The sequence below is a fragment of the Oncorhynchus mykiss genome, chromosome 15 (assembly GCF_013265735.2).
Source record: "Oncorhynchus mykiss isolate Arlee chromosome 15, USDA_OmykA_1.1, whole genome shotgun sequence".
Lineage (NCBI taxonomy): Eukaryota > Metazoa > Chordata > Actinopteri > Salmoniformes > Salmonidae > Oncorhynchus > Oncorhynchus mykiss.
In genome coordinates this window covers 56,793,408-56,927,050 of record NC_048579.1, presented here as the reverse complement: position 1 = coordinate 56,927,050, position 133,643 = coordinate 56,793,408, and the positions used below count along the sequence as shown (strand labels likewise).

Here is a 133,643-nt window from a genome sequence, read left to right as displayed (position 1 = left end):
TTTCTCTACAATTCCTTCTTTCTCTACCACTCTCCAAAACACTCTCTAAGATTCTCCCTTTACTCATCTCTGTATTTAGATTGGTTGTCTTCCTCTGTTGCAGTTCTTCTAACACACAGCAGTCGGTACTGTTTCCGACTGAAAACATCCTCGAACTGCCATGATTCACATTTGTAATGGTTAGTGTGACTGTTGTGTTGGGATTGTGTTATTGTGGTTGTGGTTATGACGGGCTGCCATTGTGTTGGAAACCTTGGAGGGTAGAAGGGGCAAAGGAATCCTCAGACTACAATCAAAAACAACTTGTTGAAAGGATTAAACAGATGTTTCATGAAAAAACAACAACATTTTGCTGGCCTTCAAAAGGTTGTAATCATGATGAGAGAGAGATATCTGGCCAAACTAGATGTTAAACACCATTTCACTGGAATGGAAACACATGGAGACACTACGTTTACATGCCATCACACACACACACACACACACACACACACACACACACACACACACACACACACACACACACACACACACACACACACACACACACACACACACACACACACACACACACACACGGAATGCCGTGGAGAATGCTAGGAAGTTGCCTGTGGTCCTTTCTCGTGGAGTATGTGTGGTGTGTGGCCTGCGGTGTGTGTGTAAGGTAACTCTCGGTTTCCCGCCAAAATAAATGAACCCTCACTGGTGGATTCCTCATTCCTGACTCACATCCCACTGTACGGGAACACCTGTCTCACACACACACAAAAGCACAGTCTTGTACAACTAACCTTGTGGGGACACAATATTCAGTCCCATTCAAAATCCTATTTTCCCCAACTCTAACCCTTACCTGACCCTAACCCTAACCTTAACCCTAACCCTAAACCTAACCCTAAAACTAACACCAGCTCCTAACACTAAAACCTAATTCTAACTCTAACCCTAACACTAATTCTAACCTTAACCATAAACCCCCTAGAAATAGCATTTGAACTTGTGGGGACTAACAAAATGTCCCCAGTTGATAACATTTTTGTTCATTTACTATTCTTATGGAGACTTCTGGTCCCCACAAGTATAGTTAAACATGTCCACATCCATGAACACATAAGTGCTCTGCCTCTATGGTTCCATAACTGGACTATGAGTCACTGAGGTTATCACTCTTGATGTTCTTCATCAGGCGCCAGCAGCCAGCACTGTCTATGTGTGTGTGTTTCAGTGTGTGTGTGTATATGTGTCACCACAGCCCCTTAACAGCCCCTGTCTTCCAGCCCATAACCCTTCACCTAGTTCTGCATCCCTTCCCAAGTCACCCGATACTCTGACCCTGTTCCTCTCACTACCCACAACCCCCAGCAGCTATCTGCCTCATACCACCTCCTTCCTCCACCTGTCTTCAATCTATCCCTCCCTCCATTTAATCATTCCCTCCAAACTTCCATGTACAGTGCCTTGCGAAAGTATTCGGCCCCCTTGAACTTTGCGACCTTTTGCCACATTTCAGGCTTCAAACATAAAGATATAAAACTGTATTTTTTTGTGAAGAATCAACAACAAGTGGGACACAATCATGAAGTGGAACGACATTTATTGGATATTTCAAACTTTTTTAACAAATCAAAAACTGAAAAATTGGGCGTGCAAAATTATTCAGCCCCTTTACTTTCAGTGCAGCAAACTCTCTCCAGAAGTTCAGTGAGGATCTCTGAATGATCCAATGTTGACCTAAATGACTAATGATGATAAATACAATCCACCTGTGTGTAATCAAGTCTCCGTATAAATGCACCTGCACTGTGATAGTCTCAGAGGTCCGTTAAAAGCGCAGAGAACATCATGAAGAACAAGGAACACACCAGGCAGGTCCGAGATACTGTTGTGAAGAAGTTTAAAGCTGGATTTGGATACAAAAATATTTCCCAAGCTTTAAACATCTCAAGGAGCACTGTGCAAGCGATAATATTGAAATGGAAGGAGTATCAGACCACTGCAAATCTACCAAGATTTTTGGCAACAATGCAAAACGTTATGTTTGGCGTAAAAGCAAGACCCTGAACACACCATCCCCACTGTCAAACATGGTGGTGGCAGCATCATGGTTTGGGCCTGCTTTTCTTCAGCAGGGACAGGGAAGATGGTTAAAATTGATGGGAAGATGGATGGAGCCAAATACAGGACCATTCTGGAAGAAAACCTGATGGAGTCTGCAAAAGACCTGAGACTGGGACGGAGATTTGTCTTCCAACAAGACAATGATCCAAAACATAAAGCAAAATCTACAATGGAATGGTTCCAAAATAAACATATCCAGGTGTTAGAATGGCCAAGTCAAGGTCCAGACCTGAATCCAATCGAGAATCTGTGGAAAGAACTGAAAACTGCTGTTCACAAATGCTCTCCATCCAACCTCACTGAGCTCGAGCTGTTTTGCAAGGAGGAATGGGAAAAACATTTCAGTCTCTCGATGTGCAAAACTGATAGAGACATACCCCAAGCGACTTACAGCTGTAATCGCAGCAAAAGGTGGCGCTACAAAGTATTAACTTAAGGGGGCTGAATAATTTTGCACGCCCAATTTTTCAGTTTTTGATTTGTTAAAAAAGCTTGAAATATCCAATAAATGTCGTTCCACTTCATGATTGTGTCCCACTTGTTGTTGATTCTTCACAAAAAAATACAGTTTTATATCTTTATGTTTGAAGCCTGAAATGTGGCAAAAGGTCGCAAAGTTCAAGGGGGCCGAATTCTTTCGCAAGGCACTGTATCTGTCAAAAACAGCATCCTCATACAGCACATCCTAGAACTAATAGTTGGGTATGTGAGGCAGAGTTCGTAGTGAAAGAAGTGGTGGTGGTGTGTATGGCCAGTCCAAAACACACACAACATGAACTTGCAAGATGCCCACACACACACACACACATTCTTTAAGTTCTCTGGCCAGGTAAACAATTAAGTAAAGAAAGAGAGGGGTTAGAATGTGCTCACACACACAAAGTTTACACACACACACACACATACACACACACACACACACACACACACACACACACACACACACACACACACACACACACACACACACACACACACACACACACACACACACACACACACATACACACACACACACACACACATACACACACACACACACACACACACACACACACACACACACACACACACACACACACACACACACACCGCCCAAGATTGACTTAGAAATGCCTTCAAAACCGTCCACTGGGGGAAACAGTGAGCGCAATTACCATCAAGTAGGCCTGGGTTTTGAGCAGAATCCCATGAATCCGGAAATAAGGGTCAAATAGGCTCAGCAGCGGTGCGTGGGTAAATTCCATATTACAACGTGATCATTTAGTTGTTTGCTCTATAACCTGTTAGTTCATATGCCTTGCCACCGTGATATTTGGGCCTAAAGGCCGAGACAACAAGAAGACACTATGGCAGAATAAATTCAACCACACCTTTGTTTCATCACAAAACCGGAGAGCACGCTCTGTCGGGTGAGGTCCAAAAACAATATTGCATGTAACAAACAGTTACATGACCTACAGCATGGTCAAGCAAGTTAATGTTTCTGACATTTTTAGGACTACTAAACAACTATTGATTTAGAACCACAGAGACTTATAGCAAGTCGCAAAGAAAACAGGAGCTGCCTCCACTATTCCAGCACCATTTCAACTTCATCAAATCACCTACGCTTAATCTAATACAGTGACAACTAAAAGACCAAAAACAATTCAGTCCAATCAACGTCAGCTAAATATGATGTGGCTGTCCATGGTACTGATTTCTGTATGCGTGTGTGAGTGTGTGTTTGAAAGTATAACAAAATGTTGACTCACCCTACTTGTGGAGAAACACCAATGGCATCCTCCTTTCTTTCATGTTGCCAAAACTGTCTATGACTCTGTCAGACAATACACACTTAGTTTTTGTTGTCCTAAACTACCTGGTTAAAATGTTTGCTCAATAACCTGACTTCCTTTCATGGGCAACGTTAGCTAGTTAACATTAGCCTTCTACATCGAGCTACATATTAAACTTCCATCCTCTCAGGCCAGGGGTACAATGTATGAATTTATGGTTGGATCAGAATCATCATTACAATCACTGGTGAGTACGGAGAATTCAGTCCAAATCCCTGTCTCCATCCATGGCTAATATTAGGAAAGGGACAATTTTAGCTGGCCACTGGAGGACAACACAACGAGATGCAACAATTCAAGGTTATTCTGTCAATGACGTTTGGCTTTTGATGTGATTGGTGTGAAGCCAACTCCAACCTGGCTTCCCTTGACACTTTTTTTGGTGCGCCAGGACCATTCACAGTTAAGCTTGCTCAGTTTAGCTCAATGCTGATTGGCTATTATTTATATATATATTTTTAAGGGAGGCCAAATTCTCGCTGGCTTCCCTTGCATGCAATGCTATGGCGGCAACAATATCTTGCTCTTTTAGACCAGACAGCTTCAAATAGATGGGCTGCACATACAGAGACAGAAGGGCGCTGTTTTCCTCGCTCTAATGCTTTCATAGAAGAGATGCATAAAGCCTCCTCCGAATTGAAGGAAGATTATGAAACACAGAGAGACTAAATATTTAATTTTTGGGATTTTTTCTTGGTACATTTTTGGGGAAGCCTGGCTTCCCTTGGCATCCATGAATACATGCCACTGAGTAGGCTTTAATTTTGCTAGGGAGCTGCGGACAGGGGTGGTGAATGGGCGTAATTCCATGACTGCGGATCCAACCCTATCCCAAACCTTAACCCTTAACTTTGACAAAGCAACTTCGAAACGTTATGTTTGGAGAAACAGAATGATACTGAGCAGAAGAGGAATCTAGATTGTCAAAACCACTTAGAAATGTGACGTTTGGAGCAACTTGAGATTTTGTTTCACACACACACACACACACACAGACAGTACACACACACAGTACACACACACACACACACACACACACACACACACACACACACACACACACACACACACACACACACACACACACACACACACACACACACACACACACACACACACACACACACACACAGTATACAGTACACACAGTACACAGTACACACACACACACAGTACACAGTATACACACTGTACACAGTACACACACACACCACGTCAACAGTGACCAAAAATACCCTCCGTCAACAACCACCCCACAAACATAAAACCTTCAACTTTGACCCCAAATACATATCATGTACAGATCCCAATCAACCACATACACCCCTAAGCACATACACACACATAAACACACACCTTTATGCAAACACATCAGTTACTGTACGTTACACACACAAAATGTACACAACGATTCAACATTCATCACCACACATAACAACACTGTGGACAGCATCAAGAGGAAAACTTTTTTTTGACTGCCTAGACGTTATCTGCATAGACGTTGTCTGCATATTCCACTCAAGGCCATAGAGGGAGAGACAGAGACAGACAAACAAAGAGAGAGAGAGCTCCTTATATAAGGTCCGTGTTATAAGGACATCATCTCTTTATTGCCTTTCTTTGCTGATAAATCTTCAACAAGCCTCTCAATCCCATCGAAGAGGCGGGGAGACATCTTACATAAACATTACTTAACAGTAAACACACACAAACACTCTCTCTCTCTAAGGCTGGACTTAACAGTAAACACACACAAACACTCTCTCTCTCTCTAAGCCTGGACTTAACAGTAAACACACACAAACACTCTCTCTTCTCTCTCTCTCTAAGGCTGGACTTAACAGTAAACACACACAAACACTCTCTCTTCTCTCTCTAAGGCTGGACTTAACAGTAAACACACACAAACACACTCTCTCTCCCCCTCTCTCTCTCTAAGGCTGGACTTAACAGTAAACACACACAAACACTCTCTCTCTCCCCCTCTCTAAGGCTGGACTGGGTGAGAGGGGCTAAACACTCTCACACATTGTTAGCAGCACACACATTGAGTCACATACAGCCTTGTTAGAGCTGCTGGGTTCAACACCCCAATGAGTACCTTTCCATGCCCCCCCCCCCCCCCCCAATGTGGAGGAAATTAACCCATATGGACAACTTCCACACAACAAAACACACGCGCACACACACACAGAGCCGCATCCGGAGTCCATCACTATCAGGAGATCCTGTAAAAATAACAACGCAGTGGACAGGCATTGATGCTGTATACATTGATCTCCAAAGGGGGGGGAGTAACATGACAACTTTAAGTATACAGTATGTCTATGTTGACTCAACCTTATATAACCCCATCCTCTAACCCAGTCCTACCAAACACAGCCATACTACCATCTCCATCCTCTATCCCAGCCATACTACCATCTCAATCCTCTATCCCAGCCCTACCACACACATCCATACTACCATCTCCATCCTCTATCCCAGCCCTACCACACACAGTCATACTACCATCTCCATCCTCTATCCCAGCCCTACCACACACAGCCATACTGCCATCTCCATCCTCTAACCCAGCCCTACCACACACAGCCATACTGCCAGCTCCATCTTCTAACCCAGCCCTACCACACACAGCCATACTACCATCTCCATCCTCTATCCCAGCCCTACCACACACACAGCCATACTACCATCTCCATCCTCTATCCCAGCCCTACCACACACACAGCCATACTACCATCTCCATCCTCTATCCCAGCCATACTACCATCTCAATCCTCTATCCCAGCCCTACCACACACAGCCATACTACCATCTCCATCCTCTATCCCAGCCCTACCACACACAGCCATACGACCATCTCCATCCTCTATCCCAGCCCTACCACACACAGCCATACTACCATCTCCATCCTCTATCCCAGCCATACGACCATCTCCATCCTCTATCCCAGCAATAGCACACACAGCCATACTACCATCTCCATCCTATATCCCAGCCCTACCACACACAGCCATACTACCATCTCCATCCTCTATCCCAGCCCTACAACACACAGCCATATTACCATCTCCATCCTATATCCCAGCCCAACCACACACAGCCATACTACCATCTCCATCCTCTATCCCAGCCCTACCACACATAGCCATAGTACCATCTCCATCCTCTATACCAGCCCTACCACACACAGCCATACTACCATCTCCATCCTCTATCCCAGCCCTACCACACACAGCCATACTACCATATCCATTCTCTATCCCAGCCCTACCACACACAGCCATACTACCATCTCCATCCTCTATCCCAGTCCTACAACACACAGACATACTGCCATCTCCATCCTCTAACCCAGCCCTACCACACACAGACATACTACCATCTCCATCCTCTAACCCAGCCCTACCACACACAGCCATACTACCATCTCCATTCTCTATCCCAGCCATACCACACACAGCCATACTACCATCTCCATCCTATATCCCAGCCCTACTGCACACAGCCATACTACCATCTACATCCTCTATCCCAGCCCTACCACACACAGCCATACTACCATCTCCATCCTATATCCCAGCCCCACCACACACAGCCATACTACCATCTCCATCCTCTATTCCAGCCATACTACCATCTCCATTCTCTACCCCAGCCCTACCACACACAGCCATACTACCATCTCCATCCTCTATCCCAGCCATACTACCATCTCCATCCTCTATCCCAGCCCTACCACACACAGCCATACCAACATCTCCATCCTCTATCCCAGCCCTACCACACACAGCCATACTACCATCTCCATCATCTATCCCAGCCATACTACCATCTCCATCCTCTATCCCCGCCCTACCACACACAGTCATACTACCATCTCCATCCTCTATCCCAGCCATACTACCATCTCCATCCTCTATCCCAGCCCTACCACACACAGCCATACCACCATCTCCATCCTCTATCCCAGCAATACTACCATCTCCATCCTCTATCCCAGCCCTACCACACACACAGCCATACTACCATCTCCATCCTCTATCCCAGCCCTACCACACACACAGCCATACTACCATCTCCATCCTCTATCCCAGCCATACGACCATCTCAATCCTCTATCCCAGCCCTACCACACACAGCCATACTACCATCTCCATCCTCTATCCCAGCCCTACCACACACAGCCATACGACCATCTCCATCCTCTATCCCAGCCCTACCACACACAGCCATACTACCATCTCCATCCTCTATCCCAGCCATACGACCATCTCCATCCTCTATCCCAGCAATACCACACACAGCCATACTACCATCTCCATCCTATATCCCAGACCTACCACACACAGCCATACTACCATCTCCATCCTCTATCCCAGCCCTACAACACACAGCCATATTACCATCTCCATCCTATATCCCAGCCCAACCACACACAGCCATACTACCATCTCCATCCTCTATCCCAGCCCTACCACACATAGCCATACTACCATCTCCATCCTCTATACCAGCCCTACCACACACAGCCATACTACCATCTCCATCCTCTATCCCAGCCCTACCACACACAGCCATACTACCATATCCATTCTGTATCCCAGCCCTACCACACACAGCCATAGTACCATCTCCATCCTCTATCCCAGTCCTACAACACACAGACATACTGCCATCTCCATCCTCTAACCCAGCCCTACCACACACAGACATACTACCATCTCCATCCTCTAACCCAGCCCTACCACACACAGCCATACTACCATCTCCATTCTCTATCCCAGCCCTACCACACACAGCCATACTACCATCTCCATCCTATATCCAAGCCCTACTGCACACAGCCATACTACCATCTACATCCTCTATCCCAGCCCTACCACACACAGCCATACTACCATCTCCATCCTATATCCCAGCCCCACCACACACAGCCATACTACCATCTCCATCCTCTATTCCAGCCATACTACCATCTCCATCCTCTACCCCAGCCCTACCACACACAGCCATACTACCATCTCCATCCTCTATCCCAGCCATACTACCATCTCCATCCTCTATCCCAGCCCTACCACACACAGCCATACCAACATCTCCATCCTCTATCCCAGCCCTACCACACACAGCCATACTACCATCTCCATCATCTATCCCAGCCATACTACCATCTCCATCCTCTATCCCCGCCCTACCACACACAGCCATACTACCATCTCCATCCTCTATCCCAGCCATACTACCATCTCCATCCTCTATCCCAGCCCTACCACACACAGCCATACCACCATCTCCATCCTCTATCCCAGCAATACTACCATCTCCATCCTCTATCCCAGCCCTAACACACACAGCCATACTACCATCTCCATCCTCTATCCCAGCCCTACCACACACAGCCATACTACCATCTCCATCCTCTATCCCAGCCCTACCACACACAGCCATACTACCATCTCCATCCTCTCTCCCAGCCATTCTACCATCTCCATCCTCTATCCCAGCCCTACCACACACAGCCATACTACCATCTCCATCCTATATCCCGGCCCTACCACACACAGCCATACTACCATCTCCATCCTCTATCCCAGCCCTACCACACACAGCCATACTACCATCTCCATCCTCTATCCCAGCCATACTACCATCTCCATCCTCTATCCCAGCCCTACCACACACAGCCATACCACCATCTCCATCCTCTATCCCAGCAATACTACTATCTCCATCCTCTATCCCAGCCCTACCACACACAGCCATACTACCATCTCCATCCTCTATCCCAGCCCTACCACACACAGCCATACTACCATCTCCATCCTCTATCCCAGCCCTACCACACACAGCCATACTACCATCTCCATCCTCTCTCCCAGCCATTCTACCATCTCCATCCTCTATCCCAGCCCTACCACACACAGCCATACTACCATCTCCATCCTCTATCCCAGCCCTACCACACACAGCCATTCTACCATCTCCATCCTCTATCCCAGCCATACTACCATCTCCATCCTCTATCCCAGACCTACCACACACAGCCATACGACCATCTCCATCCTATATCCCAGCCCTACCACACACAGCCATACTACCATCTCCATCCACTATCCCAGCCATACTACCATCTCCATCCTCTATCCCAGCCCTACCACACACAGCCATACTACCATCTCCATCCTCTATCCCAGCCCTACCACACACAGCCATACTACCATCTCCATCCTCTATCCCAGCCATACTACCATATCCATCCTCTATCCCAGCCCTACCACACACAGCCATACTACCATCTCCATCCTCTATCCCAGCCATACTACAATCTCCATCCTCTATCCCAGACCTACCACACACAGCCATACTACCATCTCTATCCTATATCCCGGCCCTACCACACACAGCCATACTACCATCTCCATCCTCTATCCCAGCCCTACCACACACAGCCATACTACCATCTCCATCCTCTATCCCAGCCCTACCACACACAGCCATACGACCATCTCCATCCTCTATCCCAGCCCTACCACACACAGCCATACTACCATCTCCATCCTCTATCCCAGCCATACGACCATCTCCATCCTCTATCCCAGCAATACCACACACAGCCATACTACCATCTCCATCCTATATCCCAGCCCTACCACACACAGCCATACTACCATCTCCATCCTCTATCCCAGCCCTACAACACACAGCCATATTACCATCTCCATCCTATATCCCAGCCCAACCACACACAGCCATACTACCATCTCCATCCTCTATCCCAGCCCTACCACACATAGCCATACTACCATCTCCATCCTCTATACCAGCCCTACCACACACAGCCATACTACCATCTCCATCCTCTATCCCAGCCCTACCACACACAGCCATACTACCATATCCATTCTCTATCCCAGCCCTACCACACACAGCCATACTACCATCTCCATCCTCTATCCCAGTCCTACAACACACAGACATACTGCCATCTCCATCCTCTAACCCAGCCCTACCACACACAGACATACTACCATCTCCATCCTCTAACCCAGCCCTACCACACACAGCCATACTACCATCTCCATTCTCTATCCCAGCCATACCACACACAGCCATACTACCATCTCCATCCTATATCCCAGCCCTACTGCACACAGCCATACTACCATCTACATCCTCTATCCCAGCCCTACCACACACAGCCATACTACCATCTCCATCCTATATCCCAGCCCCACCACACACAGCCATACTACCATCTCCATCCTCTATTCCAGCCATACTACCATCTCCATCCTCTACCCCAGCCCTACCACACACAGCCATACTACCATCTCCATCCTCTATCCCAGCCATACTACCATCTCCATCCTCTATCCCAGCCCTACCACACACAGCCATACCAACATCTCCATCCTCTATCCCAGCCCTACCACACACAGCCATACTACCATCTCCATCATCTATCCCAGCCATACTACCATCTCCATCCTCTATCCCCGCCCTACCACACACAGTCATACTACCATCTCCATCCTCTATCCCAGCCATACTACCATCTCCATCCTCTATCCCAGCCCTACCACACACAGCCATACCACCATCTCCATCCTCTATCCCAGCAATACTACCATCTCCATCCTCTATCCCAGCCCTACCACACACACAGCCATACTACCATCTCCATCCTCTATCCCAGCCCTACCACACACACAGCCATACTACCATCTCCATCCTCTATCCCAGCCATACGACCATCTCAATCCTCTATCCCAGCCCTACCACACACAGCCATACTACCATCTCCATCCTCTATCCCAGCCCTACCACACACAGCCATACGACCATCTCCATCCTCTATCCCAGCCCTACCACACACAGCCATACTACCATCTCCATCCTCTATCCCAGCCGTACGACCATCTCCATCCTCTATCCCAGCAATACCACACACAGCCATACTACCATCTCCATCCTATATCCCAGCCCTACCACACACAGCCATACTACCATCTCCATCCTCTATCCCAGCCCTAAAACACACAGCCATATTACCATCTCCATCCTATATCCCAGCCCAACCACACACAGCCATACTACCATCTCCATCCTCTATCCCAGCCCTACCACACACAGCCATACTACCATCTCCATCCTCTATACCAGCCCTACCACACACAGCCATACTACCATCTCCATCCTCTATCCCAGCCCTACCACACACAGCCATACTACCATATCCATTCTCTATCCCAGCCCTACCACACACAGCCATAGTACCATCTCCATCCTCTATCCCAGTCCTACAACACACAGACATACTGCCATCTCCATCCTCTAACCCAGCCCTACCACACACAGACATACTACCATCTCCATCCTCTAACCCAGCCCTACCACACACAGCCATACTACCATCTCCATTCTCTATCCCAGCCCTACCACACACAGCCATACTACCATCTCCATCCTATATCCCAGCCCTACTGCACACAGCCATACTACCATCTACATCCTCTATCCCAGCCCTACCACACACAGCCATACTACCATCTCCATACTATATCCCAGCCCCACCACACACAGCCATACTACCATCTCCATCCTCTATTCCAGCCATACTACCATCTCCATCCTCTATCCCCGCCCTACCACACACAGCCATACTACCATCTCTATCCTCTATCCCAGCCATACTACCATCTCCATCCTCTATCCCAGCCCTACCACACACAGCCATACCAACATCTCCATCCTCTATCCCAGCCCTACCACACACAGCCATACTACCATCTCCATCATCTATCCCAGCCATACTACCATCTCCATCCTCTATCCCAGCCCTACCACACACAGCAATACTACCATCTCCATCCTCTATCCCAGCCCTAACACACAGCCATACTACCATCTCCGTCCTCTATCCCAGCCCTACCACACACAGCCATACTACCATCTCCATCCTCTATCCCAGCCCTACCACACACAGCCATACTACCATCTCCATTCTCTATCCCAGCCCTACCACACACAGCCATACTACCATCTCCATCCTCTCTCCCAGCCATTCTACCATCTCCATCCTCTATCCCAGCCCTACCACACACAGCCATACTACCATCTCCATCCTATATCTCGGCCCTACCACACACAGCCATACTACCATCTCCATCCTCTATCCCAGCCCTACCACACACAGCCATACTACCATCTCCATCCTCTATCCCAGCCATACTACCATCTCCATCCTCTATCCCAGACCTACCACACACAGCCATACTACCATCTCCATCCTATATCCCGGCCCTACCACACACAGCCATACTACCATCTCCATCCACTATCCCAGCCATACTACCATCTCCATCCTCTATCCCAGCCCTACCACACACAGCCATACTACCATCTCCATCCTCTATCCCAGCCCTACCACACACAGCCATAATACCATCTCCATCCTCTATCCCAGCCATACTACCATATCCATCCTCTATCCCAGCCCTACCACACACAGCCATACTACCATCTCCATCCTCTATCCCAGCCATACTACCATCTCCATCCTCTATCCCAGACCTACCACACACAGCCATACTACCATCTCTATCCTATATCCCGGCCCTACCACACACAGCCATACTACCATCTCCATCCTCTATCCCAGCCCTACCACACACAGCCATACTACCATCTCCATCCTCTATCCCAGCCCTACCACACACAGCCATACTACCATCTCCATCCTCTATCCCAGCCCTACCACACACAGCCATACTACCATCTCAATCCTCTATCCCAGCCCTACCACACACAGCCATACTACCATCTCCATCCTCTATCCCAGCCATTCTACCATCTCCATCCTCTATCCCAGCCCTACCACACACAGCCATACTACCATCTCCATCCTATATCCCGGCCCTACCACACACAGCCATACTACCATCTCCATCCTCTATCCCAGCCCTACCACACACAGCCATACTACCATCTCCATCCTCTATCCCAGCCATACTACCATCTCCATCCTCTATCCCAGACCTACCACACACAGCCATACTACCATCTCCATCCTATATCCCGGCCCTACCACACACAGCCATACTACCATCTCCATCCACTATCCCAGCCATACTACCATATCCATCCTCTATCCCAGCCCTACCACACACAGCCATACTACCATCTCCATCCTCTATCCCAGCCATACTACCATCTCCACCCTCTATCCCAGACCTACCACACACAGCCATACAACCATCTCCATCCTCTAACCCAGCCCTACCACACACAGCCATACTACCATCTCCATCCTCTATCCCAGCCCTACCACACACAGCCATATTACCATCTCCATCCTCTATCCCAGCCATACTACCATATCCATCCTCTATCCCAGCCCTACCACACACAGCCATACTACCATCTCCATTCTCTATCCCAGCCCTACCACACACAGCCATACTCCCATCTCCATCCTCTATCCCAGTCCTACCAGACACAGCCATACTACCATCTCCAACCTCTATCCCAGCCATACTACCATCTCCATCCTCTATCCCAGCCCTACCACACACAGCCATACTACCATCTCCATCCTCTATCCCAGCCCTACCACACACAGCCATACTGCCATCTCCATCCTCTATCCCAGCCCTACCACACACAGCCATACTACCATCTCCATCCTCTATCCCAACCCTACTACCATCTCCATCCTCTATCCCAGCCCTACCACACACAGCCATACTACCATCTCCATCCTCTATCCCAGCCCTACCACACACAGCCATACTACCATCTCCATCCTCTATCCCAGCCCTACCCCACACAGCCATACTGCCATCTCCATCCTCTATCCCAGCCCTACCACACAGAGCCATACTACCATCTCCATCCTCTATCCCAGCCCTACCACACACAGCCATACTACCATCTCCATCCTCTATCCCAGCCCTACCACACACAGCCATACTACCATCTCCATCCTCTATCCCAGCCATACTACCATCTCCATCCTCTATCCCAGCCCTACCACACACAGCCATACCACCATCTCCATCCTCTATCCCAGCCCTACCACACACAGCCATACTACCATCTCCATCCTCTATCCCAGCCCTACCACACACAGCCATACTACCATCTCCATCCTCTATCCCAGCCATACTACCATCTCCATCCTCTATCCCAGACCTACCACAAACAGCCATACTACCATCTCCATCCTCTATCCCAGCCATACTACCATCTCCATCCTGTATCCCAGCCATACTACCATCTCCATCCTCTATCCCAGACCTACCACACACAGCCATACTACCATCTCCATCCTCTATCCCAGCCCTATTACACACAGCCATACTACCATCTCCATCCTCTATCCCAGCCCTACCACACACAGCCATACTACCATCTCCATCCTCTATCCTTGCCAACGTACCATCTCCATCCTCTATCCCAGCCCTACCACACACAGCCATACTACCATCTCCATCCTCTATCCCAGCCCTACCACACACAGCCATACTACCATCTCCATCCTCTATCCCAGCCCTACCACACACAGCCATACTGCCATCTCCATCCTCTATCCAAGCCCTACCACACACAGCCATACTACCATCTCCATCCTCTATCCCAGCCCTACCACACACAGCCATACTACCATCTCCATCCTCTATCCCAACCATACTACCATCTCCATCCTCTATCCCAGCCCTACCACACACAGCCATACCACCATCTCCATCCTCTATCCCAGCCCTACCACACACAGCCATACTGACATCTCTATCATCTATCCCAGCCTTACAACACACAGCCATACTACCATCTCCATCCTCTATCCCAGCCATACTACCATCTCCATCCTCTATCCCAGCCCTACCACACACAGCCATACTACCATCTCCATCCTCTATCCCAGCCCTATTACACACAGCCATACTACCATCTCCATCCTCTATCCCAGCCCTACCACACACAGCCATACTACCATCTCCATCCTGTATCCTTGCCAACGTACCATCTCCATCCTCTATCCCAGCCCTACCACACACAGCCATACTACCATCTCCATCCTCTATCCCAGCCCTACCACACACAGCCATACTACCATCTCCATCCTCTATCCCAGCCCTACCACACACAGCCATACTGCCATCTCCATCCTCTATCCAAGCCCTACCACACACAGCCATACTACCATCTCCATCCTCTATCCCAGCCCTACCACACACAGCCATACCACCATCTCCATCCTCTATCCCAGCCCTACCACACACAGCCATACTGACATCTCTATCATCTATCCCAGCCTTACAACACACAGCCATACTACCATCTCCATCCTCTATCCCAGCCATACTACCATCTCCATCCTCTATCCCAGCCATACTACTATCTCCATCCTCTATCCCAGACCTACCACACACAGCCATACTACCATCTCCATCCTATATCCCAGACCTACCACACACAGCCATACTACCATCTCCATCCTCTATCCCAGCCATACTACCATCTCCATCCTCTATCCCAGCCCTACCACACACAGCCATACTACCATCTCCATCCTCTATCCCAGCCATACTACCATCTCCGTCCTCTATCCCAGCCCTACCACACACAGCCATACTACCATCTTCATCCTCTATCCCAGCCCAACCACACACAGCCATACTACCATCTCCATCCTCTATCCCAGCCCTACCACACACAGCCATACTGCCATCTCCATCCTCTATCCCAGCCATACTACCATCTCCATCCTCTATCCCAGCCCTACCACACACAGCCATACTACCATCTCCATCCTCTATCCCAGCCCTACCACACACAGCCATACTACCATCTCTATCCTCTATCCCAGCCATACTACCATCTCCATCCTCTATCCCAGCCCTACCACACACAGCCATACTACCATCTCCATCCTCTATCCCAGTCCTACCACACACATCCATACTACCATCTCCATCCTCTATCCCCGCCCTACCACACACAGCCATACTACCATCTCCATCCTCTATCCCAGCCATGCTACCATCTTCATCCTCTATCCCAGCCCTACCACACACAGCCATACTACCATCTTCATCCTTTATCCCAGCAAGTTAACAAATCAAGTCTGAGCTGGCAAAAAAATACAATACAGTCCAACACACACGGCTCTCTAGTGGACAAACAATACACCTGCATGTGACAATAGTTCTACCTGCCTCGTCACAAGACATCTAAATAAACTAATGAATTGCTATTGGAAGTCTGTCAAATCTCCATTTAATAAGACAAATGGATGCTCAGATGCTATAATTATGGCCATTTTATATAATTATCTGACAGCACATTAGAGGAGCTGGCCGGATGTCTCAGCTCAGTCTCTTGGCTCTCCACTACCACACCCAGGGGAGACATCACCCATCTGTGGCTGACTGAGGGTGAGGGGAGCTCAGCCATGGATGGAGAGAGAGGCCCCTAGACTGGCACAGACCCCAGGAAGCCAGATACAGTGGTGGCGTTGTTCTCATTGCCCTTGGCATTGCAGGCAGAATAATAACTCTCATCTCCCCTCTGTTGGGCCAGGACCACAGCCAGGAGATTGAGTGGCCTATTGGCTGGAGGAAGTGTCAATCAATCACTCTGCAAAGTGGACCAAAAAAGAGGACAACTTCGCTAAATGACTGCTCCTGTAATGTTACAGTAATATTTCAACAGTAGTAATGCTTTTCCATTAGAGCTCAGCAGTTATCACATTGGTCTTGTTTAATCTAAGAGTGCTTCTTTGCTGCATCCAGCATCCCGAACATTGTGTTCCTGAGTAGTGCTTTACAGCAGCCCTGTGCCCTGCCAAAGAATGTCATTTTTGGCACCAGCCGGAGAAACTGTCGGCCCATACCCAGATCCCCCCCCCCCCCCCCCTACCGGCTGCTGACCAATTCTCCCACGACCTGAAAACAGTTTCTGAACATCAGAACAGCGATCACTAACCTCGATTTGGACTAAAATGTCTACTTCAACGAGTTGGCAGCTCTGGCAAGCGAGCCGGCTCCCTGACGAGATTACGTGGGCAAAAACAAACTGGATGAGGTCCGTTTGAGACTATCTTATCAACGGGACATGAAAAACTGTAATATCCAATGTTTCTCAGAGTCATGGCTGAACGAGGACAGTACCAGTCAAAAGTTAGGACACACCTACTCATTAAAGGGTTTTTCTATATTTTTATCATTTTCTACATTGTAAAATTGACGACATCAAACTATGAAATAACACATGGAATCATGTAGTAACCAAAAAAAGTGTTTGGCGGGGCCTGGCGGATGCCAGGTTGCCAGGAGAACGTTACCTGCCCCAATACATAGTGTCAACTGTAAAGTTTGGTGGAGGAGGAATAATGGTCTGTGGCTGTTTTTAATGGTTCGGACTAGGCCCTTTAGTTCCAGTGAAGGAAAATCTTAACGCTACCAAGTTCCAAACTGCCCCTGGAAGCAACGTCAGCACAAAAACTGTTCATCGGGAGCTTCATGAAATTGGTTTCCATGGCTGAGCAGCCACACAGAAGCCTAAGATCACCATGCGCAACGCCAAGCATCGGCTGGAGTGTAAAGCTCGCCGCCATTGGACTCTGGAGTAGTGGAAATGCTTTCTCTGGAATGATGAATCACGCTTCACCATCTGATGGATGAATCAGTGTTTGACGGATGCCAGGAGAAGGATACCTGCCCCAATGCATAGTGCCAACTGTAAAGTTTGGTGGAGGAGGAATAATGGTCTGGGACTGGTTTTCATAGTGCATCTCAATTACCTCATACCCCTGCACATTGACTCAGTACTGGTACTCCCTGTATATAGCCATGTTATTATTTACTAATATTATTTACTATTATTTGTTATTCACTGCATATTTATTCCTCATGTCACTATTTCTATTTTCATTTGATCTTTAACTCTGCATCTTTAACTCTGCATTGTTGGAAAGGAGCTCACAAATTCGATTTTTATTTTCTCCGACCTTCGTTGACAGGGCGAAAGCATCTCGAACGAAGAGTGAAGTACTCCCAACCTGCATACATCTAGAATTCTAATCATGTCTGACAGCGTATTCCATTTCCAAACAAATTCTCTTTTATACCCCCACTCATACTCAAGTTAAAATGTCATTTCCCTCTCCCGGGGGGGAAATATAGTTCTTACAGGGTTTTAAAGAGGGTTTTTCAAGTGAGTGAAGTGTAAATGGTGATAATGTCCGTTTGACAACCGTGTCACTTTTTGCTCTGTGAAAATGAGATGTCACAGTCATTCCTGCCCACAGCTCTGAAAGGCCCAGTTACAGTGACAATGTCAGTGTGATTTCCACAAAGTGAGAGAGAGTGAGAGAACACACATCTTATTCAAAGTGACTCTCTTGTATTTGTATTACCATAGCCTTGGGAACTGTGGTGTGTGTGTTCTTGAGAAAAGAGCACTGGCCTATAGCCTTAAACAAGCACATTGCTACTTTCAGGTGAAGTCCCCACAGGGGGTTTGAATCACTGGTTGGAATGAAGCCCTACCCTTTTCTCTGACTGACACATCATCCAATCAATCGGTGGCAAGTCATTTCAGAAACCAGTCATTCGCGACTGAGTCATTTCACAACTGCCCTATCGTAGTAGAGTAATCTGGGTAGTTCCTTCTTCACCACATATTAGCGTACCTTGCTGTCCCGTAGTGACTGTGAGGTCTATAATATAGAGCAACTAGACGCCTTGAAGAAAGATCCAACAAGATCTTACGGTTTGACCAATTTAACTTCAGGTTCAGATGTTTTTTCATGTTTCTTCAAATGTTTTGGACACCAAGAGTTGCTCCTACTGCAGCATCTGCATCTGGGGTTGCACCACTGCTGTCTCTCATTCTGAATGGTTAAGTTAAGAGTTAAGGGCTGGGATAGAGTTCAAACAAAAACAATAGTTAAAGGTTAAAATTTGAATAGATGGCCTAATTTAAGTTTGTGACAAAACAAGCAATTTAGCATAAACTGAAATTAAACTAACTATTTGAATTTTAGAAACCAGGAAATGGTGGAGCGATTTCTGCATATTTCACCTTTAACCGTATAGTGTAGAGAATCATTGTACCATTTAAACCGCTGTGAAATATATTTTCAATAACCGAAAAGATTGTATTTTCATCTGTTTGAAGTTGGTGTACAAAACCGAAGGTAAAAGACACAAAAACAAAACTTAAGAACAGGAAGCATAGAAATAGATAATATGACAGAACTACTACTTCTTAGATTTGCTTTCAATGAAAATGACAGATCTAGAACTAACAAGGTTAAGGATAGGGTTAAAACAAATACATGTAAAACGACTGTTTAGCACTGGGTGGCTAACGCTCATTCACCATCTCCGTCCACAATGCCCTAGCAGGATTCTGAAGGCATCTCCAGACATCCTCGGGACATGGATTTACGTCCAATTTCAAAATGTATTTGGCTGCTAAATCTCAATACACAGCATGGCTGTACTGAAGCATGGATGTATCCTGTGTTACAATAACTCTGATTGTGAAGTGGTCATTCTGACAGTTTGACAACTCCTTGTTGACCAATCACAAGTAACACAGTGGAAAAATTACGTCTGTATCCACACTTCCATTCCACTATAGCCCATACCATCATAATACCTTGGAGGTGACTGAAATCAGTTCAAATATGAAAGTGTTGGAAGCTCAGGCAAGGATCATGGAATGAATGAAGCAACAACAGGGGCTTATAATGCAATTTACTGATATAAATGGTTGCAAAAACAACACCCCGGATCATCCTTGACCTCTGAACCATCTCCTCTCCCTGTCACACAAACACAACTACACTGGCAAGAGGTCAGAACAACATCCACCAAGCACCAGCCAAGTCACTCTGGTCAAAAACACTGCCTCAAACAGTCTAAAAAAACACAAGATAATGGCATTCACAAGCTGAGTGTGTACTTACCCCTCTGTATGTCTCTCCAGCATGCTGTTGAGACAGGGACTACTTTATCAGAGTCTCTCTCTCTCTCTCTCTCTCTCTCTCTCTCTCTCTCTCTCTCTCTCTCTCTCTCTCTCTCTCTCTCTCTCTCTCTCTCTCTCAACAGTGTGGTGAGTATATCTGTAGTGTCTCTGTAGTGGTCCTTTGAACTGCAGCATTTTATGACCTGGGTGACTGCATGATTCATCTAACACAACACAGCCAAGGCAGAGCTTACCGCAGGCACACGCACCCTCATGTTCACACGGACAGCAGGACAAAGACACATCCTCTGCTCACTCCCACACAGTGGAGAAAGGAGGAAGAGAGAGATATGAATAATGCAATGTGACAACTACCTGTCTTGATATCTAAGTCCAGCCAAAGAGTGAGAAACCATCTCAACAGACTCATAAGCAGTAAGATTCCTATGAATATAAACTAAATTGCAACTCATGTTAGGGCAGTGTCTCTGTAACATGTCAATCATGTTACCCAACATGTTGTGCTTTGTAGAGGGATCGAGGATGGTGCAATCTAACATCGAATCCGAACAACAACAACAAAGCAAGAAAACGAGTGTGTGATAGAGGTCAAGCTATGAGTGTGTGAAATCAGAAACTAATTTTAGAACCTTCTAGAACTCCTCTGTCCCCTTCACACCATCGGATCACTGACCAGTTCAATGTTCATTCTCTAAGGGGAGTGTGAGACCAATCTGAAGCTCATGGGGATACATAGCCCAATCAAATTCATTTGATAAGAAGGTGGGTTGTGGGCTGCAGCATGGGTTGGGAAACAGTGCTGTCCCCTGTAAGTCTAATAGTGTGAGAGTATGTGTGTGTGGCTGAGTGTGCCTGCCCTGCAATAAACCTCTCAACGCTGGGAGTTAACAACAACCCAATCCCCCCGTCCCCCTCACAACTGCAGAGTCATCATGGCTGTACAGCTATCATTGTATTTTAAATACATACTTAATTTGCCTTGCTGGCATCGTCTTGTCTCCGTTTCTCTCCTCTCCTCTCCTCCCTATCTCACATTTTCCTTTCCTTACTCATTTCTCCTTCCCTTTCTCTCCTCTCCTCTCTATCTCACCTTTTCCTTACCTTACTCATTTCTCCTTCCGTTTTTCTCCTCTCCTCCCTATCTCACCTTTTCCTTTCCTTACTCATTTCTCCTTCCCTTTCTCTCCTCTCCTCCCTATCTCTCCTTTTCCTTTCCTTACTCATTTCTCCTTCCCTTTCTCTCCTCTCCTCCCTATCTCACCTTTTCCTTTCCTTACTCATTTCTCCTTCCCTTTCTCTCCTCTCCATCTCACCTTTTCCTTTCCTTACTCATTTCTCCTTCCGTTTCTCTCCTCTCCTCCCTATCTCACCTTTTCCTTACCTTACTCATTTCTCCTTCCCTTTCTCTCCTCTCCTTCCTATCTCACCTTTTCCTTTCCTTACTCATTTCTCCTTCCCTTTCTCTCCTCTCCTCCCTATCTCACCTTTTCCTTTCCTTACTCATTTCTCCTTCCGTTTCTCTCCTCTCCTCCCTATCTCTCCTTTTCCTTTCCTTACTAATTTCTCCTTCCCTTTCTCTCCTCTCCTCTCTATCTCACCTTTTCCTTTCCTTACTCATTTCTCCTTCCCTTTCTTGATCACTCCATCTGTGCTCTGCTATGATTCATTGATCCAGATCTCTGCAGGCACAACATACAGACCATGCTATGCTTCCGACCCCTACAACACGCCATACATACAAAGTATGAGGATACAACATAGAGCACTTCATCATTCCTACAGACATGCTTCATGCTAGAGCAAGACCTTGGTGAAGGGCTTTCTCATTGTTGAACTGAACCTGCCAGGGTGGGGTCACACAACCGTCAAGAGGGTTTGGCGAGTTTCGTCTGGGAGGAAATGAAACGTTCACTTAAAAGGGAGGCAACAGAAAACAGTGACATCAGGAGATAATACTGATAATAAATGGTTTATATTCCAAGAATTCCCTGAGAAATGCCTTCATCTAATAACTAATCACCAACGTTTCGGCATCACTGTGCCTTATGGAGTGTGTGACTCTATTTTTATAGTTTATTCGCCATTAGTCAGCACCTCCACACAAAATCATTTTTCTGGGTGTGCGCCAGCTCATGTTTTTTTATTCCGATTTTTAAAAATAATAACACACCAAACTAAGACATCACCAATGACCAATGAGGGAGGTTTGTTTGAAACTAACGGTGCTGATCTCTGATTCAAATCTCAACAGTTGATGATGTGTTTTGATCTGAAAGAACAGCCAAATAAGGCTGTCTCAGTTCCACTCTATTGAATGCTTTTGGTTGGCACACTAATTTCACTCTGTCAAAGACAGCAGGTACTTTTCCTATTGAATGAATAAACTGTCATTGACTGTGCTGGTGTGGTTTGATGGTTAGCTACCAACTGTGAGATGAGAGTATCGTATGAGAAATGTTGGGTTTCTGATTGAGTGGCCCCATAAGAGACACACTGAGACTAGGCCACAGCCTAAGGAGGCTTAGTGATCTGATATCTTGTGATTAACTGCAAAATGTGCATATTATATGTTGAAATGACCTGACTTCTGGCAATACAGTGCACTTACTTGCCTCTGAAGTAACCCATTTTTAAAATATTTTTTTATCTGATCAGGATTTGAAAAGGAGGATGATACCTAATCACTTGCATAACAATGCATTCAACCCAACCCTCTCTGAATCAGAGAGGTGCGGGGAGCTGCCTTGATTGGCGTCCAAGGCGCCCAGAGAGCAGTGGTTGTTGGGAGTTAACTGCCTTGCTCAAGGGCAGATTTTTTCCACCTTGCCAGCTCGGGGATTCAAACCAGCAACCTTTTGGTTACTGGCCTAATACTCTTAACCACTAGGCTACCTGCCGCTCTCTGCCTCTCCCACTCTGGGGATGTCAGACCGCCACATTTCTTTCCAGGAATGAACCCAACGTATCACCAAGGTGACAGCCTTTTCCTGCTAAGAGGCACAGGAGCCATTAACCTACACCTCATGACCAAAAGTATGTGGACACCTGCTCTTTGAACATCTCATTCCAAAATCATTGGCATTAATATGGAGTTGGTCCCCCCTTTGCTGCTAGAACAGCCTCCACTGTTCTGGGAAAGCTTTCCACTAGATGTTGGACAATTGCTGCCGGGACTTGCTTCTATTCAGCCACAAGAGCATTAGTGGGGTCTGGCATTGATGTTTGGTGATTAGGCCTGGCTCGCAGACGGTGTTTCAATTTATCCCAAAGGTATTCGATGGGGTTGAGGTCAGGGCTCTGTGCAGGCTAGTCAAGTTCTTCCATACAGATCTCGACAAATCATGGAGCTCAGTTTGTGCACGGGGGCATTGTCATGCTGAAACACGAAAGGGCCTTCACCAAACTGTTGTCACAAAGTTGGAAGCACAGAATCATCTAGAATGTATGCTGTAGCGTTAAAATCACTTCACTGGAACTAAGGGGCATAGTTCGACCCATGAAAAACAGTCCCAGACCATTATTCCTCCTCCACCAAACATTACAGTTGGCACTATGCATTGGGGCAGGTATCGTTCTCCTGGCATCCGCCAAACACAGATTCATCCATCAGACCGCCAGATGGTGAAGCGTGATTCATCATTCCAAAGAAAGCGTTTCCACTACTCCAGAGTCCAATGGCGGCGAGCTTTACACTCCAGCCGACGCTTGGCATTGCGCATGGTGATCTTAGGCTTGTGTGCGGCTGCTCAGCCATGGAAACCCATTTCATGAAGCTCCCGACGAACAGTTATTGTGCTGACGTTGCTTCCAAGGGGCAGTTTGGAACTTGGTAGTGAGTGTTGAAACTGAGGACAGACGATTTACACACGTTACACGCTTCAGCACTCTGCGGTCCCGTTCTGTGAGCTTGTGTGGCCTACCACTTCGCGGCTGAGCTGTTGTTGCTCCTAGACATTTCCACTTCACAATAATAGCCTTTACTGTAGACCGGGGCAGCTCTAGCAGGGCAGAAATGTGACGAACTGACTTGTTGGAAAGGTGGACACCACGTTGAAAGTCACTGAGCTCTTCAGTGTGGCCATTCTACTGCCAATGTTTGTCTATTGAGATTGCATGGCTGTGTGGTCGATTTTATACACCTGTCAATAATGTGTGTGGATGAAGTAGAGGAATCCACTAATTTGAAGGAGTGTAGACATACTTTTGTATATACTGTATAGTGTATATATGGTTTATGGCACAAACCAACACATGGAAAAGAGGAGCACCACACGCACACACCACAATCATCCAAAAGGCCTTGTATAACCACAGTGAACATAGTCACCTCTGTCCATTCATACCAGTCACTACAGTACTCCAGCTATGATTCAGTATGTCACAGTGCCTCTATCAGTAATTAGAATTGGATTATGTACTGGCTGATTGTTGTGTGGAGAAAATCCCCCGTTCCTATGAGACAACATAAGCCTCTCTTCCAGGAAATAGAATGGACGACTGGCTCTCAGCGCAAATTGGTCATTCTGAAACAGAGACTAACTGACAAACATACAAACAGGAAACTGACCACAGAGAGCGAGAGAAACAGAGAGAGAGAGGCAGAGAAAGGAGGAACGTCTCTTTAGGAGGCAGAGTGAAAGGGGGGAGAGAGGAGGGATAGAGAATAGAAAAGGTCCATTGATGACACATGCAGTAAAATAACAAGCTTGAGCAATGATCTTGCATGGTGGTGAGTGGAGGCAGAAGAGGCGGGGGGGGGGGGGGGGGAGTATATTGGTGAATAAGATGGTTACCTTTGCTCCCTTTGACAATAACAGAACATGTCTAAAGACCTTCTACACACAAACACCACCGAACACAAGAGACAGGAAACACGGCTACCGAAATAGTCAACATGTCAGCCTCTCTGTGTCTGTCACGCTGGTTCTTTTGTAGACAAAACTCTCATGTCGTCATTGAAAACGTCCCCACCTGGTCTTTGCAAAGTAGAAAGAATCTGTTGCGGTGTAAGACTGTGTAAAAACGTAGTGTTTAGGAGAAACAGATCCCTAATGGTCATATCAAACACAGCAGCAGACGAGTACAGTGGCACAGTCTGTTCCGACCCAAGCTGCTCTTCGTCAGGCAGGCGGCACACATCTCCTTTTAGTTATCACCTTTGTTGTGACGTCTGCTCTACTGCTTACTCGCTGGAGATGTAGCATCATCCCCACCCATTTGAGGGTTCATTTCAAGAAACCACCTCAAACATTGACAACAGTGAATCGTTTAAAGGTTTAAAATGATCACAAGCCGTAAACAAATGCAAATACCAGCCTGCCACTTTTTCCATTCCCTCTCGCCTTATCTCCCTCTCTCTCATGAGTTTCCCTGTTTGAAAACTTTCCATTCTTTTTTCATAGCCAAGGATTAAACTGTGAACACATTGGGAACACAGTGGAAACAAATGCTTTTTTTTGCTATAGTAAGTTCCAGAAAATGGTCAACACTAACAAACGGGTATGAATGGTTCTTCTGGCTTAGGAGGTCACAGTGCAGTACAAAGTGTCAGCACACAACACTGCACTGCTACTACTTTGTGACCTGGTTTTACTTCCAGTGCTTAAACATTCCCACTGTACAATGGGTCAAGGACACAATAATAGGCCATGAAGACGAGGTCAGGGTATACATCCCTGGGATCAAGCCAGTAAAATGGAGAAGACGGCCATCATTTTGGAATTTCCTCTCTTGTAAAGCCTCCCCTCTTCACTCTGTTTGCCAAGCCTGGCTCATTTTCTCTCGCTTTTTATGTGCATCTCTCTTTCCCGCCCTGTTTTCGGTTCTCCCACTCTCCTTTTCACTCAATCACTTTCTCAGTCTCCCTCTCAGGGAGATTGTCAATTGGTTTATCTAACTCCTCCGTCCTCCATTCTCTCCCGCCTCTTTTTGAACAAGTTCAAAGGTAATCGAGGAGAAGATGGGAGGGGAGGCGAGGAAATGTGGAAACAAATGTGCTTGCATGAAATGAGACACTCTTCCACTCGCGCGTCTTCACGCAAATTACATTACATAATTGAATAACGGCTAGTTGTACATTTTTTAGATAAAAGGATAAGTAGCAAATAGTTTTTAAATGTGTGATTGCTTTTCTCTTTCTAGAAAACAACAGCTGATTCAAAGGGGGTGTAGCAAATTATAAAACACCTCCACACGACCTGCTGCAAGGATACTCTTGAGCATTTTCTGTTGAAGTAGTTAATCAGCAGCCTCCTTCTTTCACCTACTAAAGGTTTGACACCCCCCACTTAACGGTTTCCGGGTCACAGAGGTAAGAGAAAGGAGGAGTCAAGGAGAGGACAGTCTTTTGCCCAAATGATGATATTCTCTCACCACTCACAATGTCATCTATCTATCTATCTGCCTATCTATCTGTCTGTGTGTGTGCATCGTCCAATAGATGAGTATTACACATGCATAAACACAAACTCTCTCTCTCTCTCTCTCTCTCTCTCTCTCTCTCTCTCTCTCTCTCTCTCTCTCTCTCTCTCTCTCTCTCTCTCTCTCTCTCTCTCTCTCTCTCTCTCTCTCTCTCTCTCTCTCTCTCTCTCTCTCTCTCTCTCTCTCTCTCTCTCTCTCTCTCTCTCTCTCTCTCTCTCTCTCTCTCTCTCTCTCTCTCTCTCTCTCTCTCTCTCTCTCTCTCTCTCTCTCTCTCTCTCTCTCTCTCTCTCTCTCTCTCTCTCTCTCTCTCTCTCTCTCTCTCTCTCTCTCTCTCTCTCTCTCTCTCCGTTTTGTTCGACTGTATTAGTTTAGGCATGTTTGCTGTTGCTCTGAGGACAGAGAGGGAGAGGAAAATAAATAGCGAGTGAAGAGATAGATAGAAAAACACTGTAAAGAGAGTTTTATTACAAAAGGAGTCATGCATGCTTTTCCAGCAACTGACCTCTACGCAGTTGCTATGGAAACACGTTGTGCAAAGTCCAGTCCCTTCCTGTTAGAATGGATGACCTGTGGCTCTCAGCCAATCACAGGCTTCCGTCAGAAGACCGTCAGCATTTATGCAGCTGAAGACGGAGTCTTAGAACCAATCAGAGAGTGAGACCTGAAGAAAATCAGCCAATGACGCATGCGATACCCAACACAAATATATGTTCCTCAGCAAATCATACGTGTATCATTGTCAGATTAACCCCTTATTCATAGGCAAATATAAACCCTGCCCCGCCACAACGAAGTTGTTTGATTTAATAAATTACTGGAGGAAGGAAGTATGACCGGAAAATACATGGCTTTTCAAATCTATACTGTTCCACATAAACGGGAGTCTGCGGGAGTCTGCAACCCCCTCCACACACACTACATTAATACACACTTGTACATGTGTGAAATAGGACAAACATGAGCACCCACACACAGACGCAGCGTCATAATGACTAAGGCTCTTCAGCTAATAAGTTACTCTACTCTGATGGTATGAGGAAGTGACTGCATTTTGAACCTACTGCAACTGTACTATGAGCAGAAAAAAAATACAACATTGTCCCTGGATCAGTTCGGAAACCCAACATCAGGTAACAGAGTGGGAAGGGGAAAAGCTTATTTACATATCACCCACCGAAATGCCTCCCCAGTGTTGAGTCTGGGCTGTATTTGTAGAGCAGGGTTGGTGGTGTACTATATCAACAGGCCTAGTCACAGTGAGAGCAGCAGCACAGCACAGGTCGTAAAGACAAGAGAGGTAGAAGCTTTATTACAGTACATTGTCTCATTGTCGCATTACATATGCTGCTGTTCTGTCACGCCTGCAATGATGTCAGAGGGGAAAAAAACAGCGTTGGATGTTTGCAGTAACTTATTTGTTATTGTAATATTGCAAATGGATGTGGCAGTTTCACCATGAAGGATTCCAGCTTTAAACACTAGTCCTGAAGCTATTTGGATGATCTCAAACTCAACTAGTTAAAGAAAAACCTTGAGATGAAGTCAAATGATACGGAATTGTGACCAGTCAGAGAGGAAAAACCAAAGCAAGAGGCTCCACTCCCATCAAAAGCAATAATCAGACCAAGTGGGGATTTTTTATAAAGAGGTCTATGAGAGAGTGTTGGATTTGGTCAATAAAATGTTGTACTGCTAATTTGCTAAGTGAGGCTTATTTAATCGAATATAAGTTTCCTAATGTTAAGGTTGTTCTGAATGAATTGATATACACAGAGTGTACAAAACATTAGGAACACCTTCCTAATATTGAGTTACACACCTTTTGCCCTCATCACAGACCCAATTCGTCGGGGCATGGCCTCTACAAAGTGTTGAAAGCGTTCCACAGGGATGCTGGCCCATGTTGACTCCAGTGCTTCCCACAGGCTGGATGTCCTTTGGGTGGTGGACCATTCTTGATGCACACAGGAAACTGTTGTGCTTGAAAATCTCAGCAGCGTTGCAGTTCTTGACACACTCAAATCGGTGCACCTGGCACCTACTACTATACCCCGTTCAAAGGCACTTCAATATTTTGTCTTCCCCATTCATCCTCTGAATGGCACACATACACAATTCATGTCTCAATTGTCTCAAGGCTTAAAAATCTTTCTTTGACCTGTCTCCTCCCCTTTGTCTACATTGATTTGAAGTGACATCAGTAAGGGGTCATAGCTTTCACCTGGATTCACCTGGTCAGTCTATGTCATTGAAAGAGCAGGTGTTACTGATGTTCTGTACAATCAGTGTAAGTGAACACACGTGGCATCTCGGCAACTTTCAAAAAAATATTTGATATCGGAGTTGAGTCTGTTGTTCACACGATTATCTGCCCTAACAATGTGCTAGTCTACTGCTAGAATGTTCCCACCTGATCTCACCTCCTCCCACCTGCCTTTCCGTCTTTACGACAACGACTTCCACTGTTAGGGCGGAGACAAGAGCATTTCGACATTATATAGATTATCTCTTGTCCAGCTCTTCTCTGAAGTCACAGGAAATGAGGTCATCACTTCACTCTAGCCTGGTGGTGGAACAGTGTCTGCTGCTCCCTGCTCTAATTTTCAGCTATCCCTCATCATCCTGACACTCTCTCACCCATCAACAAGTCACACCACTACTGTAAGGAAGATAGCACTATTCCTCTCTTGTGTGAGGATTTAACATTCAGAGAGAGCGCGAAAGAGAGAGAGAGAGCGAGCGAGAGAACAGAATGTTTATGTATTACTTGCATTCTCTCTCATAAATAAGAAATGAGCTAAATTAGGCAGAGCTCACTCCAGTGCCGTGTGGGACTTGGTCTTGACATGCTCTTAATTGAAATGAACAGCAGCTATGCTCCTTTGGTGAGGTCTGACTAATGCCATTAGTGGATCTGAGGGCAGCACCCTCCACGTGTGTGTGTTTTTAGTTTTATTGTCCTTGTGGGAACCAGAAGTCCTCACAAGGACAGTATTCCCCACAAGGATAGTAAAACAAGGAACATTCGGACAAGTGGGGACATTTCGCCAGTCCCCACAAGGAAAAATGACATTTTAGGCGTAGAGGTTAGGTTTAGGGTTACAATTTGGGTTAGGAGTTAGGGTTAGAGGTTAAGGTTAGGTTTGGGGGTTAGGGAAAATCTGATTTCGAATGGGAATCAACTGTTTGGTCCCCACAAGGATAGTAAAACAAACATGTGGTTTGTGTGTGTGTGTGTGTGTGTGTGTGTGTGTGTGTGTGTGTGTGCGTGTGTGTGTAAGAGAGGACACTTCGATGCAATGTACCACTCCCACAGACGTACTTTGCACTGATTTCAATGCAGGACCCCTCACGGGGGGCAAAGAAAAACACTCATCCCCATTTATCATCACAGCAAGACAGTGGACACATACACACAAAACAGTAGAGTTCCAGGTAAATCTGCAAGTCTATAGAGTACCACAGTATGATTCATAATACCCATAAAACCTAGCAGTCAAACAGGGAAATGGTTCCAATCTTTTTTCCACCATTCATTTTCCCATAGGTAATTTTAGAAACATTTAAAATAAGGGCTGTGTTTCGTGTATGCTTACTCTGGCATGACGTTTTGATAATCGTGTAAATCTCCCTAGAACAAGGTGACTTTTATCAATATATTCACCTATATCCCCCCCTCCCCCCAAATGAAATGCTTATTATCTGCTAATGTGGCTATCATAAAGAACTACAAATGTCATCTTGATCTGGACGAGAATACCGGATTAAGGCAAAGTTAAGAATCTCTGGATTAACTATCTAATGTTAGCTGAATGTAGTAATGAATAAATTGACTACATTTCTTTAAATGGACAATTCTGTGAACTGTTTTGTGCAAGTTTTAAATTGACACAATATCTGTTAGCAAACGTGTAAGCTAGACATGACATGCGGGAGCTTGCAGGGATTTGTAGTCTTGCATGATGTCTACTTTGATGCTAATTATCATTTTTGAATCTGAGAGTAAATAGAGCTGAATATAAGTCACCTTGTCCGAGAGAGATTTACATAGTTATCAACACATCACGGTAAGCCTGCACGAAACACAGCCCTTATTTCAAGTGTTTCTAAAATCCACTATGAGAAAGATGAATGGTGGAATAACATTTGGAACCATTTTCATGTTTGACCGCTAGGTTTTCTGGCTATTATGACACCCCCACTGTGGGGCTCTATGGTGAGTGTCTGTGTTGTGCTCCTTTGAACACACACAGGGCAGTACGAGGGTGAAACCTGAAGAAAGTGAGGATCAGTAGCACTAACCTCTTTAACTCACTATGTAAAACCATGTTTTGTACATGTTATGAACCACAGCGCCGGTATTTCGGAGCAAACTAGATAAACAGAAAGTGCATCAGTGCTGAGGTGGTAGGGACACCTAGTGGAGGCAAAGTGTACAACTGCCAAATTACCTATTAAATTATGCATGAACACATTCAGTAAACACCATGCATGACGCAGTAACACATATATATAAAATATAAAATTAAGCGTCAACATTACTGATAAATAATATAAGAAATATGGCCTTGGCTCTTAAGTATGATCAGGGCAACAATGTGTGTTGTGTTTTATTCTTCTGCTCAGCAGTAACCATGACACCACTATTACTGCCAGTGTCAAGCATGATGAATTTTGATCATTTTTGAATTTTGACATAAATGTATACCAGACATCCCTTTGGGAAAGTGTTAAAGAAAAGAGGGGGATGTGAGAGAGAGAGAGTGTGTGTGTGTCAGTTTGTGTTTATGCATGTGTGATACTCATCTATTGGACGATGCACACACACACAAACACAGACAGACAGATAGACAGATAGATAGATAGATAGATAGATAGATAGATAGATAGATAGATAGATAGATAGATAGATAGATAGATGACATTGTGAGTGGTGAGGGTGATAAGTCTGTCCCAGAGTGCTCGAGGTCTGCCCCCGGCTCTATCATGATCCAGCTCAGTGGAGGCCAGTGGGGCATGACAACAAGGGCATGACAACACCAGGAACAAAGTCACAAATAACTTCCTCCTCCACCCACACAGGTACAGGCACAGTGTAAACATAGCATGTGACATTACTTTGTGCGTGACATGACATGTGACATGTTTTTGTCCACACATACTGTTATACATTGGTAATATAATGTTTATTGCATATACACGTGTCTATGTACATTTGTGTGCGTGTGTGTGTGGGTGTGTGTGACGTTGAGCTGCTCTGACTCTGTTTTCCAGCCAGCTGCCCACGTGTCTGGCGCTGGTTGCTGTGGAGTCAAAGCAAAGGCCTTGAGCTAAAGAAAAGTCTGGAAGCAGCACAGTCAGCGCCATAGAGATACAACCTATAGAATATAATCAGCTCTTCATTCCACATAAAACATATAGAAAATGTACAGTACCAGTCAAACATTTGGACACACGTACTCATTCAAGGGTTTTTGTTGATTTTCACTATTTTCTGCATTGTAGAATAATAGTGAAGACATCAAAACTATGAAATAACACATGGAATCATGTAGTAACCAAAAAACTGTTAAACAAATCAAAATATATTTTAGATTTTAGATTCTTCAAAGACACCCTTTGCCTTCATGACACCTTTGCACACCCTTAACCAGCTTCACCTGTAATGATTTCCAACAGTCTTGAAAGAGTTCCCACATATGCTGAGCACTTGTTGACGGCTTTCCTGGTCACTCAATCACTCTCCTTCTTGGTCAAATACCACTTACATGTGTCTGTTACTTAAACTCTCTGAAGCATTTATTTGGGCTGCAATTTCTGAGGCTGGTAATTCTAATGAACTTCTCCTCTGCAGAAGAGGTAACTCTGGGTCTTTCTTTCCTGTGGCGGTCCTCACGAGAGCCAGTTTCATTACAGTGTTTGATGTTTTTTGCGACTACACTTGAAGAAACTTTCAAAGTTCTTGACATTTTGCAGATTGACTGACCTTCATGTCTTATAGTAATGATGGACTGTCATTTCTCTTAGCTTGTTTGAGCAGGTTATTGCCATAATATGGACTTGTTTTTTACCAAATAGGGCTATCTTCTGTATACCAACCCTACCTTGTCACAACACAACTGAATGGCTCAAACGCATTAAGAAGGAAAGAAATTCGACAAATGAACTTTTAACAAGGCACACCTGTTAATTGAAATGCATTCCAGGTGACTTGAGAGAATGCCAAGAGTGTGCAAAGCTGTCATCAAGGCAAAGGGTGGCAACTTTGAAGAATCTGAAATATATTTTGATTTGTTTAGCACTTTCTTTAGTTACTACATGATTCCATGTTTAATTTCATAGCTTTGATGTCTTCACTATTATTCTACAATGTAGAAAATAGTACAAATAAAGTAAAATACTGGAATGAGTAGGTGTCCAAACTTTTGACTGGTACTGCATATGCACAAAAGTGATCCTGTATCCCACTGTCACGTTCTGACCTTAGTTCTTTTATTATGTCTTTGTTTTAGTATGGTCAAGGCGTGAGTTGGGTGGGTTGTCTATGTTCGTTTTTCTATGTTGTGTTTTGCGTTTGGCCTGGTATGGTTCTCAATCAGAGGCAGGTGTCGTTAGTTGTCTCTGATTGAGAATCATACTTAGGTAGCCTTTTTTCACCTGTGTTTTGTGGGTGATTATTTTCTGTTTTGTGTCTGCACCAGCCAGTACTGTTTTCGGGTGTTCTCTTTGTTAGTTTTGTTATTTCTGTGTTCATTTAATAAATATGGACACATATCACGCTGCACCTTGGTCCTCCTCTTCTTCCACCAACGACGGCCGTTACACCCACATTATATATTTGGCACAAAACATCAAACAACCTTGTAAAGCTAAGCCAAATATAATTTCATAGACTTGCACATAGCACTTATGGTTAGACTCAGTGGAACTTTTTGGAAAACCTTGCTTGGGTAGAAGCAGAGGAAAGTCTTAAAACGGTAAGTGTTCCAGGTCCATTTTCATCAATCTAGGCCAGTCACTCACCAATCTAGGCCAGTTACGCCTGGAAATGGGTGGGACGGATGTAATGATCCTGGGTTTGAGGAAATGTGTGAGTGTGTTTGTGTGTGTGTGAGAGACCAACTATCACCATCAATTAGTCCAGAACAAGAGTTTAATACATATTCCTGGGAATCCTAATCCTCAGTGTACCAGTTTCTATCCCCATGTAACCCTGTTTCCATCTCATACTGAGAACCAAAGTCCTCCACAGTCATCACGTTTCATGTAGTCACTGGGAGACGACACAGCTCCGTGGAGAGAGAACGAGAGTGAGAGCGAGCGAATCAGAGAGAGAGAGAATCAGAGAGAGAGAATCAGAAAGAGAGAGAGAGAGGCCTCCTCCAGTCAGACAAAGACAGATGACAGCCTGGGGGTCAATCTACCAGCAGCAGCAGTAGCACTCAAGAGACGGGTGCTCACAGAGACAGAACAGGGAATAAATGCAAATACAAGCCCTGTCTGTTGACAGCAGGGGCCCCAAAATGGGCTTCCATCAATTTGTTGCTTTATTTGGTTGTGCTCTGTCTCTTTCCTGTTCCCTCGCTCTCCCTCTGTGTGTGTGTGTGTGTGTGTGTGTGTGTGTGTGTGTGTGTCTCTCTCTCTCTCTTTCTCTCTACCTCTGGATGTTAAATCCTCACAGAAGAGAGGGATAGTGCTATCTTCCTTACAGTAGTGGTGTGACTTGTTGATGGGTGAGAGAGTGTCAGGGTGGTGAGGGATAGCTGAAAATTAGAGCAGGGAGCACAATTTCACCACCAGGCTAGAGTGAAGTGATGACCTCATTTCCTGTGACTTCAGATAACAACTGGACCAGAGATAATCTATATAATGTCAAAATGGTCTTGTCTCTCCCCTAACAATGTAAGTCGTTGTCAGAAAGGTAGGTGGGAGGAGGTGAGATCAGGTGGGAACATTCTAGCACATTGTTTGGCCAGACACTCGTGTGAACAAAAGACAACTCCAATATCAAATATTTGAGTGTACAAAACATCAGTAAAACCCGCTTTTTCAATGACATAGACTGACCAGGTGAAAGCTATGATCCCTTACTGATGTCACTTCAAATCAATGTAGACAAAGGGGAGGAGACAGGTCAAAGAAAGATTTTTAAGCCTTGAGACAATTGAGACATGGAATATGTGCCATTCAGAGGGTTAATTGACAAGACAAAATATTTAAGTGCCTTTGAACAGGGTATGGTTGTAGGTTCCAGGTGCACCAGTTTGAGTGTGTCAAGAACTGCAACGCTGCTGGGTTTTTCACGCTCATCAGTTTCCTGTGTGTATCAAGAATGGTCCACCACCCAAAGGACATCCAGCCAACTTGACACAACTTTGGGAAGCATGGGAGTCAACATGGGCCAGCATCCCTGTGGAACGCTTTCGATACCTTGTAGAGTCCATGCCCCGACAAATTGTGAGGGCAAAAGGGGGTGCAACTCAATATTAGTGTTTTGTACACTCACTGTATATCAATACATTCGGAACAACCTTAACATTACAAAAACTTTTATTGGATTAAATAAGTCTCACTTAGCAAATTAACAATACAACATTTTATTGACCAAATCCAACCCTCTCTCATAGACCTCTATACAAGAAATCCCCACTTGGTCTGCTTATTGCTGTATTCTCACGTAGACAGATTTTGATGGGAACGGAGCCTCTTCCTCTCTGACTGGACACAATCCCTTAACATTTGATTTCTTCTCAGGGATTTTTCTGTATTTTAACTAGGTGAGTTAGAGAGATCATCAACCTGTGTTTAAAACTGCAATCCTTTTACCATGATGCTTCCCAGCTCTGCTTTGACAACAAAAAAAAAACAAAAAGCCGTGGGTGGCGGCACCGTTTCCCCTACTGTGGATTTCCTCTTTAAGGAAACAATAGTACGTCCACTTCTGTGTAGTGGTTATTGAGATCCAATGGTCATGTGGTCATGGGGGGGTCGTCAAGGAAACATCTGAATTTTCCTTTGCTTTTTAAAAATCAAATAACCAAAGTTTGACTGTCGATATTTGTCTTTCACAGGATATTGGAAGCTCTGACGTAGCTAGTCACTGCCCTGCTTTTCCATATATAGCCAACCCCATTAGGTCTAATGTACAGTAAATGATGACACATTCTCTTCCACTCTGTGGTAACACATACACTAGAGAATGGCTAACGCTGCAGCAGCGTTCATGTGACAGTCGCTGTGCCTGTGGCCTACTTAGCTAGCCGTAGCATTCTGCACTTCCCCTCTAACTCGCATTCTGGGTTGAATGAGGCTCCATGCTTTCTCTGGCTCTCTCTTTTGACGACTGCTCCACTTCCTCATGGCAGGCCAGGATCCGGGATGGGTTCCGGAATGAGAACGTCTTGTTCTCCCGGACAGAATCAAAGCAAATAGTGTCTGCCAAGTACAGCTCATGTGATTGCTGTGTGAAAATGCATCTCAGTCGCTACCCAAACCACCCCTCTGCCGGTCAGCTTGACAACCAACCCTCTCACTCATTCGCTCGCTCTTTCTTTCACCTCTCTTTATTCATCTCTCGGTCTCTTTCTCCCTCTCCCTCCCTCTCTCATCCAAATTCCAGTATGCTTAATTGGCGAGCCCACACATTCAGACAGCCTTGCCAGAGTTGTTTTATAATTTTCACATAACATTTACCCGCTGACAAAGACCCTAATGCAACTGCAGTTATTGTCAGAATGATAAATAACTGATATGGAATGTAAAGGAAGGGAGATCTATAAAGGCAATTTGTAGACGTCTAATTTTCATAAAATAAAGGTGTGGGCAGGAGTTTTCCCCTTGTTTGCCAGTACCCTACTGAGGTTTCATTTCACACCCTCCCCAGGCCACCCCTGTGCCAACTCTGCCAGCCCAGACACACTGACAATGCATACCTATCCACCAGACTGCTCGGCTCTGGAATCAACCTGCTCAAGACTAGAGCCTGCTGCTCACCTCAGGGCTAAAACCCTTCCATTCTAGAACAGTCTAGATCAGTGTTCAAGAGAGACTTAGAACTGTGTTAGAGCTGTTATAGCTCTGGCAACAGTAGAGTTTGCTGAGAGCAGAAACCGGGAGGGCTCTGGTGAAACAAATGCCATGCCACGTTAACATCTTGTTATCAAACACATACACACATGCACAGTCACACACTCAAACAGACACGCACTCAAACAGACACTAAACTTGTCTTCGTCTGTTTCTTGTGAGCAAATGATGGAGCATTTCAGCAGTGCTGCACGTACAGCTAGTTTCTCTCTCCACCTGTCTCCCTCTTTCTCCCTCCGTTTCTCTGCAGCAGTGTATCCTAATGTCTGCAGCTCGTTCTTCTGCTGCTTCCTGCATCACTTCCTCTCCTAGTCCATCCATGCTCATTTGCATGAGTGCACACACACACACACACACACACACACACACACACACACACAGTCGCACACACAAGTCACAAGGGAGTTGTTAATCACAACCACAAGCACCAAGCGGAAATAAAACTTTAACAGCTGGTTTAAAAACCATCTGTCTCCCACTCACAGGCACACAGATACAAACAGAGAGATATGTATAACTAGAAACACACACAAACACTCTGACTACAACACACCTGCCTGAGGAAATGCAATAATTCAATACATCCCACACACAGCGAAACCACCAACCTCAGTGATCTCTGTACTCAAATCAGTCTGCAATCCAAGTGTTTTCAAGTAACATGCTACTGTTGACTCACCAGCAGTGATGGCGTATGGAGAGGGAGGAAGAGAGGGAGGGGAAAGAGGAAAGGAATTAAATTGCAGTCTGCTGCAAATTACCAAGACGCAGGAGCTGTCTGCGTGCTTCAACTTTAAATACAGCTGTGGCTTTAAAAGACAAACACAACAACATATCATTCAATGAAATCGTCTGTTGTAATGGACAAGAACAGACCCATTTGGACAGTAACAGGGAGACTGTCAACACTGGACTTCATACATGGCCTGTGACGCAGACTGCGATGTCGGTTTCAGCATGGACGTACACCAGACACACACACACACAAACACTTGGGTGACAGTACTTGAGTGACACTCTAGCCATTTTAAACATGTCACTAATCTCGCTGCTTCCTCTGTAGTGTAGTGCAGCGCGTAGTTTAGCTAAGTCATGCACCCTCCAGAGGAAACAACTGCTTATATCCCTGAACCTCTCCTGTGAAATCGGTGTTAGAATATCCCCACACTCAATCTCACTCAATGCTTTGGAATGTCAATCCTGCTCAAACTCAAACATACTTCATTCACATTTCTTCTGATTGTTGTTGACCACTGTTTATTTGGGGTTTTATATTAGGATCCCCATTAGCTGTTTTGATAGTAGCAAGTACTCTTCCTGGGGTCCACATAAAACATGAAACCTGACATAATACAGAATATTAATAGACAAGAACAGAACTACATACATTTTACACATCCCACATAACCTACATTTCAGTACATCCATGGAGGCAGCTGAGGGGAGGACGGCTCATAATAATGGCTGGAACGGTACAGTACAGTACAGTACAATACAGTACAGACTCATAAAATATCTAGGTCAAATAGGGGAGAGGCGTGTTGCTTTATTCGTTTTTTTTAGACCAGGTTTGCTGTTCACTGGAGCAATCTGAGATGGGAGTTCCATGGAATCAAGGCTCTTTATAATACTGTACGTTTTTTTGAATTTGGGGACTGTGAAAAGACCCCTGGTTGCATGTCTGGTACGGTAAGTGTGTGTGTCAGTTCTATGTGTATGTTGACTATGCAAACAATTTGGAATTTTGAACACGTTTCTTATAAAAACAGGAAGTGATGCAGTCAGTATACTTTTAGCCAAGAAAGACTGGCATGCATAGTATTGATATTAGCCCTCTGATTACAGTGAAGAGCAAGACGTGCTGCTCTGTTCTGGGACAGCTGCAGTTTTTCTAGGTCCTTCTTTGCCGCAACTGACCATATGACTGTGCAATAATCAAGATAAGATAAAAACTAGAGCCTGCAGGACTTGCTTTGTGGAGTGTGGTGTCAAAAAGCAGAGCATCTCTTCATCAATTACAGACCGCTCCCCATCTTCACAACAATTGAGCCAATACGTTTTGACCATGACAGTTTACTATCCAAGGTGACACCAAGTAATTTAGTCTCTTCAACTTGCTCAATAGCTAGATTATTCATTATCAGATTGAGCTGTGGTCCAGAATTTAGGCCAATGTGGCGCTTTGTTGAAAAATGACATGAGGAGCAAAAATAAAATCCCTCAGAATTAATTAAATGCAGGGCCAACACAAGATTAAAGGAAACACATTAAAAGGAGAAAATGAGCCGGCTGAGACCTCCCCGGTTGCCTCGGTCGAGGCACGGGAACATATCGAACCCGCTGAGGTATGGAAACCCGGGTTGCTCCGGTTTTGACACCCGGACCCGATATCACTTCAGAATGGCCTTTGGTGAGGCATTATTCTGTAACGATGTGCGCTGAAAGTCGGGAAGCAAGTTCAGGGAGTGTTTTTTTTAATAAACAAATTAACAAAACAAGTAACACGAACAATAAACAGACAAGAAACAGAGACAATGACACTTGGGGAAGGATCCAAAGGGAGTGACATATATAGGGCAGGTAATCAAGGAGGTGATGAGTCAAGGTGAGTGTCATAATGCGCGTAACGATGTGTGCCATAACGAGCAGCCTGGTGACCTAGAGGCCGGAGAGGGAGCACACCCCAAAGTACCCCAAAGCTCAATCCTAGGCTCCACACTCTTCTCAGTTTACATCAACAACATATCTCAGGCAGTAGGAAGCTCTCTCATCCATTTATATGGAGATGATAGTTTTATTCTCAGCAGGCTCCCCGGATATTGTGTTAAATGCTCTACAACAAAGCTTTCTTAGTGTCCAACAACCTTTCTCTACCAAAAACCTTGTTCTGAACACCTCCAAAACAAAGGTCATGTGGTTTGGTAAGAAGAATGCCCCTCTCCCCGCAGGTGTGATTACTACCTCTGAGAGTTTAGAGCTTGAGGTAGTCACCTTATCAAATCAAACTTTGTCACATGCACCGTATAGAACAAGTGTTGACCTTACCGTGAAATGCTTACTTACAAGCCCTTAACCAACAGTGCAGTTCAAGAAGAGTTAAGAAAATATTTACCAAATAGACTGAAGTAAAAAATAAGAATAAAAAGTAACACAATAAGAATAACAATAACGAGGCTATATGCAGGGGTCACCGGTACCGAGTCAGTGTGCAGGGGTGTGAGTTGAGGTAATTTGTACATGTAGGTAGGGTGAAGTGACTATTCATAGATAATGAACAACGATTAGCAGCAGTGTACAAAAGGGAGGGAAGGGGGGCGGGGGTCAATGTTAATAGTCCGATGGTGATTTTATTAATTGTTCAGCAGTCTTATGGCTTGGGGGTAGAAGCTGTTGGGGAGCCTTTTGGTCCTAGTCTTGGCGCTACGGTACCGCTTGCCGTGAAGTAGCAGAGAAAACAGTCTATAACTTGGGTGACTGGAGTTTCCTCTGACACCGCCTATTATATAGGTCCTGGATGGCAGGAAGTTTGGCTCCAGTGATGTACTGGGCCGTACGTACTACCCTCTGTAGCGCCTTACCGTCAGATGCCAAGCAGTTGCCATACCAGGCAGTGATGCAACCGGTGAGGATGCTCTCGATGGTGCAGCTGTAGAACCTTTTGAGGATCTGGGGACCCATGCCAAATCTTTTCAGTCTCCTGAGGGGGAAAAGGTTTTGTCGTGCCCTCTTCACGACTGTATTGGTATGTTTGGACCATGATAGTTCGTTGGTGATGTGGACACCAAGGAACTTGAAACTCTCGACCCTCTCCACTACAGCCACGTCAATGTTAATGGGGGCCTGTTTGGACGGCCTTTTTCCTGTAGTCCACGATCAGCTCTTTTGTCTTGATCACATTGAGGGAGAGGTTGTTGTCCTGACACCACACTGCCAGTTCTCTGACCTCCTCCCTATAGGCCATCTCATCGTTGTCGGTGATCAGGCCTACCACTTGTGTCATCAGCAAACTTAATGATGGTGTTGGAGTTGTGTTTGGCCACGCAGTCGTGGGAGAACAGCAGGGGACTAAGTACACACCCCTGAGGGACCCCATTGTTGAATATCAGCGTGGCAGACGTGTTGTTGCCTACTCTTACCACCTGGGGGCGGTCCGTCAGGAAGTCCAGGATGCAGTTGCAGGGGGAGGTTTGTAGTCCCTGAGTCCTTAGCTTAGTGATGAGCTTTGTGGGCATTATGGTGTTGAACGCTGAACTGTAGTCAATGAACAGCATTCTCACATACAGTGCCTTGCGAAAGTATTCTGCCCCCTTGAACTTTGCGACCTTTTGCCACATTTCAGGCTTCAAACATAAAGATATAAAACTGTATTTTTTTGTGAAGAATCAACAACAAGTGGGAAACAATCATGAAGTGGAACGACATTTATTGGATATTTCAAACTTTTTTAACAAATCAAAAACTGAAAGATTGGCCGTGCAAAATTATTCAACCCCCTTAAGTTAATACTTTGTAGCGCCACCTTTTGCTGCGATTACAGCTGTAAGTCGCTTGGGGTATGTCTCTATCAGTTTTGCACATCGAGAGACTGAAATGTTTTTCCCATTCCTCCTTGCAAAACAGCTCGAGCTCAGTGAGGTTGGATGGAGAGCATTTGTGAACAGCAGTTTTCAGTTCTTTCCACAGATTCTCGATTGGATTCAGGTCTGGACTTTGACTTGGCCATTCTAACACCTGGATATGTTTATTTTTGAACCATTCCATTGTAGATTTTGCTTTATGTTTTGGATCATTGTCTTGTTGGAAGACAAATCTCCGTCCCAGTCTCAGGTCTTTTGCAGACTCCATCAGGTTTTCTTCCAGAATGGTCCTGTATTTGGCTCCATCCATCTTCCCATCAATTTTAACCATCTTCCCTGTCCCTGCTGAAGAAAAGCAGGCCCAAACCATGATGCTGCCACCACCATGTTTGACAGTGGGGATGGTGTGTTCAAGGTGATGAGCTGTGTTGCTTTTACGCCAAACATAACGTTTTGCATTGTTTCCAAAAAGTTCCATTTTGGTTTCATCTGACCAGAGCACCTTCTTCCACATGTTTGGTGTGTCTCCCAGGTGGCTTGTGGCAAACTTTAAACAACACTTTTTATGGATATCTTTAAGAAATGGCTTTCTTCTTGCCACTCTTCCATAAAGGCCAGATTTGCGCAATATACGACTGATTGTTGTCCTATGGACAGAGTCTCCCACCTCAGCTGTAGATCTCTGCAGTTCATCCAGAGTGATCATGGGCCTCTTGGCTGCATCTCTGATCAGTCTTCTCCTTGTATGAGCTGAAAGTTTAGAGGGACGGCCAGGTCTTGGTAGATTTGCAGTGGTCTGATACTCCTTCCATTTCAATATTATCGCTTGCACAGTGCTCCTTGGGATGTTTAAAGCTTGGGAAATCTTTTTGTATCCAAATCCGGCTTTAAACTTCTTCACAACAGTATCTCGGACCTGCCTGGTGTGTTCCTTGTTCTTCATGATGCTCTCTGCGCTTTTAACGGACCTCTGAGACTATCACAGTGCAGGTGCATTTATACGGAGACTTGATTACACACAGGTGGATTGTATTTATCATCATTAGTCATTTAGGTCAACATTGGATCATTCAGAGATCCTCACTGAACTTCTGGAGAGAGTTTGCTGCACTGAAAGTAAAGGGGCTGAATAATTTTGCACGCCCAATTTTTCAGTTTTTGATTTGTTAAAAAAGTTTGAAATATCCAATAAATGTCGTTCCACTTCATGATTGTGTCCCACTTGTTGTTGATTCTTCACAAAAAAATACAGTTTTATATCTTTATGTTTGAAGCCTGAAATGTGGCAAAAGGTCGCAAAGTTCAAGGGGGCCGAATACTTTCGCAAGGCACTGTAGGTGTTCCTTTTGTCCAGGTGGGAAAGGGCAGTGTTGAGTGCAATAGAGATTGCGTTATCTATGGATCTGTTGGGGCGGTATGCGAATTGGAGTGGGTCTAGGTTGTCCGGGAGGATGCTGTTGATGTGCGCCATGACCAGCCTTTCAAAGCACTTCAGGGCTACCGACCTGAGTGATTTGGGGCGGTAATCATTTAGGCAGGTTACCTTCACTTCCTTTGGCACAGGGACTATGGTGGTCTGCTTGAAACATATAGGTATTACAGACTCGGTCAGGGAGAGGTTGGAAATGTCAGTGAAGACACTTGGTCCGCGCATGCTTTGAGTACACATCCTGGTAATTCGCCTGGCCCAGCGGTTATGTGAATGTTGACCTGTTTAAAGGTTTTGTTCACATCGGCTACCGAGAGCGTTATCAGTCATCCAAAACAGCTGGTGCTCTCGTGCATTTTTTTTTAACCTTTATTAAACTAGGCAAGTCAGTTAAGAACAAATTCTTATTTTCAATGACAGCCTAGGAACAATGGGTTAACTGCCTTGTTCAGGGGCAGAACGACAGATTTTTACCTTGTCAGCTCGGGGATTCGATATTGCAACCTTTCGGTTACTAATCCAATGCACTAACCACTAGGCTACCTGCCGCCCCATGCATGCTCAGTGTTGCTTGCCTCAAAACGAGCATAAAATACATTTTGCTTGTCTGGTAGGCTCACGTCACTGGACAGCTCGTGTCTGGGTTTCCCTTTGTAGTCCATAATAGTTTTCAAGTCCTGACACATCCGACGAGCGTCAGAGCTGGTGTAGTAGGATTCAATCTTAATCCTGTATTGACGCTTTGCTTGTTTGATGGTTCATCTGAGGGCATAGCGGGATTTCTTATAAGTGTCCGGATTAGTTTCTAGCTCCTTGAAAGCGGAAGCTCTATTCTTTAGCTCGAAGCGGATGTTGCCTGTAATCCATGGCTTCTGGTTGGAATATGTACGTACGGTCACTGTGGGGACGATGTCGTCGATGCACTTATTGATGAAGCCGATGACTGAGGTGGTGTACTCCTCAATGTCATTGGATGAATCCCGGAACATATTCCAGTATGTGCTAGCAAAACAGTACTGTAGCGTAGCATCCGCGTCATCTGACCACTTCCGTATTGAGCAAGTCACTGGTACTCCCTGCTTTAGTTTTTCAGGAATCATGAGGATAGAATTACGGTCAGATTTGCCAAATTTAGGGCGAGGGAGAGCTTTGTATGCATCTCAGTGTATGGAGTAAAGGTGGTCTAGGATTTTTTCCCCCCTCTGGTTGCACATGTAACATGCTGGTAGAAATTTGGTAAAACTGATTTAAATTGGCCTGTATTAAAGTCCCTGGCCACTAGGAGCGCTGCTTCTGGGTGAGCATTTTCTTCTTTGCTTATGGCCTTATAGAGTTGGTTGAGAGCAGTCTTAGTGCCACTTTCGTTCTGTGGTGGTAAATAGATAGCTATGAATAATATAGATGAGAACTCTCTTGTTAGATAGTGTGGTCTTCAGCTTGTCATAAAGGTACTCTTCCTCAGGCGAGCAATACCTCGAGATTTCTTCAATATTAGACATCGCGCACCAGCTGTTATTGACAAACAAACACACAACCCACCTCTGGTGTTACCAGAGGTAGAGTCTCTGTTCTGCCGGTGCATGGAAAATCCTGCCAGCTCTTTAGTGAAACATGATATATCACTGTTGTTAATGTCCCATTGGTAGGATAATTTTAATCGTAGGTCATCAATTTTATTTTCCAATGATTGAACATAGCAAGAAGAACGGATGTCAGTGGGAGCTTACTCGCTCACCTGCGTCTGTTCTTCAAGCAAATTACGGGGATCTGGGCCCGTTCCAGTGAAAGCAGTATGTTCTTTTTGTTGGACTTGTTAAAGGAAGTAATCACTGTTCTGATGTCCAGAAGTTATTTTCGGCCATAAAAGACGCTAGCAGCAACATTATGTACAAAATACGTATTTTTTTTTAAAGTTACACAAAACACAAAAAAACTAACAAAATAGCACAATTGTTTTGGAGAATGTTAAACGTCAGCCATGTTCTTTGGCGCCATCTTTTAGCCGTACTTGGGAGTATGGCTAGATGGTACACTGTCCTTCTCTCATCACATATCAAAGCTGCAGGCTAAAGTTAAATCTAGACTTGGTTTCCTCTATCGTAATCACTCCTCTTTCACCCCAGCTTCCAAACTAACCCTGATTCAAGTGACCATCCTACCCATGCTAGATTACGGAGACATAATTAATAGATTGTTAGGTAAGGGCGCTCTCGCGCGGCTAGATGTTCTTTACTATTCGGACATCAGATTTGCCCCCAATGCTCCTTATAGGACCAATCACTGTACTCTATACTCCTCTGTAAACTGGTCATCTCTGTATACGTGTCACAAGACCCACTGGTTGATGCTTATTTATAAAATCCTCTTAGGCCTCACTCCTCCCTATTTGAGATATCTAGTGCAGCCCTCATCCTCCACATACAACACCCATTCTTCCAGTCACATTCTGTTAAAGGTCCCCAGAGCACACGCATCCCTGGGTTGATCGTCTTTTCAGTTCGCTGCAGCTAGCGACTGGAACGAGCCACAACAAACAGTCAAACTGGACAGTTTTATCTCAATCTCTTTATTCAAAGACTCAATCATGGACACTCTTACTGACAGTTGTGGCTGCTTTGTGTGATGTATTGTTGTCTCTACTTTCTTTCCCTTTGTGCTGTTGTCTGTGCCCAATAATGTTTGTACCATGTTTTGTGCTGCTACCATGTTGTGTACCACGTTGTTGTCATGTTGTGTTGTCATGTGTTGCTGCCTTGATAAGTTGTTGTCTTATGTCTCTCTTTATGTAGTGCTGTGTTGTCTCTCATCGTGATGTGTGTTTTGTCATCTATATATATAACATTTTATTTTAATCCCAGCCCCCATCACCACAGGAGGCCTTTTGGCAGGCTGTCATTGTCATCGGCAGACTCAACAGCCTTGGTTTCTCAAATGATTGCCTCGCCTGGTTCACCAACTACTTCTCCGACAGAGTTCAGTGTGTCAAATCTGAGGGCCTGTTGTCCGGGCCTCTGGCAGTCTCTATGGGGGTGCCACAGGGTTCAATTCTTGGGTCGACTCTCTTCTCTGAATGTATCAATGATGTCGCTCTTGCTGCTGGTGAGTCTCTGATCCACCTCTAAGCAGACGACACCATTCTGTATACATCTGGCCTTTTTTGGACACTGTGTTAACAACCCTCTAGACAAGCTTCAATGCATGTTCTTCAACCGATCGCTGCCTGCACCTGCCCGCCCGTCCAGCATCACTACTCTGGACGGTTCTGATTTAGAATATGTGGACAACTACAAATACCTAGGTGTCTGGCTAGACTATAAACTCTCCTTCCAGACTCACATTAAACATCTCCAATCCAAAATTAAATCTAGAAATGGCTTCCTATTTTGCAACAAAGCATCCTTCACTCATGCTGCCAAACATACCCTCGTAAAACTGACCATCTTACCGATCCTCGACTTTGGTGATGTCATTTACAGAATAGCCTCCAACACCCTACTCAACAAATTGGATGCAGTCTATCACAGTGCCATCCGTTTTGTCACCAAAGCCCCATATACTACCCACCACTGCGACCTGTACGCTCTCGTTGGCTGGCCCTCGCTTCATACTCGTCGCCAAACCCACTGGCTCCAGGTCATCTACAAGACCCTGCTAGGTAAAGTCCTGCCTTATCTCTGCTCGCCGCCTCTCCTTCCAGTTCTCTGCTGCCAATGACTGGAACAAACTACAAAAATCTCTGAAACTGGAAACACTTACCTCCCTCACTAGCTTTAAGCACCAGCTGTCAGAGCAGCTCACAGATCACTGCACATATCCATCTATAAATAGCCCAAACAACTACCTCTTCCCCTACTGTATTTATTTATTTTGTTCCTTTGCTCCCCAGTATTTCTACTTTGCACACTCATCTACTGTCAAATCTACCATTCCAGTGTTTTAATTGCTACATTGTATTTACTTCGCCACCATGGCCTATTTATTGCCTTTACCTCCCTTATCTCACCTCATTTGCTCATATTGTATATAGACTTATTTTTCTACTGTATTATTGACTGTATGTTTGTTTTACTCCATGTGCTGTGTTGTTATATGTGTCGAACTGCTTTGCTTTTTCTTGGCCAGATCGCAGTTGTAAATGAGAACTTGTTCTCAACTTGCTTAAATAAAGGTGAAATAAGGTGAAATAAATACATATAAATAAAAATTGCAAATATTTTTTTTTTCTTAACTGACTTGCCTGGTTAAATAAAAGTTAAATAAAATAAAGAATATTCAGGTCGGAAAGTCGGAGGTCTAGGAATATGGAATTCCGAGTTGGATGAACTTTCAAAACGATTTCTTTCTGCCAGAGTTCGTTTTTTTTCTTCGAATCCCAGTTATCATGAACTTTAGAGATTTGCGAGTTCCTACCAGTTTTGAAAGCGCATTTGTCCCTGACACTACTACGACATACTTACTGTACAAGGCAGTGACGTCGCATGTTATTGCCACATTTCCCTAACATCCCGTTCTGGTCCGACAGAGGGACCGTAGAACATGTTGGTAAAGGATTTGGCCCCACCTGTAGGCTAACAGGGGGGTATAGGATGTAATCAAAGGCGGACCGTTCCTACAGCTACGCAGTTTCCGATTTGACAGTAGAAATGTATCCATGTATCGGACATATAAAGGCTACCCCAATCACAATGCTGTAGCCTAGTATTTGGTTAATTCTATCACTTTACAATTATTTCACAGAAATACATTTTAACCAGGTTATGAATGATTTTGCTACCCAATATGTTACATCACAATAGGCTATAATTCATAAAGATGAGTAGTTATGTTCTGTTTATGTTGCGTAATGATGACGATTGGAGAGATCTGAACATCACAAATTATGAAAATGCCGCCCTCTCCGCTATCAGCGCAAGCTCCAAATAACCTGTCTTGACAACGCAAAATCAGACTATAGTAGCGACTTCAATTTTAGTTTAAACAAAACATTTTATTGCTTGTATTTTCTAGCCTTGGACCGGACAGCTGTCTATGTGTTGTTTCGGTGTCATCCTTCAAAATATGGGTGAGGTGGACGACTTATAGGCATTATTGTTTAAACAACATACATTCAATAGGCTAACAAATGTGTAGAAAGCAAAGACCCAGTTGTCGAGCTTACTTCAACTTCAAGCTGCGCAACACAAACTGGAATGCGGACATTGGCAAAGCTATAGAGAAAAAACCCATCTGGCAGAAAATTTTTAAAAATCTGCTCAGCCACAAGAGCAGGGGCGAATTTTAGTTTCACGCACTTACAGAAAACAGAACACAATGCGATTCCTCCGCTGTGTCAACACCAGAAAGCCTAAATAACGCGCGGAAAGCAACTGCGGTAACGCGCAGAAATCAAATCAAATCAAATTTTATTTGTCACATACACATGGTTAGCAGATGTTAATGTGAGTGTAGCGAAATGCTTGTGCTTCTAGTTCCGACAATGCAGTAATAACCAACAAGTAATCTAGCTAACAATTCCAAAACTACTACCTTATAGACACAAGTGTAAGGGGATAAAGAATATGTACATAAAGATATATGAATGAGTGATGGTACAGAGTGGCATAGGCAAGATACAGTAGATGGTATTGAGTGCAGTATATACATATGAGATGAGTATGTAAACAAAGTGGCATAGTTAAAGTGGCTAGTGATACATGTATTACATAAAGATGCAGTAGATGATATAGAGTACAGTATATACATATGAGATGAATAATGTAGGGTATGTAAACATTATATTAGGTAGCATTATTTAAAGTGGCTAGTGATATATTTTACATCATTTCCCATCAATTCCCATTATTAACTGGGCAGAGCAGAGCATAGAGAAACAGTGTCTCTACCCAGCTGCGTATCAACCATCTGGGACATTATATAAATAAGTTCACTCACCTGAGATGCGCACCGATTCCACTCCCAGGTAGATGGATGGAATAAACACGTATTTAAAAGGGATCTTCCCCTTCAAAAAGTGCTTAATAGTTGCATGTACAATCGCGAATGTCCCGTCAGATGGGGACGTATTCTGGACCGCCCCTGTCCTCTACTTGGTCCCCAGTTGCACCGAGGCTATTGCGCGGGTGCTATTGCAGATGAGTGCGTATATTTTTTTATCAGCTCAGGGTACACTACGACTCTGTTTTCCTGCTGTTTCATTATATCATGTCCATCATGTGACATGGCCAAGCCTCTCAATGGAAACTTAAAGGGACCTCCCACGTGATCCAGTCCATGCGCAGTCACTATGGGCAGGGGGAAGTCCACTGCGCTCGGTAAACAGCAATGAGCCATTAATCGTATAACAAGTTCTGGCCCATATAATATAAGCTAGCCTACATAATAGTATACGTCTCCAAAATATTCACATAGTGAGTTATTTCCCGCATAAATGAGCTCATGTGTGGGCTATAACATCGACATGACCATGACTCAGGAATGAGATGAGCAGGTGCATGTATTGCTATTATAGGACCAATGCAGTGTCTACTGACCTCTTGGTCCATAGGCCTATAGGTTAATATATGTTTTATCATGATAAACATGTAGCCTATATTTATTTTTACCGAAGTTCGAATACTTAAGTGAGTGCCTGAAAAATGAAACACAATAGTTTACAAAATGAGTCATAATTTAATATAGCCTATATTTCTCAATGTCACTCAATAATCCCTTGTCAGCTGTGCTTTGGACCAAAAAAGTCACGAATAAAAAGTGCCTCTCCACTCCATTTAAGCTAAATTAAGAGGTTCCTGTGCCAAGTGCTGCTCGTGCACTTAGAAGAAATGTCATTTTCGTGCATTTCTTACATCAAGAAGCTTCCTGGCAATCCACTTGGAGATAATTCCCCGGTGTGCATTTGACACGGAGATGGTCCTTTAGAAAAATGGGATGATCAAAGCCTGGTTGACGCGCAGAAAGTCATGGCTGTTATTGTTATCAGTAATTTATACACAATTATGAGGCTTTATTTATAATAAGATTATTGTTATTGCAATTATATAATAGCCTAATAGTAAACCAAATAAAAATAGAATCCAAGTTTATTGGTCGCATACACAGATGTTATAGCGGGTGCAGCGAAATGCTTGTGTTACTAGCTCCTAACAGTGCAGAAAAATGTCAAACAACCAACACAAATAATCAAAAACAAGATCGAATCAGTACAGTCATTGCCCCATAGGTTGGACAGTCACAGAGAGAGAGAGAGAGAGAGAGAGAGAGCGAGAGAGAAAGAATGATAGAATGATAGAGAGGTGGGGGGGGGGGGGGGGGGGGCGGGGGGGGGGGCTTTTATGCTGACGGGAAAGGGTGATGAGGAGTAATGTGCCCTGTGACATACAGGCAGGAACTGAGATCATCAGGGAAGATGACATAAGAATGAAGCAGTGACTCTATTATCATGTGATATCCTCATCATTGGGAGTTTGGTGGGAAACAGGTTGGGAAGTCAAATTCATGGGCCTATGTTAAAAATGAATAAGGAAAACCAAACACAGAAGGAAACATCAGTCTTGCTTGTGTGAGGTAATACCGATTCCATATCTTTGAGAGATACAGTATTACAAACATATTCTAAATTATATTGATGCTATTCATTGTCTCAACGTGCAACAATTATGAGACATGCCTATACTCATGCCTATACTGAATAGTTTCTAAAAGTTTATAAACTATATTATTTCTGCAGATACAACAGGTGTCAGGAGAAACCTATTGCGATAACACACACACACACAAACGCAGGCAAGCACACACACACACACACACTAAGCCAAATGCATAACTAATGGCAGCAGCATGGTTGAAATAACTTGGTGCAAGTGTTCCATGCACATTTTCAGGGTCACTAATCAATATCATGTCCTCATAAATATTTTTGAACAGTTTTCTCTATTATTGAACTTAACCGATGTAACCAAAAGCATTAATCGAATTCAAGTGTATTGTCTCTTTAAGAGCTGTCACTCGAGCCTTTGCTGCTTGTCATTTTCTGCAACAAGATGGCGGTCGTTCCAGAGAATAGAGTCCTCTCCTTCAGTGTTTTTAAATGGAGCTCGTATTCCTCCACATATTTACCAGAGTGAGTAATGCACACATACGTTGACCACATGTATGTATTTGTTTTCGTTGCTGCAGGTCTCATTAACTGCCACAGTGCATCGAAATCGTGTCTCCGCGGCCTAGCTTGACTGCGAGCTAACTACTCCACCGTTAGGCAACAGGGATAACGTTAGCTAGTTAGATTTACTCGAGTAAACAAAATGCACGCATAGCCAGCTAAATTGATTATTTTTGTACTGTGTGACGTCTTTCCATGCACTGTAAAGCCGATACTAGTAATTATCTAACAGATGTACTAACGAGTTGGCAAAAAAGCTAGCTAGTTAAGTTAGCGAGCTCGCAAACTAGACGAGCATGCCACCACCACTAAGTTAGTAGCCAAAACCACTCATGACTTTTTATATTAGCTAGTAAGCTAAATAGTTAACTAATCATACAGATAACTATTTTTTTCTCCTACACTTTTTGTAGGCATGTTTAGTCTGATTGTTCTGTACCCGTTCGTGCAAGGCCAAAGGGTATAACCAGTTAATGTTAGGTAACGAGCTAGTATGTCTCTATGGTATTGCCTGGGTAACTTGACACCATAGGAAATGCCTGTACAGTCAGCTATTTATGGACCCTATTATCCCGCTCTTTTAAAAACAGTGGAATTGCTAGTTTCAGCACTAATTAGCTTGCAACTGGCTGAAAATGTTTACTGCTTTTATACAGGCAGCCCAATTTAGATTTTTTTTTTCTCCCGCAAATGGATCTTCTGTCCTTACCCACAGATATTTTTCAAAGCAGATCTGATTGGTCGAAAGACCCATTAGTGAGACAAATATCAGAATTGGTCTGCCTTTGTAATTGCAGCCTTGAAGACAATAGTATCACTGCCTCTGTCACAATACCACCCCATGATTGCATTTTTTTTTATTTGACCTTTTATTTAACTAGGAAAGTCAGTTAAGAACAAATTCTTATTTTCAATGATGGCCTAGGAAAGGTGGGTTCCTTGTTCAGGGGCAGAACAACACATTTTTACTACCTTGTCAGCTCAGGGATTCGATCTTGCTACCTTTCGGTTACTAGTCCAATGCTCTAACCACTAGGCTAACTGACCACTAGATCAGTCATCAGTAGGCCTAACTTGCTCAGGCCAATGCCGGGCAATTTCCTGGGCAAATTAGGAACGCTGTTCAGGTCAGTCCATTTCGTTATTTAACAAGTCAAATAAGCTTATTGACCAATCAGGACTTGAATACGACTGCACATCACTTAATATTTTAACATGTACATTTTATATGTACTGATTACACTTACTTGTATTTCATATGTCACGGTGATTGCCGTTAACATGGCTGTATACAGGAAGTTTTCCCTCCACAAAAGGGCTTTATTACAGACAGGAATACTCGTTAGTTATCCGGGTGGCTGGTCTCAGACAATCCCGCAGGTGAAGAAGCCGGATGGGGAGATCCATGGCTGGCGTGGTTACACGTGGCCTGCGTTTTTGAGGCTGGTTGGACATATTACCAAATTCTCTAAAACGACATTGGAGGTGACTTATGGTAGAGAAATTAACATTAAATTATCTGTCAACAGCTCTGGTGGACTTTCCTGCAATCAGCATGCCACCTGTGGAATGATCATGCTGTTAAATCAGCTTCTTAATATGCCACACCTGTGAGGTGGATGGATTATCTTGGCAAAGGAGAAATGTTCACTAACAGGGTTGTAAACAAATGTGTGCACAATTTGAGAGAAGCTTTTTGTGTGTATGGAACAATTCTGGGATCACTTTACATGTTGTGTGTTATATTTTTGTTCAGTATAGTTAGCATTCTCTTTGATTTTGTTAGCATTCTGGTAAGTTATGTTTTTGGGGCTTTGAATATTAGGGCTATATAAATAACCCTCTAGTCAACTTGTGCAATAGATAACGCAGATCTCGTTCATCATTTTGCATGTTAGATCATTTTTCATTATGAAGCTTACCAGTATTAGTTTCGCAAAACAGGGGTTTGAGGCAGTCACGTGTGTTTGTTTATAAAGAAGCACAACGAGCAATATGGGAGCTTTGTAAGGTGAGTCACTCCTGCAGCGCAACTTAGTTGTGGTGATCAAGTTACACTTGTATGAAATCCACTACTAATGTTTTCCAGATATATATTATAACTATTCAATTAACAATTTAAGATGTGCCAAATTCTCTCCAGCTGGGTTTTGCTACGTAACCTGTGAATGTTGCTAACTTGCTAATGTTAACTAAGCTTGCAAGATCAAGCTTCTTAGTAACCACAGCAGAGAAAATCCTCTGCCTAATATTTGTTTTGTTGTGCGTGCTGCAAACTGCGTTTTGAGATACTTGCATAAGTTTATGAGCTGGGTTGTCTGTCCAAGTAATACATATTCGCATGCGCTCATTACCATTTACCTAGCATCCGCTATGAGAATTCTGTAGTATTTGTTAGCATTTTGATAGCATTCTGGTAAGTACATTCTTTGGGGCTTTTATTTCTGTTTGGAGAAATATATATATTTACTTGTGCACTACTAGTAATACCGTATATCCCAGGATGGCACAGGCAGGGTATGGAAATCTGGACACCGCTGAACCCTGATCATTGGTCTCTGATCTGTACTACATAGAAATGCGTAATTCTACACGAAGGTAGAAATATGCAGTATCATTCATTACATATAGGTATTATTCTACACACTGGCTATTCGAATGAGCTCTGCTCCCAAACATTATGAAATTTGGTTGGTTTGAACTGGATCAAATCTGATCGACTCATAGACTTCTATGTTTCACAAGTTTACACATCAAATTACAGTAGAGCTTACATTACACTGTACTCTAGTGTGCTCTATGTTACTGAATTTGACTGAACTATACTCAACCTTTTGTTGTCCAGACTGTTTTCACGCTTTTGCTTTGGCAACCAGACGACAGAATAATGAAACAAATGAGCTGAACATAAGGGAGGACAGTAGGTGACCAAACTGTGGTTTGTCTACTCTGATTAAGTAACAGTATTAAATCAAATCAAATTTTATTGGTCAAATACACATGGTTAGCAGCTATTAATGTGAATGAAGCGAAATGCTTGTGCTTCTAGTTCTGACCGTGCAGTAATATCTAACAAGTAATCTAACAATTTCACAACTACCTTATACAAAGTAATGTAAAGGAATGAATATGTACAAGTATATTACAAGTTTTAATCAGTTAATTCATAGACAAATGTATTTCAGTAAAAACACCAACTAGCATAATTGGTAGGTCTACTTTTACTTGTTACTAATGTGAACTTTCATTATCCTCCCTCATGAGGGAGAGCAGGGCTCAACGTTTTTATTTATTTATTTATTTCACCTTTATTTAACCAGGTAGGCAAGTTGAGAACAAGTTCTCATTTACAATTGCGACCTGGCCAAGATAAAGCAAAGCAGTTCGACACATACAACGACACAGAGTTACACATGGAGTAAAACAAACATACAGTCAATAATACAGTATAAACAAGTCTATATACGATGTGAGCAAATGAGGTGAGATAAGGGAGGTAAAGGCAAAAAAAGGCCATGGTGGCAAAGTAAATACAATATAGCAAGTAAAACACTGGAATGGTAGATTTGCAATGGAAGAATGTGCAAAGTAGAAATAAAAATGTGGTGCAAAGGAGCAAAATAAATAAATCATTTAAATACAGTAGGGAAAGAGGTAGTTGTTTGGGCTAAATTATAGGTGGGCTATGTACAGGTGCAGTAATCTGTGAGCTGCTCTGACAGTTGGTGCTTAAAGCTAGTGAGGGAGATAAGTGTTTCCAGTTTCAGAGATTTTTGTAGTTCGTTCCATTCATTGGCAGCAGAGAACTGGAAGGAGAGGCGGCCAAAGAAATAATTGGTTTTGGGGGTGACTAGAGAGATATACCTGCTGGAGCGTGTGCTACAGGTGGGAGATGCTATGGTGACCAGCGAGCTGAGATAAGGGGGGACTTTACTACCTAGCATGGTCTTGTAGATGACATGGAGCCAGTGGGTTTGGCGACGAGTATGAAGCGAGGGCCAGCCAACGAGAGCGTACAGGTCGCAATGGTGGGTAGTATATGGGGCTTTGGTGACAAAACGGATTGCACTGTGATAGACTGCATCCAATTTGTTGAGTAGGGTATTGGAGGCTATTTTGTAAATGACATCGCCAAAGTCGAGGATTGGCAGGATGGTCAGTTTTACAAGGGTATGTTTGGCAGCATGAGTGAAGGATGCTTTGTTGCGAAATAGGAAGCCAATTCTAGATTTAACTTTGGATTGGATATGCTTGATATGGGTCTGGAAGGAGAGTTTACAGTCTAACCAGACACCTAAGTATTTGTAGTTGTCCACGTATTTTAAGTCAGAGCCGTCCAGAGTAGTGATGTTGGACAGGCGGGCAGGTGCAGGTAGCGATCGGTTGAAGAGCATGCATTTAGTTTTACTTGTATTTAAGAGCAATTGGAGGCCACGGAATGAGAGTTGTATGGCATTGAAGCTTGCCTGGAGGGTTGTTAACAGTGTCCAAAGAAGGGCCAGAAGTATACAGAATGGTGTCGTCTGCGTAGAGGTGGATCAGAGACTCACCAGCAGCAAGAGCGACCTCATTGATGTATACAGAGAAGAGAGTCGGTCCAAGAATTGAACCCTGTGGCACCCCCATAGAGACTGCCAGAGGTCCGGACAGCAGACCCTCCGATTTGACACACTGAACTCTATCAGAGAAGTAGTTGGTGAACCAGGCGAGGCAATCATTTGAGAAACCAAGGCTGTTGAGTCTGCCGATGAGGATGTGGTGATTGACAGAGTCGAAAGCCTTGGCCAGATCAATGAATACGGCTGCACAGTAATGTTTCTTATCGATGGCAGTTAAGATATCGTTTAGGACCTTGAGCGTGGCTGAGGTGCACCCATGACCAGCTCTGAAACCAGATTGCATAGCAGAGAAGGTATGGTGAGATTTGAAATGGTCGGTAATCTGTTTGTTGACTTGGCTTTCGAAGACCTTAGAAAGGCATGGTAGGATAGATATAGGTCTGTAGCAGTTTGGGTCAAGAGTGTCCCCCCCTTTGAAGAGGGGGATGACCGCAGCTGCTTTCCAATCTTTGGGAATCTCAGACGACACGAAAGAGAGGTTGAACAGGCTAGGAATAGGGGTGGCAACAATTTCGGCAGATAATTTTAGAAAGAAAGGGCCCAGATTGTCTAGCCTGGCTGATTTGTAGGGGTCCAGATTTTGCAACTCTTTCAGAACATCAGCTGAACGGATTTGGGAGAAGGAGAAATGGGGAAGGCTTGGGCGAGTTGCTGTGGGGGGGGGGGGGGTGCAGTGCTGTTGACCGGGGTAGGAGTAGCCAGGTGGAAAGCATGGCCAGCCGTAGAAAAATGCTTATTGAAATTCTCAATTATGGTGGATTTATCAGTGGTGATAAAGTGCAGTGGGCAGCTGGGAGGAGGTGTTCTTAATCTCCATGGACTTTACAGTGTCCCAGAACTTTTTTGAGTTAGTGTTGCAGGAAGCAAATTTCTGCTTGAAAAAGCGAGCCTTAGCTTTTCTAACTGACTGTGTATAATGGTTTCTAGCTTCCCTGAACAGCTGCATATCACGGGGGCTGTTCGATGCTAATGCAGAACGCCATAGGATGTTTTTGTGTTGGTTAAGGGCAGTCAGGTCTGGGGAGAACCAAGGGCTATATCTGTTCCTGGTTCTAAATTTCTTGAATGGGGCATGTTTATTTATGATGGTTAGGAAGGCATTTAAAAAAAATATCCAGGCATCCTCTACTGACGGGATGAGATCAATATCCTTCCAGGATACCCCAGCCAGGTCGATTAGAAAGGCCTGCTCGCTGGCCTCCCGGGTGGCGCAGTGGTTAAGGGCGCTGTACTGCAGCACCAGCTGTGCCATCAGAGTCCCTGGATTCGCGCCCAGGCTCTGTCGTAACCGGCCGCGACCGGGAGGTCCATGGGGCGACGCACAATTGGCCTAGCGTCGCCCGGGTTAGGGAGGGCTTGGTCGGTAGGGGTGTCCTTTCCTCATCGCGCACCAGCGACTCCTGTGGCGGGCTGGGCGCAGTGTGCGCTAACCAAGGTGGCCAGGTGCACGGTGTTTCCTCCGGCGCATTGGTGCGGCTGGCTTCCGGGTTGGATGCGTGCTGTGTTAAGAAGCAGTGCGGCTTGGTTGGGTTGTGTATCGGAGGACGCACGACTTTCAACCTTCGTCTCTCCCGAGCCCGTACGGGAGTTGTAGCGATGAGACAAGATAGTAGCTACTACAACAATTGGATACCACGAAAAAGGGGTAAAATAAAAAATAAAAAAAAAGGCCTGCTCGCTGAAGTGTTTCAGGGAGCGTTTGACAGTGAAGAGTGGAGGTCGTTTGACCGCTGACCCATTACGGATGCAGGCAATGAGGCAGTGATCGCTGAGATCTTGGTTGAAGACAGCAGAGGTGTATTTAGAGGGCAAGTTGGTTAGGATGATATCTATGAGGGTGCCCGTGTTTAAGGCTTTGGGGAGGTACCTGGTAGGTTCATTGATAATTTGTGTGAGATTGAGGGCATCAAGTTTAGATTGTAGGATGGCTGGGGTGTTAAGCATGTTCCAGTTTAGGTCGCCTAGCAGCACGAGCTCTGAAGATAGATGGGGGGGCAATCAGTTCACATATGGTGTCCAGAGCACAGCTGGGGGCAGAGGGTGGTCTATAGCAGGCGGCAACGGTGAGAGACTTGTTTTTAGAGAGGTGGATTTTTAAAGTAGAAGTTCAAATTGTTTGGGTACAGACCTGGATAGTAGGACAGAACTCTACAGGCTATCTTTGCAGTAGATTGCAACACCGCCCCCTTTGGCAGTTCTATCTTGTCTGAAAATGTTGTAGTTTGGGATTCAAATTTCAGAATTTTTGGTGGTTTTCCTAAGCCAGGATTCAGACACAGCTAGAACATCCGGGTTGGCAGAGTGTGCTAAAGCAGTGAATAGAACACATTGACATTAACTCTTGTCCACTCCCCAAATTTTATCAGCATATCGATTGCGCAACCAGGGGAGGAAAGACCTTGGATCATTGTTACTCTAACTTCCGCGACGCATATAAGGCCCTGCCCCGCCCCCCTTTCGGAAAAGCTGACCACGACTCCATTTTGTTGATCCCTGCCTACAGACAGAAACTAAAACAAGAGGCTCCCACGCTGAGGTCTGTCCAACGCTGGTCCGACCAAGCTGACTCCACACTCCAAGACTGCTTCCATCACGTGGACTGGGAGATGTTTCGTATTGCGTCAGATAACAACATTGACGAATACGCTGATTCGGTGTGCGAGTTCATTAGAACTTGCGTTGAAGATGTCGTTCCCATAGCAACGATTAAAACATTCCCTAACCAGAAACCGTGGATTGATGGCAGCATTCGTGTGAAACTGAAAGCGCGAACCACTGCTTTTAATCAGGGCAAGGTGTCTGGTAACATGACCGAATACAAACAGTGCAGCTATTCCCTCCGCAAGGCTATCAAACAAGCTAAGCGCCAGTACAGAGACAAAGTAGAATCTCAATTCAACGGCTCAGACACAAGAGGCATGTGGCAGGGTCTACAGTCAATCACGGACTACAGGAAGAAATCCAGCCCAGTCACGGACCAGGATGTCTTGCTCCCAGGCAGACTAAATAACTTTTTTGCCCGCTTTGAGGACAATACAGTGCCACTGACACGGCCTGCAACGAAAACATGCGGTCTCTCCTTCACTGCAGCCGAGGTGAGTAAGACATTTAAACGTGTTAACCCTCGCAAGGCTGCAGGCCCAGACGGCATCCCCAGCCGCGCCCTCAGAGCATGCGCAGACCAGCTGGCCGGTGTGTTTACGGACATATTCAATCAATCCCTATACCAGTCTGCTGTTCCCACATGCTTCAAGAGGGCCACCATTGTTCCTGTTCCCAAGAAAGCTAAGGTAACTGAGCTAAACGACTACCGCCCCGTAGCACTCACATCCGTCATCATGAAGTGCTTTGAGAGACTAGTCAAGGACCATATCACCTCCACCCTACCTGACACCCTAGACCCACTCCAATTTGCTTACCGCCCAAATAGGTCCACAGACGATGCAATCTCAACCACACTGCACACTGCCCTAACCCATCTGGACAAGAGGAATACCTATGTGAGAATGCTGTTCATCGACTACAGCTCGGCATTCAACACCATAGTACCCTCCAAGCTCGTCATCAAGCTCGAGACCCTGGGTCTCGACCCCGCCCTGTGCAACTGGGTACTGGACTTCCTGACGGGCCGCCCCCAGGTGGTGAGGGTAGGCAACATCTCCTCCCCGCTGATCCTCAACACTGGGGCCCCACAAGGGTGCGTTCTGAGCCCTCTCCTGTACTCCCTGTTCACCCACAACTGCGTGGCCACGCACGCCTCCAACTCAATCATCAAGTTTGCGGACGACACAACAGTGGTAGGCTTGATTACCAACAACGATGAGACGGCCTACAGGGAGGAGGTGAGGGCCCTCGGAGTGTGGTGTCAGGAAAATAACCTCACACTCAACGTCAACAAAACTAAGGAGATGATTGTGGACTTCAGGAAACAGCAGATGGAACACCCCCCTATCCACATCGATGGAACAGTAGTGGAGAGGGTAGCAAGTTTTAAGTTCCTCGGCATACACATCACAGACAAACTGAATTGGTCCACTCACACAGACAGCATTGTGAAGAAGGCGCAGCAGCGCCTCTTCAACCTCAGGAGGCTGAAGAAATTCGGCTTGTCACCAAAAGCACTCACAAACTTCTACAGATGCACAATCGAGAGCATCCTGGCGGGCTGTATCACCGCCTGGTATGGCAACTGCACCGCCCTCAACCGTAAGGCTCTCCAGAGGGTAGTGAGGTCTGCACAACGCATCACCGGGGGCAAACTACCTGCCCTCCAGGACACCTACACCACCCGATGTCACAGGAAGGCCATAAAGATCATCAAGGACATCAACCACCCGAGCCACTGCCTGTTCACCCCGCTATCATCCAGAAGGCGAGGTCAGTACAGGTGCATCAAAGCTGGGACCGAGAGACTGAAAAACAGCTTCTATCTCAAGGCCATCAGACTGTTAAACAGCCACCACTAACACTGACACTGACTCAACTCCAGCCACTTTAATAATGGGAATTGATGGGAAATGACGTAAATATATCACTAGCCACTTTAAACAATGCTACCTTATATAAATGTTACTTACCCTACATTATTCATCTCATATGCATACGTATATACTGTACTCTATATCATCGACGGTATCCTTATGTAATACATGTATCACTAGCCACTTTATACTATACTATGCCACTTTGTTTACATACTCATCTCATTTGTACATACTGTACTCGATACCATCTACTGTATCTTGCCTATGCTGCTCTGTACCATCACTCATTCATATATCCTTATGTACATATTCTTTATCCCCTTACACTGTGTACAAGACAGTAGTTTTGGAATTGTTAGTTAGATTACTTGTTATTACTGCATTGTCGGAACTAGAAGCACAAGCATTTCGCTACACTCGCACTAACATCTGCTAACCATGTGTATGTGACAAATAAAATTTGATATGATTTGATTTGACTTGTCCGGGGCTAGTAATTTCCCCCCGGATGCAATGTGTTACCCACTGTCCTACAAATCTCTGCAGAACGCATCGGAGTATAATTATTGTAGGCCTACATTGACGGGCACGAGCTGTCTTTCAATCATGCAGTCACAAGATGCGTGTTTGAGATCAAAGTGACCCTAGCCACGTGTGCACATTGGTTGATATTCATTGTTTGTTAGTGAGTTATTTACACAGTTATAGCAGATTTTTGGTTGGCACTGAAAATCCTGGAAAAGTCATGGTGTGCATCACCTGCCTGTGCCAGTGGGCTGTTGCCAGAGGAGAGGGATGGATTTGCGCATAGTGGCTATCTCACTATTCAACTATTTAGCTATCAGCATGTATTAATGTCATGTTCGATGTCCTAAAATAACTTTCCAATGGCCCTCGTGTATAACTGCAAATAGCCGACACGCAGTTGATAGTTGATAAAACCAATACTGCATACTCCGGTTGTAAAACCGTATGTGTCTCAAGCCCTCAAAATTGGATAAGATTCTCCTCTGTTCAATACTGGCCATGTAATTCTGACAGGATATTCAAATAATATTTTTTAAACTAATTGACAAGTAGTCCATATGCTGTCAAGATCTCGCCTGAACACAGACTATTTTAACCTTACAAATAGATAAACATTTAGGTCTGCTACCTCACCCGCCTTAGCCATTTGATCCCTTGTTCATTGAATGAGGGATCTCTTTTATAAAAACGTAAAGTATTTGGTTGTAATTGTAATGTTGCAGGATGGTAAACCATCCTCTATGAAATTCCAGGAGAGCTACTGGGTTTGCAGGCTTTTGCTCAAGCCCTGCTCGAGCACACCACATTGTAAAATATCAGCTGCTCAACAGGACCTTGATATGCTGACTCTGGTTTGTTTGAGCAGGGTTGTCAAAAGCCTGGACACCCCAGTAGCTCTCCAGATGGAAGGTTGACGGACCACGTGTTTTATACATTAGCCTGTCTGCAGTATTTCACTTCGGGGGGGTGTTTTAAGTCAATCAAATTAAATAAAATGTAATTATAAAGACCTTTTTTACATCAGCAGATGTCACAAGGTGCTTATACAGAAACCCAGCCTAAAACCCAAAAGCCAGCAATGCAGATGGCTAGGAAAAACTTCCTGGAAGGCAGGAACCTAGGAAGAAACCGAGGGAGGATCCAGGCTCTGAGGGGTGGCATGTCCTCTTCTGGCTGTGCCGGTTGGAGATTACAAGAGTAGATGGCCATTAAAGCCAGCTCAAGATGCAAGTGCCTTGGTTAAGGCCACAACAGCAAGAGATGCTGCATCAGTGCCGATTTTAGCATCTAAATTCAGGTGGGGCAACAAAAAGAAAGTGGGATGCATGCCAGCAAAGCCACTAAACAATATATTAATTATAATGGTGACATGGTGCCCACAAACTGTTAGGACCTACATAAAGCTGTCCCAACAGCAGTCCCAACACCTTACCACTGCTACATCTGGCTATCAGCGGAGCCTTGTCTGGCAGTGAAACAGTTCATTCAGCCTCATTTACTGGCTTTAAAAAAACATAGCTGATATGGCTGACTTGCTTAAACTAATGTGGTTTCTACTGATAATTGAGATGTACAAACTATGGCATAAGGGGACGACAAGCGGATAAGAGGCAATCCGTAATTTAGATTAAGACATTCATGAGCAAGCTTGGACGGACGAAGTCAATAACTAGTTGCTCGGCACTTTTGTTATTTACAGAGACAGAATTCAGAACATGGGCCGTTCTTAGTGTTCTCCCTGTACACCAAGTCAACCGTAGTATAAATAACGGGGACATAGCTACAGTATACATACACAGTATACATATCTCCCTGGCATAATACATCATCTATGCAGCAGCATACAATACATTTTTGGACTCACCTTGATGTGCCTTGCGCACTTAAACAGGAAGGTGGTTCGGCGATCCTTCGTGGGTAAATTTTGTCATTAAAGTCTGGCATTCTCTGGATTTATGGTGCTTTCAAGACAACTGGGAACTCGGGGAAAGTTGTGAATCATGATGATGTCAGTGATCTTCAGGTCGTAGCTTTAGAAATAGTTCTGAATTTCACAATTCTGAGAGAGTTCCCAGTTGTCTTGAGCTCACTAAAGTCAGATTTTGCAGTTCAAGTGACTTGAGCTTTTGGACGAGTTCAAAAAAGCTTCTAATTTCTCTTCTGGGCTTGACATTAACATTTTTAGACATATCTTAAACATATGTGGGTTTTTGGTAACAGAATTACAAGTTTTAGATATAATTTCTTAACTTCACTATTATTGTGTTTTGATGTATTTTTAATACCTTTTAAAGACATGCTCCGGTACTTTGGCAACTACTTAAACCTCCTGCTTTGGGCTAGATGTGTCAATGTGTAGTTCATATACGCTTAATCTTTGAGCAGAATAACTGTGGTACTTCAATTAGCCACTAAATTCCTAGTTCGAAAGGAACTCTTTTTCTGGAAGCTGTGCTGCACCATTTTCCCCCACGTGAGCCAGCCCCCTAGCAATTAGTTAAACCAATGAGCTTTAGCCCCTTGCCATAAGCGAGACATCTAGCAAGATAACCACACAGCAGAGCGAATGAGAGCGCAGTGATGTGTTGCACATACAGTATCATCACATGTGACGTAATATGCAATTTTCAGGGGCCACTTTTGGCGCGTGAGTGCAATTTTCAGAACTACTGGCTAAAAACTATACAAAAGTACAGGAGAATCCATTTGACTTTTTCTGGTAAATGTTTTCTAAGACTTCTTTTCCTCCCGTTTGACCAGAAATCAAGGCTAGTACTTTTGCCTCAATTTTAAGATGGAAAATTTATAAAAAAATTATCTACAGTGCCTTGCGAAAGTATTCGGCCCCCTTGAACTTTGCGACCTTTTGCCACATTTCAGGCTTCAAACATAAAGATATAAAACGGTATGTTTTGTGAAGAATCAACAACAAGTGGGACACAATCATGAAGTGGAACGACATTTATTGGATATTTCAAACTTTTTTAACAAATCAAAAACTGAAAAATTGGGCGTGCAAAATTATTCAGCCCCCTTAAGTTAATACTTTGTAGCGCCACCTTTTGCTGCGATTACAGCTGTAAGTCGCTTGGGGTATGTCTCTATCAGTTTTGCACATCGAGAAACTGACATTTTTTCCCATTCCTCCTTGCAAAACAGCTCGAGCTCAGTGAGGTGGGATGGAGAGCATTTGTGAACAGCAGTTTTCAGTTCTTTCCACAGATTCTCGATTGGATTCAGGTCTGGACTTTGACTTGGCCATTCTAACACCTGGATATGTTTATTTTTGAACCATTCCATTGTAGATTTTGCTTTATGTTTTGGATCATTGTCTTGTTGGAAGACAAATCTCCGTCCCAGTCTCAGGTCTTTTGCAGACTCCATCAGGTTTTCTTCCAGAATGGTCCTGTATTTGGCTCCATCCATCTTCCCATCAATTTTAACCATCTTCCCTGTCCCTGCTGAAGAAAAGCAGGCCCAAACCATGATGCTGCCACCACCATGTTTGACAGTGGGGATGGTGTGTTCAAGGTGATGAGCTGTGTTGCTTTTACGCCAAACATAACGTTTTGCATTGTTTCCAAAAAGTTCCATTTTGGTTTCATCTGACCAGAGCACCTTCTTCCACATGTTTGGTGTGTCTCCCAGGTGGCTTGTGGCAAACTTTAAACAACACTTTTTATGGATATCTTTAAGAAATGGCTTTCTTCTTGCCACTCTTCCATAAAGGCCAGATTTGCGCAATATACGACTGATTGTTGTCCTATGGACAGAGTCTCCCACCTCAGCTGTAGATCTCTGCAGTTCATCCAGAGTGATCATGGGCCTCTTGGCTGCATCTCTGATCAGTCTTCTCCTTGTATGAGCTGAAAGTTTAGAGGGACGGCCAGGTCTTGGTAGATTTGCAGTGGTCTGATACTCCTTCCATTTCAATATTATCGCTTGCACAGTGCTCCTTGGGATGTTTAAAGCTTGGGAAATATTTTTGTATCCAAATCCGGCTTTAAACTTCTTCACAACAGTATCTCGGACCTGCCTGGTGTGTTCCTTGTTCTTCATGATGCTCTCTGCGCTTTTAACGGACCTCTGAGACTATTACAGTGCAAGTGCATTTATACGGAGACTTGATTACACACAGGTGGATTGTATTTATCATCATTCGTCATTTAGGTCAACATTGGATCATTCAGAGATCCTCACTGAACTTCTGGAGAGAGTTTGCTGCACTGAAAGTAAAGGGGCTGAATAATTTTGCACGCCCAATTTTTCAGTTTTTGATTTGTTAAAAAGGTTTGAAATATCCAATAAATGTCGTTCCACTTCATGATTGTGTCCCACTTGTTGTTGATTCTTCACAAAAAAATACAGTTTTATATCTTTATGTTTGAAGCCTGAAATGTGGCAAAAGGTCGCAAAGTTCAAGGGGGCCGAATACTTTCGCAAGGCACTGTATGCCTTTATTTCCCCAAAATATACACTCTTAGCTTTTATTTGACTCCCAATTTGATATGCGGTTATGAACTCTCTGCACATGTGGTGCTCATGGGTCCTTTTACATGGATATTACCCTATCCCTTTGCTCACAACAAATGATGGTTGGATGTTGGCTGAAACATGTCCTTTCTCCCATCTTTCCCTTTCTGTGTGTAGAAACATCTTGGTGGACAAACCCAATGACCAGTCCTCCAGGTGGTCGTCTGAGAGCAACTACCCTCCACAGGTAACGTCTGCTGTGCTCCGCCCACATAGACACCTGTCTCATACTCAGGCCTACCTGTCACTCACACACCTTCCATGCCTTGTGCCTTACCTGTCTTGGGATGGGGCTCTTCCGTAGAGGGTCTGTGCCCAGTTGCATACAACACCTGTGTTCTCAATTCACTGGTGGCTGCTAAACAGGAGCACCTAATAGACGGGTTGGTTGTTTAGCAACAAAACCGACGCACATTCAACTATGGGGCAAAAGACTGCGTTGACTTAGATTGTTGACAACATGTAAACTATATTTTGTCTCCAGCATTTATTGAAACATAAATACATTTGCACAAATAACACTTCTCAAATACATCGTTACACTTGTTTTTAGCTAGCTAGGGAATTTTAGCCTCTTTAGCATTGACATGAAATCAGTCTCAACACCTCGAACAAGACATGGTATAGTTCAAGAAAAATATTAAACTAGTTGAAACAAGTCACTTACGATTCCCCACATGGCAGTTTCTTGTCACTGTTGGTAGCTATCTGGCCATCCAGAATCATAAAGTCCACGGGCTTCTGCCCCATAGAAGCGTGCGTTGTCAGCTAACACATCTTTAGTATGCACTTCTTGACCCCAATGACTTGTACTTGCACTTTTGTGAGTAGGAAGTGGCCCAGCGTAGCGTGTTTGACTGTCTTGTGGTTATGGGCAGAGGAAATTGAAACTTTGTTTTTGCTGTAAGATGAAACTAAGCATGGCAGTCTTAACCACTCAAGCTAGACATTCAAGTGTGGCAGAGGCAAAACTCCACTGCATCTGTTTACGTCAAATACGTTACACTCTCTAAAAATGTTGAACTCTCATCAACTGCTTTTATCTTTTCAAAGAGAGGGAGGTTGTTGAGAGGTAGAGCCTTCAAAATAATTATACTGAACAAATGATAAAACCATACCCCATAAATCATAAATGAAGCCTGAGTCCTTTCATATAAATGTTTTATAATGGTTTCTATGACAACAAGAATCGACAAAGCATTGAGATACGGATCTTTCATTAGCAAGTGTGCCATGTTTTTAGGTGACAGGACTGTTTTGAAAAAGCAAGATCGATATACCCAAGCCTAGGAGTAATCCCTCTGTGTTAAATGTACCCTAGGCGATAACCTAATGAGATGCAATATATCTGCCTTATTATTGATGAAAACTGTTGAAGATGGAACCGTATCAGAGGACCCATTAGTAAGCCTAGCAGATGCACTCTGGTAGTGGATGGTTATTGCTCACTCACACAGCCATTTAAACCTACAGGATTTGTAGAAACATGGGTCTCCAGGGATTGTGGGTTGCCTGGTTTCCGGAAAGCAGATTTAAATTAATCAATGTTCTATCTGTACTGCTCTATCCCCTCTCTCTCCCAGAGGGTTCAACCTGGTGCTCTGTCCGGTCGGCAGCAGATATGCCCAGGCTAGTTACCACTCCAGTGACCTGTGAACATGGCAAATCAAATTTTATTAGTTACATGCGCTGAATACAACAGGTCACCTTACAGTGAAATGCTTACTTACGAGCCCCTAACCCGACAGTGCAGTTTAAAAAATATGGATAAGAGATAAAAGTAACAAGTAATTAAAGAGGAGCAGTAAGAAATAACAATATATACAGGGGGGTGCCGGTTAGTTGAGGTAGTATGTACATGTAGGTAGAGTTAATTAAAGTGACTATGCATAGATCACAGCAATGTGAATAGTCCTGGTAGCCATTTGACTAGATGTTCAGGAGTCTTATGGCTTGGGGGTAGAATCTGTTTAGAAGCCTCTTGGACCTAGACTTGGTGCTCTGGTATCGCTTGACGTCTGGTATCAGCGAGAACAGTCTATGACTAGGGTGGCTGGAATCTTTGACATTTTTCAGGGCCTTCCTCTGACACAGCCTGGTGTAAAGGTCCTGGATGGCAGGAAGCTTGGCCCCAGTGATGTGCTGGGCTGTTCGCATTAGCCTCTGTAGTGCCTTGCAGTCGTAGGCCGAGCAGTTGCCATACCAGGCAGTGATGCACCCAGGCAGGATGCTCTTGACATTGCAGCTGTAGAACCTTTTGAGGATCTGAGGACCCATGCCAAATCTTTTCAGTATCCTGAGGGGGAATAGGTTTTGTTGTGCCTGCTTCACGACTGTCATGGTGTGCTTAGACCATGTTAGTTTGTTGGTGATGTGGACACCAAGGAACTTGAAGCTCTCAACCTGCTCCACTGCAGCCCCGTCGATGAGAATGGGGGCGTGCTTGGTCCGCTTTTTTCTGTAGTCCACAATCATCTCCTTTGTCTTGATCACGTTGAGGGAGAAGTTGTTGTCCTGGCACCACACGGCCAGGTCTCTGACGACCTCCCTATAGGCTGTCTCGTTGTTGTCGGTGATCAGGCCTACCACTGTTGTCATTGGCAAATTTAATGATGGTATTGGAGTCGTGCTTGGCCATGCAGTCATGAGTGAACAGGGAGTACAGGAGGGGGCTGAGCACGGGCCCCTGTGTTGAGGATCAGCGTGGCGTATGTGTTGTTACCTTCCCTTACCACCTGGGGGTGTCCCGCCAGGAAGTCCTGGATCCAGTTGCAGAGGGATGTGTTTAGGTTATTGATGATTTTTGAGGGCACTATGGTGTTGAACGCTGAGTCAATGAATAGCATTCTCACATAGGTGTTCCTTCTGTCCAGGTGGGAAAGGGCAGTGTGGAGTACAATAGAGACTGCATCATCTGTGGATCTGTTGGGGCGGTATGCAAATTGGAGTGGGTCTAGGGTTTCTGGGATGTTGGTGTTGATGTGAGTCATGAACAGCCTTTCAAAGCACTTCATGGCTACAGACGTGAGTGCTACGGGTCGGTAGTAATTTAGGCAGGTTACCTTAGTGTTCTTGGGCAAAGGCACTATGGTGGTCTGCTTAAAACATGTTGGTATTACAGACTCTGACAGGGAGAGGTTGAAAATGTCTGTCAAGCCACTTACGATTTAGTCAGCGCATGCTCGCAGTACACGTCCTGGTAATCCGTCTGGCCCTACGGCCTTGTGAATATTGACCTGTCTAAAAGTCTTACTCGCATCGGCTGTGGAGAGCGCGATCACACAGTCATCCGGTACAGCTGGTCCTCTCATGAATGTTTCAGTGGTATTTGCCTCGACGTGAGCATATAAGTAGTTTAGCCTGTCCGGTAGGCTCGTGTCACTGGCAGCTCTCGTAGTCTGTAATGGTTTGCAGGCCCTGCCACATTTGACGGGCGTCAGAGCCAGTGTAGTAAGACTATCTTAGTCCTGTATTGACGCTTTGTCTGTTTGATGGTTCGTCGGAGGGCATAGCGGGATTTCTTATAAGCTTCCGGGTTAGAGTCCCGCTCATTGAAAGCGGCAGCTCTAGCCTTTAGCTCAGTGAAGATGCTGCCTATAATCCATGGTTTCTGGTTGGGGTATGTACGTACGGTCACTGTGGGGATGATGTCATCGATGCACTTATTGATGAAGCCAATGACTGATGTGGTGCACTCAATGCCATTGGAGAAATCCTGGAACATATTCCAGTCTGTGCTAGCAAAACAGTCCTGTAGCTTAGCATCTGCTTCATCTGAACACTTTTTTTAATTCATCTCGTCGTTGGTGCTTCCTGCTTTAATTGTAAGCAGGAATCAGGAGGATAGAGTTATGGTCAGACTTGCCAAATGGAGGGCGAGGGAGAGCTTTGTCCCATAGTTTGACTGTGCAGCAGCTCATATACACAGCACTTCTCCTCTGCTCTCTGTGCCATCTGCAGTGTTGTGAAACATGTTCGGAGAGCAGTAGAATGAAAACTGCAGTGTCATGTGTTGATATTATAGATCGGACACTGCATTATGAATTATTGTGAGAGACCGCTGATCAGATTCTCCCCTCTATTTTCCCTCCAGTACTTAATGTTGAAATTGGAACGGCCATCAATCGTTCAGAGCATCACCTTTGGGAAGTATGAGAAGACTCACGTGTGTAACCTGAAGAAGTTCAAAGTGTTTGGTGGGATGAGTGAAGAGAACATGACAGAACTCCTGTCCAGGTGAGAGCAGAGGGACAGTGACGTGTACTTCTTTACTGTATAATTAACCTACCTTACTGTCTGTACCATATTTATTTAATTTGATCTTCTATTTCTCTGCAGTGGCCTGAAAAATGACTACAACAAGGAGACCTTCACCTTGAAGCACAAGATTGACGAACAGATGTTTCCCTGCAGATTTGTTAAAATAGGTGAGTTTGGAGATGGCTTGGGCCCAAGGCTTGGGCCTACGTGTTGTACTCAGTCCAGCTTGAAAATGGTTGTAGTGAAGGGATGCTACACGGCTGGAGATGGAAATAAGTCAAAATGGCAAAATAGTTGATGATTTAAATTATAGACCGTTCTCTCTGTCTCTCTCAGTGCCTCTGATGTCTTGGGGGCCCAGTTTTAACTTCAGTATCTGGTACATTGAGCTGCATGGCATAGAGGAACCTGACTTAGTGCAGCCCTGCCTTAACTGGTACAGCAAGGTGAGCCTGCCTCTGAGACGCACGCACTCACATACACAGTTGGGGTTAAGGGAGAGAATCCGTCTGAGTGGGTTACTTAAGCAATAAGGCCAGAGAGGGTGTGGTATTTGCGGAGTGCCTGGATACAGCCCTTCGTCGTGGTATATTGGCCATGTACTACAAACTCCAGAGGTGCCTTAATGATATTATAAACTGGTAACCAATGTAATTAGAGCAGTAACAATAATATTTTGTCATACCTATTGTATACGGTCTGATATACCACGGCTGTCAGCCAATCAGCATTCAGGACTTGAACCACCCAGTTTAAGCAATAAGGACCTAGGAGGTGCGGTATATGGACAATATACCACGGCTAAGGGCTGTTCTTATGTACGATGCAACTCGGAGTGCCTGGATACAGCCCTTAGCTGTGGTATATTGGCCATATATCACAAACCCCTGAGGTGCCTTATTACTATTATAAACTGGTTACCAATGTAATTAGAACAGTAAAAACATTTTTTTTTGTCATGCTCATGGTATACGGTCTGAAATACCACAGCTTTCAGCCAATCAGCATTCAGGGCTCGAACCACCTAGTTTATAATATGAAGTATAACATATGTGATGAAAAACATTGATCAAATATGGAGCTGTATTCCTCTAGTACCGGGAACAGGAAGCGATCCGCCTGTGCCTGAAGCACTTCCGGCAGCATAACTACACAGAAGCCTTTGAGTCGCTGCAGAAGAAGACACGCATCGCGTTGGAACACCAAATGCTGACACACCTCCATGACCGTCTGGTACTCCGGGGAGACTTTGATGCCTGTGAGGAGCTCATCGACAAAGCCGTCAAAGGTCCTGACACCCACACCTCCTCAGAAAGACCGATGAGGGCTGGACCTACTGCCCTGTACATATCAACTTCAATACAACTACATGACTTCAATCATCCTACTAACTACAGACCTCTACCATCCCATGACTGAGAACTTAAAACCTAGCTCGGCTTATATTTAGCTCATGAATTCAGTGGATGCCATAGTGATTCATTATTTACACTATAGATCCATGTATCTCTACATGACTTTTTAATTTTTATCAGATTGGTTTGCAACCACAGGGCATGGCAATGTCATCCTGACATCATCCTTTCTTTTTGAGATTGAAAAGGTAACAAAACTATTCACTTCTATCTCCTGGCTAAAATAATCTGGACAATCTTCCTGTGTTTGACATTTTCCTCTGTAGACGGTTTATTTAACCAGTACATCAGCCAGCAAGAGTACAAGCCAAGATGGAGTCAGATCATCCCTAAGAGTAACAAAGGTACAGCCTCGCAAGAGCCAAGCCCAGATGACATGAACAGTGAGACAAGCTACTCAAGTAGGAAATGTTTTTTCATTAACAAAATGCTGTGGTACGCTGTGCACTACCACTCTATAGCGATTCATTCATGTTTTTCCCTGTCTCCCTTTCTCTTCTGCTCCTTTTCCATTTTCCTTCAACACTCCATCCTTCTCCTACATTTGATTCCCTCCTTTCCCTCAACCCCTTTCTCGCGCTCTGCTGCTCCATCGCTCTCTCCAGGTAATGAGGACGACAACAGACCAGGGATGAGGGGAGGTCATCAGATGGTCATCGACGTTCAGACAGGTGAGGCATGCTAGCTAACACCACACCTAGACCCCCCCCTCTATAATGTCACCTATAACTTCAACTGGATTTCTCCTCTTCCAAATCTTTTATTTAACTATAGCGGAAATTGACGTTTAGGTTCCACCTCCGAAGAGTGACACAGGCTGCTAATACATATTTACGAATTGGGGATGGGAACACCGTGGGTGCTTTCCATGTGGAGTGGACAAATAACAACAAGTAGGGCACCGACAGCTGTCAGTGTAGCTAGCTTGCATGCTAACCTTATCTGGCTAACTAATATTATCCATTGCTACGCTGTATTCAAAATATTAGTCAGCTAGGCTATGGCTGGTTCTGGAGTTGGATTTGTCATAAGCGTGTAGGGAGAACTTTGCCACAGATGGACCGGGGAAACCAGTCCACAGTTTTGGCATCGTCCATAAATTGTGACTGGGAATCTGCCATAGAAATGGGAAGAATAATATTGGGGGGGGGGGGGGGTGTTCCAAAATGCAATCTTAGCACACACAATTTTAAACAAGTGCAACTTGACAAATTATCCAATGAATTATGATAATTTGCTGGTAAAAAAAAAATGGAGGTGCAAAAACAAATTTGCACCCCCTATTTTAATTTGCGCCATGGCTCAGGCAGCAAAGTGTAGGCTACGGTTAAAAGCTGTAGAAGAGAAGAGCCAGAGAAGGAAGAGGATGCGAGACACCCCACTCACTGGTTCAGTGAAAGTCATTGAAGTAAGTAGACCAGACCCAGCTGCTATTGCATTGTTGTCTGTGGGAGACCCAACCCATTAACTAGACCGGATCTGACAATGTTTTCCAATGGTAAACGGCCTGAGTGAACTCTTATTTATCCGCCATCTTTGTTGTAGCCAAGTATTCTCTATTATATTGCTCAGCTTAGTTGCGACTTTGCAGGTGTTTCTGATTAATAAACAATGCCATGCTGGTGGGTGGTACCATTTGATGTAAAACCCAGCCCTGAAACGAAATGTAGGCTAAAAAGAATTTGCACGTCATTTCATAGGAAAAGACACAGCATTGGCACGAAGTTGCACAAAGTGGGTAGTTCGGGGTTGTCACTTCAAGCACAAATATATTCTACTTTGACTTAAACAATTACTTATTGACTTAAATCGTTGTGTAACATCGTGGGTAAGCTCTGGCCATCGTCTTTCAGTGGATTTCTACTGTCGTCTTTTAAAGCTGTTTTGCAGAGGACGTTGGTTATTTTAGTGCTGTAATGTTCTGGTGGCTTACTCGCCTGCAGGCGTTTGTAAAGACAAAGGCTTGTATTGTGCGCGTGTGTATACAGGCTGTGAGAAGCCTTGCATCTAGCTGGTCTGTCTCTCAGGCCCCCAGACACTGAGAACTGTCTTGTTGGCCAATCCAGATGACCTAGAGTAACCCCCCCCCCCCCCCCCCCAAAACCAACCTAGAAAAACCTCCACACAGTCTGCACGCCATGCAGACATTACCCCTGTGTGCTGCTCTGCTGATTTGCCATGGTTACGGCCCATTGAACCTGTCCACCTCTGTGTCAATAATGCACTCATGCTACTCAATTCATGGGTTCTTCAGGACTTCTTCAGGACTTATGGAATGGAACTGTTCTTTCTGCAATTGAAGTGATGATTTCCCCCAATATTCTCATGGTTGCACTCAGTATGTAGTGTAAGTGTTTATCTTGAATAGCCTTTTTCTACTCGTTAACCCTTTACACTCATGGAACTTAGCCTCTGGATACGGCTACATTGAAATGTTTGAAGAAACATACAGTTGAAGTCGGAAGTTTACATAACTTAGGTTGGCGTCATTTAAAACTCGTTTTTCAACCACTCCACACATTTCTTGTTAACAAACTATAGTCGGTTAGGACATTACTTTCTTCATGGCACAAGTAATTTTTCCAACAATTGTTTACAGACAGATTATTTCACATATCATTCACTGTATCACAATTCCAGTGGGTCAGAAGTTTACATACACTAAGTTGACTGTGCCTTTAAACCGCTTGGTAATTTCCAGAAAATGTCATGGCTTTAGAAGCTTCTGATATGCTAAGAGAGATCATACTTTTTGGAGAAATTACCTCTGGTCTGATGAAACACAAATAGACCTGTTTGGCCATAATGACCATCATTATGTTTGGAGGAAAAAGGGGGAGGCTTGCAAGCCGAAGAACACCATCCCAACCGTGAAGCACGGGGTGGAAGCATCATGTTGTGGGGGTGTTTTGCTGCAGGAGGTACTGGTGCACTTCACAAAATAGATGGCATCATGAGGAAAGGAAATTATGTGGATATATTGAAGCAACATCTCAAGACATCAGTCAGGAAGTTAAAGCTTGGTCGCAAATGGGTCTTCCAAATGGACAATGACCCTAAGCATACTTCCAAAGTTGTGGCAAAATGGCTTAAGGACAACAAAGTCAAGGTATTGGAGTGGCCATCACAAAGCCCTGACCTCAATCCTATAGAACATTTGTGGGCAGAACTGAAAAGGCGTGTGCGAGCAAGGAGGCCTAAAAACCTGACTCAGTTACACAAGCTCTGTCAGTAGGAATGGCCAAAATTCGCCCAACTTATTGTGGAAGGCTACCTGAAACGTTTGACCCAAGTTAAACCATTTAAAAGACAATGCTACCAAATACTAATTGAGTGTATGTACATTTCTGACCCACTGGGAATGTGATGAAAGCTGAAATAAATCATTCTCTACTATTATTCTGACGTTTCACATTCTTAAAATAAAGTGGTGATCCTAACTGACCTAAGACAGGGAATTTTTACTAGGATTTAATGTCAGGAATTGTGAAACTGAGTTTAAATGTATTTGGCTACGGTGTATGTAAACTTCTGACTTCAACTGTATGCATAACCATGGTAGCAATTGAAAGGGACCACTTCATAATATGGGGAAATTATCGGACCAAAGTTGAGGACACAACAGTCAAGCGTTAGATTAAGAGCTCTAACTTGTGTATCAAAGTGGCCACACACCTCTCCGACGTGTGCACAGTTACATTTCAATTCACTTTTATGGCTCAAGGAAAGAGCTTTCAATGATTAGGTGCCTTTTAAATTTTTTTTATTTAGCTGTACTGTTGAATTGAAGCAAGCACACTTTTTTTATTTATTTTGTATTTTTTGGAACACAGCCCTGCATCCCCATCACACAATTGTTTTCGCAATCCAAAATTGGTCCATTTATAAATTGCGTTCTGGGTTAGGTGGGCACAATTTGAAAGCTTATTCTCTTGCCAACATGACTCCTAAGTTATAAAATACAGTGTTAGTGTTAGACTTTCAGAAGGCCCTTCAGAGAAAATGATACTCATTTTGGCGTGCATAGAATGGATTAATGAGTGCATTCAGCTGCAAAGTTTCTTCACAATGCGACAAACAGGCTCCTTCTGTTTAAAAAAATAAATAAATACAAAATCATAATTTTGCCATGTCATCCTTGTACATGTACATCAAATATTGCGATCATAAATGTTGATGATGTAAAGGACATGAGTTTCATCATATTGAAAACCAAAGTGCACATTTGGACGTGTGTGGTTTGCAGTATTTATTATAATCGTCTCATCTTTCAAAACAGAGTCCTCTTGATCTACAATATTCCCCTCTTTGACAAAACGTGCAAAAGTAGCCCAATTAGTGGGAGGGACGAGTGGGGTGTGTGTCTATCTTCTTGTTGCGCTTAGTACTGCTGTTTACGCCTGTCCAGTTGAATCCTATACATCTCTGTAGGGGAGATCCTGAGTTCTGACGTCTTGTATGGCATGTTACTGTATGGTTGCTGGATCGAATCCCAGAGCTGACAAGGTCGTTCTGCCCCTGAACAATGGCAGTTAACCCACTGTTCCCCGGTAGGCTGTCATTGTAAATAAGAATTTGTTCTTAACTGACTTTCCTAGTTCAAAAAATAATGATTTGCCACTGCGTTCTGATAACGCTTATCAGTGACCAAATCTGCCATTTTCAACCAGTATACAGGTTTGAGTGTGACGGGATAGTTTCAGGGCCATTGTGCTTTACTGTAGTCTTCTTGGTGTTTCAGTATAGGCACCAGAGTAGTTCATTGATGTTGAATGCATCCAGCTGTCAGAGCAGATCACTGCACCTGTAAATAGCCCATCCAACTACCTCATTCCCTTACTTTATTTATTTATCTTGCTCCTTTGCACCCCAGTATCTCCACTTGCACATTCTTCTTCTGCACATCTATCACTCCAGTGTTTTAATGTTGTATATTGTAATTACTTCGCCACCATGGCCTATTTATTGCCTTATCTTACCTCATTTGCAAACACTGTATATATACTTTTTCTACTGTGTTATTGACTGTATGTTTGTTTATTCCATGTGTAACTCTGTATGTGTCAAACTGCTTTGCTTTATCTTGGCCAGGTCGCAGTTGTAAATGAGAACTTGTTCTCAACTAGCCTACCTGGTTAAATAAAGGTGGAATATATATTTTTTTTAATCCCCGGTGTTGACCAGCGTTGGCTTCTTCTTTCCTACAGAGACGGTGTATCTTTTTGGGGGCTGGGACGGCACACAGGACCTGGCTGACTTCTGGGCCTACAGTGTTCAGGAGAACCAGTGGATCTGCATCTCCAGAGACACAGAGAAGGAGGTGAGAGAGCAAGATGTATGAAAGAGAGAAGCATGGTGGAAAAGAGGAGTTATTGTGACACAGAACAACACTGTTAAATGGTCCATACTAATTGTTACAGCTGCTTAATGAGCAGAACACTACATTATTTATAGGAATGATCAGGATTATGACTGCAGTTTTCTTTGGTCAAGGTGAAGGTAATGTCTAACAAATGATTATAATGAAGATAATAGTTATAAGCTTCACTATAGGAAAATATAACAAAGTTGTAATGTTATTGGGCAGGTACTGGATATCAACGAAGTTCAGTAAATGGTAGAAACACTGTCGCCACATGGGAGCAGGGGGCCGAGTCGTCTCCTTTTTTTATAGATATTTGGTGTGATGGCTTACCCCCCCTTGTCCTCTCCCAGAGTGGTCCCAGTGCGCGGTCCTGTCACAAGATGTGCATCGACAGTCAGCGGCGGCAGATCTACACACTCGGCCGCTACCTAGACTCCAGCGTCAGGAACAGCAAGTCTCTGAAGAGTGACTTCTACCGCTACGATGTCGACGCTAACACCTGGACACTGCTCAGCGAGGACACGTCAGCCGACGGCGGGCCCAAGCTCGTCTTTGACCACCAGGTAACCTCTTTATCACGCCCCTCAAAGAGCTGTATCGCACACGTCCAAACTGGACTAAACTGGCTACGAGGGAATTGAAACACTGTGGGCTTCATTAAAAATAGGTTACAGAGTTTTTGTTGGTTAAATAATTTGTCCATTCAGCCATCTGGAGGTGAGACCAGAGCACTGATGAAGGCTTAGCCGGCTATAGTCTTGACATATTTTCCTCTTTTCCCACTTTTTAAGCTAAAAATGGATCTGTAAATGCCAGGGATTTTTACATTTTTACACTGCTCAAAGCCCAACACTGAAATCCAAATGTTGAATCTCATGACTCTCTTCCGACCCAACCTTTCTCTTCTCTCACCCTTCCTCCTCCTCTTTATAGATGTGTATGGACTCGGAGAAGCACATGATCTATACGTTTGGCGGACGGATTCTGATGTGTAACGGCAGTGTGGAGGACAGCAGGACGTCCGAGCCCCAGTTCAGTGGGCTGTATGCCTTCCACTGCCAGGCCGGAACATGGAGCCTGCTCAGAGAAGACTCCTGCAACGCTGGGCCTGAGGATGTCCAGTCACGCATCGGACACTGCATGCTCTTCCACACTGTGAGTTATGGGAGTAGTAGCATGACTGGTGTTGATGTTAGGGTAATGTTGTCTGGATGTTACTGAACTGTGCTCATACACTCTCACACATATCAACACACAATGTGGCAACATTGCGGTGACATTCTTTATAGAATTCAGCACAAACACCAGAATGATTTATTGACAGAAAGCCAAAATGGCTTTCTGCTTTGTGTTTTTAGAGAAAGCCAATGACAGAACAAATATGCACCAATTTTACTCTCATTACTTTTATGAAGCCAAGGAAAATTGTTCAGACTATTATCTTGTTCCACAGAAGAATGTAAACCATTCAGTGTTGGCATGAATATGAAATAGATTTTGCTCTTCTCTCGCTCATCTCCCCCTCCCTTTCTCCAGAGGAATCGTTGTCTGTATGTGTTCGGAGGTCAAAGGTCAAAGACGTACCTGAATGACTTCTTCAGCTACGACGTGGACGGGGACCATGTGGAGATCATCTCAGACGGAACCAAGAAGGACTCCGGCATGGGTAAGACTGTCCACTTAGTCACTTAAGCCACCAGGGACAGTAACTCCATGGGTGGAGTAAAGTACAACCGACACCTTCATTGTTTAGTGCCAATGTTTTGTTCCAAATGGATCTGGTCAGGTCTAATGCCAAGGGTGTTGCAAGGCTAACCTAAATGAGTTTAGCCTTCATGTAAAAGTCCCCTCACTGCTTTCATCACGTTGTACTTGCACCCTGGGTTCCACCCATTCTGCAGGGCAACAGAGAATCTAGTAGCGTGGCCGTAGTGCGTTTGTTTACAAAGTTGGAATTCATAATTGCTTGCTGTGATTAGAAAGCGAGAAGTTGATTTCATCAGCTTCTGAGAATAGCATTTTTGTCACGTGCAAATGGGGTTCTTAGAAATTCCCAGCCCGTATTATTGTGGTATTTAGCAAAACCTCACAGGAACATTTAATTAGAGTGCACTCTCACACCACACACACACACACACACACACGGTTTCAATCTCTTACAATCTACTTTCTCTTTAATTTTTATTCTCACACTCTCACAGAACCATATTATTTTATCTTCTACTTTTTCTATTACACACACATGTTTGCAAAGCTACTGGTAATTTACCAACGTTACCAGAATCTTCAATAATTTTGGTAATTAACAGAAAACTTATGGTAACTTTGGTCATTTATACTTGAATAACGGTAAAGAATATTTTATTTATTGTTATATACACATACAGTGCCTTGCGAAAGTATTCGGCCCCCTTGAACTTTGCGACCTTTTGCCACATTTCAGGCTTCAAACATAAAGATATAAAACTGTATTTTTTTGTGAAGAATCAACAAGTGGGACACAATCATGAAGTGGAACGACATTTATTGGATATTTCAAACCTTTTTAACAAATCAAAAACTGAAAAATTGGGCGTGCAAAATTATTCAGCCCCTTTCAGTGCAGCAAACTCTCTCCAGAAGTTCAGTGAGGATCTCTGAATGATCCAATGTTGACCTAAATGACTAATGATGATAAATACAATCCACCTGTGTGTAATCAAGTCTCCATATAAATGCACCTGCACTGTGATAGTCTCAGAGGTCCGTTAAAAGCGCAGAGAGCATCATGAAGAACAAGGAACACACCAGGCAGGTCCGAGATACTGTTGTGAAGAAGTTTAAAGCTGGATTTGGATACAAAAATATTTCCCAAGCTTTAAACATCCCAAGGAGCACTGTGCAAGCGATAATATTGAAATGGAAGGAGTATCAGACCACTGCAAATCTACCAAGACCTGGCCGTTCCTCTAAACTTTCAGCTCATACAAGGAGAAGACTGATCAGAGATGCAGCCAAGAGGCCCATGATCACTCTGGATGAACTGCAGAGATCTACAGCTGAGGTGGGAGACTCTGTCCATAGGACAACAATCAGTCGTATATTGCACAAATCTGGCCTTTATGGAAGAGTGGCAAGAAGAAAGCCATTTCTTAAAGATATCCATAAAAAGTGTTGTTTAAAGTTTGCCCACAAGCCACCTGGGAGACACACCAAACATGTGGAAGAAGGTGCTCTGGTCAGATGAAACCAAAATGGAACTTTTTGGCAACAATGCAAAATGTTATGTTTGGCGTAAAAGCAACACAGCTGAACACACCATCCCCACTGTCAAACATGGTGGTGGCAGCATCATGGTTTGGGCCTGCTTTTCTTCAGCAGGGACAGGGAAGATGGTTAAAATTGATGGGAAGATGGATGGAGCCAAATGCAGGACCATTCTGGAAGAAAACCTGATGGAGTCTGCAAAAGACCTTAGACTGGGACGGAGATTTGTCTTCCAACAAGACAATGATCCAAAACATAAAGCAAAATCTACAATGGAATGGTTCAAAAATAAACATATCCAGGTGTTAGAATGGCCAAGTTAAAGTCCAGACCTGAATCCAATCGAGAATCCGTGGAAAGAACTGAAAACTGCTGTTCACAAATGCTCTCCATCCAACCTCACTGAGCTCGAGCTGTTTTGCAAGGAGGAATGGGAAAAAATGTCAGTCTCTCGATGTGCAAAACTGATAGACATACCCCAAGCGACTTACAGCTGTAATCGCAGAAAAAGGTGGCGCTACAAAGTATTAACTTAAGGGGGCTGAATAATTTTGCACGGCCAATTTTTCAGTTTTTGATTTGTTAAAAAAGTTTGAAATATCCAATAAATTTCGTTCCACTTCATGATTGTGTCCCACTTGTTGTTGATTCTTCACAAAAAAATACAGTTTTATATCTTTATGTTTGAAGCCTGAAATGTGGCAAAAGGTCGCAAAGTTCAAGGGGGCCGAATACTTTCGAAAGGCACTGTACATGTGCGTACACACACAGTACCAGTCAAATATTTAAACAAACCTACCCATTCAAAGGTTTTTCTTTATTTTTACATTGTAGAAAAATAGTAAAGACATCAAATTCATGAAATATCACACATGGAATCATGTAGAAACCAAAAAAAGTGTTAAAATAATCAAAATATATTTGAGATTCTTCAAAGTAGCCACCCTTTGCTTTGACGACAGCTTTTGCACGCTCTTGGCATTCTCTCAACCAGTTTCATGAGGAATGCTTTTCTAGCAGTTTTGAAGGAGTTCCCACATATGCTGAGCATTTGTTGGCTGCTTTTCCTTCACTCTGTGGTCCAACTCATCTCAAACCATCTCAATTGGGTTGAGGTCGGGTGATTATGGAGGCGAGGTCATGTTATGCAGCACTCCATCACTCTCCTTGGTTAAATAGCCCTTACACAGCCTGGAGGTGTGTTGGGTCATTGTCCTGTTGAAAAACAGATGATTGTCCCATGAAGCCCAAACCAGATTGGATGGCGTATCGCTGCAGAATGCTGTGGTAGCCATGCTGGTTAAGTGTGCCTTGAATTCAAAATAAATCACAGACAGTGTCACAAGCAAAGCACCATCACACCTCCATGCTTTACGGTGGGAACCACACATGTGGAGATCATCCGTTCACCTACACCGCATCTCGCAAAGACACGGCGGTTGGAACCAAAAATCTACAATTTGGACTCCAGCCCAAAGGACAGATTTCCACCGGTCTCATGTCCATTGCTCGTGTTTCTTGGTCCAAGCAAGTCTCATCTTCTTATTGGTGTCCTTTAGTAGTGGTTTCTTTGCAGCAATTCGGCCATGAAGGCCTGATTCACACAGTCTCCTCTGAACAGTTGATGTTGAGATGTCTGTTACTTGAACTCTGTGGGCCCACTCTGTGGGCTCTGTGGGCTGCAATTTCTGAGGCTGGTAATTCTAATGAACTTCTCCTCTGCAGCGGAGGTAACTCTGGTTCTTCCATTCCTGTGGCGGTCCTCATGAGACAGTTTCAAGTTCTTGACATTTCTATGTTAACTGACCGTCATGTCTTAAAGTAATGATGGACTGTTGTTTCTCTTTGCTTATTTGAGCTCTTCTTGCCATATGTACTTGTCTTTTACCAAATAGGGCAATATTCTGTATTCCCCCCTACCTTGTCACAACACAACTGATTGGCTCAAATGCATTAAGAAGGAAAGAAATTCCACAAATTAACTTTTTAACAAGGCATACCTGTTAATTGAAATGCATTCTAGGTGACTACCTCATAAAGATGGTTGAGAGAATGCCAAGAGTGTGCAAAGCTGTCATGGCAAAAGGTGGCTATTTGAAGAATCTCAAATATAAAATATATTTTGATTTGTTCAACACTTTTTGGTTACTACATGATTCCATATGTGTTATTTCATAGTTTTCATGTCTTCACTATAATTCTACAATGTAAAAAATAAAAACCCTGGAATGAGTACGTGTTCTAAAACTTTTGACCGGTACAATGTACATTTGAAATCGGATGTTAACATACATACACCGTAGCCAAATGCATTTAAACTCAGTTATTCACAATTCTTGACATTAAATCCTAGTAAAAATGCCCCGTCTTAGGTCAGTTAGGATCACCACTTTGTCTTGAGACTGAAATGTCAGAATAATACTAGAGTGATTTATTTATTTCATCACATTCCCAGTGGGTCAGAAGTTTACATGCACTCAATTAGTATTTGGTAGCATTGCCTTTTTAAATTGTTTAACTTGGATCAAATGTTTCAGGTAGTCTTCCACAAACTTCCCACAATAAGTTAAGTGAATTTTGGCCATTCCTACTGACAGAGCTTGTGTAACTGAGTCGTCTGTAGACCTCCTTGCTCACACTCTTTTTCAGTTCTTCCCACAAATGTTCAATAGGATTGAGGTCAGGGCTTTGTGATGGCCACTCCAATACCTTGACTTTGTTGTCCTTAGGCCATTTTGCCACAACTTTGGAAGTATGCTTAGGGTCATTGTCCATTTGGAAGACCCATTTGTGACCAAGCTTTAACTGACTGATGTCTGGAGATCCCTCTTGCAGCAAAACACCCCCACAACATGATGCTGCCACCCCCGTGTTTCAAGGTTGGGATGGCACTGCGTTTGAAGGTAGGCCTTGAAATACATCCACAGGTACACCTCCAATTGACTCAATTGATGTCAATTAGCCTATCAGACGCTTCTAAAGCCTTGACATCATTTTCTGGAATTGTCCAAGCTGTTCACAGTGCATGTAAACTTCTGACCCACTGGAATTGTGATACAGTGACATCTAAGTGAAATACTCTGCCTGTAAACAATTGTTTGAAAAATGACTATCATACACGAAGTAAATGTCCTAACCGATTTACCATAACTATAGTTTGTTAGTTCTAGTTTGTTGAGGTAATCTGAAGAGATTTTCACTTCCTGAAGCACCTCCCACAAGTTGGATTGGCTTGATTGGCACTTCTTACGTACCATATGGTCAAGCTGCTCCCACAACAGCTCAATAGGGTTGATCGGTGACTGTGCTGGCCACTCTATTATAGACAGAATACCAGCTGACTGCTTCTTCCCTAAATAGTTATTGCATAGTTTGGAGCTGTGCTTAGGATCATTGTCCTGTTGTAGGAGGATATTGGCTCCAATTAAGAGCTGTCCCCAGGGTATGGCATAGCCTTCCTTCAAGATCCCTTTTACCATGTACAAACCACTAAAGCACCCCCAGACCATCACATTGCCTCCACCATGCTTGGCAGATGGCGTCAAGCACTCCTCCAGCATCTTTTAATTTTTTCTGTGTCTCATGAATGTTCTTCTTTGTGATCTGAACACCTCAAACTTAGATTCGTCTGTCCTTAACTTCTTGGATATAGGGGGTGCTATTTTAATTTTTGGATGAAAAACGTTCCCGTTTTAAAAATATATTTTGTCACAAAGATGCTCGACTATGCATATAATTGACAGCTTTGGAAAGAAAACACACACAAAACTGCAAAGATATTGTCTGTGAGTGCCACAGAACTGATGCTACAGGCGAAACCAAGATGAAATTTCAAACAGGAAGTGCCCCAGTTTTTGAAGGCGCTGTGTTCCAATGACTCCTTATATGGCTGTGAATGGGCCACGAATGAGCTTAGACTTTCTGTCGTTTCCCCAAGGTGTCTGCAGCATTGTGACGTATTTGTAGGCATATCATTGGAAGATTGACCATAAGACACTACATTTACCAGGTGATCGCTTGGTGTCCTCCGTCACAATTATTGTGTAATCTCCAGCTGCAGTACTTTTCCGTTTGCTACTGAGGAGAAACCCAACTGCCACGAATGATTTATCATCGAATAGATATGTGAAAAACACCTTGAGGATTGATTCTAAACAACGTTTGCCATGTTTCTGTCGATATTATGGAGTTAATTTGGAAAAAAGTTTGGCGTTGTAGTGACTGAATTTTCGGGGTTTTTTCTTAGCCAAACGTGATTTTCTCCTACACAAATAATATTTTTGGAAAAAATGAACATTTGCTATCTAACTGAGAGTCTCCTCATTGAAAACATCCGAAGTTCTTCAAAGGTAAATAATTTTATTTGAATGCTTTTCTTGTTTTTGTGAAAATGTTGCCAGCTGAATGCTAGGCTAAATGCTATGCTAGGCTATCAATACTCTTACACAATGGTTGAAAAGCATATTTTGAAAATCTGAGATGACAGTGTTGTTAACGAAAGGCTAAGCTTGTGAGTGAATATATTTCTTTCATTTCAGTTGCGATTTTCATGAATAGTTAACGTTGCGTTATGGTAATGAGCTTGAGGCTATGATTACGCTCCCGGATACGGGATTGCTCGACGCTAGAGGTTAACACAGCGCGCATCCAACCCGGAAACCAGCCACACCAATGTGTCGGAGGAAACACCGTGCACCTGGCGACCTTGGTTAGCGTGCACTGCGCCCGGCCCGCCACAGGAGTCGCTGGTGCGCGATGAGACAAGGATATCCCTAAAAAAAAAGTGTTAAGAAGCAGTGCGGCTTGGTTGGGTTGTGTATCGGAAGATGCATGACTTTTGACCTTCGTCTCTCCCGAGCCCGTACGGGAGTTGTAGCGATGAGACAAGATAGTAGCTACTAACAATTGGATACCACGAAATTGGGGAGAAAAGGGGGGTGAAAAAAAAAAATTATAATAAAAATAAATAAAAAAAAAACTTTTTATTGGCCAATCTGAGATATGGCTTTTTCTTTGCAACTATGCCTTGAAGACCCAACATCCCGAAGTCGCCCCTTCACTGTTGACGTTGAGACTGGTGTTGTGCGGGTACTATTTAATGAAGCTGCCATTTTGAGGACTTGTGAGCCGTCTGCTTCTCGAACTAGACCCTAATGTACTTGTCCTCTAGCTCAGTTGTGCACCGGTGCCTCCCACTCTTTCTATTCTGGTTAGAACCAGTTTGCGCTGTTCTGTGAAGGGAGTAGTACACAGCGTTGTACGAGATCTTCAGTTTCTTGGCAATTTCTTGCATTGAATAGCCTTAATTTCTCAAAACAAGAATAGACTGAGGAGTTTCAGAAGAAAGTTATTTGTTTCTGGCCATTTTGAGCCTGTAATCGAACCCACAAGTGCTGATGCTCCATATACTCAGCTAGCCTAAAGAAGGACAGTTTAAAAAAAAAAATGTATTGCTTCTTTAAATCAGCACAACAGTTTTTCAGCTGTGCTAACATAATTGCAAAAGGGGTTTCTAATGATCAATTAGCCTTTTTTTAAATTATAAACTTGGAACACAGGAGTGTGTTAGCTAATCCATGTGCCACTGGAACACAGGAGTGATGGTTGCTGATTATCTGTACGCCTATGTAGATATTCCATTTAAAATAAGCCGTTTCCAGGTACATTAGTCATTTTCAACATTAACAATGTCTACACTGTATTTCTGATCAACTTGATGTTATTTTAATGGACAAAAAATTTGCTTTTCTTTCAAAAACAAGGACCTTTTTAAGTGACCCCAAACGTTTGAAAAGCTCCGGAAAGAATTTAAGAGACCACTGCAAAATGATCAGTTTCTCTGGTTTTACTATTTGCTCTAAATGACTATTTTTATTTGGGAGAATGTTGTCAGTAGTTTATAGAATAAAACAAACATGTTAATTTTACCCAAACCAGAGAAACTGATCATTTTGCAGTGGTCTCTTCTTTTTTTCCAGAGCTGTGTATATGTTGTGTGTGTGTGTACAAACGCATCCAAATTAAACACCAATGGTATTCACTAAGTTGGTATTCACTAAGTTTATATTTAGGATTGTTTCACGGCTTTTGTCATTCATCATCTTTAGTTTTTTGTTTAAATCATCTTATTCATTATTTCATATGTTTTACATGTGATTAGGCCACACAGAGGGCCAGATGGTTACAGACACCTGTGATAATCTGAAGTACCCAAAATGGCCAGTAGATGTCTTGTGATAACTTTGGTATCTTTCAAGGATGTAATTTATGGTAGTTTGCTGGGAAACTTAGAACGTTTCCAGTAATGTACCCTCCCTTTGCAAACCTACACACACACACACACACAGTCTGAATGCTAACTTGAGCAAATCGCAACATTGCACTCCGTTTAGTCGCTATCAACTGATGCTTTTGGTCAGCAGCTGTGTGTGTGTGTGTAGCCTAATGTGTCTTTTTCCCGTTGAGCTTGTGACTCCGTGATACATGTGATGGGGAGAGTTCTGTAAATGTAGTATCTTCATCTACCCTTACACTAAAGAATGTAATAGAATCTGTGGTTTCAGATGCAATAGATGGCTGTAGGAGGAGATGCCGTCTCTTCTATTAAAGTGACATGTGACAGACTTTTCAGTGCAGCTCATTAAAAGGCACAGGGCAGCAGAGAGAAAGAGATGCTTGTTGTCCTGATAAACAGATTGTCTAAAGATCTCTGGCTGGACAGAGCAGAGCTGGACTGGCGTGATAATGGCAGAGTATTAATAGGACCTCACTGTGTGCCTCTCGCATCTGTGTCATCCTGCAAGAACGAGAGAGGGAGGCAGAAGTAGAGAGATGGAGGGAGAGCGAGTAAAACCGAGACGAGGGAGAAACCGAAAGATGCAGAATGAGCAAGCTAGAGCGAAAGAACAGAATATATTTTGGCAGGAAGGAAGTAGCAAGCCAAACAGTGCTCTTGTAATCATTCTCTAATGTTTATCGCCACCGCAGCTGCTCTGTGTTCTGCTCCGGCACCACAGAAACATCCCCCTGTTCATTTCCATTTCAGAACTTTGCTTTATTGAGCTCCATCTATCCCAAATGGCACCCTATTCCCTATATTGTGTACTACTTTTGACCAGGGCCCGTAGCGTCTGGTCAAAAGTAGTGCACTACACATGTGTTAAGGTGCTATTTGGGACGTAGGCTGTGTCTTTCTGGTGTTTTCTTCTTGTTCTTCAAATAAACTTCTTTGTTTTGTTGATTCTCTAAAACCATCTGTACTCTCTACTCAAGTTACACAGGCTGGTTGACCTAGGGGCCTGTTTTGTTTATGCAGAAGTTAATGCCTTGGTTAATGTCTTGGAACAGGACATCGACGCATAATTCATGTTGTGTGATTGTCAAACTGTCTATGAAGCTTGTTTGAGAAATGGCCCTAATTTTCCTTGAAAGCATATGGTGGGTTCCATAAAAATGTATTAGTACAAGTTGGTAGTACTAAGTGATTTAACATTTTTAAAAACGTCCTCCCAGCACCCAACAGCGTCTTTTGTTTTGACACTGTTCCTCAACTTACCATCATATATTTGATACACCATGTAGTCATTGCGAAAGCTTATACCTGCTTCTTACGTACAACTACTGAAATACATGACCACAAAGCGGAGGAACTTGGCCTGTATATGTTCCATATTCCGCTATACGTATGAATAGTAGCATACTGTATATACTGACGTGTCATGACTACAAACACACGTGCAATCAGAGGATTACTTTAGACCAGCATTGTACGCAAATCTGGGTAAAACAACATGCATATGGATAGTTGCATACTGTTTACACTGGCCGCAAACACATCCTGTTCTGTCAGTAATGCAAATCGGTAGAAAGACAAACATACATTTGCGTTATGTCCTGCTTGTTTCCAGCGAGTCTCGTTGCTATGTACGTTGCTATGTGAGCAGCCTTTTGCTTTCGTAGTCTCCCAGTTCTCAAATCTTTTAATCTTGGCCTCGATGGAAACAATGTGCAATGGCGTTAAATTACCATAGAGCCCAGAATTCTGTGACCAGGAAAAATGCTGAATCCCTGCTGTTATATCAATGTAGCCTGCTATTCTCTCTCATCTCAGAAGCACCAGTCTGTCTTTTAAACCTCTCTCTGATGTGTGTTTGTCCCTCAGTGCCGATGACGGGCTTCACCCAGAGGGCCACCATAGACCCAGAGCTGAATGAGATCCACGTCCTGTCTGGCCTCAGCAAGGATAAGGACAAACGAGAGGAGAACGTTCGTAACTCCTTCTGGATCTATGACATCGCACGCAACAACTGGTACGAAACACACACACACACACGCGCAGTCTTGTATAACTAACCATGTGGGGGGGACACAATTCAATCCCATTCAACATATTTTCCCTAGCTCCTAACCCTAAAACCCTAGCTCCTAAACCTAATTCTAACCTTAACCCTAAACCCCCCCTTGAAATAGCATTTGACCTTGTGGGGACTAACAAAATGTTTTTTTTACTATTCTTGTGGAGACTTCTGGTCCCCACAAGTATAGTTGCACACGCCCACGCCCACGCACACAATAAGACACTTTGATACAATCATCAACCAGTAGTGTCATATTTCAAAGGCTTTCCTGAACTGAAAGGGAGTTTCATAATCTCTCTGCCCTTCAAAAGAGAACAAAATGTTTTTTTCAGGGGGTGTGTTTCAGAGCGTGTGTGTGTTGTACCTCTGCACCTTCATGGAGAAAGTCTTTGTTTTCGCCTAGCTAATTTGGTCAGTTGAAACAGTGCTTGTGAGAAAACAGGCTGAAAGTGCTGCCTGCTGCTGGTTCCGGTACACTTCTTTCTCCAGCTGTTCTTTTTACTGAGTGTCCAGTAAATGAAGTCAATGTTTGTGTGTATGTGTGTTTCTCCGTAGGAGGCTGTCTAGAAGTGTGTTCCAGTATTTGCTTCGGGGTGTGTGGGCGTGTTTCCTTTTTAAGGTATAGAAACACAATGGGTGTTCCCCTTCAGGGTTAAGGCCATGTGCGTACTAACTGTTGTACTGTGTGCGCATGCTGCAGGTCGTGTGTGTATAAGAATGACCAGGCGGTGAAGGAGAACCCCAGTAAAGCTCTACAGGAGGAGGAGCCCTGTCCACGCTTCGCACACCAGCTGGTCTACGACGAAATGCACAAGGTCACGCGCACACACACTTAAAAACAAATATTTGACCTTTATTTGACCAGGTTAGTCTGGTTGAGAACATTTATTTTTCAAGAGAGACCTGAACCAAGACAGCAGCATCAACACATCAGTTTTAGACCGCCACATGACATCAACCAGACTAAGATACATCAATATAACAAGCAGCATGTCAGTGAAGAACATGGACACACACACACACACTTCTACAAAATGCTATAAGCATAAGGGCACAACATTCTTAATGAAATACTGTTTCAGGATATCATTATGATCTGAGACCAGCTGCAGTTTTGAGGGTATTGATGGATAATATCGAATATATCCTCTTTGTGTCCAGGTACACTACCTGTTTGGAGGAAACCCAGGGAAGTCGTGCTCTCCTAAGATGCGTCTGGATGACTTCTGGTCCCTCAAGCTGTGTCGCCCCTCCAAGGAGTACCTGCTCCGACACTGCAGATACCTAATCAGGAAGTACAGGTACACAACCAGAGAATGGACTATACACCTGGAACTGAACCGTAACCTCTCTGTACCATATAGCAAAACAGTGGAGACAAATGTATAGGAGTTATGATACAATTCTAGTTTTGGGTTCTGCTTTGACACGGATTCCACCTAGTGGCCATGTCTTGCCATTGTAGGGAAGGATTATCTCCTCGTTCATTTTGCAGTCTTTGCAGTGATCTTTTTACCTTGTGTGGTACAGAGATTCTGTAGGTTAGGCTAAAGGATTTCCTAAAGCTCTCTGTGGGTATACCTGAAGATCTGTCGTGTGTGTTTTTAGGTTTGAGGAGAAGGCCCAGTCAGAGCCTCTGAATGCTCTGAAGTACCTGCAGAACGACCTCTCTCTGACCGTGGACCACACCAACCCTGATGAGACCAAAGAGGTGAGGGACATTGCAGTGTTATTTATTCAACTGTGCTTTTAGATCAAGTAAACTAGAGGTCGACCGATTTAAGATTTTTCAACGCCAATACCGATTTTTGGAGAACCAATAAAAGCAGATACAGACGATCCATCTATCATCTATCATCTATCTATCTATCATCTATCTATCTATCATCTATCTATCTAAGTTTGGTTTAAATAATGCAAAAACACAGTGTTGGAGAAGAAAGTGCAATATGTGCCATGTGAAACGTTTTAAGTTCCTTGCTCAGAACATGAGAACATGTTCAATACTCCCAGTTAAGAAGTTTAAGGTTGCAATTATTATAGGACCATTTCTCTCTATACCATTTGTATTTCATAGACCTTTGACTGTTGGATGTTCTAATAGGTACTTTAGTATTGCCAGCCTAAACAGCGCTGTGCTTCAAGCATTGCCATAAGCTACTGGCAAACGGAGGAAAGTACTGTTTGAATGAATGCTTACGAGCCTGCTGCTGCCTACCACCACTCAGTCAGACTGCTCTATCAAATCATAGACTTATTATATAGTAAACACACAGAAATACCAGCCTTAGGTCATTAATATGGTCAAATCCGGAAACTATCATTTCGAAAACAAAACGTTTATTCTTTCAGTGAAATACAGAACCGTTCTGTATTTTATCGAATGGGTGCCAACCCTAAGTCTCTAAATATTGCTGTTACATAGCACAACTTTCAATGTTATGTCATAATTCAATGTTATGGAAAATTAATTACGGTATTTGTTAGGAAGAAATGGTCTAGACACAGTTCGCAACGAGCCAGGCGACCCAAACTGCTGCATATACCCTGACTTACACTGAACGCAAGAGAAGTGACACAATTTCAGGCACCGCATTGATTATATGCAATGCTGGGCAAGCTAGTTAAACTAGTAATATCATCAACCATGTGTAGTTAACTAGTGATTATGCTGAGATTGATTTTTTTCCTAAGATACGTTTAGTGCTAGCTAGCAATTTACCTTGGCTCCTTGCTGCCTGCACTCGCGTAACAGGTGGTCGGCCTGCCACGCAGTCCCCTCGTGGATTGCAATATAATCGCCGATTACCGATTTGTTATGAAAACTTGAAATCGGCCCTAATTAATCGGTCACCTTTAAAATAAACATATGAAGTGGTTTGATAATGTAACATTCCAAGCCTGTGTTTTGATGTTCATTGTTGTTTATATTATTACCAGGAATAATGGAAGTGTATTTGTTGGCGGTGTTGCGTTAGTGTTCAGTGACTGAGATGTTGTGTTCCGATGTGACTGTTCAGTTCCAGCTCCTGCCCTCGGCTCTCTTCAAGTCTAGCTCTGACTTCATCCCTCTGGGTAAGAGCCTTCTGCATACTTCACTGGACACACAGTAGATGAAAACCAATGAACGCAACGATTATTCTTGCCCGCTTTCCCCCCCCCCCCTTCGGCCCTTCTTTCTGACGTACTTTCATTTTGATCCTCCCACATGACCTTCTGAGCATGTATGTGACCTTTGAGCTCATAGGACTTCCTGTGGAGATTGAGCAATTGAAGTGAGTCTTTTCTTCCCACCACTCTCTCCCTTCACCATCTCTCTTGTCCCTCTTTCCCTCTCTCTATTCCTTTCCATCTCTCTTCCCCTCCCTGTTCTTCCTATCTCTTTCACACGCTCTTCCTCCCTCACTCATCTCTCCCCCTCTTCTGACCCCTCTCCTCTCTCGCCCTCTCACTCCTTCTCTCAGGTTTCTCAGACGTGGACCAGACGTATGCCCAGCGCACGCAGCTCTTTGACATGCTCGTCAACTTCTTCCCGGACACCATGACCCCACCCAAGGGTAACCTCGTTGACCTCATCACACTCTAGCCCCGCCCCACAACCCTATGCACCACCACCATAAGCCAATAAGACTCTGATTGGCCGGCCCAAAGCCAAACTTAATATTTTTCTACACTTGACCCTTCCAAATTCAGTGGTGCTCTGCTCGCGGACTGCACTTGTTGACCCCCTCTATAGGACGTTGGTTCTTCAACAACTAAAACGGAAAATGAGGGTCAGGCCACTTGTGATCTAAAGGGGTTGATACTGAATATCACTGTGTGAAAAAGAAGAAAATAAACTCCTGATAGTCTTTGTTTAATAAACTGATTTAACAGGGCAAAAATAACCCAGAATTCTGCCAAACATATCTGTGATAACTGATTTGATTTGTGAGGTTTACATTACTTTTACACGCTGCGTTTGAGTTTGCTTGGCATTAGTAGCCTGTTAGATCAAGGAGGAGTCTCTTATTTTCCGCTCGGTCTTGCATCCGTCTCTCTCTGACACTCACTCACACAAACCTGCTTGTGAAAGTAGTTGTTACGTAATGACACCCTGTCAGTGCGTTGTACGTTGAATATACCGTCAACCAAGTTCATGCTTTTGTTTGCTTGCTCTGCCTGTATTATTGGTGGCCATATTATATACCCCATATTTATAATTGTCTGCCATGCTGTTTCACACTGTGTCAAAATGTTGATTGTGTTATATAGAAACAATAGAATAATGATCCTAAGAGACAATTTATATGTCAAATGAAGTTAAGTCAATTAAATCCTCTATCAATGTAAAATTCAGTCATGAGTTTGGGGGGAAAACATTGTCAAGTTGTCAAAAGCCTGGGATTCTGGTAATGGCTACTGTAGCTTTAGTGTGATGTAACCATGGTTATGTCACTGAGGCATGGTGGGAAATGTAGTCTCCAAGTATGAATGTTATTTTTTAAACTCACTCCCCATCTTGTAAGAGAACTGCAACATGATGGTTCTGCTGTATCAGGGAGTTTTTTTAATGTACAAACACACATCTGTACACATATGATCTCATTGGCTGGGATGTATCTCACTTTGACGATGGAAGTTATTTTATGGAAGGAAGAATGAATGATTGCTTTCATTGAGGGAGAGCCCAGTCTCCCCCTTAAGAGATGGCCTGATTACTGGGTTCTCTCTGTTTCTCATGCAAACAGTGATGACAGGACATTCTTCATTTCTGACCTAAAGAAATACAGAACACTAGATTTCATTCTTACTCAGAATAAGGCGATAGGAGCATTTTACAAGTGATCTCTAACACCAAGTTATCAAATGGTATCTGTCTTGTGGCTCCAGCCAAAGTTTTAATGTACAGGAAATGTTTTTGATTGGTTCATAATCATTATGCTGGAACTGAGGATGCCCTTTGATATAGCTTGTGTGTGTTTGTCTCGGATCGCCAGGGTATTTTGTCTAGTCCACCTGTGTAACATAATACAAACATTTGCCTCATATTGTTTTTCCATTAATCTCAGTAGGAGAGATGATTGAAGTGATCCCCTTTTCCCTCCTCAAGAATAGTAGCAGCCTAGTCTTCCATTAATCTCAGTAGGAGAGATGATTGAATTGATCCCCTTTTCCCTCCTCAAGAATAGTAGCAGCCTAGTCTTCCATTACATTGTGTGTATTGTCTATATATTTAGCATTTTTCTGAGACAGCTGTACAGTATGCAGAGTACACTCTAGGCAAAGGCCTATGGAGTCTGTGAAATATCCATCCCCATTTGTTTCGAGATCAATCAACTCCACTATCAGATAACCAGAGAGGGAGGGACTATTCACATTCAAGGAGACAAACACTTAGTGCTTGAGTCGTGTCGGGTGGTAGAGCCAAACTTTAGACATGCTTTTTCTTGTCAAATCCTTACAAAATCCTTGATCAAAATCCTAATCAAATTGGCAGATTGTACACTACGTCCCAATAGATTCATTACATCTGGTTCAAGACTTCTGATCTTATTGTTAGGTGAGTGATCAGATCCGATTTCTCTGTTCGTTTGCACTCATGTCCTCAGTAATCAGAATTAGATTAATTTGAATCACAATCATTTCTGTGTGCGTTTGCTGCTTGTGTGCAAGGTGCACACCCCTGTATGCTTACAGTGTGTGTGTGTGTGTGTGTGTGTTTGTGCTTGTTTGTGTCTGTTTGCTAATGGTTGTCTTCTGCTGCCACCATATTAAGCTTAGTAGATATTAGCTCTCTGACCTGGGATCCAGAGAGAAAGTGTCATACTTACCATCATAGATTTGTAATAAAACCTGTTATTTAGGCCGTACTCATTATTTATGGTCGTTGTCACAGAATAGAAGACTTTTGAGATTGACTTTTGCGGTGGTTTCTTTTTTTGTCAGAAATAAAAGATAAGCTTTAAGAAAACATGAAAGAAGCACCTTTGCAGAAAATATATATATCACAATGCCAAATACATTTTATTTTTGGGAGCGGAAGGAAATTATAATTTTCAGGTAAATGGAATGTTCTTCATCTGCACCCTCTTCTCCCCTACTGGGACTCATGAGTATGTGGGGTACTCTAGAGTGCGTGAATGAGCACTACTCTGTGGATAACGTGAATGTGTAGAGAGCCTATTGTAGAATTGCATTGTATGTAATGTACATAACGAATAAAGATTGTATTTTGTTCAGGTTTTCATAAATAAATGACTCCGGTCTTTTGATTTGTTTGTAACCAGTTGGGATGCAACTATACATTTTGTATTTTGGATTGTTTCATCAATTTACCATTGGTGAAAAGTTACAAAAAATACAACACCTGTTTGAAAGAAGTGTGTTTTTTTGGCAAATCTTTATTGGTATAAGAAAACATGGCTGCCCTGGTCATGATAGATGAGGCACAGCTTCCAGTGTGTCAGACCCCCTGTTGTTTGGCTTCATCAGCAAACAAACCATAAATACATACAATAACTGCTAAATATTTTTGTGTAAAAGAAATAAAATACGAGTGAGCGACTGTACAGAACTAATGACAAACGACACAGGAATGTGTGGAATAAGTGGTGGATTGTTTGGTGTTGGTTGATTTTACAGCTTAAATATAACTGGGAATTATTGTGTCCATGTGAATTATACACGAATTGGAATACATTTAGCCAGATAATCACATGGATATTTAAATACCCTTTTTCGTCAAATCAACTGAATAGAAATGTAACAAACAACAAATAAAATGTGCAGAGGCCTATGTAACCTTCAACATCAGCAAACAAGAAAATATGTATCTTTAGGGGCCAGCTTCCCTGATACAGAGCAACCCCAGTCCTAGACTAAAAAGCATAGTTGAAAGGGCTCTTAAGTCCAAGGGTCGGCTTTCTATGTCCAGGAAACTGGTCCTAGGTCAAGTTCTTTAGAATTTTCAAACGACTATTGACAGTGTTTTTCCCCTTGATATCTGTAGGCCCTCCCGTCCCAGCAGCGTCTCCAGGGACCCCGTTGTTTCATTAGTGTGGTTCACTGTGCTCAGTTGAACCAGTATATGGCTTCTATACAGCAGCCAATGCCAGGTCGTCAGAGCTGAGATTCACTAGTAGTTTAATTCATTCACCAGGATGATTATTTCACTTTATCCTGAGGTCATTTTCTCTAAATCAATACTAATGAGATTTAACCATAAAGGCAGTGTTACAGTTTACAAAGTTTCAGCTTCCATTTTCTCTGAAAATATAAGAAAATACTATGTACAGGTGCTCAAGTGTACAATTCAATGCACTTTTGGGGAGTACGTTGATTACAGCATAAAAAACATGCAGATTTTAGTTTAGACCGCTTCATAAACTCCACCCTGAAATAATGGTGGTTTGAGTGTTTGGTTTTCCCAATTAAATCAATAACTGTGTAGCGGTACATCAAGTACCTTAAATGCTCAATGGCTCTTAAAATGGGATTGTGTATGTTTGAGAGTTACATTTCCCAAATATTGAATATCTCCTAAAACTAGGCACAATGTTGCTTGGTGTAGTATCCACTACATGTCCTGTTACCTTTCCATGGCCACAGCGATGTGACTCTTGACACTCGTTTAGTCGGGATGGGTTTCCAGAATCTGTCATCTGGGTGTTTATTTTCTCCAGATTTGTCAGGTGGTGTCTGTCGTTGCCTTGGGTCTGGTTCAGTGGGGAGGAACATTAAAAGTGTTGCGGATAGAAATGCATTGCATAGAACTGTCACAATTGTGCAATTCCCAAATACCATTATTTAAAGTTGTATATATTCTATATAGAATACATTTCTACCTGCAACGTTTGGAGCTAGAACTCTACTAAACAGGGCCCTTGTAACGGTGCAGGGAAGGGAGAGTCAGTTGGTCGAGGGATTATAGTAGCCCTCCTGTCTGTTCCACTCCTCCTCTACAAGTGAGTGTCCTCCTCGTCTGGCACGTCCTCTTTGAGCAGGCTGTCGATGGGGACAATCCAGCTGTCGTTGAACTCTCCGTACAGGGCCACCTTCTTCTCCTGCATCTCCGGCTGCACCTCCATCACCTCCAATGTGGGGTTGTCATGGTAACCATCCTCCACCGTCTGCAGCTCCTCCGTCAGGTGTTGCTGTTGAGAGAAGATAAGGGGAGATTTCGGGTGAGGACCCTCAAAGCATAGCTCAACTATTATTAGGAAGTATTTTAGGAAGAATGTGGACATATTACAGACAGACATTATTGACTGTAGAGTAGTTTGATTTTCAAATTGTTTACTTGGAGGTTCTTCCGATAGGACTTGCGGTGGTATGAGGCGTAGATGGCGAAGCCTACAATCATGGCCAGCAGAGCTCCGCAGGATGCCAAGATGGCAATCAGGGTCATGTTGTCGCTTGGTTTCTGACAGAATAGATGAAAAAGTAAATAAGGACCCACTCTGGCATGCCTCCCTCCAAATACAACCTTTACATGTTCTCTAGTAGCCAGTTTATGATGACATTCAGAGAAATATGTAGTTCACAATGTTAATTAGACTTACTCTGGTGATTTCCTCGTAGTATTGCTGGACGACAGAGTTGTCCACTAAAAAAAATCAAAGGAAACTTTCATTTACAACAGTTAATTTCTGGTACTTGACCTTGACAGCAATTGGCTCTAACCCTCTCAAATAGTATGTATTTATACACAATTCATACAACCAAGACTAGCATTAGGAAACGGGGTGCGTTAGGTGTGCTCTATTTAATTGCTTTGGAAGCGTCTGAATCGTGGGGACTGGGTAGTTTTACTTACCTTTACCGGTCATTACCACGCTGTCAAAGGTAGTGTGTCCGTTGTTCTCTCTCACAGTCAGAGTACAGTTAGCGTCGTGCATCTGAGACATCAGCTGTCGACACAGCTCCTCCAGGTCCTTCCTCTCGTAATTCTGACGAGAGAAAAAAAAACGTTTAAGGCTCTAAGTTGCATCAAATGTTTCCATAGTTTATGAACGGGACAAAGAACAATCAACATGCCTTGTTGAGTGAATCTATCTAAAGAGTGGCAATTGCTGAGCTGATGTCATTTCACCATGATATCATTACAACCATCACTACAATGCTGGTTTTGGTGAGTCGAGGGAAAGGTCAAAGGTGGGACGTCAGCATTTCCCGCACAATGAGGTGTCAGTTATTCTTGGCCTTTCTGAAGCAGAGCAGCTGTTCATAGACAGTGAGGGAGAATGAGAGCGAGGAAGAACGTGAGAGAGGTGTGGGAAAAACGGAAACCAGCGAAAGGCAGGAAGGTTTCCCACTAAGACACTTTTTCCACCCAATGCCTGCGGAATCCTTTTTTAATAATATGATGCTCTACTTCCACTACTTCCTGTCCTGGCTTTGGAAACAAGTGTCGCTCTGTGTTGAGAATAGACGGGTTGGTTGTTTAGCAACAAAACAGAAGCGTGTGCAACTATGGGGCAAAACAGATGGTTTACTTTGTTGTCAACATGTTAACTCTGTCTCCAAATGTTTATTGAAAACCTAAATACATTTGCACAATGAGCACTTTGTTGTCTTTCAAATAGATTGTTACAGTTGTTGGTTAGCTAGCTGGTAGATTTTTATATTAGCATAGAAATTATATCAGTCAAAATACCTCAAGACATGGTATCAATAACAAGATAAAAATGGCTGAAACGCACCACCTACGATTCCCCACATGGCAGCTTGTCATTGTTGCTAACCAACTGGCCATCCAGAACCACAACAACACACATAATTCTGCCTCAGCATGCACATTGTTTTCATGACGTTGTCAGCTAACCCATCTATAGGACCAGGGGAAGGGTAGAGGTCAGAGCAGGCTTTCACCATCCTGGTCTTTGAGGACCACTCTGTAAAGATGGTTCGAACTGCAACTGAGGATTTGTCATTACATTTGTCATTTGAAACCGAATGTAAACGCAGACCTAAACTCGTGAGCAAATCTAGGATGACAGTAGAAAGGAGAAACCCTTACCTCTCCATTTTGGGACTTGGCAAACTGTAAAAAGCAGGAAAAAAAGACACAGTTCAGGTCATATTTGTGTGCGTTATGATTCAGAAGATTTTTCTTGAATCAGACTGACAAGTCTTATGTTAAACTCTTTCCGTCATACCGTAAAGCTCTTGGGAGGAGTTGTAGTCTCAGCCGTGGTTGTAGACACCATCCTTCCCTGTGTGCTGGTCGTGGTGGTAGCAAGACTGCTGCCTGAACCCACACGGCTGGATGTGGAGGGGGGATGGGAAGGAAAGGACGATGCTGACCATGGGGTTGGGCCCACCGATGTTGTAGTTGAAACCTGTGTGACTTCTTCTAGAAGCATAAATAAGAGAATGGACAATTTTGTCTGTTGAATGTTCTCTCACTTCCATTGTGTAATCACACATGCCCGCATGGGATAAGAACTGTTCAGCTTTTAGGGTTTTAATTCCTTTGAGACTACAGCCAAACTCTATGCTGGGTGAGTGATAGGTGTTTTGAGGTGAAATGGTGTTGGGAGATAGACCCTCACCTGTAGTGTCCGGGGTGGTCTGAGTGAGGGTTCCTGAGGACCCAGAGGCCCCCGTTCCGGCAGTAACAATGCTGGTCCCGGGTGTGACGCCGGCTGTCGTGATTGTGGCTGTGTTAGAGGCTACACTAGTCACCTTGTGAGTTAGGGAGTTGGTGGCTGCTGTGACGCTGGCTGTCGGGATTGTGGCTGTGTTAGAGGCTACACTAGTCACCTTGTGAGTTAGGGAGTTTGTGGCTGCTGTGACGCTGGCTGTCGTGATTGTGGCTGTGTTAGAGGCTACACTAGTCACCTTGTGAGTTAGGGAGTTGGTGGCTGCTGTGACGCTGGCTGTTGTGATTGTGGCTGTGTTAGAGGCTACACTAGTCACCTTGTGAGTTAGGGAGTTGGCTGCTGTGACGCTGTCTGTTGTGATTGTGGCTGTGTTAGAGGCTACACTAGTCACCTTGTGAGTTAGGGAGTTGGTGGCTGCTGTGACGCTGGCTGTCGGGATTGTGGCGGTGTTAGAGGCTACACTAGTCACCTGAGTTGATATCGGTGACGGGGTGGCTGTGACGCCAGCTGTAATTGTGGTGGGGATAGAGGCTATATATGAAGAGGATGAGGGTTGTTGCTTTGGATTAGCATCAGTACAGTGAAGTAGAAGACCTGGAGTGAACAAACACAAAACAGTGTTAACTGTTTAATCTGAAGCAAATATTACATAGGCCTAACTAAATGTAATCTACTTGGCTAAATTTACATGGAAATAATGTCATCTCTAGTCTCTAGAACTTGGTCCCTGTGAGTTGCATACAGTTTTATAAATATCTTGTATGTCTAAGAGAATATCAGTGATGAGATATTGAGGAGGCTCTGTGGTGAACTCTGTGGTAAACCTGCTGTTTTATTTCATTCTCTCTCTGTTTCTCTATTCATAGTAAACAGGACAGGATGCTCCAAACCCAGCCTATGGGCTTGCCCCAGCGCACCGTGAACAATCCTGGACCACGTTCTCAGGCTGGGACCCTAGGGATTTAGAACAATGGCTTCTATGGGATCCCCGCCCTCAACCCACACACACGTACCGCCATAGCATTAGGACTACTACTTGCTTCCTCATACTCAGTCCCGCACATACGTGGGTGCACAGTCACACACTAAAAACACTCATACCTCTCTTATCTCACATGTTCATATATCAGGCCGTATACCTACATTACTAACGCACTGCGCTATAAATAACATGCATTTCAAAGGCTACATATGCTGTCAATTCATATAGGGCTGCATAATTCATCTAATTCACATCAAAATCGCAATATTGTCGTGCAATATTCATGTCGCAAGAAGATTCATATCGCATGCAATATTTTGAAACGCCTCTCAGCCATGTGTAGCGTCTGTTTTTATAGTTGTGGCTGCGTCCCACACGCTCAAGCCCAGCCCCATCAAGCAGCGCAGCTGCTCCTCTTTAGATTCACTATAAGTTTGCATGCTGTTCTGTTAGGTCAAATGCAGTCAACAGATTGTTCCAGACAACGATGACACTTTTTTTTTGCTTTTTAATATAAATCATTCTGTTTCTAGGATTCCAACAGTTCACCCAAGTGTTTTCATCTACAGGTAACTGCCAAAATAAAGGAAACACTTGAGTAAATGACCGATACAAAGTATATGTAAAGCAGGTGCTTCCACACAGGTGTGGTTCCTGAGTTAATTAAGCAATTAACATCCCATCATGCTTAGGGTCATCAGAGAGGAAGAGGCGAAGCGAGAGATTTTACTCCACCCAAAATCTGTCCACGAAAATAAGCCCATGAAGTGAGTCATTTTTGTATGGAGGTCAATGAGTGTGTTGAATTTGATCAACAAAAAATGTAATTGTAATGTGATAGGTGAGGGTTATTTGATCTAATAGAAGTTTCGTAATGGTTAGATTGTTACGAATGCACTGATAAATGTGACATTTTGGCAACTTAAAAAAAAAAATTGTATCTGAGTTGTGCCTGTTGTCATAGAGATACAGTGCATTCAGAAAGTATTCAGACTTTTGTTATGTTAGAGCCTTATTCTAAAATGTATCAAATATTTTTTCCCCTCATCAATCTACACACAATACCCCATAATGACAGAAAACTGGTTTTTAGACATTTTTGCAAATTACAAATTCAAAACATAAGTATTCAGACCCTTTGCTATAAGAATTGAAATTGAACTCAGGTGCATCCTTTTTCCATTGATCATCCTTAAGATGTTTCTACAACTTGATTGGAGTCCACCTGTGGTAAATTCAATTGATTGGACATGATTTGGAAAGGCACACACCTGTCTATATAAGGTCCCACATTTGACAGTGCATGTCAGAGCAAATACCAAACCATGAGGTCAAAGGAATCATCTGTAGAGTTCTGAGACCGGATTATGTCGAGGCACAGATCTGGGGAAAGGTACCAAAACATTTCTGCAACATTGAAGGTCTCCAAGAACAAAGTGACCTCCATCATTCTTAAATAGAAGAAGTTTGGAACCACCAAGACTCCTACTAGAGCTGGCCGCCTGGCCAAACTGAACAATCGGGGGAGAAAGGCATGACTGATAGAACTCCAGAATTAATCTGTGGAGATGGCTGTCCTTCTGGAAGGTTCTCCCATCTCTGCAGCACTCCACCAATCAGGCCTTTATGGTAGAGTGGCCAGACGGAAGCCACTCCTCAGTAAAAGGCACATGACAGCCCTCTTGGAGTTTGCCAAAAGGGACCTCGGACCATGAGAAACGAGATTCTCTGGTCTGATGAAACGATGATTGAACTCTTTGGCCTGAATGCCAAGCGTCATTTCTGGAGGAAACCTGGCACCATCCCTACGGTGAAGCATGGTGGTGGCAGCGTCATGCTGTGGGATGTTTATCGGCTGCAGGGACTGGGAAACTAGTCAGGATCGAGGGAAAGATGAACGGAGCAAAGTACAGAGAGATCTTTGATGAAAACCTGCTCCAGAGCGCTCAGGACTTCAAACTGGGGTGAAGGTTCACCTTCCAACAGGACAACAACCCTAAGCACGCAGCCAAGACGACACAGGAGTGGCTTCGGGACAAGTCCCTGAATGTCCTTGAGTGGCCCAGCCAAAGCCCGGATTTTAACCCAATCGAACATCTCAGGAGAGACCTGAAAATAGCTGTGCAGCGACTCTCCCCATCCAACCTGACAGAGCTCGAGAGGATCTGCAGAGAATAATGGGAGAAACTCCCTAAATACAGGTGTGCCAACCTTGTAGCGTCATACCCAAGAAGACTCGAGGCTGTAATCACTGCCAAATATGCTTCAACAAAGTACTGAGTAAAGGGTCTGAATACTTATGTAAATGCATTATTCCCATTATTATTTTTGCTAAAAATTCTGAAAACCTGTCTTTGCTTTGTCATTATGGGATATTGTGTGTATATTGATGAGGGGGGAAAACTATTTAATACATTTTAGAATAAGGCTGTAATGTAAATAAATGTGGAAAAAGTCATGGGATCTGAACACTTTCCAAATGCACTGTAAACGGAGGACTCATCATCAAACTGTTTTAGCATGGACATTGCCATTGAACGCTTCCACCCTTTTAAAGTAGTCAACTGAATGGGGATTCCTATGAGTTGGGAGGAATCAGCCAATGAAGACGTTGACTACTTTAAAATGGAGATGGCCTCAATGGCGCTGCCCATGCTGTCACAGACGCTATAATTGCACAGATACAAAGATTAGTCCTCTATATCTCTATGGTCTGTTTTTCACACGTGTATCTGCCCGCTCATTAGCTGGAATGGTCCCACCTGATCTCATCTACTGCCTGCCTGCCTTTTATCTTTGGGAACATGTATTTCCATTGTTAGAGCGGTCACTCGAATATCTTTTCAATATAATAGACAGTCTTTGGGTTGATGTATAAAAATGTCCAGTTGCCCATTATTTTGGCTACCATGGTTAAAAGAAAAGATCTGTGATGTTGAAAGAGGGGTCTCAAAGGAGCTTAGGGGGTTTACAGGGTGTGTGTGTGTGTGTCTCAATCACCAGATCTCAACCCAATTAAACAGTTATGGGAGATTCTGGAGTTGTTCCTGAGAGTGTTTTCCACCACCAACAAAACACCAAATTTTGAAATTTCTTGTGGAAGAATGGTGTTGCATCCCTCCAGTGAAGTTCCAGACACTTGTAGAATATATACCAAGGCACATTGAAGCTGTTCTGGCTGGTGGTGGCCCAACACCCTATTAAGACACTTTTATGTTGTTATTTCCTTTGTTTTGGCAGTTACCTGTATATTGCAAGTCAAATTACATATTTGGTTAAAAAAAAATCACCTTTTTTTTTTTTTTGCAGATATTGTGCAGCCCAAAATCTATACACATAGGACAACATTGTTTTTCAAACAGTGCTCAGTAATTGGATATTCCTGCCAAGGTTACAACCACAAACACAGGCCTACGATACAGGTAGTGGACATACTGTACATACACACCCATACACTCTCACCTCCCACTCCACATGTGCACTGTAGAATAAAGAGATGTGGGGGCTCTAATCGACTCTATTCAATCCAACCTCATAAGGTTTCTATACTACTTGAATCACCCTTACAACATTCCAACCAGATTGTCAATCTCCATATCAATACATATTTTCACACTCTAATAGTCATTGTATGTATGTTATTGAGTAGAGCCCCTCCTGTTGACCAGCTCGTTAAAAAGATGCTCAGCCAGGATGTAAAGATGTAAATCCAGACGTGGGGATTAATAGTGGTTGTCGGGGGCAACGAGGACATTGTCTAAAACAGCCTCTTATCAGTGTCTGTTTTAGAGGGGTGGTGGAAGAAGGGAGAGGTAAAACATTGTTGTCTCCATCTCTTCTCTTTGACAGGCAGCCAACACTGTGGCTGCTATCCCAAACTGCAGACACGCCAATTGTTATCAGGCTCCATTAAGCAGCCTAGTAGTCACTGAGGAGAGAACCCAGAGACACAGACAGCTCTATAGGAGGGGGAAACTCTGAATCCTCCCCCCGGGCCCAGCCTGTTTGTTTACACTCCTGCTAATGTCCCCTGGCAGCTAGTGAAAGGAAGTTGCTACAGCATTGGTAATGTCCCCAGGTAGCTAGTGAAATGAAGTTGCTACAGCATTGGTAATGTCCCCAGGTAGCTAGTGAAAGGAAGTTGCTACAGCATTGGTAATGTCCCCTGGTAGCTAGTGAAAGGAAGTTGCTACAGCATTGGTAATGTCCCCAGGTAGCTAGTGAAATGAAGTTGCTACAGCATTGGTAATGTCCCCAGGTAGCTAGTGAAAGGAAGTTGCTACAGCATTGGTAATGTCCCCTGGTAGCTAGTGAAAGGAAGTTGCTACAGCATTGGTAATGTCCCCAGGTAGCTAGTGAAATGAAGTTGCTACAGCATTGGTAATGTCCCCTGGTAGCTAGTGAAAGGAAGTTGCTACAGCATTGGTAATGTCCCCAGGTAGCTAGTGAAAGGAGGTGCTAAAACGACCAACCACCCTCTGCTCATTTTTGCATTAAGTAACCTTCTGTCTTATGTAACCATACCAAACTTGCCATATCATACTAATTTCAGTGTCCCGAATGTATATTTACTATGTTACGCGTGGTCTATGAGATCAGGCAGGGTAGCTCGAGAAAGGAGGCTGCTTCAACATTGTAGTCTAACAGGTGGAAGTATCCCAGCAGGACTGAATGACAATGAAAAAAAAAGTGTTTTACAGACAGTATTTCTTTGCTACATTTTAAGACAGCTTTTGGAAATGTGTCAGTCAGGAGTGATACAGTTCATTTCTGACATACTCTATGCAATGTCTTGAGAGAAGACTGTACTGATCATGCAGATATTCCATGTACAGTATGTATTTGACCTGGGACTGGTGAACTGCTCCTGTGATTTCCACACAGTGTTCTGCCTCTGAGACTCTGTGTTGTTGCGAGACGTGTGTCTCTATCTGTCTGCTCCACTATCTCCCCTCTTCTACCTCCTCTAGCTGTGGTGTCATATTTTGGGATGACCCTCTTTGACCCTGCCTGTCACCGGGTGTCTGTTTCTTAACAGGTGACAGCAGCAACCCTGATCCTGACATTATTAGCTGGGGCTGTTTTTACCTCAGAGACATTCCACCACCCCCCCCCCCCCCCACAAACACACACACACTCACACACACACACACACACACACGGATAGCACCTGTAGTCTCTCCAAAAACACTCATTCCTTAAGATATGCCCCCCCTCCCTCCCAGAGAAAGGGGGGGGGGGGTAGGAGATGGAATGGAACATTCCATCTCCATAGCTTCCCTTTCCTCAGCCATAGGCTCCCTAGCTAGTAGCCATGATGCTTAGTAGTGAATAGGGAATGAAGCCTTGTTGTAACTCATAGATCACACCAGAGCAGGTTCCTGTATACCATAGTAAGATTACATTACTATCCCCATGAGTATTGGATGTCTGTCTGTGTGACTACACAGCATAACTGGGCCAACACAGACTGACCTGCAGCCAGGTCTTATTAGCCTCTTCCTCTACCAGGCTATTATTAAGATGAATCGCTAGGTCATTGGGTCCGGTTATGTCCTGTTGGGTCTGCTACTACAGTGTCTCTCTCCCACGGGGTGTGACCCGGTGTCCCGGACCCTCTCAGGGCCAGACAGTAGTCAGAGGGTGTGAGAACCGACCCCAAGGTCCTTCCTGTTAACTCTGTTATGCAATAAGATATGGGCTTCTTTGCTCTCTCACTGTGTGTGTGTGTGTGTGTGTGTGTGTGTGTGTGTGTGTGTAGCACATGGGGATGTGTGACTCAGTTGGTAGAGCATGGCACTTGCAACGCCAGGGTTGAGGGTTTGAATCCCATAGGGGACCAGTAAGTGAGGGTGGTCACGTGTGCTAGCAAGGCAGAGGTCATGGTTTGAGCCGAATCAAGAAGAAGTGGTTCTCGCTAAGCAAGCAGCGTGACATTCTTCACGTGTGTGCATGACTTAAACACAGAGAGCATGAAACACCCTACACACACCCTGCTCTGACTCAAGACTAACAGAGACACAGTAAAATACAGTCAGTTACTTCCAAATCTTCAAGATGGAAATGCAACAAGATGATGATAAGGCCTCTAAATGCCATTTACCATAGGGTTGAGTTCTTCAACTTCCCCAGTGTTTGTGTTCCTAACTCATGCCTGTGACAGTGTTATGGCTTGGCCTGTCCCACTGTGACTAACGAGTCAGTAATGGGGTCAGAGGGGTGTCTCCCTCTCCCCTGCCCTCCCCACAGGGGGTCCTGTTATTGGGTCCCGGCGGGTGTCAAGCACAATCATGTTTAGTGTGAGAGCCTCCATCCGTACACAGTTAAAGCAGAATGACAATCGGCCTGGAGGGTGGAGACTTGTTGAATTGTCCTGCCTTCCTGCCAGCCATATTGTAAGAATAACCTCTGGGCCCCAGGCCCCACACAGACTACTACTGGTAGAGGGAGGGGAGCAGAGGCTTATGGCGACCAGCCTGGGCACCATCAGTTAACATCTTAAAAATAAAAAGAGCCTTTCTTTAGTCCTAAGGGTGTGTGTCTGCCGGTCTACTTGTGTTCTGGCATGGGTATGTGATCCTGTCTAGCTGTGTGTGAATTCATCTCTGTCCCTGTATGTGTGCCAGCCAGGCCATCCCATAATAAGGCCAGATTTATGTGCGTCTGAGCGTGAACATCCACCATGCACTGCCAGAGGTAGGAGAGTAAATAAATAAATGTAGCTATCCCTCTCCAGCCCCGGACACACAGTCACGCTGTTAGGTGGGTGACGGCCCACACAAAAGCCTGGCTTCCCCCGCGTGTGGCTATGCCAGGGGGGGTTACTCCCTCACCCCCGGCCCCCTGCTGCGGACCAAGCTTTTTAGGAGCCCAGTAGTCCCCCGCCTTCTTGGGGTGTCCCATTGAGAGGGGTAATTCAGAATTGGAACTGGGGGAGGAAAGGGGGGATGAAGGGGAGAGAGGAGGAGGAGGGAGGCAGTCTTTACACAGTACTTATCCAATAGGCTCCTCCATTAAGGAGAGGGGCTGTGAATGTAAAAACACTGTGAATAAAAGGGAGAGCAGAGAAAGAGTAGGGAGAAAGCGGGATTGGGGGAGGTGGGTAGAGGAGGATTGGGGGAGGTGGGTAGAGGAGGATTGGGGGAGGTGGGTAGAGGAGGATTGGGGGAGGTGGGTAGAGGAGGATTGGGGGAGGTGGGTAGAGGAGGATTGGGGGAGGTGGGTAGAGGAGGATTGGGGGAGGTGGGTAGAGGAGGATTGGGGGAGGTGGGTTAGAGGAGGATTGGGGGAGGTGGGTAAGAGGAGGATTGGGGGAGGTGGGTAAGAGGAGGATTGGGGGAGGTGGGTTAGAGAAGGATTGGGGGAGGTAGGTAAGAGGAGGATTTGGGGAGGTGGGTAAGTGGAGGATTGGGGGAGGTGGGTTAGAGGAGGATTGGGGGAGGTGGGTAAGAGGAGGATTGGGGGAGGTGGGTAGAGGAGGATTGGGGGAGGTGGGTAGAGGAGGATTGGGGGAGGTGGGTAGAGGAGGATTGGGGGAGGTGGGTTAGAGGAGGATTGGGGGAGGTGGGTAAGAGGAGGATTGGGGGAGGTGGGTAAGAGGAGGATTGGGGGAGGTGGGTTAGAGAAGGATTGGGGGAGGTAGGTAAGAGGAGGATTTGGGGAGGTGGGTAAGTGGAGGATTGGGGGAGGTGGGTTAGAGGAGGATTGGGGGAGGTGGGTAAGAGGAGGATTGGGGGAGGTGGGTAAGAGGAGGATTGGGGGAGGTGGGTAAGAGGAGGATTGGGGGAGGTGGGTAAGAGGAGGATTGGGGGAGGTGGGTAAGAGGAGGATTGGGGGAGGTGGGTAAGAGGAGGATTGGGGGAGGTGGGTAAGAGGAGGATTGGGGGAGGTGGGTAGAGGAGAGTGAGGGTGGAAAAAGGGTGTTGGTCTCTGTCTGATGGTGTAAATAAAAAATATTATTTAACTGTCTGTGACTACACAGCATAGCTGACAGGATGAAGATTAACAGCTGCCACACGGTGTGGGTCCACACACCCAAACACAACCACATTCCTAGTGCTGTGATGCCAGGTTTATGGGTGTGTTTGTGTCTATGTTGAGCTGTGGTGTGGTGTGCACTTATGGTCAAGTCCAGCGCTTCTACAGCACTTTAGTCTATAGAGGTCTGGGTCAATCCAAGAAATGAGTCCCTTTTGGTTAGTGTAAAAAGTTTGATTTCACCTAATCTAACGTTCTGTTATGAACAGCAACTTAATAAAGAATTTTTTTTTCACATTTCAAGAAATATCTATAATAACAGCCTACTAAGTGCCAATTAAATTAACAGGGTAGACGATTCTGTCATAAATCAGCCATAAATCCCCTTGTGACAGGGTTGTTAAATTCTAGCCTGTCTATCTACGGGTAACCGGGTAGACATGTTATGCTCGATACGCTAAGTTTTCCACCAGAAAATGGCCAAAAAGAGTAGAACCAGTTCGTTCACCTGCTTATACACTATGATTTTACTCATGTTTATTTAGAAAAGATAAGGGACAGGTTTTTTCCCCTTAAAATGAATCACTAATCACATGAAGAAATAATCATCTTCAGGAATGACTTGATCAAAGCAACAAAATAACTAGGGCTTTACAATAATGGTGAAAACTTGGACTATCCAAATAGTGTGACCCCATCTGTAGATTCTCTACAGATGGTCATACTATCAATAAACCATCTGTTGATAAGCAACTGCTTGTTAAGGTTACGGTTATGGTATGGTTTAAAATAAGGGTTAGGGTTAGGAAGGGTTAGGACTTTATCCAAATAAAGAGTTACAAAGCTTGGAGAAATGTTGGGGTTAATCTTCCTAGATGTCACAGGGGGTGTACTGAGGGACATGTCACAGAGGGTGTACTGAGGGACATGTCACAGGGGGTGTACTGAGGGACATGTCACAGGGGGTGTACTGAGGGACATGTCACAGAGGGTGTACTGAGGGACATGTCACAGAGGGTGTACTGAGGGACATGTCACAGAGGGTGTACTGAGGGACATGTCACAGAGGGTGTACTGGGGGACATGTCACAGAGGGTGTACTGGGGGACATGTCACAGAGGGTGTACTGGGGGACATGTCACAGAGGGTGTACTGGGGGACATGTCACAGAGGGTGTACTGGGGGACATGTCACAGAGGGTGTACCAATTAAAACTAAAAATTCCAATTAAAACTAAAATAAGTCTGTATTTGACCCCCCTGTGACTTAAGGGTTGGAGGAGCTTCTCTCTGTGTTTTTGCTGGGGGGGGGGGGGCATTAAGGTCCATGTGCTTATTGATTGTGATCCGCAGATGCCTTGTTCATCTTGCCCAGGCAGAGACTGAAGTGTGAGCTTGTTTTTCCCAGTTATTTTTACATTTTGTTCACGCCTACATGAATAATCATTTTATTTTTTTATTTTAAAGCATTGTAAACTTTTTTTCTGTCCAGTGGATGGTTGGTCTGTGGCCATGACTCTCTGTGAGTGGATGCATTTCTCCACCCTTATCCCTTGACTGTTTACAGGAACAATGGTGAGGTGTTTGCTCTGTCCCTGTACTATAGATTACCCTTTAACCTCTGTAGCCTTCTGCCTGGTGTGTTTAACTTGTCTAAAGTATGGTATCTTTAAAGCTATTTTTTTATTTGTATTTTTTTTCTAGTTGAGTATATTATTTATATTGCTTTGTCTTGTCTGTGTGTGTGTGTGTGTGTGTGTGTGTGTGTGTGTGTGTGTGTGTGTGTGTGTGTAAAACTTAATAAACAGAGTTTAAAAAAATAATATCAAAGGAACTCATTTTGTGGAATGACCCGTCTATTGTCTTTAATCCTGTGTGTTGGCTGGCTTTGAGCTAAACTAAGGAATGCAGCAAGGAATACTGTATGCTATTAATCTATTACCAGTAAATACATTAGGCAAGGAATGTTGGTAGACAACAGTGTGGAACAGTTGACATTATGGAGGAGATTGGAGTGATATAGTGGTCACCGACACTTAAGACCCAACTCTGACACACACACACACACACACACGTTTTGTTTGCTTGGCTCTTATTAGGAAACATCCGCTCTCTGTTTTCTTAGAGGTAAAGTAGAAGGGAGTTCCCAGCCAGGGCAGAGAAAGGAGTGTGAGGAGAGAGTGAAGGTGGGAGGGAGAGACCTTGTACATGTGTGTGTTCCTGTATGTGTGATATGAGAGAGAGATGAAGCAGGGAGGCGGTAGAAGGGAGGAGGGGAGCTGAGTGAAGGTCTGTGATGCATGGTGCCAGCCACTGGCCTGATTAATGTCCACCTGGCCTGGACATGTAGGAGTGTAGACTGCTCTGGGGTGAAGATAGAGGTGGAGGGTGTGGTGGTGCTTTATCATCCACATCAGACAGTGATGAATCACAAGGCTTTACTACACTTACTCCCTAGAGGAACTGGAAGCCTCCCTATCCTGTACTGTTCCCCAACGCTGCTGTTTAAAACCCCAATCCCCTGAATGTCGATAGTGGATCTAAATCCCCTGGCTGCCTCTGAAATGGCACCCTATTCTCTTTATAGTGCACTATTGATCAGCGCTGTAATGGGCCCTGGCCACATTACAATGCACTACTTTTGCAGGGCCCATATGGCTCAGGTAAAAAAGTATGCCCTATAGAGGCAATGGAGTGTCATTGCAGATGCACAGCCTGTTTAATGTCCTGTTTCCCCTCACTTTTATTAGGGGAATTTCCAGGGGAGTGAAGGAGTGAGGACTCCGTCTCCCTGTCCTTGCATTTGAGTGAACCAGGCTGTGTGTGTGCGTGAGGAGACGGAGGGAGCTCATATATCCTCTCAGGATGGGAATCTGGTGCCACACCTTCCTTACGAACAGGGATGTTGTTAAAGGAGTTTTCCTATCTATTGTTCTCCGCTAGCGTTCTCCCATAGGCTGGGCCTAGGGAGGATGGCTGTGGGTGACAAGCCGCATGCCGATCATAAGAGATCCTGGCTGGGTTTACCTTTTAGGAAAACACACGACATGGCCTTCTTGACCCCAGATAGAGGATGAAAGGGACTGGGAAGTGGTGTGTGCGGGGTAGACTCTGGACGGATATGGTCTGGTCTGGGATATTTGACTTGTTCTTTTTAAAAGCACTATGGTTCGTTTGCAGATTCAAAATGTAAATGAATAGTTTGTGTTCTATCAAATGGTAATGGAGGTTGATTTGTATCCAAAGGAGGACATCGGTTTTTTTTTTTGTGCCTATATGCTTGTCAATAATGCTTGTCAAGTTAGTTTTAGGCCTAACTCCTTATGTGGTCTAAAACAGTTTTGGGGAAAGGGCTGACCGTGAACATCCAGTCTGTTTTTTCTCGGCGACAAAAAAACAAAAGCCTCCTCTACTTTTCATGAATTTATAGTGGCAAGAGGCAGGTGCGACCTGCGCGTAATTAAAGAATAACACTCCGCCTTACCATTTGGCATGAGGGTCGTCTCGAGCGGGTCACGGGGGCACTTCATTATGCGGTCCCGTTGTCTCCCTCCCGGGCTCCCGGCTCTTGAGCACAGTGTGAGAGGAGAGGACCCGGGCGTGAAGAGGGGGCAGATGTTTCAGCTGCGCGGCCCTGGCACTGACTCCCCGGTGCCACTCCCTCAGATGCCAGTCTCTGCCTCGCACTTACAGTGCAACTCCCCCTCACTCACTCCTCGATACCGAAATTAGAGCAGCATGTTGTGAAAGCGCGCAGCTGGTATAGATTCTCACTAGTATTAGTGGGATAGAGGGCTAATAAAATAACGGTTTAATAGGAATTATATTTTGTACCTTTGGATTACTGCCAAGCAACATGTTCTTTTAGCACCGATGACTGAAAAAAATGACAATATGTCAATCATATAGACGGAGTAACGAAAACGATGTAATTTTTGATGGGAATTCCATTCTATTTTGTTTTACAGATTCACAGATTAAGCTACAAACTTCAGTGCATCATCAACTGTAAACTATTGATGTACGCACCTGTTGCTGAGGAGAAACACAACCTCTTATAATCAACATTGTTTTATTTAGTTGTTTTTCTTTTATTATGAATTGATAAATGATGATACCAAATGTGATCTCCTCCTATGTTAACTTCTCTCATTGAATGTCTTCAATAGCTCAAATAAAGGAAAGGTGATGATGGGGTCTTGTGGGTCCCCAAAAATAAAACCAACTTTGATCAAATTAAATAAAATACAAAGAATAGACACTTACCAAGTGGAAGAAGTGCCCACGTGATTCGCATTATCGTTTCCATTCTGTTTTTTTTTACCCAACTTTGTTTCATTCAGTGTTGCTGCAGCACTCAATCCGTGGTTTTAGGTATTCCGAATCAGAATGTTGAATTACAAGCAGCGGATTCTTGCTGGAGACGCCGGTCCGTTACGCCTATCTCATTGAATTTGTATTTGAAGTAAATTATTTTCCCAAAGTTATTGTTTTGCTGAAAGCTAAGAACTCTTTTGTTTGGCGCTTCTCCCCTTCTTTTCTCCCCCTCTCTGAGTCGGGAATTTGGGGGAAAGTTTTTCTCCGGTCTCCTTGGCTGCGCTGATTGTGTAGCGTTGTTGCTGGCTCCTTCTCCCCGAGTGGCTTGAAAACGTATTGTGCTTTCAAAGCGCAAGCCCCGTGGCCAGTCCAGACCCCAGTCTTCTTTACAAGTGTTCAGCTGTTACTCACAGGCCCATGGCACTGCCCATTCCAGCTTGTCATGCGAGGCAAGGGGAGATCCAATAGAATGCATTTTTGGGCGGACTCTCAAGCTGACCAACACTGAAGAACAAAGGAAACGACTCCCAACGACTTTGTTCCTTCAGTTTGCCTTATTCCAATAATGGTCAATGATACAATAAATACAGTGGCTTGCGAAAATATCCCCCCGACATTTTTCCTAATTTGTTGCCTTACAACCTGGAATTAAAGTAGATTTTTGGGGGGGCTGTATAATTTGATTTATGCAACATGCCTACGATTTTGAAGATGCAAAATGTTTTTTTTTTACTGTGAAACAAACAAGAAATAAGACAAAAAAAAAGAATTTGAGCATGCATAAATATTAACCCCCCCAAAGTCAATACTTTGTAGAGCCACCTTTCCCAGGAATTACAGCTGCAAGCCTCTGTCTCTAAACCTGGCACATCTAGCCACTGGGATTTTTGCCCATTCTTCAAGGCAAAATGCTCCAGCTCCTTCAAGTTGTATGGGTTCCCCTGGTGTACATCAATCTTTAAGTCATACAACAGATTCTCAATTGGATTGAGGTCTGGGCTTTGACTAGGCATTTCCAAGGCATTTAAATGTCGACCCTTAAACCACTCAAGTGTTGCTTTAACAGCATGCTTAGGGTCATTGTCCTGCTGGAAGGTGAACCTCCGTCCCAGTCTCAAATCTCTGGAAGACTGAAACAGGTTTCCCTCAAGAATTACCCTGTATTTAGCGCTATCCATCATTCCTTAAATTCTGATCAGTTTCCCAGTCCCTGTTGATGAAAAACATGATGATGGCCTCGGGTGATGAGTAGTGTTGGGTTTTCGCCAGACATTGCGCTTTCCTTGATGGCCAAAAAGCTCAATTTTAGTCTCGGCTGACCAGAGTACCCCTTCTTCCATATGTTTGGGGAGTCTCCCACATGCTTTTGGCGAACACCAAACGTGTTTGCTTATTTTTTTCTTTAAGCAATGGCTTTTTTTCTGGACACTCTTCCGCAAAGCCCATCTCTGTGGAGTGTATGGCTTAAAGTGGTTCTATAGACAGATACTCCAATCTCCGCTGTGGAGCTTTGCAGCTCCTTCAGGGTTATCTTTGGTCTCTTTGTTTCCTCTCTGATTAATGCCCTCCTTGCCTGGTCTGTGAGTTTTGGTGCTGGATTTAATGGTGCTCCATGGGATGTTCAAAGTTTCAGATTTTTTTTTATAACCCAACCCTGATCTGTACTTCTCCACAACTTTGTCCCTGACCTGTTTGGAGAGCTCCTTGGTGTTCATGGTGCCGTTTGCTTGGTGGTGCCGTTTGCTTAGTGGTGTTGCAGGCTCTGAGGCCTTTCAGAACATGTGTATATCTACTGAGATCATGTGACAGATCATGTGACACTTAGATTGCACACAGGTGGACTTTATTTAACTAATCATGTGACTTCTGAAGGTAATTGGTTGCACCAGATCTTATTTAGGGGCTTCATAGCAAAGGGGGTGAATACATATACACACACCACTTTTCCCTTTCTATTTTTTTTGAATTTTTTGAAACAAGTTTTTTTTTCATTTCACTTCACCAATTTGGACTATTTTGTGTATGTCCAGTACATGAAATCCAAATAAAAATCCATTTAAATTACAGGTTGTAATGCAACAAAATAGGAAAAACGCGAAGGGGGATGAATACTTTTGCAAGGCACTGTAACGGACATCGGTTTGAGGGGAAATTACAAGGACATGTGCTGGAGTGTTTTGCATTGATTAAGTCATCCAATTCAGTCCATTAAAATACCATGAGTGACTCTTAGCATGCTGCTTCATTCAGACACACGGCATGGTAATACATGTTACCCAAATCATTCATATCTATAGTACTCCATTCATTCACCATATTAGCCAACAAATACAATATTAATTAGCTTGGGAAAGTGGCATGTAACCAGCAGGTGTTATGTTTGTCTTTTGGATTTGGGGATCCAAGTCAGGCTGTTTGACCCTAAGGAGAGAGCTGAGTTAATTCCACTCAGAGCCATGGCAACGGGAATTCACAGGCTTTCCTGGAATTGCTTTGAAAGCACTTTTGATATGCCCTCTTCAAAGATCAGTCAGTCAAATATTTATTTTTTTGTGCAAAAATACTTGATTTGCCTCAACTGGCAGCTTCATGTGTTAGACAATATTGAATTAATATCTTGAATAACTTCTACATCAATCCCTATTTGTAATACATGTATCTTTGAAAGATGTAAGAGCCCCAGGCATGATGTCTGATATATAAGATCCAGTGGCTGGTCTGGTGATGGGAAATTAGGGCGTAAATAGTGGAGATAAGATCATGGGTGTGGAGGTTTCCCTGGGCGTTTCTCTGTACTGAAATAGTCGGTCATTATTAAGCTGTTTAGATGTGGAGCTTTCAAAGCTATACTAATGGTACTCCCTCCCATGGTCCATGTCAGTCTGGGTTATTCATTTACCTTCAACAATATACAACTTATTTGGTTGAAAGAACACTTAAGAGTTTAGTGTAGTTTATGAGTGTGGAGTGGTGTACATACACGCTGTGTGTGCCCTTGTTCATTTGTGATTGACTGTGTGTGCGTGTGGCAGAGAGAGTCGACAAGTGTTTTTACACATGTACAAACCTATGAGAGCTTGTGTATGTGTGAGTGAGTGAGGGAGCTGGTGTGTGACTGCCACCAATCATCCCTAGTACCAGCAGCTGGTCAGAGGAATTCTGTGTTGGTGTTAGGGATCCTCTAAACTCCTCAAATGTTACACCCTCCAGTACCATCATCTGACTGAGGGCTGATGCTGCACCTCACCTCACCAGGCTGGCCAGACACAGGGCTGGGAGGGGTATCACGGTGGGGCTGCTGACTGGGCTGTCATTTAACCATGAACTGTCATTTTTGGCTCTCAGCTCCCTTCAGTGCCAAGTTGCCCAGGGCTGTGAGCACCAATGGACAGTTAGTACATTGATTTCGTCTTTGTTTATTAAAGCTGTCATTATCTATTAATCTGCTTTACTTGGCCACTCCTATTGATGGTGTATTATAGAAATACTATATGAGTTGGCATACAAAACAAACTCAAATATATAACTTCTTCTAAAACTAGAATAAAATGAAAAAAGCTGTGTTCTACAACTTCTCAAAAGATCAGTTTGGCAGATTAGCCATGTGACTGTGTGTCTGTCCCAAGTGATGTATGTGATCGTTGGTACCAACATCTATCTCTATGTCACAAAGGGGAAGTTCGACCCAGAGACAATGCCCCCCCCCCCCCCCCCCCCCAGTTGATGTGAACTCGTACACATTCCAAAGGCATGATTACTTAGCCACAATGAGTTGTACGTGTGTGTGAGAGAGCGATCTGCTGGCTCTGAGCCATGCTTTCTCATGTCCAGCGTTTGTCTCTCTCGCCCCGGCGCAGCGCTCATCCGCCTCATTAGCCTCTTACAATGGAGCGGGCATGGTTGGAAAGTGTGCACGTGTTCTCTCCTCAAACTCTCCCTCACACCTTCCTACAACCTTTCTCAATTCGGTACACCTCCCCCTTACATCCCATCTACTCCTCCCCAGTCCTCTCCTCCATCTGTACTCCTACACCTCCTTTAGTTCCTTCCTTCCTTACACCCCAAACGCCGCTACAACTCCCTAAGTCCGACTTACACCTACATCCCCCTACATTCCTCCTCATCCCCTAAACATCCCTCCATCTTCCTAGACCTCCTCAGTCTCTTCAGAGAGACACCGTGGGAGGTGCCTCTAGGTCTCCCTCTCACTTATCTCACCGACATTAACATCTCCCACGTCACAAACCCCCACTTAACCACAGTGCTCCCCTCATACACCCCTACCATATGAGTCCCCTCCTTGGACTCGCCAAACACAGAAAGTTCTAGGCCAGGTCCTCCCTTATATGATGAATTCCATGTTTGGAACCACAGGTTGGTTTATCAGGACATTTATGGCAGGGGTTAGTTACATCTGAGTGTATTGAAGGTGAATGATCCTGGTAGAACCATGTGAATATGGGCTGCTGTGGTGGACACTGTTGCCCAGGTTTACTAAGTAAACAAAACATTGATTCAGTTACCGACTAACACTGAGTATCCACTGGTGATAGACATGAAATGAATCAGCCCATAAAGAGATAATTTTAAAACACTGACTGAGATTAGATTGCGCAACAGGTGCTTAACAACAATGGATTTATTTGGTAGCTTCTCCATCAACATGTTTCCCTATTCAATTTGCATTAGGACGTCTCCAATCCTAAAGTGATGGAACTCCCCCCTGATTTACATTCAGAAAACAAAGAAGGTGATCAAACAATCAGACTTGATGAAGACTTCAAGTACAGGAATTTCACTCTGTAATTGGGCACTGTGTCCTCTGCTGCGGTAACATCAGGGAGACTGAGGTATGTGTAGGAAGAAGTTTTGCTTTAGTCCATCATTTTCACTCACCTTCTCCTTCCATGGGTAGATGAATCCCAGAGCCTTGTGGGAAGACAGCATCTGTGGCCTACGTACTCCTAAAAGTATTCCACCTCTGCACCCTGCCTGAGCAGGTCAGGGGGAGAGCTGGGCTGGTATGGAGGGGGAGACACCCTGACACATAAAAATGTAACGATTTGTTAAGATATCTGCAACACGTCAAACACAACCTTTTACACAACACACACCCTTCTCTTCCAACCAAAACACGTCCTTTTTGGCTTGTAATTTGTGCTCCAGTGAGTAACTCGTCTGTGTGTATCTGCCTGAGTACAAGAAAGCTGCTGGTACTTCATCCAGTAGGTTACATATTTAGTTTTTACATATCCGAAGGATTGCATGCAATATAAACTAGGTAAATGAAGAAAGAGGCGTTCCCAACGTCAACTATAAGGAAGTCCCCTTCTTTACTTACACACTGTATTCTCCAAATCAACGTTTATGAAATAGAAACAGGGAAGCTGTGTCTGTCGGCGATATCTTGATTGTGTGTGTGTGTGTGTGTGTGCGTGCGTGCGTGTTTGTGAGCTCGTAACGTAGTTGTGTGGAGGAGGTACACTACGGCTCAGTGACAAGACACAGAACACTCCACACCTCCTTATCAGAAGCCTGGTACCAACCGGAGCCGCTCCTGCTCTCTGCCTGTGTGTGTGTGTGTGTGTGTGTGTGTGTACATGTTCATGTGTGAGAGAATGTGTGAGGGAGGTTTTGTTTTTCAGCAAAGACTTTAAGCTGATTTCTAACTTTTGAACGCTATGTATCTCACCCTCCTCTCTTTCTCCTCACCTCTATCAGGCGGGGGGATGGAGGTAAGGATTTGACTTAGGATGACCCGGGTGACAAGTCGAGGGGTGAATCTGGGGCTGAGGAGTTGGGTTAGTAGTTTGGGGGTGGGTGACATATTTGTGGACCCCATGAAACATTCCCCAGACCTAGGGTCTGAGAGGAAGCTATCAAAGCTGAGGAGGTATCAGATGACCCCTACAGCCCCAGGGTTTATCTGGAGGTGCTACTGTATGCGAACATCACTACTGACACTACAGATAATAAACAGGACAGCCAGATCTACACCAGGTCCCCATTTGACTCAGCCTGTTATTGAAGATCCCTTTCTGGGTTGGGATTGTGGAGGAGAGGCTACTCGCGAGCAGTCTCTGGATGTGTCTCGCTGAGAGGCCTGGACTAGGCTCCCCGCTGTGTGATGGATGGGATGGATGTAGTTTTGTTATTGTTTTGCATGAGGATGAACAGACAAAGTGGGGTGAAGCTGGGGAAAGGGTGTAGTTTGGTGTGTGTTTGTTTGAAAGATAGACACAGATAGGAGACATGGCAAGAGGGTCAGTGTGTGGGTGAGGGGGGGGGGGGGGGGTAAGCAATGAGACACGCAGACACAGAAATGTTCTGTATATTCACAGACTGGGAGCGGCACAGGAAGTGGCCAACCGGAGCTTCCCGGGGAAAAGCGAGGGGCGATCCCACGTTTCTATAGAAGGAAATGGGGCGTGTGGGAGAGTGCTTGACAGAGACCATTTCCAGTCTGGGAGCCGCAGAAAGGTTTGGAACACGGTCATGTTATCGTCATTCATAGGAGGTCATGGTCACTAAAAGTCATGGTCACAATAGAGGACTAAAGTCATACTTATATTCATGATGTCATATCACCAGACTGTTTCAGCTTTAGCCATCTCTGGTTCCCTATTAGTAGCTATGGAGCTTGCCAGGCTAGCTATCTGTGTGTTAGTGCCTCAGGGCTGGGTGCATGGCTAAGGAATGGCAGCGGTGGTGAAGGAATGTCTGTCATCTCCTCTTTCATCTCCTTTTTCTCTCCTCTCCTCTTTCCTTCTCTCCAGTTGACAGGTGCACAGCTCTGGCCCCCTCAGCCCTTTGTACACTACCCAACCACACATGAGGACAGACCAGCCCAAATCCCTTTAACATTCTCATATACTTTCTCTCTTTTTCTTTCACTCTCTCCCACTCACACATACACTACTCTAAACCATTGCTCACTCTGCCCCCCCGTCTCTCTCTCTCTTACATACTCTCCCTATTTTCCCCCCTCTCCTCCCCCTCTGTCTCCTTCCCCCCTTCTCCTTCCCTCATCCTCTTGTTGTTCCTGACATTCCTCATGGTGGGTAACCCTGGCATTGATCTTCTCAGGTTTAATCTCCCACCTCCCCCTGCCCCTTGCCCTACCCAATGCATTCCTCACCCATCACCTCCCTCACACCTTATCAGAGATGGCCGTACGGGTGTCTGTGGTTTTAACCCATCAGCCTGCAAATCATGTGGAAGTATGAAGCTCAGACAGGGACAGTAGAGTCTGCTGGGGATGAGAGGTCAGAGGAATGGTTAGTGTAGGACAGCATCTCAGTTAGGGGGTCTACTATGGATGGAGCTGTGGTGGTCCCAGTGTTTAGTAACACCCAGACCAATGGCCCTGAACTGATAGTGAGCACACTGTCCTGTGTGGGATTGGAGACTGTTTATGTCCTCTTAATTGTATGTTAAGGCTCACACACATCGCACAGAATGTGGATCTAGCGTTTAAATTTTTCACGTGATTCTATACGTAAAATTGGGGGGCACTCTGTTCTCAAATTTGTTTCAGAAGTGCTAACTACTCTCAGCCAGCAAATGTTATTGGTGTGTCTGAGTCCGTACAGGGATAATACGCTTTGTCTTATACCTCCCACACTAGATGTTCCTACAACCTGAAGAGGTGTTTCTGTGTGTGTCTGTGTGTGTGTGTGTGTGTGTGTGTGTGTGTGTGTGTGTGTGTGTGTGTGTGTGTGTGTGTGTCTGTGTGCATGCGTGTATCTTAAAGGGCCAGGCACCCTGCCTGCGTCTCCCTGGTATTTCCGTGTCTTGTTCCAGCTCCAGTTCTCAATCTGACTGTTCTCTGATGCTGGAATGTTGCCTCTGGAATTCTGCAGTCATCGAGCCACTACGCTTTACCCTACTAACACTCTGCCTGCATACCATCCCATAGATACCATACAAAGCATTACACTATCTTTCTCATTTGGTCCTGCTGTACATGCCTACACGTACGCTACGGTCACATGACGCAGGCCTCCTTACTGTCCCTAGAATTTCTAAGCAAACAGCTGGAGGCAGGGCTTTCTTCTATAGAGCTCAATTTTTATGGAATGGTCTGCCTATCCATGTGAGAGACGCAGACTCAGTCTTGACCTTTAAGTCTTTACTGAAGACTCATCTCTTCAGTAGGTGTCACTCCCTGACCTTAGAGCTTTTATGTGTCTTATTTGGTTTGGTCAGGGTGTGATTTGGGTGGGCATTCTATGTTCTTTTTTCTATGTTTTTGTATTTCTTTGTGTTGGCCGGGTATGGTTCTCAATCAGGGACAGCTGTCTATTGTTGTTTCTGATTGGGAACCATACTTAGGTAGCTTTTTCCCACATGGTTTTTGTGGGTAGTTAATTTCTGTTTAGTGTTTGCACCTTACAGGACTGTTTCGGTTATTCTCTTTGTTATTTTTGTTTTAGTGTTCAGTTTTAATAAAGAAAGCATGAACACTTACCACGCTGCGCTTTGGTCCGATGATTCCTCATCTTCCGGCAACGAATACCGTGACAGTAGGTCCTGTGATTGAGTGTAGTCTGGCCCAGGAGTGTGAAGGTGAACGGAAAGACACTGGAGCAACGAACCGCCCTTGCTGTCTCTGCCTGGCCGGTTCCCCTCTTTCCACTGGGATTCTCTGCCTCAAACCCTATTACAGGGGCTGAGTCACTGGCTTACTGGTGCTCTTCCATGCCGTCCCTAGGAGGGGTGCGTCACTTGAATGGGTTGAGTCACTGACGTGATCTTCCTGTCTGGGTTGGTGCACCCCTTGGGTTCGTGCCGTGGGGGAGATCTTTGTGGGCTATACTCGGCCTTGTCACAGGATGGTAAGTCGGTGGTTGAAGATATCCCTCTAGTGGTGTGGGGGCTGTGCCTTGGCAAAGTGGGTGGGGTTGTATCCTGCCTGTTTGGCCCTGTCCGGGGGTATCGTCGGACGGGGCCACAGTGTCTCCTGACCCCTCCTGTCCCAGCCTCCAGTATTTATACTGCAATAGTTTGTGTCGTGGGGCTAGGGTCAGTCTGTTATATCTGGAGTATTTCTCCTGTCCTACCCGATGTCCTGTGTGAATTTAAGTATGCTCTCTCTAATTCTCTCTTTTTTTCCCACTCTTCTCTCTCTCTCTCTCTCTCTCTCGCTCTCTCCCCCCATTGGTTTATATACCTCACATTTCGTCATAAATGTCCCTCCTCCCCTCAGATACAATGGCAATATAGTTCACAAAGCTTCTCACATTGTCTGCCACCTGTTAAACAATCTACGACAAGCCCAAGGTCTGTCCCCTCCCTGGGTGGGGACAGAATGTCCTGTAAGGAACACAGTATTACAGCCGGTCTGACGATAGCTCCATTCGTTTCTAACAAGGAACAGAAAGTCCTTGTTCTAATTCTTGACTAAAACTACACACCTTATATTCAGTATTATGATTATAATAAGATTCATACAGTAACAGAGTAGTATTCTGTTTAGTTATAATTCTAAGCTAAATGTAGACATAATTTAGTCATTATTCATAAAAATCCCATAACAAAAGCCAACTGACCTTTACTCCTGAGTTGCTGACCTGTTGCACCCTCTACACCCACTGTGATTATTATTATTTGACCCTGCTGGTCATCTATGAACATTTGACCATTTTGGCCATGTTCTGTTATAATCTCCACCCGGCACAGCCAGAAGAAGACTGGCCACCCCTCATAGCCTGGTTTCTTCCTAGGTTCTGGCCTTTCTAGGGAGTTTGTCCTAGCCACCGTGCTTCTACACCTGCATTGCTTGCTGTTTTGGGGTTTTAAGCTGGGTTTCTGTACAGCACTTTGTGACATCAGCTGATGTACGATGGGCTTTATAAATACATTTGATTGATTGATCCCATGGATACCATCCTATAGATACCATCCCATGGGTACCATCCTATAGATACCATCCCATGGGTACCATCCCATAGATACCATCCTATAGATACCATCCCATGGATACCATCCTATAGATACCATCCCATGGATACCATCCTATAGATACCATTCCATGGGTACCATCCCATGGGCATGTCTGGAGTCACGGTTTCCACAGTCCGCTGTCCAGCCATATCTGCTGTTTTTTATGACCCTGATCAATGGCTGTTATGGTCAACCCCAAGATGAGATATTTCTCTGATACATCTCCTTTTATTAGGCTTTGACCCAAGTGTGGGCTGCAAGTGTTCAAGTGCCTTAAACACACTGTTCTAATCTATATGAAATGTCCAAAACTGCCAAAGTTGCGCTCCTTCGTTACTTTCTCAGAAACTGATTTTAACAGAAAGTCAGACCCCCAGTTGCTGACAACTGGATCATCCCACATGTTCTATTACTGTTCAACACAGCTCCGCCATGTTTCTGTAGACACACGACAAATCAGCTGCTTTCTCCATTACATTTGCAGTTTGAGTACAAACAAGTACACTGCAATCTACCTGTCTGTCTTTACAGACAGATCTGTGTTTTTGCATGGTCCACATTGAGTATTTGCACAGATGATTATCCAACATGTTAAATAATCAGATTTATCATATCAGACTGCTATGGCTCATGACTGTTCACAACTAGCTTGGTGGGTCACATTCCAAATGACAATTCCCTCCCTTAACTGTACACAATCTGCTTGGTGGCTGGGTATAGTGGATCTATAATTGCACAAGCCTAGAATGAGGGCTGGGTAGGCTTTGGCTGGAACTTGACTGTGAAGCTGACCTTTTCCCATTAATACCGTTTCATCAATAAGATGCAGTATAAAGAGGGAACTGATTCATCTGCAGCATCACCTGAGGAGGCAGATGCTGGCTAACCAAGAAGTGGTAAAGGACTTGTGTTAAAAAAGTTGAATAAGCCTTCACACTTTAGTTTGATATTGTGTGTTTGTAAGGACTGATGCTGGAGTAGAGAAGCAGGTACAGGGAGTCAACGTTTAATAAGGAACAAGACAGGAACAGCGTCAGCAAACGGGTAAAACACAACCACATATGAACATTAATCCTGAAGCAGGGAACAGATAGATATAGTGGAGGTAATGGCACAGGTGATTAAGTCCAGGTGAGTCCAATAATTGCTGATGCGCGTGACTGGGGGAAGGCAGGTGTAATGATGGTGGCAGGTGTGCGTAATGATGGGGAGCCTGGCGCCGTTGAGAGCCAGGAAGGGGGAGCAGCAGTGAAAGTACCCCCCCCAAGACGCCTTGCGAGCCGGGAGGCGTAAAACCCTGGCGATCTGGCTGAGGCTTGACGTGGGCAAGAGCCAACCGAGCAAGAAAACCCTTGAGCCAGCTAGGGCGTGGAAGTTGGGCGAGCTGGCTTAGGCATCCCTGGTTCTATCGGCGTCACCACCAAGCGGAAAGCCAGCACTCCCCGATGCTTCGTTTGATGGCTTCAGGATTCTGTAAGGATGGACGCTGGAGTAGAGAAGCAGGTATGGGGAGTCAACGATTAATAAGGAACAAGACATACAAACATTAATCATGAAGCAAGGAACAGAGCTTGGGAACAGACAGATATAGGGGAGGTAATGACACAGGTGATTGATTCCAATAATTACTGACGGGCGTGACGGGGGAAGGCAGCAGTGCGTAATAATGGTGGCAGGAGTGTGTAATAATGGTGGCAGGAGTGCGTAACGCTGGGGAGCCTGGCGCCGTTGGGCGCCAGGGAGGGGGAGCAGGAGTGAGTTTTATTGTCATTTTATTGAATACTGGGTGAAGTTTTTATTTTATTTTAATTAAATATGTATAGGTGTAGACACTTATGTACAAGGATATCTCACACAACTGTTACACTTCTCCACTAAACATTGGTGTACACTGACTGGGGACCAAGACAGGGACATAATGTGAGACAGAACTGTTAATGTACAGGGAGGGGGTGGTTTCACCAGTTACACATAAAAGAAGTTGGTATTATGTTTAATCGGTCGTAGAGTAACGACCAGGCACAAGCCTAACTGTGTTGCAACCAGCCCCGTGATGAGTAGACCAGTTAATGAATGAAAATGATCCTTTCCCCTGGCTTTATAAAGAATTGTCTCTGTCATTGTCACAGGTTGCTACCTGTCTTTAACCCTCTCTGATTGTATCTCTTTCTCTCTGATAGTTGTTCCCTCTCTCCTAATGGATGTGCAGGAGCACAATGACTTTGTCAACGTTGGTAAGGAAGAAACTGCCATTGGGAAACGCCAGTCTCTCGATCCCAAAAAGGTGAGTATCTGCATTCTGTTATTATACTCTGCTTGAACAATATTCTATTCATTGGCATAAATAAGAGGGTGGGGAGCAAAGTATGGGATACTTGACGGAGGAGCATAATTAATTAGTCAAACTTGTAATGGAATAGCAAATCGAATTTGACACGTTTCCCACAATGTAACCCTGTATAACAGCTGACTACATTGCTGTGTGTCTGCCTGTATGCCTGTCGTTGACGTTGTCTGTGTGTGTGACTTGTTGCGTTCCAGTACCTCTCTCTGGATGGGAACAGTCTGACCATAGCTGATCTGGTCCGTTTGGGGAAAGGCCTGTTCAACATCAAGGTATGATTAAAGAAGACCATGCTTCATCATAGTCCAATCAGACCGTTTTCAGCCGTGCTGGCCGACTACTGTCAGTTAACATTTCAACTCTTCTGTTTTGGCACCCAGCTGACCACCGAGGCTGAAGGGAAAATCAATGAAGCCAGAGAAGTGATAGAAACCATCATAAAAGAAAACCGAGGTATGCATAGATTAATAAAATATATAGATAAATAGAATATATAGCTATAGATTAATAGAATATCTAGATATACAGTGCCTTGCGAAAGTATTCGGCCCCCTTGAACTTTGCGACCTTTTGCCACATTTCAGGCTTCAAACATAAAGATATACAACTGTATTTTTTTGTGAAGAATCAACAACAAGTGGGACACAATCATGAAGTGGAACGACATTTATTGGATATTTCAAACTTTTTTTAACAAATCAAAAACTGAAAAATTGGGCGTGCAAAATTATTCAGCCCCCTTACGTGAATACTTTGTAGCACCACCTTTTGCTGCGATTACAGCTGTAAGTCGCTTGGGGTATGTCTCTATCAGTTTTGCACATCGAGAGACTGAAATGTTTTCCCATTCCTCCTTGCAAAACAGCTCGAGCTCAGTGAGGTTGGATGGAGAGCATTTGTGAACAGCAGTTTTCAGTTCTTTCCACAGATTCTCGATTGGATTCAGGTCTGGACTTTGACTTGGCCATTCTAACACCTGGGTATGTTTATTTTTGAACCATTCCATTGTAGATTTTGCTTTATGTTTTGGATCATTGTCTTGTTGGAAGACAAATCTCCTTCCCAATCTCAGGTCTTTTGCAGACTCCATCAGGTTATCTTCCAGAATGGTCCTGTATTTGGCTCCATCCATCTTCCCATCAATTTTAACCATCTTCCCTGTCCCTGCTGAAGAAAAGCAGGCCCAAACCATGATGCTGCCACCACCATGTTTGACAGTGGGGATGGTGTGTTCAGGGTGATGAGCTGTGTTGCTTTTACGCCAAACATAAGGTTTTGCATTCTTGCCAAAAAGTTCAATTTTGGTTTCATCTGACCAGAGCACCTTCTTCCACATGTTTGGTGTGTCTCCCAGGTGGCTTGTGGCAAACTTTAAACAACACTTTTTATGGATATCTTTAAGAAATGGCTTTCTTCTTGCCAGTCTTCCATAAAGGCCAGATTTGTGCAATATACGACTGATTGTTGTCCTATGGACAGAGTCTCCCACCTCAGATGTAGATCTCTGAAGTTCATCCAGAGTGATCATGGGCCTCTTGGCTACATCTCTGATCAGTCTTCTCCTTGAATGAGCTGAAAATTTAGAGGGACGGCCAGGTCTTGGTAGATTTGCAGTGGTCTGATACTCCTTCCATTTCAATATTATCGCTTGCACAGTGCTCCTTGGGATGTTTAAAGCTTGGGAAATCTTTTTGTATCCAAATCCGGCTTTAAACTTCTTCACAACAGTATCTCGGACCTGCCTGGTGTGTTCCTTGTTCTTCATGATGCTCTCTGCGCTTTTAACGGACCTCTGAGACTATCACAGTGCAGGTGCATTTATACGGAGACTTGATTACACACAGGTGGATTGTATTTATCATCATTAGTCATTTAGGTCAACATTGGATCATTCAGAGATCCTCACTGAACTTCTGGAGAGAGTTTGCTGCACTGAAAGTAAAGGGGCTGAATAATTTTGCACGCCCAATTTTTCAGTTTTTGATTTGTTAAAAAAGTGTGAAATATCCAATAAATGTCGTTCCACTTCACATTGTGTCCCACTGAAATGTGGCAAAAGGTCGCAAAGTTCAAGGGGGCCGAATACTTTCGCAAGGCACTGTATATTAATAGATTATATAGCTATAGAATATATAGCTATAGATTAATAGAATGTGTGATTCTACATGTGTTTATATGTCTCTTTATGTCTATCTATGTGTTCTTCCCCTGTAGTTGTCTATGGCGTCAACACAGGGTTTGGGAAATTTGCCCATATGCTCATTCCAAAGGATAAGCTCATGTAAGTTGTTTATTCACTAGCTGGGAAGAACTAGTCTTTTCCCATCTGAATAAACATTGTGAACTAGATCTGTTTGTCTATCGCTAACTGTCAGAATCATTTATTGACTGTGTGTGTGTGTGTGTGTGTGTGTGTGTGTGTGTGTGTGTGTGTGTGTGTGTGTGTTTGTCTTCAGGGAACTACAGATGAATCTGATTCGATCTCATAGTGCTGGTGGGTTACCATGCTTATATAAACCCGTGCTTCTACACCTGCATTGCTTGCTGTTTGGGGTTTTAGGCTGTACAGCACTTTGAGATATCAGCTGATGTACGAAGTGCTATATAAATACATTTGATTTGAGTATATGTCATTATAGTACCTCTATGTCCAAGGGACAGATCAGGCCTGCCCTTGACTAAATTGCACCCCTGGTGTAATTGAAATACATATACACATATCGAAAAGTGTGTGTGTGTGTGTGTGTGTGTGTGTGTGTGTGTGTGTGTGTGTGTGTGTAGGAGTGGGCACCCCATTGAGTGTAGAGAGGACCCGTATGCTACTGGCTCTGAGGATTAACGTTCTGGCCAAAGGGTACAGTGGCGTCTCCATGGAAACGGTCCAGGCTATGGTCAAAGCCTTCAATGGTAAACCCAGTCTACAATAACAACATTCATTGAAATTCTGATTCAACAGTTTGACTAATAGCAAGCGTGAACTCTGTGTTTGTGCATGTGTACGTGCGTGATTGTGTGTATGCATGTCCTGTCCAGGTACATTGAGCTTGTGTGTGTGTGACAGATCTCTCTCTCTCTACTCCCCCAGCCTCCTGCCTGTCGTGGGTGCCAGAGAAGGGAACGGTAGGCGCTAGTGGAGACCTGGCCCCCCTGGCCCACCTCACCCTGGGCCTTATGGGAGAGGGCAGGATGTGGTCGCCTCAACGCGGCTGGGACCATGCCAAAACAGTTGGGTTACCCACAATGCCTCTCTCTCTCAACCCAAAGACACACCTCAGAGAACCAATGTGTTTTTGTTAGATGAATGACTGAGATAAAATGTATACATTAAGGCCCCTAACTCGTTTCCTTCGTCTTTCTTTCTCCTCTCCTTTATTCTTTCTTTCCTCCTTTTCCAGGTACTGGAATGTCATGGACTCACACCTTTGGTTCTGAAGCCTAAAGAGGTACAGTGCTAGAGCTGTAGTTTTTACTATTTGTTGGATTTTCTATCAGGCATTGATTAAGTTGTCTTGTATACTGATTATTGATAACTGGGGTTAGATGAATGTCATATCTGGGATATAATTGCAGTAGATAGTGTGATAGTGTTTTATCGTGCAGGGCATCGGTCTGATCAACGGGACTCAGATGATGTCATCTCTGGCGGCGGAGGCAGTGGAGCGAGCTGTGGGCGTGGCCAGGCAGGCTGACATCATCGCTGCCCTCAGTCTAGAGGCCCTGAGGGGCACCACCAAGGCCTTCCACAGCGGTCTGACACACACGCACACACACACACACACACACACACACACACACACACACACACACACACACACACACACACACACACACATAGTGAATTCACTGTTGGAGCTTTGATAAAGCTATAAGAAGTTCCATTCCATTGTGTACTGATTTGTTCTGCCATTCCAGACGTCCATGCCGTGAGGCCACACCCTGGTCAGATAGAGGTGGCTCTGAGACTCCGCTCTCTACTCCACTCGGACGTCTTCCCCTCCCAGATCTCTGGTAAAGTCAGGCAGGCGAAACACACACACAGAAACACACACACTCAATTTTTTCTGATGATTTTGTGTCCAAATAAAGACATTTACTCCTTTGGTGGGAATCTTAACAGTGCTGTTTGGTCATTTCCAGTCTCTGACTTCCTTTGTTGTGTTTTCCTGTAGATAGTCATAGGACATGTGACCGTGTCCAGGATGCATACACCCTCCGCTGTATCCCACAGGTAGTGTGTGTGCATGTGTGTGTGTTACAACTGCAGTGAAGGGCTGGAGTGAACTAACCCTACTACCAGTGTTTATTTGTGTCTCTCTCCTCTCTTGTAGGTTCATGGGGTAGCTAACGACACCATAGCCTTTGTTAAGAGCATCCTCACCACTGAGCTCAACAGTGCCACTGACAACCCTGTATCCTCCCACTGAGTTACATTGTTATATTTACTTGAAGACGTCATGTCTTTCTTTGATCTCCTTTTAGACCCCTCCTGTGATTATAGAAGTTCACCACAAGGGGGAGCCCTTGGACTAGCCCACATGGGCTTTGGTTTCCTGTATACAGTTTATATTAGAGACTCATAATGTTGTCCCAAATATGAAACCTTAACTCTCCTACAGCTGGTTTTTGCAGAGCGAGGTGAGACTATCTCTGGGGGTAATTTCCATGGAGAATACCCAGCCAAGGTAGAGTCACAGACAAACAGATTCACTCCATACCATAAACTCCTCGGTTCCTTCAGTACTGTTCCCCCTTTTTCCTAGACTGGTCATAGATATGTTTGTACTGCCTTACCAATGATCACAGGAGTTAGCAAGGCAGCACAAACTGATCTGGGACAAGGCTAACCCTCTCTCTCCCCCAGGCTCTAGACTACCTGGCAATCGGGGTCCATGAGCTGGCCAGTATGAGTGAGAGGAGGACAGAGAGGCTGGTCAACCCCTCCCTCAGTGAGCTGCCTGCCTTCCTGGTCCAAGATGGAGGCCTCAACTCTGGTTTCATGATTGCACACTGCACTGCTGCTGCCCTTGGTAGGTCTCTGTGTGTGTGTGTGTGTGTGTGTGTGTGTGTGTGTGTGTTTTCACACAGAAAACGTTAGTGTGTGTGTCTGTCTCTGCTCCCCCGCAGTATCTGAGAGCAAGGCGTTGTGCCACCCGTCCTCCGTGGACTCCCTGTCCACCAGCGCAGCCACTGAAGACCACGTCTCCATGGGGGGCTGGGCCGCTAGGAAGGCCCTGAGGGTGGTGGAACACGTAGAGCAAGGTAACTCGTAGAGTACAGTCACATGGCATTAGTGTGTGATCTGCTCGTCCCATCAAATATCATGCATACAGAGTTAACCATAAAAAGGCATCGCTGCTTTTCAGTTCTGGCCATAGAGCTGCTCGCTGCCTGTCAAGCCCTGGAGTTTCTCCGCCCGCTCAAGTCCACTACCCCTCTGGAGAAAGTCCATGAGCTAGTGCGTACTGTTGTCAGGTACGACCCATGAGAATGTGGATCTCTGATTCGAGGACTGCCCAATGTTGTTGTTCTGGAAAGGTGTGGGGAGAGTTCTACAGCACATCAGTTTATTCTTATTTCCCATCAGGCCTTGGGATCATGACCGTCAAATGAGTCCTGACATCGAGGCTGCTCACACGCTCCTCAGGGAGGAAAAGGCAAGAGACTCACCCCATCTCAATATTATATTTATCATTCCAGCTAATTGATAATGAGGCAGATAAAAATGAACTTCTCTGTTTGTTTCTCACCCGTGGCCTTCTCTAGGTGTGGGAGGCGGCTCGGCCATACATGGACCAATACCGAGACAGGCTCGGACTGAAACCACTCCCACTGGATGACTAGGATAGTGTATGAAAATGACTCAAGTATTTCATACTTCTACTGTATGATTCCAAATCCAAGATTCAAGTTTATTAAAGGTTATTAGAGATATACAGTGCAAACAATACATGAGCTTAAAAAAACAAAATGTTGCTTATATTATCTCATTATCAGAAATTCCTCAGAAATGTAACTCCCAGATATGAATCATACCTTATGAGCCTGGAGAGATCGTATATCTTCTTATGGCTTACAATGCTGGTGGACCCAAACAACCACCACCAGCAATTACATTACAGTGAAATATTCTCCCTGGTGTACTGTATGACGACAGGTTATGATTATTCTACATTTACTATATGTACTGGTCAATTAGTTCAGTTCAGAACTCAGTCTGGGTGATTGACAGGAGAGATGAACAGAAGGGAAGAGTTTTCACCTTCATCATTGCCAGGGCCAAGGAATGGATAGACTCTCAGTGAAGGTGTAGCCAGTGAAAGAGTAGATATGAGACCTGGCCTCCACATCATAAAAGGAGACCTGACCCTCCTCATAATCCACAAACACCCCCACCTTCTGGGGCTTCTCTCTCATGTATAAGGAGACACGGGGGGGGGGGGGGGGGGGGGGTACAGGCTGAGTACTTACTCTCATCCCTCAGGACCACAGACCAGTATCCATTTAATGGGCTATTTGTGATGTTCCCCTTCCTGTTGATGGACTCTCTGGCTACTCCTAAAGTCCACATGGTTTTCATCTGAACATTCACCTCATAGTAAAATCTCCCTGAGGAGAAACCCTCCTTTCCTAGGACATTAAAAACTTGATCAAACCTATTGGGATTATGTTATGGGATTTTTATGAATAATGACTAAATTATGTATACATTTAGCTTAGAATTATAACTAAACAGAATACTACTCTGTTACTGTATGAATGTATGAATCTTATTATAATCATAATACTGAATATAAGGTGTGTAGTTTTAGTCAAGAATTAGAACAAGGACTTTCTGTTCCTTGTTAGAAACGAATGGAGCTATCGTCAGACCGGCTGGAATACTGTGTTCCTTACAGGACATTCTGTCCCCACCCAGGGACGGGAGAGACCTTGGGCTTGTAGTAGATTGTTTAACAGGTGGCAGACAATGTGAGAAGCTTTGTGAACTATATTGCCCTTGTATCTGAGGGGAGGAGGGACATTTATGACGAAATGTGAGGTATATAAACCAATGTACATGGTATTATGACTCGAGCCCTAGGGAATAAACGCTATTGATTAATTTTGAGACTGATCTTCGTCTATTTTATGCAAATAAGAACCTTACAAATTCTTAGAAACTGACAAAGTGTTTTGCTTTGTTATAATTGAATTGGTTAATGAACATATAGGACTTAAATTCCTCTAACAGATGATAAGGTTTATTAAGCCGTGTGTTTCCATTTCTCACCTGTTTCCCATCCTCAGACATGATGAGACCATGATGTGCTGTATCAGGATCCAGAGTCACATCCACTACATACTGCTGAATCCTCTTCAACTAAGCATCACACAACATCTTCACTTCACTCAAAATGGTCTCCTCCACTTGAGACACAGCTCTCCTCCCAGTCCCCACACACATATCACTGTGAACACTGATCATATACCAGTCCTTGGTGGGTGGAGGGGTGCAGAGGGATGGACAGCTCTGTATGAGGTGGAGGTGGTCCTCAGTGTGTGAGTGCTCCAGCTCAGTGCTTCTCCTCTGTAGCTCAGTGATTTCCTGCTCCAGCTCTTTAATGAGCCCTTCAGCCTACCTCTCTGCTGCTTTCTGCTTCTCCTCAATCACCTCAATGAGCTCAGTCTGGCTTCTCTCAATGGAGCGAACCAGAGCATTGAAGACCTGTACACTGTCTGATACCTGTGGAATGTTGTGCCACTCTTCTTCAATGGCTGTGCAAAGTTCCTGGATATTGGCCGGAACTGGAACACGCTGTTGTGTACATTGATCCAGAGCATCCCAAACATGCTCAATGGATGTCTGGTGAGTATGCAGGCCATGGAAGAACTGGGCCATTTTCAGCTTTCAGGAATTATGTACAGATCCTTATGACATGTGGCCGTGCATTATCATGCTGAAACATGAGGTGATGAATGGCACAACAATAGGCCTCAGGATCTCGTCACGGTATCTCTGTGCATTCAAATTGCCATCAATAAAATGCCATTGTTGTCCTAAGCTTATGCCTGACCATACCATAACCCCACCGACACCATAAGGCACTCCGTTCACAACGTTGAATTCAGAAAACCGCTCGCGCACACAAAACTATACACGTGCTCTGCGGTTGTGAGGCTGATTGGACGTACTGCCAAATTCTTTAAAATGACATTGGAGGTGGATTATGGTAGATAAATTAACATAACATTATCTGGCAACAGCTCTGGTGGACATTCCTGCAGTCAGCATGCCAATTTGCATGCTCCCTCAACACTTGAGACATCTATGACATTCTGTTGTGTGACCAAACTTCACATTTTAGTGGTCTTTTATTGTCCCCAGCACAAGGGGCACCTGTGTAATGATCATGCTGTTTAATCGGTTTCTTGATATCCCACACCTGTCAGGTGGATAGATTAACTTGGGAAAGGAGAAATACTCACTAACAGGGATGTAAATACATTTGTATACCGATTTTGAGAGAAATCTGATTTTTGTGCGTATGGAACATTTCTGGGATCTTTTATTTCAGCTCATGAAACATCGGACCAAAACTTTGTGTTGCATTTATATTTTTGTTCGGTGTAAATAAAAAAAGGAAATGTGAATGGTAAATAATGGAAATCTCATCTTCAACTTAATAATTCTTAAACTCTCTACTCACCTGTAAAGAATGTTTGTGGATAATTTCTCTGTCCATGCTGTCAAAGGGTAGGAGACTCAGTGTATAGTCTGAACGTATAGCTGTTTAAGGGATTTCTGAAGTTCTGGAGAGTGGTCCTGTACACAATATACTGTCTCTCTACGTTAGTTTCACTTCAGCAAAGTGATGTTGATATTTTTTAATATTTTTTTTATTTCACCTTTATTTAACCAGGTAGACTAGTTGAGAACAAGTTCTCATTTGCAACTGCGACCTGGCCAAGATAAAGCATAGACATTCGACACATACAACAACAGAGTTACACATGGAATAAACAAAACATACAGTCAATAATACAGTAGAAAAAAAGAAAACAAAAAGTCT

At 44.2% G+C, this 133,643-nt stretch overlaps 3 protein-coding genes across 8 annotated transcripts; 2 read left to right on the top strand and 1 right to left on the bottom strand.

Moving 5' to 3' along the window:
* The first annotated feature begins 51,452 nt into the window (after positions 1 to 51,452).
* On the top strand, positions 51,453 to 94,726 carry LOC110490371 (muskelin). 4 transcript variants are annotated; one of them, XM_036944730.1, is made up of 19 exons: positions 51,453 to 51,597; positions 65,918 to 65,987; positions 69,894 to 70,036; positions 70,139 to 70,227; positions 70,397 to 70,506; positions 71,156 to 71,348; positions 71,742 to 71,876; positions 72,081 to 72,146; positions 76,683 to 76,795; positions 77,191 to 77,403; positions 77,774 to 77,995; positions 78,377 to 78,506; positions 88,248 to 88,395; positions 89,144 to 89,258; positions 89,605 to 89,744; positions 90,052 to 90,154; positions 91,464 to 91,518; positions 91,691 to 91,718; positions 91,908 to 94,726. In XM_036944730.1, exons 1-19 carry the CDS (start codon positions 51,518 to 51,520, stop codon positions 91,954 to 91,956), a joined length of 2,202 nt encoding a protein of 733 aa, XP_036800625.1. In that variant the 5' UTR covers positions 51,453 to 51,517; the 3' UTR covers positions 91,957 to 94,726. The 4 variants fall into 4 exon arrangements, with proteins under 4 accessions (XP_036800625.1, XP_021419404.2, XP_021419402.2 ...); XM_021563729.2 differs by lacking the exon at positions 91,691 to 91,718 and having other exon boundaries at positions 71,742 to 71,819; XM_021563727.2 differs by lacking the exon at positions 91,691 to 91,718.
* A 69-nt stretch (positions 94,727 to 94,795) lies between these two features.
* Positions 94,796 to 112,740, bottom strand: LOC110490372 (podocalyxin). Of its 3 annotated transcripts, XM_036944733.1 has the most exons (9): positions 112,254 to 112,737; positions 99,499 to 99,623; positions 98,979 to 99,345; positions 98,583 to 98,779; positions 98,444 to 98,467; positions 97,241 to 97,373; positions 96,987 to 97,030; positions 96,725 to 96,847; positions 94,800 to 96,578 (listed from the first exon to the last, which is right to left on the bottom strand). In XM_036944733.1, exons 1-9 carry the CDS (start codon positions 112,324 to 112,326, stop codon positions 96,384 to 96,386), a joined length of 1,281 nt encoding a protein of 426 aa, XP_036800628.1. In that variant the 5' UTR covers positions 112,327 to 112,737; the 3' UTR covers positions 94,800 to 96,383. The 3 variants fall into 3 exon arrangements, with proteins under 3 accessions (XP_021419407.2, XP_036800628.1, XP_021419406.2); XM_021563732.2 differs by having other exon boundaries at positions 94,796 to 96,578; positions 98,583 to 98,776; positions 98,979 to 99,623; positions 112,254 to 112,740; XM_021563731.2 differs by having other exon boundaries at positions 98,979 to 99,623.
* An 11,533-nt stretch (positions 112,741 to 124,273) lies between these two features.
* Positions 124,274 to 131,701, top strand: LOC110490365 (histidine ammonia-lyase). The gene is made up of 18 exons (XM_021563714.2): positions 124,274 to 124,533; positions 124,791 to 124,865; positions 124,974 to 125,046; positions 126,808 to 126,874; positions 127,050 to 127,087; positions 127,375 to 127,500; positions 127,679 to 127,818; positions 127,989 to 128,036; positions 128,194 to 128,341; positions 128,506 to 128,601; positions 128,763 to 128,821; positions 128,922 to 129,002; positions 129,210 to 129,275; positions 129,455 to 129,620; positions 129,718 to 129,852; positions 129,957 to 130,065; positions 130,178 to 130,247; positions 130,357 to 131,701. Exons 1-18 carry the CDS (start codon positions 124,447 to 124,449, stop codon positions 130,432 to 130,434), a joined length of 1,662 nt encoding a protein of 553 aa, XP_021419389.2. The 5' UTR covers positions 124,274 to 124,446; the 3' UTR covers positions 130,435 to 131,701.
* The last annotated feature ends 1,942 nt before the right edge of the window (positions 131,702 to 133,643 follow it).

What these genes read in the sequence shown, in the direction of transcription:
- LOC110490371 (XM_021563727.2), top strand. Translation starts at nt 51,518, where the DNA reads ATGGCGGTCGTTCCAGAGAATAGAGTCCTCTCCTTCAGTGTTTTTAAA. An exon ending in TCCTCCACATATTTACCAGA is followed by an intron (nt 51,598 to 65,917) that starts GTGAGTAATGCA and finishes TTCTGTGTGTAG; the next exon opens with AAACATCTTGGTGGACAAAC. An exon ending in CAGTGAGACAAGCTACTCAA is followed by an intron (nt 71,877 to 72,080) that starts GTAGGAAATGTT and finishes CGCTCTCTCCAG; the next exon opens with GTAATGAGGACGACAACAGA.
- LOC110490372 (XM_021563731.2), bottom strand. Translation starts at nt 112,326, where the DNA reads ATGAAACAAAGTTGGGTAAAAAAAAACAGAATGGAAACGATAATGCGA. An exon ending in CTCCTCCCAAGAGCTTTACG is followed by an intron (nt 98,468 to 98,582) that starts GTATGACGGAAA and finishes TGCTTTTTACAG; the next exon opens with TTTGCCAAGTCCCAAAATGG. An exon ending in CCTATCGGAAGAACCTCCAA is followed by an intron (nt 96,579 to 96,724) that starts GTAAACAATTTG and finishes TTCTCTCAACAG; the next exon opens with CAACACCTGACGGAGGAGCT.
- LOC110490365 (XM_021563714.2), top strand. Translation starts at nt 124,447, where the DNA reads ATGGATGTGCAGGAGCACAATGACTTTGTCAACGTTGGTAAGGAAGAA. An exon ending in GGTGGAACACGTAGAGCAAG is followed by an intron (nt 129,853 to 129,956) that starts GTAACTCGTAGA and finishes GCTGCTTTTCAG; the next exon opens with TTCTGGCCATAGAGCTGCTC. An exon ending in CTAGTGCGTACTGTTGTCAG is followed by an intron (nt 130,066 to 130,177) that starts GTACGACCCATG and finishes ATTTCCCATCAG; the next exon opens with GCCTTGGGATCATGACCGTC.